This window comes from Salmo salar, chromosome 12 (assembly GCF_965601325.2).
Source record: "Salmo salar chromosome 12, fSalSal1, whole genome shotgun sequence".
NCBI lineage: Eukaryota > Metazoa > Chordata > Actinopteri > Salmoniformes > Salmonidae > Salmo > Salmo salar.
The window spans coordinates 44884065-45008629 of record NC_138302.1 but is presented as its reverse complement, the minus strand read 5'-3'; the positions used below and the strand labels follow the sequence as shown (position 1 = coordinate 45008629).

General features: G+C 43.2%; 2 protein-coding genes across 5 annotated transcripts; one reads left to right on the top strand and one right to left on the bottom strand.

Moving 5' to 3' along the window:
* Positions 1–8626: 8626 nt before the first annotated feature.
* On the bottom strand, positions 8627–46890 carry LOC106565071 (ras-related protein Rab-22A). Of its 2 annotated transcripts, none has more exons than XR_014379703.1 (4): positions 46625–46890; positions 38795–38874; positions 38382–38463; positions 8627–13878 (listed from the first exon to the last, which is right to left on the bottom strand). XR_014379703.1 is itself a non-coding variant. In XM_014131700.3 (4 exons), exons 1-4 carry the CDS (start codon positions 46658–46660, stop codon positions 33717–33719), a joined length of 243 nt encoding a protein of 80 aa, XP_013987175.2. In that variant the 5' UTR covers positions 46661–46890; the 3' UTR covers positions 31097–33716. The 2 variants fall into 2 exon arrangements, 1 of the variants encoding a protein (XP_013987175.2); XM_014131700.3 differs by lacking the exon at positions 8627–13878 and adding an exon at positions 31097–33761.
* On the top strand, positions 46540–99696 carry LOC106565070 (serine/threonine-protein phosphatase 4 regulatory subunit 1). 3 transcript variants are annotated; one of them, XM_045691391.2, is made up of 20 exons: positions 46540–46814; positions 48125–48169; positions 48757–48886; positions 49549–49655; positions 49983–50125; positions 51517–51663; positions 52428–52535; positions 53082–53147; positions 53699–53857; positions 54075–54199; positions 54371–54861; positions 63003–63322; positions 71401–71460; positions 83968–84153; positions 85516–85677; positions 87765–87865; positions 94956–95076; positions 95841–95975; positions 96572–96713; positions 97498–99696. In XM_045691391.2, the coding sequence occupies exons 1-20, from the start codon at positions 46787–46789 to the stop codon at positions 97641–97643; spliced, it is 2922 nt and encodes a 973-aa protein (XP_045547347.1). In that variant the 5' UTR covers positions 46540–46786; the 3' UTR covers positions 97644–99696. The 3 variants fall into 3 exon arrangements, with proteins under 3 accessions (XP_045547347.1, XP_045547346.1, XP_013987171.1); XM_045691390.2 differs by having other exon boundaries at positions 71401–71490; XM_014131696.3 differs by lacking the exon at positions 46540–46814 and adding an exon at positions 46936–47150 and having other exon boundaries at positions 71401–71490.
* Positions 99697–124565: the final 24869 nt, after the last annotated feature.

Below are 124565 nucleotides of genomic sequence, written 5' to 3'. Positions count from 1 at the left end.
AAATGATGTAAGGCTACCCTGGTTCGTTCAGCCATTCCTATGGGGAAAATGAATGGGGAAAGAATAGGGTTTCGGGATGAACGCCGAAAATAAGGTCTGAGGTTAACACAGGCTTAGGAGATCTTATATGTTTTGTTCTACGAGATAATATCAGTCTGTTAACATGACCTTTATGAATTATGAAGCCTTTATGTGCTTCTTTGGATTACATGAATGCTTAAAAATTCACAAAAATTGACATTAGCTGATGAAGATTGTCTCATAGAACAAAACCTATAAGATTTCCTAAGCCTGTGTTTACCACAGACCTTATTTTCTTAGTTTATCCAAAAACTCCATTCATTTCCACATAGGCTTTGTCCAACGAACCATGGCAGAGTTAGTGCCAACAAAAATACACCATTACTATTGCTCTCTGAGGAGTGAAGCAGGGATGCGAGGAGTACAGGCAAAGACAGTACAGTAGGTAAGTAGAGACAGTACACGTTTAGAAACTCTGTGGTACAAGCGAGAGGGAGTATTCTTCTCCTTCTTTAAATTGTATTGGCGGATCGCATCCAACTAAGAGTTGCATACGCCGCCACCTACTGTATTTATACATCTATACAAAAAGGGGAGGAAAAAAGGATGGGGATAAGGGAAGAAAAATATTCCTATTGAATAACCCTACACCCATTAAAAACCTCACCACTTTTCCACTACTTGGCCCTATCTGATCTTACACCAGGTCGGCAGCCTGGGAGGATGGGATACTATCGTTCAACCCACTCTTCTGCAGTAAAATCTCATACACCCAAGAACTTCTCTGCCGCTGCCACCACAAAATATATTTTCTGTGATTTACATTCCATTTCTGCGTTACAGTTGATAATGAACGCTAAGAACACAGCCTTACTGAAACACGTTATTCCTATCACTGTCTATTGGCCTTGGCCTACTCACAGGGAGCCTCTTAAGATCCATTTACATTTTACATTTAAGTCATTTAGCAGACGCTCTTATCCAGAGCGACTTACAAATTGGTGCATTCACCTTATGATATCCAGTGGAACAACCACTTTACAATAGTGCATCTAAGTCTTTTAAGGGGGGGGGGGGGGGGGGGGAACTGTGCTTCCTCAGAGGTAGGGGAGCCAGCAGGCCAGAGGTGGATGAACGCAGTGCCCTTGTTTGGGTGTAGGGCCTGATCAGAGCCTGAAGGTATGGAGGTGCCGTTCCATTCACAGCTCCGTAGGCAATCACCATGGTCTTGTAGCGGATGCGAGCTTCAACTGGAAGCCAATGGAGAGAGCGGAGGAGCGGGGTGACGTGAGAGAACTTGGGAAGGTTGAACACCAGACGGGCTGCGGCGTTCTGGATGAGTTGTAGGGGTTTAATGGCACAGGCAGGGAGCCCAGCCAACAGCGAGTTGCAGTAATCCAGACGGGAGATGACAAGTGCCTGGATTAGGACCTGCGCCGCTTCCTGTGTGAGGCAGGGTCGTACTCTGCGAATGTTGTAGAGCATGAACCTACAGGATCGGGTCACCGCCTTGATGTTAGTGGAGAACGACAGGGTGTTGTCCAGGATCATGCCAAGGTTCTTAGCACTCTGGGAGGAGGACACAAGGGAGTTGTCAACCGTGATGGCGAGATCATGGAACGGGCAGTCCTTCCCCGGGAGGAAGAGCAGCTCCCTTGTCCCAGATCCCTCGCCCTGGACCCATCTTCCTCTACTACTCTCTTCACTGCCTCAGCATACGATACCTTCTGTACTACTCTGATCCTGGCAACCGGCTGGAACTGCCTTTCTCTCACTGGACACTCCAGCACCATGGGTAACCCTACAGTTAACACATACAGCTTTTTCTTCTCACATATAGGAATCTCCCTTCTACACACTGATGCTTGTCACATATGGATATGTGCAGTGACAATGTGTTGTTTTTACAGGGTCAGCCATAGTAGTACGGCGCCCCTGGAGCAAATTAAGGTTACGTGACTTGCTCAAGGGCACGTCAACATTTTTCACCTTGTCGGCTGGGTATTCAAACCAGCAACCTTTCAGTTACTGGCCTAACATTCTAACCACTACCTGCCACGTTATGGCTTCATAAAATGAATCCCATACATCATACACTTCTAGTTATAACACAACCTACAATGTTTTAAATTTTGTTAATCCTGTACAGTTTATCAGACAAGTGTAAATTGATAACACTTCAATAATTAAATCACTTTGATAAATTATTTACTCATGAAAGGACAGATATATAATTTATGATGTGTCTGTATGTGTCACGTCCTGACCAGCAGATGGAGCTAGTGTTTTAGTTTTGGGGTCAGGACGTGGCATGTTTGTGTTGGTTAAATGTTGGGTGGATGATTGGGACTTCCAATTGAAGGCAGGTGTGTATAGTTGCCTTTGATTGGAAGTCCTATATAGGTGTGTGTGTTTTTCTTTGGGGTTGTGGGTGGTTGTTTTTGCACTGCGTTTCTAGCCTGCAGAACTGTAGCTGGTGTCACTTCGTTTGTATTGTTAAGTGGATGCTTTACTCCTTTATTTTAATTAAAGATGAGTATTCACATACCTGCTGCGCCTTGGTCTTCTCTCCATGACAACTTGCGTTACAGAACCACCCACCAAACAAGGACCAAGCAGCGGAAGAGGAAGGAGCAGCGACAGGAGAGAAAAAGGGAGGAATGGACATGGGAGGACGTCCTGGATGGCAAGGGAGCCTACACCTGGGAAGAGATCCTGGCCGGAAGGGATCGCCTCCCATGGGAACAGGTGGAGGCACTCAGGAGAGTGGAGGCAGCTGGACAGAGGAACCATCGGGAACGTTACGCTGGAACACGGTTGGCTAGGAAACCTGAGAGGCAGCCCCAAGATTTTTTTTGGGGGGGGCACACGGGTAGCTTGGCCAGGCCAGGGAAGAGCCGTAAGCCAGCTACCCGTGACTACAGGGAGGTGCAATTGAGGTGGAGGGCGCCATGTTACGCTGTGGTATGCACCATCTTGCCTATACGGACGCACAGCCCAGTTCGCCCAGTACCAGCGCCCCGCAGGTGCCAGGGCAAGGTGAGCATCGAGCCGGAAGGGGGGATGCCAACCCTACAATCAAGACCGCCAGCGCGCCCTTTCGGTCCGGTGTTTCCCGCCAGACGCACTAGCATGGAGGTGCGTGTCTCCAGGCTGGCACGTCCTATACCAGCCCCACGCATCAGGAGTCTAGTGTGTCAACCCAGCCTCGCCAGTCAACAGTCACCAGAGCTGCCCGCCAGTCAACAGTCGTCAGTGCTGCCCGCCAGTCAACCATCGTCAGAGCTGCCCGCCAGTCAACAGTCGTCAGAGCTGCCCGCCAGTCAACAGTCGTCAGAGCTGCCCGCCAGTCAACAGTCGTCAGAGCTGCCCGCCAGTCAACAGTCGTCAGAGCTGCCCGCCAGTCAACAGTCGTCAGAGCTGCCCGCCAGTCAACAGTCGTCAGAGCTGCCCGCCAGTCAACAGTCGCCAGAGCTGCCCGCCAGTCAACAGTCGCCAGAGAGGTCAGACTGCGCTGAACTGCCGGAGTGGCCAGACTGCCCTGAACTGCCGGAGTGGCCAGACTGCCCTGAACTGCCGGAGTGGCCAGACTGCCCTGAACTGCCGGAGTGGCCAGACTGCCCTGAACTGCCGGAGTGGCCAGACTGCCCTGAACTGCCGGAGTGGCCAGACTGCCCTGAACTGCCGGAGTGGCCAGACTGCCCTGAACTGCCGGAGTGGCCAGACTGCCCTGAACTGCCGGAGTGGCCCTCCTGCCCTCCGGTCCAGCCGGAGTGGCCCTCCTGCCCTCCGGTCCAGCCCGAGTGGCCCTCCTGCCCTCCGGTCCAGCCCGAGTGGCCCTCCTGCCCTCCGGTCCAGCCCGAGTGGCCCTCCTGCCCTCCGGTCCAGCCCGAGTGGCCCTCCTGCCCTCCGGTCCAGCCCGAGTGGCCCTCCTGCCCTCCGGTCCAGCCCGAGTGGCCCTCCTGCCCTCCGGTCCAGCCCGAGTGGCCCTCCTGCCCTCCGGTCCAGCCCGAGTGGCCCTCCTGCCCTCCGGTCCAGCCCGAGTGGCCCTCCTGCCCTCCGGTCCAGCCCGAGTGGCCCTCCTGCCCCCCCGGCCCAGCCCGAGGAGGCCCTCCTGCCCCCCCGGCCCAGCCCGAGGAGGCCCTCCTGCCCCCCCGGCCCAGCCCGAGGAGGCCCTCCTGCCCCCCCGGCCCAGCCCGAGGAGGCCCTCCTGCCCCCCCGGCCCAGCCCGAGGAGGCCCTCCTGCCCCCCGGCCCAGCCCGAGGGGCCCTCCTGCCCCCCGGCCCAGCCCGAGGGGCCCTCCTGTCCCCCGGCCCAGCACGAGTGGTCCGTCTGCCAGGGTCAGCCCAAGTGGCCCATCTGCCCGGCGCAGCTAGCAGCGCCACCGAAGTGGGCTACGCCGACGGTGGAGCAAGGTCCACGCCCTGCACCTGAGCCACCTCCAGGATAGGTGGGTTGGGGAGGGAGGGTGTAGCACAGTGCCGTCGGTGACGGCAGCCACCCTCCCTTCCCTCCCTTATTGTTTTAGGGTTATTGTTTATGGGTTTTGTGTTGGGGTTTTTTGTTGGTAGGTGCATTCCGGGGTCTGCAACTTGGGGGGGGTACTGTCACGTCCTGACCAGCAGATGGAGCTAGTGTTTTAGTTTTGGGGTCAGGACGTGGCATGTTTGTGTTGGTTAAATGTTGGGTGGATGATTGGGACTTCCAATTGAAGGCAGGTGTGTATAGTTGCCTTTGATTGGAAGTCCTATATAGGTGTGTGTGTTTTTCTTTGGGGTTGTGGGTGGTTGTTTTTGCACTGCGTTTCTAGCCTGCAGAACTGTAGCTGGTGTCACTTCGTTTGTATTGTTAAGTGGATGCTTTACTCCTTTATTTTAATTAAAGATGAGTATTCACATACCTGCTGCGCCTTGGTCTTCTCTCCATGACAACTTGCGTTACAGTATGTCAGTAGGTGTGTCTGTAAACCATCTCTGCAAATGTGGGAAAAGTCACAGTCCCAATACACAGCTCTGTGGTGCACCTATTTAGGTATCCCCCTAAACAATTGTCACTTCATGTAGTGAATTCATAACATGCATGTAACACAGGTTTACTTGAAATAACTAAAATTACTAGCCCTCAGCACTATTCAAACTGCAGTGTGGAACCATCTCCCAGTGATACACATACCTGAAGTGTATATATATATATAGCCAGAGGGCTGGCTGTCACTGGAGCAAGAGGACCTATCACTTAACACTGTCACTATCTCCCTGAAGCGCATAAGCACACACACCCTCCAAGGTACACTACATGACCAAAAGTATGTGGACACCTGCTCGTCGAACATCATTCTCAAATTGGTCCCCCCTTTCCACTCTTCTGGGAAGGCTTTCCACTAGATGTTGGAACATTGCTGCGGGAACTTGCTTCCATTCATCCTCTAGAGCATTAGTGACTTTGTGCACTGAGGTTGGGCGATTAGACCTGGATCGCAGTAGGCATTCCAATTCATCCCAAAGGTGTCGGATGGATTTGAGGTCAGGGCTCTGTGCAGGCCAATCAAGTTCTTCCATACCGATCTCGACAAACCATTTCTGTATGGATCTCACTTTGTGCACGGGGGCATTGTCATGCTGAAACAGGAAAGGGTCTTCCCCAAACTGTTGCCACAAAGTTGGAAGCACAGAATCATCTAGAATGTCATTGTATGCTGTAGCGTGAAGATTTCCTTTCACTGGAACTAAGGGGCCGAGCCCGAACCAGTCCCAGACCATTATTCCTCCACCACCAAACTTTAAAATTGGCACTATGCATTTGGGCAGGTAGCGTTCTCCTCGCATCCGCCAAACCCAGATTAGTCCGTCGGACTGCCAGATGGTGAAACGTGATTCATCACACCATAGAACGCGTTTCCACTGCTCCAGAGTCCAATGGTGGCGAGCTGTACACCACTCCAACCATGCTTGGCATTGCGCATGGTGATCTTAGGCTTCATAAAGCTTCAGACGAACAGATCTTGTCCTGACATTGCTTCCAGAGGCAGTTTGAAACTCGGTAGAGTGTTGCAACCGAGGACAGACGATTTTTATGCTCTTCAGCACTCGGGGGTCCTGTTGTGTGAGCTTGTATGGCCTATCATTTTGCTAGCCGCTGTTGCTCCCAGACGTTTCCACTTCACAATAACAGCACTTATAGTTGACTGGGGCAGCTCTAGCAGGGCAGAAATTTGACGAACTGACTCGTTGGAAAGATGGCATCCTATGACGGTGCAACATTGAAAGTCACTGAGCTCTTCAGTAAGGCCATTCTACTGCCAATGTTTGTCTATGGAGATTGCATGGTGGTGTGCTTGATTTTATACACCTGTCAGCAACAGGTATGGTTGAAATAGCTGAATCCACTGATTTGAAGGGGTGTCCTCATACTTTTGTATATATAGTGTAGCTCTGGTCCAGGGAGGTAGTGTGTTCCTCTACTGTCTTAGAAGAGGAGTGTGCTCCTACGCCCTTGACCAGAGCTACCACCAAAGTATTCCCAGCCCAGCCCATTAGACTGTATCCACACGCACCTTCCTTTAATATCTTTTTTTATTAGTAGTAAACCCTTTTAGACATTTAGCAACACACTGCTAACAAATGTTTTCAGGCTTTTTATTTATATTTACAATCATTATGAGAAGTATGAAAGATATATATGGAAAAATACTAGTGGAATTATTAATACTGAACAAAAATATAAACGCAACATGCAAACATTTCAAAGACTACTGAGTTACAGTTCATATAAGGAAATCAGTCAATTGAAATAAATAAATAAATAAAAAATAAAATTGTATTTGTCACGTGCGCCGAATACAACAGGTGTAGGTAGACCTTACAGTGAAATGCTTACTTACAAGCCCTTAACCAACAATGCAGTTTTAAGAAAAACAAGTGTTAAGAAAGTATTTAGTAAAATAAACTGAAATAATAATAATCAGTCAGTTTTCTCTGCCGTAGCTGTTAAGAAGCCCTTTGGACCTAGACTTTGGACCTAGAAACTCCGGTACCTCTTGCCGTGCGGTAGCAGAGAGAACAGTCTATGACTAGGGTGGCTGGAGTCTTTGCCAATTATTAGGGCCTTCCTCTGACACTGCCTTCTGACTTCCTCAATATTAGATTTCGTGTACCAGCTGTTATTTACAAATATACACAGACCACCACCCCTTGTCTTACCGGAGGCAGCTGTTCTATCTTGCCGATGGACCGAAAACCCAGCCAGCTGTATGTTATCCATGTCGTTGTTCAGCCACGACTCGGTGAAACATAAGATATTACAGTTTTTAATGTCCCGTTGTTAGGATAGTCTTGATCGGAGCTCATCCATTTTATTATCCAATGATTGCATGTTGGTTATAGGACTGATGGTAAAGGATTGATTACTCACTTGCCATCGGATACTTACAAGGCACCCCGACCTAAGTCCTCAATATCTCCGTCTCTTCTTCATACGAAAGACAGGGATTTGGGTCTTGTCGGGTGTCTGAAGTAAACACTTTGTGTCCGACTCCTTAAAGAAAAAATCTTCATCCAGTACGAAGTGAGTAATCGCTGTCCTGATATCCAGAAACATTATGTACAAAATAAGTTACTGATAACGTGAAAAAACACACAGCAACACAATTGGTTAGGAGCCTGTAAAAACGGCAGACATCTCCTCCAGCGCCATTCAAATGTCCCAAATCCATAATTAGGCCCTAATGTATGGATTTCACATGACTGGGAATACAGATATGCCTCTGTAGGTCACAGATACATTAAAAGAAAATGGGCCTCACAATGGGCTTCAGGATCTCATCACAGTATCTCCGTGCATTCAAATTGCCATCGATAAAATGCAATTGTGTTCGTTGTCTGTAGGTTATGCCTGCCTGTAGGTTATGCCTGTCTGTGGTTGTGAGGCCGTTGGAAGCGGCTTATGGTAAAGAAATGAAACATTAAATTCTTTGTCAACAGCTATGGTGGACATTTCTGCAGTCAGCATGCAATTTCATGCTCCCTCAAAACTTGAGACATCTGTGGCATTGTGTTGTGACAAAACTGCACATTTTAGAGTGTTTTTTTTAAATTGTCCCCAGCACAAGGTGTACCTGTGTAATGATCATGCTGTTTAATTAGCTTTGTGTTATGCCACATCTATAAAGAGAGGATGTCTTATCTTGGCAAAGGAGAAATACTCACTAACAGGGATGTAAAAAAAAGGTGAACAAAATTTGAGAGAAATAAGCTTTTTGTGTGTATGGAACATTTCTGGGATCTTTTATTTCAGCTCACTAAACATGGGACCAACACTTTACATGTTGCGTTTATATATTGGTTCAGTGTACATGTGTTTGTCTATCTATGCCAGGTCTAGCATCTCAGACAATGTACAATAAATTATATTCAATCTTACAGGCTAAATAGTCATTGCTTTTTGTGCAATGTACATGTTTGGTGGTATCTACATTAAAAAACAGACAATTTAAACATAGATTTTGCAGCAGCACATTCCCAGGACCAGCTCAAGACTTGGTATTTTTCCAAAACATAATTCATGTGTCACGGTTGTCGTAGGGTAAAGTAGACCAAGACGCAGCGGGGAAATGTACACTCATCTTCTTTATTAAACGGACAAAGAAGGAAAAACCAAAAACAACACGTATACAAAAAAACACAACGACGAATAACAGGCCGGTAAGGCAACAAAGCTATACCCAGCACCATCTCCCACAAATTACTAAAACAAACACATACCTATACATAGGACCCTCAATCAGAGGCAACTAGAAAACACCTGCCTCCAATTGAGAGTCCAATCCCCAATTAACTAAACATAGAAATACAAATAACTAGACTAAACATAGAAATACATTAACATAGAACAGTGCCCAAAACCCGGAATAATAAATCAAACACCCAACTAATAACACAACCAGCCCGAACCACATAAAACAAATACCCCCTGCCACGTCCTGACCAAACTACAATAACAAATAACCCCTATTACTGGTCAGGACGTGACATCATGTAAGACTGGGGGTCTTTCTATGATATCCCCTAAACACTATAATGCCTCATAATATGCCAAATGCAGTAAGTTTATCTTGTCACATACCAGACATAATCAGTACAATTTAGACATTGCATTGTTATTTATGTATTACAAATACCCAATTTTCCAACCGTTAAGCATTAGAACAAATGTGAGCAATGAAATAGTGATATTATGATGTGTTATTAAAATTACTTTTTAAATGGCACAGAGTAGCTGCACCACCTTCTACAACAGAGTGCAAAATAAAAAGCTATACTGTAAAATAATTACTGCTGGAATACAAAGGCAGCATGTGATGCAATGGCATTACAAAAACAATGAATCAAGTTCATTCACTCAAACAGTGCAAGATGTATTGGGACTTGTCTGGTTAGTATTTTTCAGATATTTTTGCTTCAGAAAAAATGGCAATTAATCCACTTTTATATATAATATATATATTTTTTTTTAACTAGGCAAGTCAGTTAAGAACAAATTCTTATTTACAATGACAGCCTAGGAACAGTAGGTTAACTGCCTTGTTAAGGGGCAGAACAGATGTTTACCTTGTCAGCTCGGGGATTCAATCTAGCAACCTTTCGGTTACTGGTCCAACGCTCTAACCACTAGGCTACCAGGAATAATATACCTGAAATGGGATAGGGTTCGGTGCACAAATCAATACAAATACTTGATCTGAAAGTGCAGTTGTAGAAGTACCAGAGCTATAATAAATGTCCCTTTAAAAAAAATGCATTGTCCTTGCGAAATACGATATCATTTCAAGTGGAAATCATTGAGGAACACTTTAAAATGCCACAAAATCATTAACATTGAACTTTTAAAGGCCTTTTGAAGAATTGATGATCAGAAATCAACACATCACACCTAAAAGTAACATAACCGTATTATAAATCTCCTTAATCCCTAGGAATTCTTGTTTATCACATTTCAGTAACCCTTGCCATAAAGACAATTATTGCACTGACATGGTTGTAAAAACAAATTCCTGAAGAATGTACAGTCTACCCTGCTATTTACACAACTCACTATCAACACTTATTAAAATGCACAATGGTCAATAAAAAAAATCAAGGACACAAGCCACTAAGACAACTTAACCTCAAGAGACCCACCTTGCATTCCAATTATTGGTCCACTTATTATCGGTGTGCACTTGAATATTCCTCCACACTCATTTAAAATAACTGAATTAGATTGGTGTACAATGCATACAAAGAGAGTTTCCAACACATTTCTTAGACCAGTCATTAAATCCATGAAGGGAAGTGAACAAATACACACATTAGGAGAAAGGACAGACAACTGGGAGGCATAGTGGCCAGTTTACAACTGGTGTTATAATGTGGCCCATTTCTGTATTTTTGGCAAAAGGGAAAGCCACTAAGAGGAAATCAAAAGGAAAGGGGAACAATTCCATTGACAACTCTGTGCAAAGTGTTATCCCTAAATTGCCAGTCAAATGGCAATAGCAATGGCTCATGCACTACTGTAACATACGAGACTTAACATTAATGTGCTACACAGAAGAGCAATTTAAGACATCATAGTGAACATGTTGCTCATTGTGTTCTTTCAATGATTCTCTGTATTTCAGAACAAGGTGTTCCAGTTCCACTCCATATTCAAGCTCGACTTAATTGCTTGCATCACATTGGATGGAAGGAAAGGCAGCTGGCGCCGGAAAGAAGGGGCGAGGGGAACGACAGACCGGTCTACAGAGTACAGCATATAATTCAGAGAGGAAGAGAGAGCACGGTTTATTAGCGGGTCAGCATGTCAACGGAACGCAGTGCCTGGTTCTCTTCGTGTAACCTTTACTTTAGAAAGATCTAAGCTCGATGAGTGTAGTCAACTTCTTCCCAGAACAAGTCAAGTTTCTAGATATGGCCCTTTTTTTTATCTCAGGCCAGGTAGTAAAACTACATTGGATGTGTGAGCCAGTGCATATTCTGTAAAAGAATGAGAAAATAAAGTTGAAAAAATGTTTATGGGACACTTAAAGAATTGGTAGGACCTCACAAAATCACGCTCTCCTTTAAAACGGTCGTAAAAGAAAAACAGCAAGAGCTCAAGGACGGGCGGAGTTGCCAACTCACACAAACAGTTAAAATGCAAATTCAGAAAAATTGAAACACAATGAATACTGTAAAAAGGCTGGCAGTATTCTCCAAGCACTCCAGGGCAATTCATTTACAGAATTCCAGCGAGTGGCTCATTTGGTCTAATATTAAAGTGTAAATGTGAGCAGTTTGAGAAGTTATATCGCACACTTAGTGACTGCCAGTCTTGTTAGCACTCAAACAGGCTGGCCCTTTAAGAGACGACCACAGGGCCCTAATCATGATCGCCTTCCAATCACTGGTGTAGTGGAGGGTAAATGCAAGTAAACACAGTTTACCCACTTTTTGTGGAAAAAATACATTAAAAGTATAGGGAGTGTTACTATCGATAAGAGTTTACCTACTTCTTTTTTTTACCACTACATTAGGGCCCTGTGGTCGTCTCTTAAAGGGCCAGCCTTTTTGAGTGCTAACAAGACTGTTCTCAATGTAGAGGTTTGCCATAAAAGAACTGTCCTCTCCATTTCAGTGCCAACAATCAACCAGCCACGTTACCATCACAAAACCCATTTCCCCTCCAAAGTGTTGAGGCTAAAACAGATGGAATGAAAGTGACAACAATATTGATGAATACAAAATTGTAACAAGTCAAAATAAAAAATAAAACATTACTCCCATTGGGGATTTTCATTACTGTAGTATCAAACTGTTTGGTAAACACCTGCCTTAGTTGGCCCTATGCTGCAAAGCACTGTGAGAGGGCCATTATAGGTCAGACTACACAAATCCATTTCCCATCATGCACTTCTGACTCATCAACCTGGATCACAATGATTAGATAGATCCATACAGGTGTTAATATTTTCAGACTGAAGTGGCACTCTTTGCAAATAGTTGGGCAAACCTGACGGAAATGTAAAAACATTTTTTGGTACGCTCCAGATTAATGAAACTGTTGTTACTTAGGCCAGCAGCATACCACCCTGCATCCCACTGCTGGCTTGCTTCTGAAGCTAAGTGGGGTTGGTCCTGGTCAGTCCCTGGATGGGAGATGAGATGCTGCTGGAAGTGGTGTTGGAGGGCCAGTAAGAGGTACCCTTTCCTCTGGTCTAAAAATGCCCCAAGGCAGTGTTTGGGGAAATTTCCCTGTGTAGGGTTCTGTCTTTCAGATGGGATGTTATGTGGGTGTCCTGACTCTCTGTGATCACTAAAGATCCCATGGCATTTATTGTAAGAGTAGGGGTGTTAACCCTGGTGTCCTGGCTAAATTCCCTATCTTGCCCTCATACCATCACAGTTACCTAATCATCCCCAGCTTACAATTGTCTCATTCATCCCCCCTCCTCTCCCCTGTAACTATTCCCTAGGTTGTTGCTGTAAATGAGAATGTGTTCAGTCAACTTACCTGGTAAAATAAGTGTAAAAAACAACTTTGTGTGACTTACTGTAGTTGATTTAGTAAGAGATTGGTATTAGTCCATTTAGAGGTGGAGAACGTACATCTATACAGGCCTACCTAGCCATTTTTTAAGAACAAACTGAAAATGTAAAAGGCATGTTAAAAATAACCTCCATATTGTCTCCGGTTACAAAATAGACCCTGTAGCCATTGCAAGAAAATAATCACAGCATGCTGTAAACCTGATGCCAGGACCCGTGTAGAGGTTTACGAGATCGAAACAGAAATAAAATCTGTGTTAACGTTCTTCTTCTTTTCAGAAGTATTACAAGACCTATAAAAGACAGGCAGGAAGGGAGCGCTTATAACTTGGGCAAATCATAGCAATTGCTGTGGCTTTGCACTGCTAGATTAAGACATTTTACGCTGAAAACCTTTGAGGATGCATCTCAAATGGCACCCTCTTTCCCTATATAGTGCACTACTTTTGACCAAAGTAGTGCACTACATAGGAATAGGACGAAGTGAACACAGCAAGAGAGCGGGTGATACTGCCATTGACCTTCTTGAGGAACCTAAAGGCAAAATACTAAAGGCTGTAGACTTTGGTTGAACCTTTTGGAGTCTGGATAGGGAGACAGGAACACAAACCGACAGCTTCACAAAATCCAAGCCAAAGCAATATCCCAGTGAATTTCAATAGGCTTGCTCTTTAGAGTGGAGTATTAGATGGAGGAGGCAATGGCGGTAGGAGTCAGTGGTTCCCGATGGAGGAGTGGTATTTGGTTGGAGGGACTATGGAGGCTGTAAGCAGAGAAAGGTCATTGCGTCAGGGGTCAAGAGTCAGGGTGGGACTAAGATCAGGGTTCACTGGCAGCATCAGCAGCAGGTCTGGGTCTCTAAGGGCTGGCGGTGCAGTTTGAAGCCCTTCCCTGCAGCCCCTCCTCCTGCATCTAGGACAGGGATCTGTTGACCTGTAGGGGAGAACAAAATGTGCAGGGAGGACGAAAAAAAGCAATTTTACACCCAGAGACCATTGGTTAAAAGGAAAGTACAGCAGAAGCACACACAATATTACTTGGTACACCTAAATAAACTAAATTTAAAAAAAGCACGAGGTCAATGTAAGCTATTGTACACCACTAGTAATACACTGGTATCTCACAAAGCACAAATTAGGCCCAAAGGATGGGATGACACCAAAACATAGTGAAAAAAACCACACTTATCTCTATAAAGACCTCATGGATGTTAATGGTGTTCTTGGCGCTGGTCTCCACAAAGATGGCATGGATGGAGTCTGCGTAGTCCTTGGCATCCTTCTCCAAGACCTCCCTGTAAAGAGTGTTCAAGTCTTAAAATGGGGTGCATCTCAATAGTGAGGAGAGGTGCACTGATCTGAAAACACAGGATAGGTAAAAGCAATATGGCGGACGTGAGCTAAGAAATCGTTGTTGCTTGTCCAGTTGTTTCACATCAGTGCAAATGAAAAAGAGGAGGCTCCAGGACACACCCCTTAAAAAATGAGACGGACCGGACCCAAATGGGAGATGAGCAGAAAAGAAGAAAGAAAGGGACCCATGCCAGCACCTCCCCACTAGGACTGACACAATTATGATATAACCGTGTAACCAACGTTTATGGATGAAGACCGTCATGAAAATAAAATAACCAACATAACTGTAAAAAATGTCAAATACATGTGGAACGAACAGCTGACTGAAGATGGGACAATAGATACTTTTCAAGTAACACTGTATACTAGAATGGACTTTAACTACATGTGTAATTATCCTACTGTTTTCACCAAACAAATGTGAATGGGCATTTGTGCGGTTGAGTCCATTTCTGCGGTAACATGGACTCTAAACATGATGAAACTTAGCTCCTTGCTGAAACAAGCAAGGGGTTGTATTATGCCATCATTGACGTGAATGTGGATGCCTATTCTATCAATTATATTCTTATGGCAGCACATGCAGTCAGGAGCAGAGGAGAGGAAAACCAACCACGTGGCGGACACCAATGTCTGCTCCCAGACAAGCTAAACAACTTCTTCGCGGGCCACTCCCGAGGACTGTGAGCTCTCGTTCTCCGTGGCCGACATGAGTTAGACATTTTAAGCGTGTTAACACTCGCAAAGCTGCCGGCCCAGACGGATTCTCTAGCCGTGTCCTCAGAGCATTTGCAGACCAGCTGGCTGGAGTGTTTACGGACATATTCAATCTCTCCCTATCCCAGTCTGCTGTCCCCACTTGCTTCAATGTGTACACTATTGTTCCTGTACCCAAGAAAACAAAGGTAGCTGAAGTAAATGACTAACCAGCATGGCTACCACAGCATTCTGCAATGATACACCATCCCATCTGGTTTGCGCTTAGTGGGACTATCATTTGTTTTTCAACAGGACAATGACCCAACACACCTCCAGGCTGTGTAAGGGCAATTTGACCAAAAAGGAGAGTGATGGAGTGCTGCATCAGATGACCTGGCCTCCACAATCACCCGACCTCAACCCAATTGAGATGGTTTGGGATGAGTTGGACCGCAGAATGAAGGGAAAGCAGCCAACAAGTGCTAGGCATATGTGGGAACTCCTTCAAGGCTGTTGGAAAAGCATTCAAGATGAAGCTGGTTGAGAGAATACAAAGCTGTCATCAAGGCAAAGAAGAATTTGAAGAATCTAAAATATAAAATATACTTTGATTTGTTTAATACTTTTTTGGTTACTACATGATTCCATATGTGTTATTTCATCGTTTTGATGTCTTTACTATTATTTTACAATGTAGAATATAGAAAAAATAAAGAAAAACCCTTGAATGAGTAGGTGTGTCCAAACTGGTACTATATGTATGTATGTGTGAATGTATAGGGCATTTGGAGAGTATTCAGACCCCTTGACTTTTCCAGCCTGATTCTAAAATGGATTCAACCGTTTTTTTCCCCAACAAACAATACCCCATAATGAGAGAGAGATATATACTGCTCAAAAAAATAAAGGGAACACTTAAACAACACATCCTAGATCTGAATGAAATAAATAATCTTATTAAATACTTTTTTCTTTACATAGTTGAATGTGCTGACAACAAAATCACATCAAAATAATTTATTTTTCTTCACTCTGCGGTCCAACTCAAACCATCTTAATTGGGTTGAAGTTGGGTGATTGTGGAGGCCAGATCATCTGAGGCAACACTCCGTCACTCTCCTTCTTGGTCAAATAGCCCTTACAAAGCCTGGAGGTGTTTTGGGTCATTGTCCTGTTGAAAAACAAATGATAGTCCCACTAAGCACGAACCAGATGGGATGGCGTATCGCTGCAGAATGCTTTGGTAGCCATGCTGGTTAAGTGTGCCTTGAGTTCTAAATAAATCACAGACAGTGTTACCAGCAAAGCACCCCTTCACCATCACACCTCCTTCTCAATCACACCTCCTTCTCCATGCTTCCCAGTGGGAACCATATATGCGGAGAGCATCCATTCACCTACTCTGCTTCTCCTGTGGCGGTCCTCATTAGAGCCAGTTTCATCATAGCGCTTGATGGTTTTTGCGACTGCACTTGAAGAAACTTTCATAGTTCTTGACATTTTCCGGATTGACTGACCTTCATGTCTTAAAGTAATGATATATTGTTGTTTCTCTTTGCTTATTTGAGCTGTTTTTGATATACTATGGACTTGGTCTTTTACCAAATAGGGCTATCTTCTTTATACCACCCCTACCTTGTCACAACACAACTGATTGGCTCAAATGCATTAAGAAGGAAAGAAATTCCACAAATTAACTTTTAACAAAACACATATGTTAATTGAAATGCATTCCAGGTGACTACCTCATGAAGCTGGTTGAGAGAATGCCAAGAGTGTGCAAAGCTGTCATCAAGGCAACGGGTGGCTACTTTAAAGAATCTCAAATATAAAATATTTTTGGTTACTTCATTATTCCATATGTGTTATTTCATAGTTTTGATGTCTTCACTATAATTCTACAATGTAGAAAAAAGTAAAAATCAAGAAAAACCCTGGAATGAGTAGGTGTATCCAAACTTTTGACTGGTAATATATATATATAGCTACCTGTAAAGTAATGAGTGACCATTTTAGAAAATCATGGCACATATAGTCTGGTTGCATTCTATTTTATGTCAATCATATTGCTGCTTGTAGACTATAACTGATTTTTCATAGACTTATGCTGCCATCTATTGGACATATGTAGCAATTAAAAGTTATTAATTCACAAAAAGACATTGGTGAGGCAGCTAAGAAATTGTGTATTTTTCACATTAATTCCTGAGATCAATCTCAAACCTGCCCCACCTATCCCACGTTAATTGCTGGACTTTCACATAGAGGTTACTAGGTCACACCCAGTTCAAAAAGTAAAACATAAAATGTGGCTTGTTTATCAAGTGGTCTGCCTTGCAATAATAAATATCATAAAATAACTAATAAAACAAACTGCAAAATGTATACATAAGTTTTGATAACATTTTTTTATCAAATGATATTTAGTACTATAATGGTATTTACTAAAAATATTATCACTAAAATAGTTTCTAAAAGTGCTCTAGGCTACCCTACCCGAGAATTAGGTTTAGGGTTAAGGCTAAAATAGGTTATACCAAGGGTTATGGCTAGGGCTATGGTTAAGGCTAAAATAGGTTATGGGTTTATAGCACTCTTGCTCCTCCCTGTGGCATTCTGTGGGTACTACATACCTCCTTCGCCACACTTGCTAGGCTCATAATCTGAGGTAGCAACTGTGTCTGATCTATAAATCAATGAGCTAGACCTATCCCTTTGGTTTGCAACTCAGTGAACCTGCGCAGCATTTGCTCAATATGATGCCTACGAATTAACAGATTGACGCATATAAGGTTATTTCTTCATTTAAAAAAAAAATTCTGACTGTATAAATCATCCACATCTTGAAAAAGAGGACAGGGACATGCATTTGTTTAGGTTTTACACATTTTTCTGAAAAAATAGATGGTTAACCATGGCCAGAAAATATTTAACATTTGATGGGTATGTGCCAGCCAACTCTAGCACTGTGTGTCAACACAACGTGTACCAAGGCGAACAGTGAGATGCTCACCAAGTAGCCATAAACGAATAAGTTACCCGAGGTAAGCCTACAAGGTTAACAAGGGCAGTTCTCATTGCCAACAGTAGCGAACTAGCATTGTGACGCAGAACAATGGGCTGGGAATAGAACGTGTTCGTTAGGTGAGTTGGTGCACAGTAGAACTAATAGGAACTGGCAGGGTGAAAAGTGCCCTAAAATAAGGCCTGTTTTTTGGCGAATATTTCGAAACTATTGCAAGCAGCTAGGACACATGGTGATATTCTGAAACTGGGCTCCATGGCGAATGCAATGAACTAGTTTTTATCAGAAAAAAAGCGTAAAAAATGTCATGTGTCCAGCTTTTTGTTGTTCCTCTACCTCGACACTTGCGTTCAGCTTCTGCATGGTCAATCCAGCACATGAAACAATGTCGATGACAACGATGTTATTTTCACTTTGCTTCTTAATATTAATCCACAAGCGTTCTATAATTACACTATTCTGTTTTTTTCTTACATCTGCAAACTGCTAGGTCTAAATCTTGTTAGCTGCTAATGCTAATTGCTAGCTAGCTAATAAATGTACTGAATCAAAGCTAACGGTATACAGCCTGATACTACCAGCGATAGTGTAGACCTACATCTGAATGTTTTTTTGCACAACAGTATCTTCTAATTCAAAGAGGAATACGTGAAGCAAGAATGTCAGCTATATGAAGTAGCTTAGAGAGAACTTTCAATGCAGTCAAAGATTATAGGGTCCCCTAGAAAACCCTTCTTAACACTTTGGTTCCTTTAGAGGACCACAATGGAAATAAGTCCCAGACTTTATTGTGTTATCCTCAATGATTTTACTCATGTGCATGTATGGCTTTTCAAAATGTATGTGTGATTGTTTTTTAAAATGGTCAAATTAATAAACTAAACTAAGCGCCAAGTATAGGTCCAAAAGGCTTCTTAACAGCTTCTACCCTCCCCCTTTTACACTGCTGCTACGCTCTGTTTACTGTCGATGCATAGTCACTTTAACTCAACCTACATGTACATATTACATCAATTACCTCGCTACTGTTATTTTACTGCTGCTCTTTAATTATTTGTTACTTTTCTTTTTTATTTAACACTTATTTTTCATAAAACTGCATTGTTGGTTAAGGGCTTGTAAGTAAGCATTTCACTGTAAAGTTGTATTGTATTCGGCGCACATGACAAATAAAATTTGATTTGATTTGTCCAGATGGGATAGGACAGTGTGCAGTGCGATGAGAATTGCATCATCCGTGGATCTATTGGGGCAGTATGCACATTTCAGTAGGTCTAGGGTGTCAGGTAAGGTGGAGGTGATATGATCCTTATGTGCCTTGAATTCTAAATAAATCACTGACAGTGTCACCAGCAAAGCATCCCTACACCATCACACCTCCTCCTCCATGCTTCCCGGTGGGAACCACGCATGTGGAGATCATCCGTTCACCTACTCTGCGTCTCACAAAGACACGGCAGTTGGAACCAAAAATCTAAAATTTGGACTCATCAGACCAAAGGACACATTTCCACCAGTCTAATGTCCATTGCTCGTGTTTCTTGGCCCAAGCAAGTCTCTTCTTCTTATCGGTGTCTTTTAGTAGTGGTTTCCTTTCAGCAATTCGACCATGAAGACCTGATTCACGCAGTCTTCTCTGAACAGTTGATGTTGAGGTGTTTGTTACTTGAACTCTGTGAAGCATTTATTTGGGCTGCACTCCGAGGTTTTTGTGACTGCACTTGAATAAACTTTCAAAGTTCTTGACATTTTCCGTATTGACTGCCCTTCATGTCTTAAAGTAATGATGGACTGTCATTTCTCTTTGCTTATTTGAGCTGTTTTTGCCATAATATGGACTTGGTCTTTCACCAAATAGGGCTATCTTCTGTATACCAACCCTACCTAGTCACAACACACCAATTGGCTCAAATGCATTAAGAAGGAAAGAAATTCCACAAATTAACTTTTAACAAGGCACACCTGTTAATTGAAATGCATTCCAAGTGACTACCTCATGAATCTGGTTGAGAGATTGCCAAGAGTGTGCAAAGCTGTCATCATGACAAAGAGTGGCTACTTTGAATAATTTTAAATATCGTTTGATTTGTTTAACACTTTTTTGGTTACTACATGCTTCCATCTGTGTTATTTTATAGTTTTGATGTCTTCACTATTATTCGACAATGTAGAAAATTGTAAAAAATAAATAAAAACCCTTGGATGAGTAGGTGTGTCCAAACTTTTGACTGGTACTGTATATACAGTGCATTCGGAAGTATTCAGACCCCTTGACTTTTTCCACATATTGTTACGTTACAGCTTTATTCTAAAATTGATTAAATACATGTTTTTCCTCAGCAATCTATACAGAATACCCCATAATGGTTAAGAAACAACAGGTTTTTAGACATTTGTGCAAATGTATAAAACATATCCATCAACAGCAACTTCGCACAGCCATTGAAGAGGAGTGGACAACATTCCACAATCAACAGCCTGATCAACTCAATGCGAAGGAGAGGCAAACGTCGCGCTGCATGAGGCAAATGGCAGTCACACCACATACTGACTGGCTTTCAGATCCACGCCCCTTTTTAAGGTGTCTGTGACCAGTCATGTGAAATCCATAGATTAGGGCCTAATGATTTTATTTCAATTGACTGATTGCATTATATGAACTATAACTCAGTAAAATCTTCTAAATTGTTGCGTTGATATTTCTGTTCAGTGTACAGTTGAAGTTGGAAGTTTACATACACTTCGGTTGGAATCATTAAAACTATTTTTTCAACCACTCCACAAATTTCTTGTTAACAAACTATAGTTTTGGCAAGTCGGTTAGGACATCTACTTTGTGCATGACACAAGTAATTTTTCCAACAATTGTTTACAGACAGATTATTTCACTTATAATTCACTATTCCAGTGGGTCAGAAATGTACATACATTAAGTTGACTGTGCCTTTAAACAGCTTGGAAATTTCCAGAAAATTATGTCATGGATTTAGAAGCATCTGATAGGCTATTTGCCATCATTTGAGTCAATTGGAGGTGTACATGTGGATGTATTTCAAGGCCTACCTTCAAACTCAGTGCCTCTGTGCTTGACATCATGAGAAAATCAAAAGAAATCAGCCAAGACCTCAGAAAAACAATTGTAGACCTCCACAAGTCTGGTTCATCCTTGGGAGCAATTTTCAAACACCTGAAGGTACCACGTTCATCTGTACAAACAATAGTACGCAAGTATAAACACCATGGGACAACGCAGCCGTCATACCTCTCAGGAAGGAGACACGTTCTGTCTCCTAGAGATGAAGGTACTTTGGTGCGAAAAGTGCAAATCAATCCCAGAACAACAGCAAAGGACCTTGTGAAGATGCTGGAGGAAACAGGTCAAAAGTATCTATATCCACAGTAAAACGAGTCCTATATCGACAGAACCTGAAAGGCCGCTCAGCAAGGAAGAAGCCACTGCTCCAAAACCGCCACTACGGTTTGCAACTGCACATGGGGACAAAGATCATACTTTTTTGGTGAAATGTCCTCTGGTCTGATGAAACAAAAATAGAACTGTTTGGCCATAATGACATTTACATTACATTACATTTAAGTAATTTAGCAGACGCTCTTATCCAGAGCGACTTACAAATTGGTGCATTCACCTTATGATATCCAGTGGAACAACCACTTTACAATAGTGCATCTAAATCTTTTAAGGGGGGGGGGGGGGGTTAGAAGGATTACTTTATCCTATCCTAGGTATTCCTTAAAGAGGTGGGGTTTCAGGTGTCTCCGGAAGGTGGTGATTGACTCCGCTGTCCTGGCGTCGTGAGGGAGCTTGTTCCACCATTGGGGTGCCAGAGCAGCGAACAGTTTTGACTGGGCTGAGCGGGAACTGTGCTTCCTCAGAGGTAGGGGGGCCAGCAGGCCAGAGGTGGATGAACGCAGTGCCCTTGTTTGGGTGTAGGGCCTGATCAGAGCCTGAAGGTATGGAGGTGCCGTTCCCTTCACAGCTCCGTAGGCAATCACCATGGTCTTGTAGCGGATGCGAGCTTCAACTGGAAGCCAGTGGAGAGAGCGGAGGAGCGGGGTGACGTGAGAGAACTTGGGAAGGTTGAACACCAGACGGGCTGCGGCGTTCTGGATGAGTTGTAGGGGTTTAATGGCACAGGCAGGGAGCCCAGCCAACAGCGAGTTGCAGTAATCCAGACGGGAGATGACAAGTGCCTGGATTAGGACCTGCGCCGCTTCCTGTGTGAGGCAGGGTCGTACTCTGCGAATGTTGTAGAGCATGAACCTACAGGATCGGGTCACCGCCTTGATGTTAGTGGAGAACGACAGGGTGTTGTCCAGGATCACGCCAAGGTTCTTAGCACTCTGGGAGGAGGACACAAGGGAGTTGTCAACCGTGATGGCGAGATCATGGAACGGGCAGTCCTTCCCCGGGAGGAAGAGCAGCTCCGTCTTGCCGAGGTTCAGCTTGAGGTGGTGATCCGTCATCCACACTGATATGTCTGACAGACATGCAGAGATGCGATTCGCCGCCTGGTTATCAGAAGGGGGAAAGGAGAAGATTAATTGTGTGTCGTCTGCATAGCAATGATAGGAGAGACCATGTGAGGATATGACAGAGCCAAGTGACTTGGTGTATAGCGAGAATAGGAGAGGGCCTAGAACAGAGCCCTGGGGGACACCAGTGGTGAGAGCGCGTGGTGCGGAGACAGATTCTCGCCACGCCACCTGGTAGGAGCGACCTGTCAGGTAGGACGCAATCCAAGCGTGGGCCGCGCCGGAGATGCCCAACTCGGAGATGGTGGAGAGGAGGATCTGATGGTTCACAGTATCAAAGGCAGCAGATAGGTCTAGAAGGATGAGAGCAGAGGAGAGAGAGTTAGCTTTAGCAGTGCGGAGAGCCTCCGTGACACAGAGAAGAGCAGTCTCAGTTGAATGACCAGTCTTGAAACCTGACTGATTAGGATCAAGAAGGTCATTCTGAGAGAGATAGCAGGAGAGCTGGCCAAGGACGGCACGTTCAAGAGTTTTGGAGAGAAAAGAAAGAAGGGATACTGGTCTGTAGTTGTTGACATCGGAGGGATCGAGTGTAGGTTTTTTCAGAAGGGGTGCAACTCTCGCTCTCTTGAAGACGACCATTGTTATGTTTGGAGGAAAAAGGGGGAGGCTTGCAAGCCGAAGAACACCATCCCCACCATGAAGCACGTGGTGGCAGCATCATGTCTCTGGCTTTTCCGTGGTAGGAATCAGGTGAAGTTTGAGCTTAGCCAGTGGCACTGCAGTCCATGGACTCCATAGTAGATAGCTTGCTACTCCTTCACTACTGCCAAAATGAAGCAACTTGGATGATGATGCTATGTCAGTCACGTGGCTCAAGATTAGCCTCACCAAACCGATCTGCCGTCTTGCTTTCGGACTTCTCTCCATCCTCAAACTCTGGACACTAGCTTGCATTCGAATCAAAACAATTGCCAGCTAATGTTAGCTTGCTTGCTAGCTAGCCAAACAAAGAAATGACAAGCCAATTTCACCTTCAGTCTTAACGCCATGGTTGATTCTGATGATATTAGTTAGTTATATTAATTGTTCATTCTTAAAACAAAAAGATTATACCAAAAAATGCCTTAATTCATTAATTACAAAAATATTTACAAATGTACAGGAGCTCTCTGCTTATGCTGCTACTGGGGTTCCATTTACATTTTAGTCATTTAGCCATGGCAACTATATACTATAAAGTTATTACTACTTTATAGTATACATATAGTAAACATCTTACATTGTTAGATATTACAGTTTGAGATAATGTTATGCAACGCATAACTGTGTGGGCGTGTGGGATTTAAACAGGCGTAAAACATAGGAGATATGAACAGGACATGCAGACACATGAGTATGGACAGTATATGTTTACTGGACATGCCTATATTTGACTCAAAGTGACCAGTGGGATGCCGTGCATGGATACCTACGTTTTTGCAAAGGTCAATCTATTTGGAGCTTTTTTTCTGTAGTCCAAAATATAAGAATAAAAGTTCCTAAGAAAACCTGCCCCTATGATGTCAGCTGGGGTCATAAAAAAACATTTTAAAAACGGAGTTTCTCAGTGACGGAGAGAGCTGATTTATTTTGCAAATGACACCTGATGACATAGAAATGACATAGAAAAAAAGGGGCAGTGTCCCTTTAAACATTTGAGGAAAAAAACAAATGTCATGTCACACCATGTTACCCGAGGGAAACAAGAGGGGATACTGTACCTCTTTAGTGATGTCATAAACAATGATGGCTGTTGCAGAGCCTCTGTAGTACATTGGTGCCAACGTACAGAACTATGAGAAAGCAGAGGAAGAAGTGGAGATATAGAATAGTGAGTAATGGGCTGCAATCATCAAAGAAAGAGGCTGTCCCTCTAGACAGGGAAGATAATTCGTTTTCTAAAGCCTCCAACAGGACTTTATCTACAGCCAAACCGGTTGCACTGATATAGTGAGGTCAAGGGCCATGTATGCATATGTAGTACTGTAGATCATGATTCAAGTAAGAGATGATGAACTTCAAAGAAAAGGTTACTGACATTTTTGTATTCATCTTTGAGGATTTTGTATCTAGCTTGCAATTGTTTATGAGAAAATCAAGGCTACCAAAATAGCATCGCAATCACTACTACCGCCTGTTTCCAAAACATTACATTCACAGATTACCCAATCTAGAAGCCTTATACGGTGACATTTAGTCACCGTTATATGACTTACATCACTTTCCATTTCACCCAACAGGGTCTTTGAGAGAAAACATCAACTCAAACTGGAGGGGTAAAGTTTTTTGATAAAACAAAAAGGCCTTGTGTTCCAAGCCTATATGCCAAGTGGCTTTTGTTACCTGGAAGTATGGCAAACCATTCCACCGAGGACTCACATGTGGTAGCCATCGGGAAAAGATGAGCAAAATGTGTCAAAAGCAGTTAGTCATTTAATATTTATGGGGAACTATGCATTTGGTCTTCACCCAGTAAAACAGAAAACCCTGCGTAATAAAAACAAGCTGAGGCTATATACAGTGCCTTCGTAAGGTATTCAGACCCCTTGACTTTTTCCACATTTTGTTACGTTACAGCCTTATTCTAAAATTGATTAAATATAGACTTTTTTTATCAGCAATCTACACACAATTCCCCATAATGACAAAGTTTTTTGCAAATGTATAAATATATACACTACTGTTCAAAATGTTGGGGTCCTTGTTTTTTAAAAAGCTACTTTTTGTCCATTAAAATAACATCAAATTGATCAGAAATACAGTGTAGACATTGTTAATCTTGTAAATGACTATTGTAGCTGGAAACGGTTGATTTTTAATGGAATATCTACATAGGCGTACAAAGGCCCATTATCAGCAACCATCACTCCTGTGTTCCAATCGCACGTTGTGTTAGCTAATCCAAGATTATAATTTTAAAAGGCTAATTGATCATTCGAAAACCCTTTTGCAATTATGTTAGCACAGCTGAAAACTGTTGTGTGATTAAAGGAGCAATAAAACTGGCATTCTTCAGACTAGTTGAGTATCTGGAGCATCAGCATTTGTGGGTTCGATTACAGACTGAAAATGGACAGTCTATTCTTGTTCTGAGAAATTAAGGCAAGAAATTGCCAAGAAACTGAAGATCTCATACAATGCTGTGTACTACTCCCTTCACAGAACAGCGAAACTGGCTCTAACCAGAATAGAAAGAGGAGTGGGAGGCCCCAGTGCACAACTGAGCAAGAGGACAAGTACATTAGAGTGTCTAGTTAGAGAAACAGACACCTCACAAGTCCTCAACTGGCAGCTTCATTAAATAGTACCTGCAAAACACCAGTCTCAACGTCAACAGGGAAGACTCCGGGATACTGGCCTTCTAGGCAGAGTTGCAAAGAAAAATACATATCTCAGACTGGCCAATAAAAATACAAGATTAAGAAGGGCAAAAGAACATGGACACTGGACAGAGGAACTCTGGCCTAGAAGGCCAGCATTCCGGAGTTGCCTCTTCACTGTTGACATGGAGACTGGTGTTTTGCGGGTACTATTTAATGAAGCTGCCAGTTGACGACTTGTGAGGCCTATTTCTGACCCTGTAATACAGCACATTTCACTGCACCTATCTGGTGTATGTGACAATAAAACATATTTAAAAAATAAACAGTCTTTGGACTAGGCGAGACAGAGATTCATACTTTGGTTTAATTAACCTGGCTGTTGTCACTAAATGCTAACCTTACCATGCTTGCCCAAAAAGTCCATATCCCCAAATTAGGATGTTATAGACTTCATTCACAATAACTTTCAGACACTAGGCTACGTTTACACAGGCATCCCAATTCTGATATTGTGCCCAATTATTGGCAAAAGATCTGAACTGATTGGTCAAAAGACCAATTAGTGGAAAAAATATCAGAATTGGCCTGCCTGTGTAAACGCAGCCTTTGGGATGATTTGGGCATGAGATATACATTTAGATAAAATGCTGCAATGTTGAATATTGAACTCAAGTATTTGCTGTTGTTGAAAAGGTATGCAGTATATGTTTAATTTGTTATGATTGTAATAATTTATACTGACAAGTAACAATGAGTGACATTCAGACCATCAACTGTATGAGATACAAAAGAAAGCTGCAACAGAGACAAGTGAAAGGCAACGCACCTGTCATTAGTTTACATTTTCATTACATTTTAGTCATTTAGCAGACGCTCTTATCCAGAGCGACTTACAGTAGTGAGTGCATACATTTCATAAATGTTTTCCCGTACTGGTCCCCCGTGGGAATCGAACCCACAACCCTGGCGTTGCAAACACCATGCTCTACCAACTGAGCCACACGGGACCATTAGTTAGACTACCATTTAGGCTCAGTCCTTCTACATTTTAGGATAATATTCAGCATAACTCTTCAAACATAATTAGCATATTTAACCATGATGGGAATAATAATCAGGCATGCCACGTGTTAGTTAATGAAATAAAGAGATTAGCTTTAAAACAAACAGTCAAACGTTGACGTGGAACGACCCGGCCTTTCCCACCAATTCCCATTTCCCGTTACAATAAAAAGGAATAAACTATCCCGGCTTGGAAAGACACAGTTACCTCAGGAAAAGCACACATTCCGTGCAATTACAGTTGTTACTGGCCCCGAGACTACCGGAGGGAGTCCAATTTGGGATACTTGGCAGATGGCGGGAACTGGATGCTGCTTGTCTGACTGGCTAGCGCTGTGTAGCTAGCTGCAGTACAGCCAGTACCTGACAGCATAGACAGTCTTGTGTGGTCCCTCGCGAAAGGGTGCCCTGGGAGCATTTTGCAGCGAGAGCTAGACCAGACAGCTCTGGCCACACCGGAGCTGTAAAAAAGCGACCCTTATTTTGCTAAGCGTGTGCAGGTTAATTACTGAAATTATGAGCCCGGCACCCAATGAAAGGTGTCTGTCCGTGCCAGCGAATGCAGAGAGCGAAGGGGAACCCAGCTTCTTCCGGGGGGGGGGCATCAGAGATTGTGTAGTAGCCTAATCACAGCTCTTTCTCATTCCATCAGCTGCTCCTAATCTCTCAACCAAACCAAAGTGATCAACCAAACCAAAGTGATCAGCTTAGAAATACAGCTGCTGCCACTTACAATAAAGGAAAAGCAACTGACAGCTGTGGAATACTTGGTAGACTGGGAGAGACAGAGTGTGTGTGTGTGTGTGTGTGTGTGTGTGTGTGTGTGAGAAAGAAAGAAAGAAAGAAAGAAAGAAAGAAAGAAAGAAAGAAAGAAAGAAAGAAAGAAAGAAAGAAAGAAAGAAAGAAAGAAAGAAAGAAAGAAAGAAAGAAAGAAAGAAAGAAAGAGAGTCCCAGTTCGTTCCCTACCCCTTCCTCTTGGCCCTACCCTTTGAAGACTGTAGCTCTGTAAAACTAAGCAATATGATGTAGGCTCTACCACTACCCTGAATAGACCTATCCAGAGAGAGAAAGAGTGAGAGAGCAAGAGAGGAAGAGAAGCTGGCAGGGACAGTGGCAGTGGATCAGCCGGGACTGGGGAGCAGGCAGAGACAGCTCGGGTTTCATCAGTCTGTCTTATCTTAAACAAAGCTTCATTTCATTTTACCTCAACGCCATGGCCCCGGGCAAGCTCAGAGAACAGAAGACAAACACTGTTTTATCTCACCCCTCTCCAGAGGACAACAGAGGGGAATAGACCATTGTACCAGCAGGAGATTGTAGAAGAAAGGGCACACACAAAATAATAACAGGACAGGATTATGTACTGTTTAAAGCCTACAACTAGCCTGGTCCCAGATCTATTCGTGCTGTCTTGCCAACAAATTTGCCTCAAGGACCCATAAAGTCTGCCATGATGGATTTTCCGCCATTTAGAATTTTGTGAAAAACACTTAAATGACATCTCTTCCGGAACCACTGGGACGATCTTGTTGAACCTTGACATATGGCATCTATGGACCAAGGTCTCTCAATGCAAATTTTCCAAGACTAGTATGTCAAAAAACATTCATGTGGGTGTGGTCTGGCACATTAATGCATATAAATCAGACACAGATATTTGTATTGTATCCAAACTTGGTACACATGTTCCAAACACTGTCAAGACTCAACATATGCAAGCACATTCAGATCCACCACACAGTGGCACTAAAACCGGCATATGTTTATATATGTTTATATAGATCTGTTTGACTCAGTGATGAAATTCGGCACACATGCTAAGGGATATGAGTTTAGCAAGAGTCTTGAAGATGTGCATCCATAGATGCTATGGAGAAGAATACATTTAAAGTAGTCAACATCATTGAAAATAGTCCAAAATATACATATTGCATGACCTGTTTAATTTTGAGTTGTGATATTTGGCAAGTGTGGTAAGGAGTACAGAAGTACAGTGCCTTGCAAAAGTATTCACCCCATTGGAGTTTTTCCTATTTTGTTGCATGACAACCTGCAATTTAAATGGATTTTTATTTGGATTTCATGTAATGGACATACACAAATATGTCCAAATTGGTGAAGTGAAATTAAAAAAATGTATTTAAAAATTTAAAAACTTATTAAAAAATTCTAAAAAATAAAAACGGAAAAGTGGTGCATGCATATGTATTCACCCCCTTTCCTATGAAGCCGCTAAATAAGATCTGGTGCAACCAATTACCTTCAGAAGTCACATAATTAGTTAGATTGCACACAGGTGGACTTTATTTAAGTATCACATGATCTGTCACATGATCTCAGTATATATATATATATATATATATATATATATATATATATATATATATATATATATATATATATATATATATATATATATATACCTGTTCTGAAAGGCCCCAGAGTCTGCAACACCACTAAGCAAGGGGCACCACCAAGCAAGCGGCACTATGAAGACCAAAGAGCTCTCCAAACAGGTCAGGGACAAAGTTGTGGAGAAGTACAGATCAGGGTTGGGTTATAAAAAGATATCCAAAACTTTGAACATCCCACGGAGCACCATTAAATCCATTATTAAAAAATTGAAAGAATATGACACCACAACAAACCTGCCAAGAGAGGGCCGCCCACCAATATTCACGGACCAGGCAAGGAGGGCATTAATCAGAGAGGCAACAAAGAGACCAAAGATAACCCTGAAGGAGCAGCAAAGCTCCACAGCGGAGACTGGAGTATCTGTCCATAGGACCACTTTAAGCCGTACACTCCACAGAGCTGGGCTTTACGGAAGTGTCCAGAAAAAAATAAGCAAACATGTTTGGTGTTCACCAAAAGGCACGTGGGAGACTCCCCAAACATATGGAAGAAGGTACTCTGGTCAAATGAGACTAAAATGGCACTTTCTGGCCATCAAGGAAAATGCTATGTCTGGCGCAAATCCAACACATCTCATCACCCCGAAAACAACATCCCCACAGTGAAGCATGGTGGTGGCAGCATCATGCTGTGGAGATGTTTTTCGTCGGCAGAATTTAAGGAATGCTGGATGGTGCTAAATACAGGGAACTTCTTGAGGGAAATCTGTTTCAGTCTTCCAGAGATTTGAGACTGGGACGGAAGTTCACCTTCCAGCAGGACAATGACCCTAAACATACTGCTAAAGTAACACTTGAGTGGTTTAAGCGGAAACATTTAAACGTCTTGGAATGGCCTACTCAAAGCCCAGACCTCAATCCAATTGAGAATCTGTGGTATGACTTAAAGATTGCTGTACACCAGCAGAACCCATCCAACTTGAAGGAGTTGGAGCAGTTTTGCCTTGAAGAATGGGCAAAAATCCCAGTGGCTAGATGTGCCAAGCTTATTGAGACATACCCCAAGAGACTTGCAGCTGTAATTGCTGCAAAAGGTGGCTCTACAAAGTATTGACTTTGGGGTGGTAAATAGTTATGCATGCTCAAGTTCTGTTTTTTTGTCTTATTTGTTTGTTTCACAATAAAAAATATTTTGTATCTTCAAAGTGGTAGACATGTTGTGTAAATCAAATGATACAATTGGAATTTTAATTCCAGGTTGTAAGGCAACAAATTAGGAAAACTGCCAAGGGGGTGAATACTTTCGCAAGCCACTGAAGATCCTCCTATGTGTGAAATTTGTCCTGATGGTGGCACAGAGGGCCCCCAGCTTAAACTCCGGCATTGAAGCAGCTATATTTTTTTATACTTATTTTATAAATCCTTAGCCCCTCATATGAAGGCATAGAACGCTTTCATTGTTCCCCACTGTGTTTGGGTTGGTAATCATTTGTAGAGTGGGTCTATTTGCCTATTGCATGCATTTTTTTCACTGTTATGAATGTCTAAAGACTCTGTATGTTCTTCTGAAATATGAACACAGAAATACTTGACATTTTGAACTCTTATTATGGCGGCACGGTCATTTTTTCTGGCCTTGGTCTTAACTCAGTCTCGTCCCCGTCCCCCCGTCCCCCCGTCCCCTCATTTTCTCATGCTCGCTCTCCTCTCTCTGCAGCAGACATATAGTGAGCAATATGTTTGGAACATCAAATTGCAATAAAATCGCAGTATTGTATCTCTATACATACACTGTGCCTTCTGAAAGTATCATACCCCTTGACTTTTTCTACATTTTGTCAGGTTACAACCTGAATTTAGATTAAATTGAGATTTTTGGTCACTGGCCCCACACAATACCCCATAAAGTCAAAGTGACATTTTTACAAATTAATTAAAAACTGAAATGTCTTGAGTCAATAAATATTCAAGCCCTTTATTAGGGCATGCCTAATTAAGTTTAGGAGTAAAAATGTGCTTAACAAGTCACATAATGAGTTGCATGGACTCACTCTGCACCTTTGGATGGTGTATCAATACACCCAGTCACTACAAAGATACAGGCGTCCTTCCTAACTCAGCTGCAGGAGAGGAAGGAAACCGCTTAGAGATTTCACCATGAGGCCAATGGTGACTTTAAAACAGTTACAGAGTTTAATGGCTGTGAAAGGAGAAATTGACAGAGTGAAAAGAAGGAAGCCTGTGCAAAATAAAAATATTCCAAAACATGCATCCTGTTTGCAACAAGGTACTACAGTAATACTGCAAACAATGTGGCAAAGCAATACACTTTTTTGTGCTGAATACAAAGTGTTATGTTTGGGGCAAATCCAATACAATACATTACTCAGTACCACTCTCCATATTTTCAAACATAGTGGTGCCAACATCATGTTATGGTATGCTTGTAACCGTTAAGTACTGGGGAGTTTTTCAGGATAAAAAAAGGAAACAAAATGGAGCTAAGTACAGGCAAAAATCCTAGAAGAAAACCTGATTCAGTCTGCTTTCCACCAAACATTGGGAGAATAAATCACCTTTCAGCAGGACAATAACCTAAAACACAAGGCCAAATCTACACAAAAGTTGCTTACCAACAAGACAGGGCATGTTCCTGAGTGGCCGAGTTACAGTTTTGACTTAAATCTGCTAGAAAATGTATGGCAACATCTGAAAATGTTTGACAGAGCTTGAAGAATTTTGAAAAGAATGGGCAAATGTTACACAATCCAGGTGTGGAAAGCTCTATAGAGACTTACCCAGAAAGACTCACAGCTGTAAGCATTGCTAAAGGTGCTTCTACAATGTATTGACTCAAGGGTTTGAATACTTACAGTACCAGTCAAAAGTTTGGACACACCTAGTCATTCAAGAGTTTCTTTATTTTAACACTATTTTCTACATTGTAGAATAATAATGAAGACATCAAAACTATGAAATAACACATATTGTTGTAACCCAAAAAATGTTCAACAAATCAAAATATATTTTATATTTGAGATTCTTCAAAGTAGCCATCCTTTGCCTTGATGACAGCTTTGTACACTCTTGAAATTCTCTCAACCAGCTCCATGAGGTAGTCACCTGAATTGCATTTCAATTAACAGGTGTGCCTTGTTAAAAGTAAATTTGTGGAATTTATTTCCTTCAATGCGTTTGAGCCAATCAGTTGTGTTGTGAAAAGGTAAGGGTGGTATACAGAAGATAGCCCTATTTAGTAAAAGACCAAGTCCCTATTATGACAAGAACAGCTCAAATAAGCAAAGAGAAATGACAGTCCATCATTACTTTAAGACATGAAGGTCAGTCAAACGGAAAATTTCAAGAACTTTTAAAGTTTCTTCAAGTACAGTCGCAAAAACCATCAAGCGCTACGATGAAACTGGCTCTAATGAGGACCGCCACAAGAAAGGAAGACCCAGAGTTACCTCTCCTGCAGAGGATAAGTTCATTAGAGTTACCAGCCTCAAAAATTGCATCCCAAATAAATGCTTCACAGAGTTCAAGTAACAGGCATATCTCAACATCAACTGCTCAGAGGAGACTGCGTGAATCAGGCCTTCATGGTCGAATTGCTGCAAAGAAACCACTACTTAAGGACACCAATAATAAGAAGAGATTTGCTTGGGCCAAGAAACACGAGGAATGGACATTAGACTGGTGGGAATCTGTTCTTTGGTCTGATGAGTCAAAATGTGAGATTTTTGGTTCCAACCGCCATGTCTTTGTGAGACGCAGAGTAGGTAAACGGATGATCTCCGCATGCGTGTTTCCCACTGTGAAGGATGGAGGAGGTGTGATGGTGCTTTGCTGGTGACACTGTATGTGATTTATTTAGAATTCAAGGCACACTTAACCAGCATGGCTACCACAGCCTTCTGCAGCGATACGCCATCCCATCTGGTTTGTGCTTAGTGGGAATGTAATTATTATTTTTTTCAACAGGACAATGACCCAAAACACACCTTCAGGCTGTGTAAGGGCTATTTGACCAAGAAGGAGAGTGATGGAGTGCTGCATCAGATGACCTGGCCTCCACAATCACCCGACCTCAACCCAATTGAAATGGTTTGGGATGAGTTGGACCGCAGAGTGAAGAAAAAGCAGCCGACAAGTGCTCGGCATATGTGGGAACTCCTTCAAAACTGTTGGAAAAACATTCCAGGTGACGCTGGTTGAGAGAATGCCAAGAGTGTGTAAAGCTGTCATCAACGCAAAGGGTGGCTACTTTAAAGAATCTAAAATCTAAAATATATTTTGATTTACTTGGTTACTACATGATTCCATATGTGTTATTTCATAAGTGGGGGCTCGTCCGGGATCTGTCATTACTGACACCCATGCCGCTCATGCAGATTGTTATAGTGGTTAGTTCAGTGTTGAGCGTCATAGCATTAGTGTTTGCTATTGGTTGGCTCTTGTGTTTTGGCGTAGTAGTTCAAAATGGCTACTTTTGATGTGAAATCCTTTTTTCGTGGGAGGTGTTTGACAAGTGTCGTAAAATTGATTTAATGACCTTGGCAGACCATTATTCATTATCTATTTCGCACAGTTTAGTTAAGGCGGAGGTTAAGAAACCAGTGTTATATATTTTGTTAGAAGAGCAGGTGCTTGTGTTACCGCTGCCTGAGCCTACTACCCCTGTAAGGGATGTTGTGGCTCCGGTATGCCCGTCGGTGTCTGAGGGCGAGGCTAAAGCTCCAGCCACTTTGCCCCGTTTTGATCCCCTCTCCCCACTGTCAACCGGTGATGCCAGGAGGGATGTCCGATCGATACAGTTCCAACTGGAGGCAGAAGAGAGACCCCAAATTAGGCGAGAGAATCTCCAGTTGGAGATGTGTAAAATTGAGGCAGAAAAAGAAAAAGAACGAGAACAGCGGCAGTTAGAGTTGGAGATTTGTAAAATTGAGGCAGAAAGAGAACAGCGGCAGACGGAATTCAAAATGCGCCAGATGGAACTGGAGGCAGAGACAGCGAGGCTAGCCTTCGTTCCTGCTGTGCCTGTTAGTGAGGCATCCTCGCCAGCTGTAGCTTCCAACACATTTGACATTAGTAGGCAGATTGCCTTAGTACCTTTGTTTAGAGAGTCAGAGGTTGACTCCTATTTTTTTGTGTTTGTGCGAATAGCCGTAGCATTGAAATGGCCTGAAGAGGTGTGGTGTTTATTACTTCGGTGTAAACTAACTGGTAAAGCCCAAGAGGTTTTGTCAGCGCTACCTTTGGAAGACAGTTTGAACTGTGAAGTGGTCAAAGCTACTGTTCTTCGCGCTTATGAGCTTGTGCCTGAGGCATACCGACAGAGATTTAGGTCTCATCGAAAGTCTTCTAATAAGACTTATGTGGAATTTGCTAGAGACAAGGGAAATCTATTTGATAAATGGCATGCTGCTAGTAAGGTAACTGATTTCAACTCTCTCCGGGAATTAATCTTGTTGGAAGAGTTAAAAAATTGCTTACCCGAACGCATTGTAGTTTACCTAAATGAACAGAAGGTATCCTCCCTGTCAGAAGCATCTGTGTGGCAGACGAGTTTGTGTTGACGCACAAGAGCGTGTTTTCGGCTCATACCGAGAGTAGAGCCACTGAGTTGCCTACTTTTAGCCCTAGTCGGCCAGCGGTATATCAAGCACGCCAGAAAAATGAGTGTCCCTGTTTCTATTGTCATAAACTGGGACATATGATTAATGATTGCTTCCTGCTAAAACGCAAACAAGGGATGCCTATTCGTGCCAAGCCGCCAACAGGTGTTGGGCTAATTCGTACGGTTGTGAGGTCTGAAACGAAACAGGTGCCTCAGGGTAAATGTAGTTTGAAAGTCTCAGTACCCGATCGCAGTTATGAACCATTCATTTTCGAGGGGTTTGTGTCCATAACGAATGACGAAGCATCTCAGTGTCCGGTTCAAATCCTTAGAGATACTGGTGCGGCGCAGTCGTTTATATTGTCTGATGTGTTGCCCTTATCCGACAATACATACTGTGGTTCCAGTGTGTTAGTTCGGGGTATTGAAATCGGTTTTGTCCCAGTGCCATTGCACTTTGTGAATGTACACTCTGAGTTAATCAGTGTAATATTCAGAGTGGGGGTACGTCCTATGTTGCCAGTAAAAGGTGTGACCTTTATAATGGGTAACGATATTGCTGGAGGAAAGGTAGTACCCGTATTGGAAGTGTTGGATAAAAGTGACCACTCTCACTCCAATGAGCTGGCACAGAGTTATCCACATGTGTTCCCCGCTTGTGCTGTCACTCGTGCTCAGACAAGACAAGCTGATTGCTAACCAAAAGGTTGACGACAAGCTTCCTAAATGTTTTTCTAATGTTGTCTCAGTGGAAGAGGTAAAGAAGAAGAACGTGGCTTACTTCCTTGATGGTAATCTCCTCATGCGTAAATGGACATCCCATGTTGACGCGGATGAAGATTGGAATGCTGTTTACCAAATAGTGATTCCTACAGCCTTTCGACAAAATGTGTTATCCCTTGCTCATGATCACCAGTGGTCTGGTCATTTAGGAATCACAAAGACTTATGATCGGATCCTTCGACATTTCTTTTGGCCAGGTTTAAAACAAGATGTGGCTCAGTTCTGTCAGACATGTCACACATGTCAGGTTACAGGAAAACCAAATCAGGTTATTCCTCCTGCTCCTCTTTGTCCTATACCTGTCATAGGTGAACCATTTGAACATGTGGTGGTTGATTGTGTTGGACCGTTACCGAAGACAAAATCGGGTAACCAGTTTCTGTTAACGATTATGTGTATGGCAACAAGATACCCCGAAGCCATTCCTCTGCGAAGGATTACAGCTCCGGTGGTGAGTAAAGCCTTAATTAAATTCTTCACGACATTCGGGTTACCTAAGGTGGTACAAACTGACCAAGGTACAAATTTCCTGTCAAAGCTCTTCAAGCAGGTGTTAAAATCCTTGTCAGTTACGCACCGTGTGGCAAGCGCATATCACCCAGAGTCTCAGGGTGCGCTTGAACGATGGCATCAGACACTGAAGTCTATGCTACGTAAATATTGTTTGGAATCTGAGAAAGATTGGGATGAGGGAGTTCCTCTAGTTTTGTTTGCTGCTCGTGAAACTGTACAGGAGTCCCTAGGGTTCAGCCCGGCTGAACTAGTGTTTGGACACACAGTGAGAGGACCAATGAAAGTACCTAAAGAACAGTTTTTGTCCCAAGGGTTGTGTACGGGAGATGAGAATGTGTTGGACTACGTTAGTCGCTTTCGTGAGCGCCTACACCAAGCCTGTGCTCTCGCAAAGGAAGCTCTCTCTTCCTCACAGACGAGTATGAAAAGACACTATGATAAACAGGCTGTTTCTCATCCACTACAGCCAGGTGACCAAATACTGGTGTTATTGCCTGTTCCAGGATCTTCACTGTCAGCTCGTTTTTCTGGTCCTTATTTGATTGAAAAGAAATAGATGAATCTCTCTGTAACTCATTCTCTCTCAATCTCGCTCTCTTTCTGTATTGATCTCTCTTTTGTTTTGCAACTACATGTCACATTTGTCCGGTTATCCTGTGAGTATTGTTTTGTTGTTTGACTGTTTGTTTGTTTGTTTGGTGGGAAAAGGGGTACCAAGACAAGTCGCCCATGGGTATACATTACCCGTAGGAATACTTTGTCTAAGTACCCTAGTTAGAACTGGGCGGACCACCCACTGTATTTTTGGTTAGTTAGCTAGCTGTTCTTGAAGTAGGCTAGTCTAGTTTAGGGGTGTTTTGGATTATTGTTTCTTTGCTTGGGTCCAGCTCAGCCCCTTTTCTCACACCCCTTTACCGTGTGTTTAAAATAAACCCTGAGTGTTTGACGGTAGATTTCAGTTGTCTGTGGTTTTTGTTCTCACTGTTACTTGTCACGATTATAATTTGCAGGAGTTATGTTACGGGTCCCATTTCCATCCCCCCTAGACTGCAGGGCCAAAAGGGATTCGTAACATAAGTGGAATCACAAAGACTTATTTCATAGTTTTGATGTCTTCAGTATTATTCTACAATGTAGAAAATAATAAAAATAAAGAAAAACCCTTGAATGAGTAGGTGTGTCCAAACTTTGACTGGTAATGTATGTAAATGAGATATTTCAGAATTTATTTTTTAATACATTTGCTCAAATTTCTAAAACCATGTTCTTACTTTGTCATTATGGGGTTTTGTGTGTAGATGGGTGAAAAAATAAAATATTTAATCCATTGTGAATTCAGGCTGTAACACATCAAAATGTGGAATAAGTCAAGGGGTATGAATACTTTCTGAAGGCACTGTAGAATCATGAGAATCGCAATACATATCGTATCGGCACCTAAATATCGTAATGTATAGTGAGGTGTCTGGCAATTCTTAGCCCTACTAACGTACAACAGATTTTGAGTTTTGTCTTTAGTGTTTTGTTAGCAGAAATGCTTGATGATTCTATATGTGCATCTCATTACTCATATACTGTATCAGTTGAAAGATAATCTATTTTAGTCATGTCGTCTGTCTGTGTGGGCTATAAAGTAGTCCAGATCTAGCGCCACATAGCGTCGTAGACAAACATCGCAGCAGATCATGTTGCAAGTGGCCCCTAGACTCTCGCCTGTCATGTTATGACTGCTGAAGAGCCACTCGTCTTGACAGTTCAAAGGACATTGCACATAGAAGATATGCTTTAGCATAATGTGGACTGCGCTCCTTTGATGCAGCACACATAGCTAAAAGTTCAAGTTTGTGGTGGTGTGTGTGTGTGTGTGTGTGTGTGTGTGTGTGTGTGTGTGTGTGTGTGTGTGTGTGTGTGTGTGTGTGTGTGTGTGTGTGTGTGTGTGTGTGTGTGTGTGTTTGACAGAGAGAGAGAAAGGAGAGAGAGAGATAAAGAGAATGGAGAGAGACAGGACAGATGAGAAGTTGCATGACAGACATATTTATGTCATCTAGTAAACTAAACCGACAGCAGTGGTCTTAAGAGTGCACAAACCATGATAGCATAACCTGCCACTCAACTACAGGAAAGGGCCTTATTAAATGACTGCAGAAAATGAGGGAGTCGGGGATGTTTTGGTGTGGGCAGCTAAATGTAAGCTAAATATTGCCCCATAAAAGGCACAATGCATTACTGCACTTGCAAGAGTATGCCCTTAGCATAGACCTCTATGGCCCTGTTCAAATTCCTTAAAATTGTCCTTCCTTTCTTGGCGTAATCTCTGATTTAACCTACTTGGATAGGTCAGTGAGAGTGATGATTCCAATATGTTGATCTCACCCATCATGTGAGATCTATAATTAGACTAGCTCAAGGAAGGGAGGAAGGAAGGATGCATTTTTATTCAAACATGGCCTATGTCGCTGTCTAATAAGGACCACTTCATTTGGAGCAAAGATATTGTTGAATATGGAAGAGAGATATGATAACTAACCCTCTCTTGCCCTGCCGTGTCCCAGATGAGGAATTTGTGCAGCTCATTTTGATACTGCACTGTCTTTGTCATGAAGGATGCCCTGGAAAATAGAAATACAACCATACCGTGTGAGTCACATTTAAAGAGCAGGTTAACATGGCATACAATTAGGCTCACCCCTTTACCCTATCACATAATAAGAAGTACAGAAGTGATACATTGATTACCCTGTGATAAATTGATTAGCCTAATCCCAGATCTGTTTGTGCTACCATAACAATTCCTTGCCACACACTGTCATCAGTTGACATGATAGCACAAACAGATCTTAGACCAGGCTTTGACCACAACACCTCCCCCTCCCCCCACATACACCAACCCCACCATCTCTCCATGATATTTACAGTGTGTGAAGGACTAAAATAACTTACCCAATAGTTGGATTAATGTTGGGGTCAAAGCTGTCCTCCACAAACCTCCAAACAATGCTTGACTTTCCAACCCCAGTGTCCTGAAGAATCACAAGAGAACCGAGTTAGAATCCATCCAATAATCCACCCATACTTGTTTACTGCCAAAGCCACACAGACCACAACTTTTCATCAGGATTCCATCATTATGTGAAGAGAATATGCCATTGGTTGAAGAAACAAAATATTCCTGCCACTATGCTGCAAAGATTGAGCAACCCCTGTCCAATACATAAAAATGTAATATGATCAACATTAGCCAAAACTACTATTGATGAGGAAAATAGACTTGAAAAAGAGTTGCAACTGTATATGCAGGTCGTAGGCTATTTGTCATTATAAACTGTGGTTCGAGCCCTGAATGCTGATTAGCTGAAAGCCGTATATCAGACCGTATACCATCGTGACGTGACTATCATTAATGCGATCACTGTTATCTTATCAAATCAATTAACTATGTTTAATTGATTACGCGATGAAATTAATAATGTAACAATTAACTCAGTAACTTGGGGCACCATGGGAAAAATTATTTAACGAGTTATTATCTCCCAAATGAAACTCTTATAAGATATATTCATATCTATAGAAAAGTCACTTATTAATGTATTTTTACCTCATTTCAGTCTCATTCTGAACGTCGTAATAGTCTATAAATCTGCACGAACCCTAGTCTTCATGATAACTCAGCTTACACAAATTGGCTTAATTATTTATTTACTAACTGACAAAATAATTACACAGAAATACATAAACACACACAGTATAGGTTGAATTGATTACTAACATAATGCAATGAAAAGTCCCTAGTGGACTAACCCGATATGATGGCTGGTTACACAATGAAAGAGGTGGGGAAAGAAAGAGCGGGAGAAGGAGAGACAAAGGAATTAAACTATCGCACATACAGTTGAATAATACGCTCATCGTAAATATGGATATTTAGCACTCCAACAACCACTGATTCGGATTTAGAAATGCAATGTACATATTTACGCTTGTATGTCTTTGTTGTCTCGCTCGGTTGAAATCGCCCGATCCGTCTGTGATGAATAGTTTGACGGTCTCTGGTTGTGTAAGTCTCTGGTTGTCCACTAGAGGTCACAATGTCCTTTGATCTGGAAGTGTTCGTTAGACTGGATATATCAGACGTTCCAATGGTCGTTTGAAAGATCTTCCTTGTGTCGTTGGTGAAAGTTCTAGACTACTTTACATTATCCAGCTGCAGACTGAGTATGTTTGGTATAGTCTTCATCTTTCTTCACTCGTCGAGTTTCAGAGGGTCTTACCATTTTCTGGTCTAGTAGAGTCTAACCATTCATCAGCCGTGTAGCCACCGCTCCACGCTATCTGGTCTCAATGGTTGATTATTCAGGGTACAGCTAGAACCACTCTACACACCGGCAGCAACCCAGCATGTTTTGGTCTTGTAGTTTTAAACCATTTGTCACGTATTCAGCTCGCGCTGCAAGTATACTGGTCTAGTAGTTTTAAACAATTTTACACACCAGTAGCAAACCGGAAATGTACTGGTCTTGTAGTTTTAAACCATTTATCAGCTGTGTAGCCACCGTTCCAGGCTGTCTGGTCTCAGTGGTTGATTATTCAGGGTACCGCTAGAACCACTTTCCACACCGGCAGCAACCCGGCATGTTTTGATCTGTTAGGTTCTGAGAATAGGAAATATACTTTTTCATGTTACTGAGGGACAGAGGGTAATGTATAACGTTTACATTATGTCAGGATATGTTATTGTTAGCCATCAGAGATCCTCTGAGAGGAGAAGAGACACCGTCTGGTACCAGTCACTATGACAGCCGTGAGTTGGGGGGGAGTGAGTCGTTTCGGCAGAAGTCAGGTCCGATGAAGTGAGGAAGAACATATATCACTAAAGGTTCTGTCTAGCAACAGATATGCATTGGCTGTTCAGATGTGTTGGAGACTCAGCATAGGAGAAAGGGTTAAATACTAATGCTCGTGTGAATATGTTTCGGTGATTCAGCTGTTCGATCCTTTGGGAAGAATAAACTTGGTTTAAGCTTTCAGTGTCCGTCGAGTTCTTACTCTAATAATTAGAACCTAACAGGTCTAATATGTTAATTCTTTAGGAGTCTTTTTACAACATTTAGATGTAACTCTGACATATACAGTTGAAGTCGGAAGTTTACATACACCTTAGCCAAATACATTTAAAATCAGTTTTTCACAATTCCTGACATTTCATCTTAGTAAAAATCCCCTGTCTTAGGTCAGTTAGGATCACCACTTTATTTTAAGAATGTGAAATGTTAGAATAATAGTAGAGAGAATTATTTATTTCAGCTTTTATTTCTTTCATCACATTCCCAGTGGGTCAGAAGTTTACATACACTCAATTAGTATTTGGTAGCATTGACTTTAAATTGTTTAACTTGGGTTAAACGATTTGGGTAGCCTTCCACAAGCTTCCCACAATAAGTTGGGTGAATTTTGGCCCATTCCTCCTGACAGAGCTGGTGTAACTGAGTCAGGTTTGTAGGCCTCCTTGCTCACACACGCTTTTTCAGTTCTGCCCACAACTTTTCTATGGGATTAAGGTCAGGGCTTTGAGATGGCCACTCCAATAGCTTGACTTCATTGTCCTTAAGCCATTTTGCCACAACTTTGGAAGAATGCTTGGGGTCATTGTCCATTTGGAAGACCCATTTGCGACCAAGCTTTAACTTCCTGATTGATGTCTTGAGATGTTGCTTCAATATATCCACATCATTTTCCTGCCTCATGATGCCATCTATTTTGTGAAGTGCACCAGTCCCTCCTGCAGCAAAGCACCCCCACAACATGATGCTGCCACCCCGTGCTTCACAGTTGGGATGGTGTTCTTTGGCTTGCAAGCCTCCCCCTTTTTCCTCCAAACAAAACGATGGTCATTATAGCCAAACAGTTCTAATTTTGTTTGATCAGACCAGAGGACATTTCTCCAAAAAGTATGACCTTTGTCTCCATGTGCAGTTGCAAACCGTAGTCTGGATTTTTTATTGCGGTTTTGGAGCAGTGGCTTCATCTTTTCTGAGCAGCCTTTCAGGTTATGTCGATATAGGACTCATTTTACTGTAGATATAGATACTTTTGTACCTGTTTCCTCCAGCATCTTCACAAGGTCCTTTGCTGTTGTTCTGGGATTGATTTTCACTTTTCACACCAAAGTATGTTCATCTCTAGGAGACAGAACGCGTCTCCTTCCTGAGCGGTATGATGGCTATGTGGTCCCATGGTGTTTATACTTGCGTACTATTGTTTGTACAGATGAACGTGGTACCTTCAGGTGTTTGGAAATTGCTCTCAAGGATGAACCAGACTTGTGGAGGTCTACAATTTTGTTTTCTGATGTCTTGGCTGATTTCTTTTGATTTTCCCATGATGTCAAGCAAAAAGGCACTGAGTTTGAAGGTAGGCCTTGAAATACATCCACAGGTACACCTCCAATTGACTCAAATTATGTAAATTAGCCAAACAGAATCTTCGAAAGCCATGACATAATTTTCTGGAATTTTCCAAGCTGTTTAAAGGCACAGTCAACTTAGTGTATGTAAACTTCTGACCCACTGGAATTTAGATACAGTGAATTATAAGTGAAATAATCTGTCTGTAAACAATTGTTGGAAAAATTACTTGTGTCATGCACAAAGTCGATGTCCTAACCGACTTGCCAAAACTATAGTTTGTTAACAAGAAATTTGTGGAGTGGTTGAAAAACGAGTTTTAATGACTCCAGCCTAAGTGCATATTCCGAGTTCAACTGTACATTGTGAAAGCTCTTAAAGTTACAATGTTTCCGTTATACCGTCTTTAATGACATCACAAATGATACGACATAATCATTGTATGGATCCCCACAGACCATTTCGCACATTCTTTATGTTTAGAAATAGTGTTTCATTATCCACTTTTGGATGTTGAAGTTCTTTGGGCAAGAGTCTCTCTATACCACTCAGACATTCCATTCTTGGATACTGCAAAGGCAAGAGTGTCACGATTCCCACCGACGGTGGCGCCCCCTCCTGCTCGGGTGGCGCTCGGCGGTCGTCGTCACCGGCCTATTAGCTGCCACTGATTCCCTTTTTGTTTTCCCCTGTTTGTGATTGTGCGCACCTGTTCTGAGTGGGGGTGATTAGCGGGGCTATTTAATATAGCTGGTCCGCCTTTTCTTTGTGCGGGATTATTCTTTACTGTAGAGGTTTGTGTTGACGCGTTTGCGCCACATTGTTTTTCCCGTGTGTTTGGGGCACTTATATTGTGTGCGCTTATTTCTCTGTTTGGGGTGGCTTGTTTATTCTCGCCTGTAGAACTTCATTAAAGCCACTACATTATGCTCGCTGCTTCCTGCGTCTGATTCCACCTACGACGCCCGAGCCTTACAAAGAGAGAGAGAAAGTTTTACAACCGGTAGTTAAAGTCCTACAAAAGTTCCCACTCCCTCTCTTCCTCTCTGGTGGGAGAGAGGGGGATCTCTTTGATCCTCACCCAGGAGGGAAAGTCATGACAATGGCTATGATGAAACATTTATTTTTACTGCTCTAATATCATTGGTAACCTGTTTATAATAGCAATAAGGCACCTCAGTGTTTTTGGTATATTGCCAATATACAGTGCCTTCGGAAAGTATTCAGACCCCTTGATTTTATCCACATTTTGTTACGTTACAGCCTTATTCTAAAAATAATTAAATAATTAAAAGACCTCAGCAATCGACACACAATACCCCATAATGAGAAACTAAAAAAAGGTTTTTAGAAATGTTTGCAAACTACTAAACAAAAACAGAAATACCTTATTTACATGAGTATTTAGACCCTTTGCATCCTGTTTTCATTGATCATCCTTGAGATGTTTCTACAACTTGATTGGAGTCCACCTGTGGTAAATACAATTGATTGGACATGATTTGGAAAGGCACACACTTGTCTATATAAGGTCCCACAGCTGACAGTGCATGTCAGAGCAAAAACCAAGCCATGAGGTCGAAGGAATTGTCCATAGAGCACCCCAAGACAGGATTGTGTCGAGGCACAGATCTGGGGAAGGGTACCAACAAATTTCTGCAGCATTGAAGGTCCCCAAGAACAGAGGCCTCCATCATTCTAAATGGAAGAAGTTTGGAACCACCAAGACTCTTCCTAGAGCTGTCCTCTCGGCCAAAATGAGCAATCGAGGGGGAAGGGCCTTGGTCTAGGGAGGTGACCAAGAACCCGAAAGTCACTCTGACAGAGCTCTAGCGTTTCTCTGTGGAGATGGGAGAACATTCCAGAAGGACAACCATCTCTGCAGCACACTACCAATCAGGCATTTATGATAGAGTGGCTAAACTGAAGCAACTCCTCAGTAAAAGGCACATGACAGCCCGCTTGGAGTTTGCTAAAAGGCACCTAAAGACCCTCTGACCATGAGAAACAAGATTTTCTGGTTTGATGAAACCAAAATGTAACTATTTGGCCTGAATGCCAAGTGTCACGTCTGGAGGAAACCTGGCACCATCCCTACGGTGAAGCATGGTGGTGGCAGCATCATGCTGTGGGGATGTTTTTCAGCAGCAGGGACTGGGGGACTAGTCAGGATTGAGGCAAAGATGAACAGAGCAAAGTACAGAGAAATTCTTGATGAAAACCTGCTCCAGAGCACTCAGGACCTCAGACTGGGGCAAAGGTTCACCTTCCAAAAGGGCAATGACCCTAAGCACACAGCCAAGTCAACACAGGAGTGGCTTCGGGACAAGTCTCTGAATGTCTTTGAGTGGCTCAGCCAGAGCCCGGACTTGAACCCAATCTAACATCTCTGGAGAGACCTGAAAATAGCTGTGCAGCAACGCTCCCCATCCAACATGACAAAGCTTGAGAGGATCTTCAGTGAAGAATGGGAGAAACTCTCCAAATACAGGTCTGCCAAGCTTTTAGCATCATACCCAAGAAGACTCACAGCTGTAATCGCTGCCAAATGGTGCATCAACAAAGTACTGAGTAAAGGGTCTGACTATTTATGCAAATGTGATATAAAAAATATTTTAGGAATTTGAAAAATGTCTAAAAAAACTGTTTTTGCTTTGTCATTATGGGGTATTGTGTGTAGATTGATGAGGAATTAAAATTTTTTAGAATAAGGCTGTAGTGAAACAAATTGTGGAAAAAGTCAAGGGGTCTGAATACATTCCGAATGCACTGTATCATTGATAAGGGCTGTATCCAGGCACTCCACGTTAAGAACAGCCCTTAACCGTGGTATATTGGCCACAAACAACACCCCCTCAGGCATTATTGCTTAAGTATTCATTACCAGTCAAAAGTCATTCAAGGGTTTTTCTTTATTTGTACTATTTTCTACATTGTAGAATAATAATGAAGACATCAAAACTTTCAAATAACACATATGGAATCATGTAGTAACCAAAGAAATTGTTAAACTAATCAAAATAAATGTTATATTTCATACTTTAAAGTAGCCACCCTTTGCCTTGATGACAGCTTTGCACAGTCTTGGCATTCTCTCAACCAGCTTCATGAGGTAGTACCTGGAATGCATTTCAATTAACAGGTGTTGTCACGTTCATTGGAATGATCAGACCAAAGCGCAACGTGAGTAGCGTTCCACATAATTTATTAGAAAGTGAAACTTAGCAAAATACAAAACAATAAAGAATAAACGAACCGTGACGACAATGCAATGCTAACAGGCAACTAAACATAAACAATATCCCATAACCCACAGGTGGAAAAAAATGCTACTTAAAAATGATCCCCAATTAGAGACAACGATTACCAGCTGCCTCTAATTGGGAATCATACACAATCACCATCATAGAAAAACAAACCTAGAACCCCACATAGAAATAATAAACTAGACTAACCCCCCCATTCACGCCCTGACCTACTCTACCATAGAAAATAAAAGCTTTCTATGGTCAGGACATGACAGGTGTGCCTTGTTAAAAGTTAATTTGTGGAATTTCTTTCCTTAACGCATTTGAGCCAATAAGTTGTGTTGTGGCATACAGAAGATAGCCCCAGTTGGTAAAAGATCAAGTCCACATTATGGCAAGAACAGCGCAAATAAGCAAAGAGAAACGACGGTCCATCATTATTTTAAGACATGAAGGTCAGTCAATGCGGAAAATTTCAAGAACTTTTAAAGTTTATTAAAGTGCAGTCACAAAAAACATCAAGCGCTATGATGAAACTAGCTCTCATGAGGCCCGCAACAGGAAAGGAAGACCCAGAGTTACCTGTCCTGCAGAGGATAACTTCATTAGAGTTACCAGCCTCAGAAATTGCATCCCAAATAAATGCTTCACAGAGTCCAAGTAACAGACAGATCTCAACATCAAATGCTCAGAGGAGACAGTGTGAATCAGGCCTTCATGGTTTAATTGCTGCAAAGGATGGAAGGATGGAAACCATGTGTTGGATGTATTTGATAGCATTCCACTACAGCCATTCCCCCGAGCCGGTCCACCCCAATTAAGGTTCCACCAACCTCCTGTGATCCACACAAGCATTTGAAAATCACCGCACCAGTTCACGCACCGCCTTAAAACCCCACTGAAGAAGACGCATTGTCTTCGCCCAATCCTTATTAGTCCAAATAATCAATGACGAAATCCTCAAACCAGGAACTACTGCTGCTCGTATAGTCACATAATTCTACGTGCGTTTTGAAAGAGTCGCGCTGTTTCACCTGTCCACGAGAGATTAGACATATTGCAATCTGAATGAACAGAGAATCGATAGTTCAGTTACATGAATACAAATAACACTGGCTTACCCCAAGAAGGCATATTTTTAACTCTCTCTGCGCCATATCGATCTCCAAATTAATAGAACGTTAATGAACATTCCAACCACGTGACTGATTGCTAGCTAGCTGACAGATTAACAGATTTCTAGCAAATAACTTATCTTCATCAAATAACTAAATACAAATCACATGCCGCTCGAAGAGAAACAAATACAAAGTAAGTCCTCAACTTCTGAACGTTAAACCTCATTGATATAATTTGCCATATGTTGATTACTGTAGCTAACAAGCTATAAAATAGCAGCGCATCGACTCCATCTTGAACTACGATCCAATGTGTCACGTGACAGTTATGTTTATTTTTGGTTTGGAAATATAGCAACGAAGCCATTATGTTCGTTGCAATAATCATGAAGTAGATTCCGTCACAAATTAAATTATTGTTGATGAACACACAAAAAACAACATCAGGAAGTACTTTCAGGAAGTAGTTTTGCTTACGTTGAGTGACAGCCCACACGGTTGCTCGTCGAGCAGATAATCAAGATGGCAGGTAATGTGGCTATCATAATAACATTTATTCGAAACTTTAACAAAATAGTTGTTGTAAAAATAAGTATTTTATGAAAAGTTTCATGTATTGGCATGTCATTTCTGGTTTTGTGTGTTGTTTTCAATCAATTACAATACCTTGGCAGCAAGCTGTGTTTTCAAGCGAAAAGGCTAGCTCGTTAGCTATAGCTAACTGTTAGCTAATGTCGACTAACTATGCTCTAGTTAACTAGTTCCAGTATTTCTAACTATATGCTTGTTGTTGACAACACTGACACTGCAAATGTTGTTTCTAGGTATTGGTTGTAGCTATAACGTATTTTGTATTAGGTCTAGCTACTAGCTAGGTAGGTAGCCAATGTTAGCTAACATTAGTTAAATATGTCAGGTCGACTTGCTTTCATGCCTAAGCTAGTTAGCTACGTTAGCCGGTTGACCTAGCAAGCTAGCCTCTCTACGCCGATATCTTTGCATACCAAATCCATCTCAAAAACAAAGACGTATAGTAACGTTAGCTAGTAAGTTACCGTGTGATTTTGCAACCTTATACACAGTAGCTTGCTAGCAATGTTAACGTTTGTTCGTTCATTTCCTTGGCTGAAACAGCATAAACAAGAGTTGTTATGGGAAGGATTTGTTTTTTAGTTAGTTTTAGAATTAGCCCAGAAATGTCCCAATGTTATATTTTGTAAACATAGGCAGCTAGCCACTGCCCTCTATGGTCTTACTTGTTACCACTGGATTAGGCTAAAGTTAGCTAGCTAGATGTCTCCCTGGCTTCAACCAAATCAAATGTATTAACTAGCTAGCTAACGTTAGATAATTTAGGCACTTGGCCATTTCTTCCTACATAGTAACAGTTGACGTATTAGCCAACCCTCTTATCCCCAGGGAGCGATGTAACTATATAATGACTGACGGGTATGTTGATAACATGTTTGTAAAATCAGTACTCTACACCATTCCATTTTGCAGGTCTGTCTTTATATTTTGAAGATGGTCATGATGATTTGGATGACTGTGAGTATTCCCCCTCCATCAATATGTTTCAAATGCTATGTTCAATTCTTGTGTAGTTAATGTAGAAAGAGTTACTGAGACTAGGAAACATATGATGCAGGCTTTTCTGACACCTTCCACAGTTTGAAGATTTTAGGGAGCGTGCAGTTTCTGGTTGACCCTGTTCATCCACATGAAGTGTAACGCTGTTAACAGTCACCCCCTAACAAATGTCAGATGCCTCCCCCTGGGTTCAGGCAAGCTATTATTAGCAATATAGACCATATATCCCTGTTGTTTAGGGCAATTAAACAACATACTAGACCCCCTTATGCAAGGCAAGCACATAGCCTACCAATTTTGAAACTGAAACAGACAGCGGTCACTTTTTCACTTGCTTACTCAGGTTAAAAGTCTTACTACTTGTGCCCGGATCACTTCAAAGCTCACTTATACCAATATGATAATTGCAACACTGAGCTTATTTTGACAGCAGTGGTTCCTTGTTGAAATTCATGTGCTTACTTACCAGGTCTCCTCACTCACTAACTTAATCTTGAACAATTCTGATTGATTGATTCTGAATTTGTGATTTTCCTCCTGGACAGTTGGGTTCGATGACTATGGATCAGAGTGTGACGGAATTCGGATCACAGCTTTCCTGGATGCAGGACAGGACAATCTCACCCCCCTGGGGAGACTAGAAAAATATGCCTTCAGTGAAAACGTCTTCAACAGGTAAGACTGAATATGATGATGCACTTGGATACATGCCACAGGGAAGCAATAGGAAATATTTAGAGATAATGTGATGTTCAAGATGACTGCCATTTGTTTTTGCAATGTTTGACCGCAATACAGTGTTGATTGATAAGTTCTGGTTCTATGTGTTCTTGTGAATTCAACAGACCTGGGCTCATAGCTTGGCATGGTGAGAATGTAACAAATTATGTCAGGGCTTTAGTGAATGGGCTGAGTGAAGGCCGGGCATTCGGTACTGCCAGGTCTCTCACTCACACTGCGTCAAGACATGAACTTGTTAGGGACCACGCTTGTTAAGACAGGCCTGGTTTGACCTAAGTGTTTCTGATGTGGTTTCTTGCTTTCTGCCCAATGAAAGATAAAAGCTTGCCAGATGCCCTCAGTGGTTTTAAAGACCTCAGTGTGTGCTTTTGGCATAGCTTGTGCACATCTCCTCTGCAAACCTTTAACAGCACCCCATCAACAGCCCTCCATTGCCCCCAGTTGAATTCAACTCATGGAAAGGCTGTTTTCATGCTCTGCTTGTTGAGTTCAAGTCCTCAGTCGGGTGATTTCCAAGTTCGTCAGCTACGGGCCATTATGCTGCTTTGGCTAGATGTTGGCACAGACATTAACTTGGGGCTTGTGTTGCTTTCTAGGCAGATCGTGGCACGCGGGCTGCTTGATGTGCTTCGAGAGTTCAGTGACAATGAGAATGACTTTATTAGTGTCATGGAGACAGTTGCCCGAATGTCAGAAGATGGAGGTAGATGTTTTTTTTTTTTTCTGTCCCTCATATTGTATTGTCTCATTATTTTACAATTATGTCATTTGTTTGTGAGATTGGGGTCAATTCCATTCCAATTGCAGTCACTGGAATTGGACATGGAAGGTTAGCTATCAATTGGAGTGCAATTGAATCATTGAATTGACATTTACATGTCTGAATTGATCCCCAAATTGACATTTATGTGCAATTGACCCCAAACCCCCAATACAAAATAAATTGTATTGTTAGGACTTTTTATGCGTATTTGTGACCATCTCCCTATGTGTGTGTCTGTGTCATCTTCGTGCATGTGCGTGTCCTCAGAGCCCACAGTGCGCGCCGAGCTGATGGAGCAGGTGCCCAACATCGCCATGTTCCTGCACGAGAGCCAGCCCAACTTCCCAGCAGCCTTCTCCAGATACCTAGTGCCCATCGTGGTGCGCTACCTCACAGACCCCAATAACCAGGTAGGAACAAACGACTTCCACTCTAACTGCAAACAATGGACCACAACGAAATGTTGATGTTATCTTAAGCAGTTAAGACACATCTGAAACCCTGTGCCTGTCATTTGTGCCTTTGGATTATAAAGGTTGATTGTTAGGCCTAAATGTAATTCAACCAGTGAAACGCAAAATGCAAGAATATCAAAAGATTTTACAGAATTACAGTTCATATGAGGAAATCAGTCAAAATGAAATACATTCATAAGGCCCTAATCTATGGATTTCACATGACTGGGAATATAGATCTGCATCTGCACCTAATACCTTTTTTGCACTATTGGTTAGAGCCTGTATGTAAGCATTGCACTGTAAGGTCTACACCTGTTGTACTTGGCGCACGTGACAAATTAACTTTGATTTGATCTGTTGGTCACAGATGCCTTAAAAGTAAAGGGTCTCAGGATCTCGTCACGGTATTTCTGTACATTCAAATTGACATCGATAAAATGCATTTGTGTTCATTGTCTGTAGCTTATGCCTGCCCATATCATAACCCCACCGCCACCATGGAGCACTCTGTTCACAACGTTGATATCAGCAAAACGCTCACCCACACGACGCCATACACAGGGTCTGCCATTGTGAGGCCGGTTGGACGTACTGCCAAATAATATAAAATTATGTTGGAGGAGGCTTATGGTAGAGAAATGAATGTTCAATTCCCTGGCAACAGCTCTGGTGGTCATTCCTGCAGTCAGCATGTCAATTGCACACTCCCTCAAAACTTGAGACATCTTTGGCATTGTTGTGTGACAACTGCACATTTTAGAGTGGTCGTTTATTGTCCCCAGCACAAGGGGCGCCTGTGTAATGATCATGCTGTTTAATCAGCTTCTTGATATGCCACACCTGTCAGGTGAATGGATTAACTTGGCAAAGGAGTAATGTTCACTAACAGGGATGTAAACAAATTTGTGCACAACATTTGAGCGAAATAAGCTTTTTGTGCGTATGAAGAATTTCTGGCATCTTTTCGTTCAGCTCATGAAACATGGGACCAACCCTTTATATTTTTGTTCAGTGTAGTCAATGTTCGTTTTAACTTGTTAGCATTTAGCTAACAGTGTCTGTCATTTTGCTATTAGTTTGTGCTAATTTTGTTAGCATTGTAGTAATAAAGGCCCAATGGGCTTTCTTGTGTTTTAGCTCCCCTTGTGTGCTATGCCGGTAATACCGTAAATGCTGGCATAAGAGAACGACGGACTGACAATATGAAAATCTGCATACAGTCCAAGCCTAGAAACAAATGTGTGGAGTACAATAACCGCTAGCCCGGAGCTGTAATCAGTCTGGATTTCCAAACACTTTATTGTAAAGATGTCAGTACTGACAGATGTCGTCTTTTCCCTAAGGTGCGGAAGACCAGTCAGGCGGCCCTGCTAGTGCTGTTAGAGCAGGGGCTCATCTGCAAGGGCGACATGGAGACCAAAGTGTGTCCTGTTTTACTAGACCTCACCGAACCCAGCAGCGACGATGACTACAAGATAGAGGCCGTCGCGGTAAGATAAGATTGCATTGGGTTTATTGATTCAAGCTCACATTTTGATTTAGTTCACAAACTGAAGAAATGCAGAATTTACTTTAATTAAATGTAATGTAAAATGCACTCGGAGAGAAACCAGAACCACTAATCTTGCCAGTATCCATTGATCATTGTTTGTATGCCCTGTTTGTCTTTATGTCCTGTAGTCTGTTACCATGTTTTTCTTTAGGTGTGTGTTTTTCCCCCAACTTTGATAAAGATATACAGGGCAAAAAGACATACAGGGTATAAAGATGAAAGATTAGTGGTTCTGAGCCATAATACCTAAAACAAATGGCAGACAAAAAGGATATAGGCTGATCTCAAGAAAGAGGATAGTTGTTAGTGGACCCTAGCCAAAATATTTAGATCAATATGAGATCAATACAGCTGCAGTGGATGGGCAGTGGCCAGACAAGTCTGCATTAATCCATGGTCACTAGCAGTACCATATGTGTGTTAGAGGCTTTTATTTATTTGTAACCTTGACAAGTGCAATAGTGTTTTTTTTAGAATCAAGCAATGTGCATCCTTTGTGCTTAGAACCGTAGGGTGAAGTTGACACTAGAGGCTGATCTTTGGTCAGTTTTAGTATTTTTCCCACTAATGGCTAAGGTTAGGATTGGGGAAGGGAAACTGATCCTAGATCTGTACCTAGGGGAAACTTCATCCCGGAGCCCCTTTGGATTCCGTTACAATAGTATTGATTCCCGTGTCCTCTTCTCACTCCTTGTTCTGTAGATCATGTGTAAGCTGGTAACCATGCTGAGCAAAGACACAGTGGAGCACCTGCTGCTGCTGCGCTTCTGTGAGCTGTGCAGTGATGCCAGGCTCTTCCAAGTCCGCAAGGTGAACACACACACACTTCTCTGTATGCAACTTGAACCCGCAGAAAACATGCTCCCACATTAGATCACACTTTTGACAATAAACATTGCACACTGTTTATGGTAGTTGCTAAGGGATTGTGTTTCCCATCTCGATTCATCCAACATTTTCACAAACTGAATCATTGCAGTTGCCCAAGAATGTGTTTTGTGATTCAGTATGAAGGCCTACAGTAATGTTGTTTTCTGTTTGGAATTTTAATCCTCTCGTGAAGTTGGTGCCAGTTAGGGAAGGTGTATTTGAGAGTAGGAAAGGGAGGATTTTATTTGAACCCCTGTGGATTTCCTTAAGCTTGTGATGACTGTAATGTGCCTCAAAGACTGTGTCCCAATGATGCCCACTTTGTACTGTTGTGTTGGAATAAATAGTCTGTAAGACTGACATGCATAAACATTTTTATTGGATAAAACATTCAGCAAAAAATATCTGGTACTCCAGAATTTGTGAGCCACAAAAAGGTTACATGAACCACTTAAAATATATATATTTTTTACTCTTTTCCTTCAGGTTTGTGCAGCCAATTTCGGAGAGTTCTGTTCCATTGTGGGTCAGGATGCCACAGAGAAACTACTGGTGAGAAACATTTGGAAAAAAATGTCACTAAAATGTTTATTTCCTCCTCACAATCTCAAAGATATGTACATGTCTATCATTACACAACATACTGTTGTGGTATTGGTCGTAAATGACTGGTGGTTTTAACCACCATTGTGTTTTTCACATTCCTTAAAGGAAAATTCCACCCCAAAACTATTTTGGTATTTGTTTCATTAGCCTGTTGTTGACCATAGTCCCAAAATGTTTTTCTTATGTTAACAATGGCCTAATGAAAGAAATACCAAGAGTTTTTCCTTTAACATATGTTCATTGGGACACATCGTAGCAAAAAGTTAACAGGTAAAATATCTTTGAATTTCACTCCGTTTAGGATTGTTTTCTTCCATTTCGTACCTAATGAACACAATCATGTAGTTAGGGAACTGGGGTATATTCATTAAGAGCCAAATGGAAGCCAACTGGATGAAACGGGGAGGGATCTACCTGAATTTGACCAATGAGAAACGTTTTTGCTACAGTCTCCACTAATGAATGCATCCCTGGTAATCATTCTCTTCTGTCACCAGATGTCCAAGTTCTTTGACCTGTGCTCGGATAGCCTGTGGGGCATCCGGAAGGCGTGTGCAGAGTGTTTCATGATCGTCTCCAACTCCACCTCCCCAGGAGTGCGACGCACTAAACTGTCCCCCCTCTTCATCAGCCTCATCAGTGACCAGTCTCGCTGGGTAAGAGCCTACGCCAGACGCGCACATATAAACACCATACTATTCTGGTGATATTTGTATGAAAGATATTTTCTGCGAGAATGGCCTTAAATTACAATGATAAATAATTGTCTTGATAATGAATTGATGGTGAACATCATAGAGATGCATATTAATTATGTGTGTGTTACTATGTTCTATTCAATGATGTGGTAAACATACTCTCTTGACCCTCCAGGTGCGTCAGGCTGCCTTTCAGTCTCTTGGACGCTTCATCTCCACCTTTGCCAACCCCTCCAGCACAGGCCTCTACTTCAAAGAGGACGGTACACTACTGGAGGTCCCCAGGTGTCCCTTTGACAGGTTAGGACCCACACACTGTCACCGTTTGACTTGGGGCCAAAAACAATATTCAAAATGGACCATATTAGTAAAATGTAACAAAACTCGTAGTGATTTAAAAAAATATTTAAAACAATGTTTGTAATTGAAGAGGGAAATAAAGGGGTCTCTCTGGTTGGCTCTCTGTTGCAGAGAGTCCCCCCTCAGTATCGAGTCCTCCATGCGCTGCTCCTTCAACGGCCCCACAGAGAGACCCTCGCACCCACCCATCAACCAAGATGGCCGCTCCACCCCAACTCTAGAATGCATGTCTGGGGGAGACAGCGGCAGCGACTCCACACACACTCCTCCCCGAGACCGACACGAAGGCCAGGAATGCAACAACAACCCTCCCACAAACAACAAGGAGACGGGACAAACGGACGAGAATTTTAACTCTTTCCACTACTGGAGGCCTCCGTTACCAGATATCAGCGAGGAGCTGGAGATGCTGAAGGATCAGGTTCCTCTGCAGAACCAGACTGGGGGAATAAAAGAGGGAGAGAAGGAGGAGATGGTGGTGCTAGAGGATGGGGAGATGGAGGCAAAGGAGGAGATGGCTAGTCTGGAGCCAGTCACCAGCTCTCAGATCCAGAAGGTGTTGGACTGCCTCCAGCCCCACATGGATGACCCTGATGCACAAGGTGAGGGTTGAGGAAAGCATCTCTTCAAAGGTTGTTAATAAAGTTATTTTTTCATTATAATTAGTGCAATAATTTAGAACAAAGTGTTTTATGGTGACAATGGGCTGGATATCATCCAACCATCACAGCATTATTTGACTCAGTGAACTTAGTGGAACTGACAGCAATTTAGCAACATAAAATCATATACACCCCCAAGCAAGCACCTAAATATTGACATTTTCAGGTTTTCATACGATCATCGATTGTTTGGAAATGTAGAGTAAGGCATTTGTGAAAATTCTATAGCAATAGAGTGGGAGAGTGGCTGTGCGTTTGGACAGTTGATAGACACTGCAGTAAATAAAAATGTGTCAGTCTTGTCCAGGACCGGACTCTACACAGACCTATATGCAAATAAGCCATACGGGCCTGCCATCATTCTCTTTGAACTGGACTGCATGTTTACGGGCAGTAACAACAGCGCGACTTTAGATCGTTAGAAAGCATTTGCCAAAAGCAACAAATACACCTGAAAGGATTTCTGCAAATATGTATATACCACAGGAGTCCTCCTACATTTAGGAACTTTACAGTCCTGTTGACCAAACCACCATGAACAGGTAGGCTCTCTTCCCACTCAGTTGCTTATGCACATCAACAACTATCAATTCAATTTATTTATAAAGCCCTTTTTACATCAGCTGATGTCAGAAACCCAGCCTAAAACCCCAAACAGCAAGCAATGCAGATGTAGAAGCACGGTGGCTAGGAAAAACTCCATAGCAAAGCATGAATCTAGGAAGAAACCTAGAGAGGAACCAGGCTCTGAGGGGTGGCCAGTCCTCTTCTGGCTATGCCAAGTGGAGATAAGAGTACATGGCCATTAATCTGTTGAGGACAGACGTTCTGCCTGCGGAATCCCTAGCCAACAGCCAATGGCATCGCACGGCGCGAAATACAAAACCAACTAAAATACCACAATTCAGTTTTCTCAAACAATCAACTATTTTACACCATTTTAAAGATGACTCTCGTTAATCTAACCACATTGTCCGATTTCAAAAAGGCTTTACAGCGAAAGCAAAACATTAGATTATGTTAGGAGAGTACATAGACACAAATAATCACACAGCCATTTTCCAAGCAAGCATATATGTCACATAAACCCAAACCACAGCTAAATGCAGCACTAACCTTTGATCTTCATCAGATGACACTCCTGGGACATTATGTTATACAATACATGCATGTTTTGTTCAATCAACGTTGTATTCATTCAAAGGCTGAAAGAAAAAAATGGAGTAGTCTTGTGACCGCGCATCTCCAGTCTCACTGTCCCCAGGCTGACCACTTACAAATTCTGCTGCTGTTCTTTGCCCAGAGACAGCAGACACCCCATTCCACTTTCTGGCGGCTTTAGAGAGCCAATGGAAGCCTTAGAAAATGTCACGTTACAGCACAGATGCTGTATTTTCGATAGAGATGCAACAGAAGGACTACAAATTGTCAGACAGGGCACTTCCTGTATGGAATCTTCTCAGGTTTTGGCCTGCCATATGAGTTCTGTTATACTCACAGACACCATTCAAACAGTTTTAGAAACTTTAGGGTGTTTTCTATCCAAATCTACTAATTATATGCATATTCTAGTTTCTGGGCAGGAGTAGTAACCAGATTATATCGGGTACGTTTTTTTATCCGGCCGTGAAAATGCTGCCCCCTATCGCAAAGAAGTTAAGGCCAGATTGTTCTTCTAGATGTTCAAACGTTCATAGCTGACCAGCAGGGTCAAATAATCAGTGGTTGTAGAGAGTGCAACAGGTCAGTACCTCAGGAGTAAATGTCAGTTGGCTTTTCATAGCTGAGCATTCAGAGTTAGCATAGATACTGGAGGCTGAGATGGGTGGGTCGGGGGACACTGGGTCCGACGATATCCTGCCTGGTTGACCCTGTCCGGGGGTAAATTAAAATGTGCAACACCTCCGCCTTTGCGTGATGCGTGGGGGATGGTCACTAGTGTAACCAGGAGGAGAGGCCTCATTTAACACAGTAAATTCATCAGGTTTGAGCCATGTTTCAGTGAGGCCAATCACATCAAGTTTATGATTAGTTCATTAACTGACTGCCTTGGAAGTGAGGGATCTAACATTCCGGTTGACTGCCTTGGAAGTGAGGGATCTAACGCACCGGTTGAGCATGCCAACAGCATTTCTTTCCAGAAGCCTTGAGAAGATTGTCCGGCTGCAGGGACTTTGCAGGGGATTTATACTACTGTCTGTACTTACTGGTGGCACAGATGCTGTTTCATCCTTTCCTACACTTAAATTGCCCTTGCCTAACGATTTCATCTGAAGCTGTGCTTGCAACATGGCTATCCTCACTGTAAGGTGATAGTTCTCATGTATGTTATGAGTACAGCGACTGCAATTATATGTTAATGTTACTACTTAGCTTTTTTGGCTGATGGAGGTCCTGTAGAACCATGTCCAGATAAAGCGTCCGAGGTGAAAAAGTTGAATTAAATAATTTGTGCTAAGGAAAAAACTAAGACGTTGGTAAATCTATTTAAAATTAAATACCGAAAAGTTTGGCAGATAGCCAAGTTGCAACAAACAACACAGCAGCACGGAGACAAGTCCGGAAGTTGACAAGTGTTAGCCAGAGCGAGATGAGCTAAAATCTACTGAGGGAACAGTAGATGAACCCTCAAACCTTTTTAGCTTATAGTTGGCTGTCAAAATTGGACTGAAACGTTGGGGAAAAGTAGCCTGCTCGCCCTTCTGCAGCTTGCCTGCTAATGCATACTTGTCCCAAGCCACATTTTGACAACTGAATGAAAACTTGCCAGCCTACCCTCCCATTTGATCAAATGACAAATACATTTGATTGACAACTAAGAGATATGTTACCTGTGGATAACAGTCCAAGTTTAGCATAGCTAGCTAGCTAAGTGATTCACATTTCTTGCTAGTGTAACAAACCGGCTCATAGCCCGTAACAAAGAGAGACAATGTGGAGATCAAGGAATAAAACATTAACTAAAGTAAACTATATACAATTAAACAATGGTGGTGTGTGTGTGTGTGTGTGTGTGTGTGTGTGTGTGTGTGTGTGTGTGTGTGTGTGTGTAAGTGAGTGGTTGTGTGCATAGTTGGTGATAATGAGGGGTGTTGAGGTGCCAAAACAAGCCACAAACAGCCGCAACCAAAAATAAGTGTCTGCATGGAGAGTCTCCTCAATGAATGGGGGAAAGGTGTACTTAGCCCCGGGACACACCTGAGCCCAGGTGTCCCATTTCGCTGACGACCCTCCCAGCTCCGCCCACCAATATCCTAATAAGGAAAACAAGACAAACAAACAAAATACTGCCCTGGTTAACACTATCCCACTGCTCCAGCCAACCTCGTCCTCTCCAGACCTCAGCAACCTTTGCGCACAGGAAGCAACCTTTAAGAGTCAAGAAGAACGAGGACAGCAGGGAACAGGACAATACAAAAATAAACAGTGGTCTGTCATGTGGACGACACACGTGCTCGGGGACCACCCATATGAGAATGCGTGTCCACCAATCAATAGGACCAGATGCGTTCAGGAACAGGGCGCACGAGAGAGCGAGTCAGCAAAGACATTATCAGACCCCCTGCACAGGTAATAACCAATCATTCCCAAGAAACGCATCAGTTCCTTTTTAGTAGTTGGTGGTGGAAAAGCATCAATAACTACCACTTTAGCCCGAACATAATGCACTTCACCCTGCCCAACCACCTTACCAAGGTACGTAACGGTTGCCTGAGCAAACTCACATTTAGCCAGATCGATAGTGAGGCGACCCGCATCCAGGCAGTCGAACAAGGCTTGAATACGGGACAGATGCTCCTCCCAGCTATCTGCATAAACCATTATATAGTCCAGAAACCAGCACAACCGAGCAGACAACCCTATTCATAAGGTGTTGAAAAGAGGCATGTGCATTACGCAGGCCGAAAGTCCTAACTGAATAAGACTGGTGGTGGTAGTAAAGGCAGAGATTTCACGTGTCTACTCATCAGTGGCACCTGCCAATAGCCCTTTAACAGGTCAGACTTGCTCAAACTTTGTTTCTCCAACCTGTTCAATGCAGTCCTCCATCCGAGGAAGAGGAAATTAATCTGCAAAGCCACTTGTGAGTCAAAACATACTCATCCGCCAAAACCGCAGCTTCACAGACACTTTTCGTTCATTAATGTATGTGGCTATACGATCAGGGATTGTCCTTAAATTGCTCTAGCGTAATCAGATCACACAGCCCCTGGAAAGTCGTAACCGCAGAGGTAGAACACCAGCGATTAAACTGAAGATATCTCTCACGCAAACTCAACATCAGTCTAACAGCTTTTTTGTAAAGTTCTATATCGTTGACGGTAAGCCACAAGAACAAATTCATAAATCTGTAACAGCCATTCTAACCTTATCATAGCTGACACTGTTGGCTACACCAAGAGCTGAATATGATTCCTGCCCTTTACTTGTCAACACACTGCAACATTAAAGTACGATCAGAATCAGGTCAACTCCTAGCGTCAGCAACACGCTCAACCAACGAAAATAACATCTCAGGTTCCTTATAAAATTTTGGCAACAACCGTAACTTTACAACATTATGAGAATTGTCCGGGGCACTACCGAGAGAGGAGCGACCCCCCCCCCCTAGGTAAATCTTGGTCACTTTCCCAGAACAAACTCTCCCAAGGGCTTTCTTTCCCTAACCAATTCTAACTGCTCGTTGCAGCTTGATTTTAGTATACTCCAAATCCTGTTTAAATTCCAATTCCTTTTCATACTTAACACGATCATGCTCCAGCTTAACACGATCGTGCTCTAGCTGTAACAGAAGCAGTTCTTTCTGCTGTTAAAAAGAGTACTAGTGCTAACAGTCGGAGCGGACCTTGTAACAAAAGGTGGCGTGTCCTCGGCAGAGGCTGCCCCAGTGGTAACTTCTTGTATACCACTCTCCATCAGATTGGCCTTCAATAGCAACCTAACATATTATTATTTTTTTGACGTTTCTCACTAATTTCAACCTGGTAGTGTTCAGCGATCTTCAACAGCTGTTTTAGTACATTATTATAACAGTTCTGCTGTTGGAACGCAAATGAACTAGACGCCATAGTCACAAGTAACTACTAAAAATAATCTCGCTCTTCCCCTCTGCTGAGCACACCAGACCACAACAAGAGAAATGCCAATCACGCTGGGCACCACAGGAGAAATATGATACATAAGGAGCTTCCCCAAATCCTACAACAACTCAACCCTAGTCTTCGTGCGGATTCGTGGTGGGTAATTACACACTGTACCCCGCTGGCATGGGGGAAAAAAACAGCACGCTGGCGGATTCCCCCAAGCCACAGATGTGCCCCCGAGACAACTGCTCAGTCCATGGACACCACACAAAAATAACATAACCATGCCCAACGTATTCTAAAGTGAAACCTGTCACTAAGCCTAATAGCGGAAAAGTAAGGCTCTAGCTCCGGGTAGCAAATGGCACTACGCTACCCAAATCTCCCACTGAGGTACACAGACGATTGCAGGTAGAGCAAGAGTTTCCAGCCTGGGCAGGGGCCTGAAAACTAACCAATGTTACACTCTTCCAACGTAGCACACAACCAGCCATCCACCGCAGTGGAAATTTTAACAAAGGCAACCAACACTGGGCCTACCAAACAGCGCAACTCAAAAAAAAAATAAAAGATGCAAACAAAGCACCTAACTCCAGTTTTTCTCCCAAACAAAATACACTTACCAGTTAGCTTAACACTAGTATTAAGCCTACTGGCATACTTTTTCATGCAACGCACCATTTGAAGATGTAACCGGATTACCAAAGTCACTGCTATGTCTCCAAGGCACTATACCGAACACTTAAGACTATGCAGTGAATACCAACCAATGCACATCCCAAATAGCATTAACCCATCATAATGCAACAAAATACTATCCACCAAAATGTCTAGGAACCAACCTTATAATCTTATAATGAGCCCCCAAAACAAAGGAGATGATCGTGGACTTCAGGAAACAGCAGAGGGAGCAGCCCCCTATCTACATTGATGGGACAGTAGTGGAGAGGGTGGAGAGTTTTAAGTTCCTCGGCGTACACATCACGGACAAACTGAAATGGTCCACCCACACAGACAGCGTGGTGAAGAAGGCGCAGCAGCACCTCTTCAACCTCAGGAGGCTGAAGAAATTCGGCTTGTCACCAAAAACACAAACTTTTACAGATGCACAATCGAGAGCATCCTGTCGGGCTGTATCACGGCCTGGTACGACAGCTGCTCCGCCCATAACTGGAAGGCTCTCCAGAGGGTAGTGAGGTCTGCACAACGCATCACCAAGGGCAAACTAACTGCCCTCCAGGACACCTACACCACCCGATGTCACAGGAAGGCCAAAAAGATCATCAAGGACAACAACCACCCGAGCCACTGCCTGTTCACCCCGCTAACATCCAGAAGGCGAGGTCAGTACAGGTGCATCAAAGCGGGGACCGAGAGACTGAAAAACAGCTTCTATCTCAAGGCCATCAGACTGTTAAACAGCCATCACTAACATTGAGTGGCTGCTACCAACATACTGACTCAACTCCAGCCACTTTAATAACGGAAAAAGTTATGTAATCAATTTATCACTAGCCACTTTATATTATATCATGTTTACGTACCCTACATTACTCATCTCATATGTATATACTGTACGCTATACCATCTACTGCATCTTGATGTAATTAAATGTATCACTAGCCACTTTAAACAATGCCACTTTAATGTTTACATACCCTACATTACTCATCTCATATGTATATACTGTACTCTATACCATCCACTGCATCTTGCCTATGCCTTTCGGCCATCACTCATTTATATATTTGTATGTACATATTCTTATTAATTCCTTTACACTTGTGTGTATAAGGTAGTTGTTGTGAAATTGTTATTACTTGTTAGATATTACTGCATGGTCGGAAGTAGAAGCACAAGCATTTCACTACAGTTGCATTAACACCTGCTCACCATGTGTATGTGACAAATAAATTTGATTTGATTTGACTTGTCACGAACTGGCTCGTAGCCCATAACACAGAGGGAGACAAGGAGATCAAGGAATAACAAAAATATTTATTAACTGAAGTAAACTACATACAATGATGTGTGTAATCAGTAGTGTAAATGAGTGGTTGTGTGCATAGTTGGTGATAAGGAGGGGTGTTGTGAGGTGCCAAAACAAACAAGCCACAAACTGCCACAACCAAAAATAACAGTGTGTCTGCGTGGAGTGTCTCCTCAATGAATGGGGGATAGATGTATTTATCCACGCGGCACACCTGAGCCCAGGTGTGTCCCATTTCGCTGACGATCCTCCCAGCTCCGCCCACCGACATCCTATTAAGGAAAACAAGAGCAAAGAGAGAATTTGACTGACAGAGTGGGAGGGTTGTCACACCAGCTAACCAAATAACACTTGCATCTCTAGCTTTAGCCACCGAAAAACAATATGGGGGATAAAGTCGACCACTTACCCACTCACTAGCTTAGCTAGCTAACGTTAGGCTCTGTGTTTCTAGCTTGCTAAATAAATAGATACATAAATTGATTAAACTAGCCTATTTGCCATATGATTAACTTGTGGTCAATCCCCTTGCTAGTTTGATTGTATTGACATTTCCAGCCTTAGGTACATATGTCCGTTTTTGTGCAAAACATTGACTCATTGAAACTAAAACAGTGCATCTCGAAGGGCTGGAGGCAGCAAAAAATGGACTAGGCTAGCTGTGATTTACAACCTGATAGCAATATTTGTTGGACAACCAAGAAAAGTATTGGCGAATTAACTATATTAATCATGTGTTGAACTGCATCCATCTATTCTGCCAACAATGCATTATTTTACCTCATTTGAAATTTTTGTCAAATATAACCTATTTTATTACCTCTTATGAAGTTGGTTTTGTAGCATAAACTGGGAATTTTATAGTTTTGCCTAATATTATGATTGTCTGTTTGTCCTCTATCTGCAAAGTAGCTGTCAGTTCCACTTTTAATAGTGTGTACATTTGACCTGTGTATTCCAGACCATGAATTTGTGTCTTTGTCTGTCTTTCCGTATGTGTCTCCCAGCCCAAGTGCAGGTGCTCTCGGCCGCCCTGAAAGCTGCCCAGCAGGAGAGACAGTCTGAGGATACAGAGGGTCAGTCCGAGTGCCAGCCTCCAGAGGATGGGAATGGGGCACCAGATGAGGAGTTCTCCCAGAAAGGAGGGACCGCAGAGGAGGAACAGACACCTAACGAGCCTCGCCAGCAGACCACAGATTCGGCACCCATAGAGGAACTGAAAGAGACCGAGGCTGAGACTGAAGCAGAGGCAGAGCCTCAGGTGTCTCCGGAATCATCCCCCGACTCGCTTGTCCTAGTACGGGACGACTCGGACCACAGCAGTGTGGTGAGTAGGAATGTGCAGCTCTCCTTACAAGCATGATTCAATACACATCTAGATACATGGGCTTCGATACAATACTTTTAGCTTGAAGGGATTTGGTTAGTGGAATGAATCGATGCAATGCACTAACAAATGTTGAATGAACACATTCATTTTCCATTCTAAATTAATATCTGATACTGATGGAGCTGACCGTGCGCGCGTGTGTGCGTCTACCACGATCAGATTAGGGGGGGGGGGCAGTTTATGTTTTTGTCCCCATACTTTTTATCTGAATTTTTCTAGGGCTGAGCAGTATACTTTATTTTACTATATACCGGTATTGATGTAGGAACCAGTTTGGCTTTTTAATTACTGTCTATAGTTTTATTTACCCACCCGTACTCCTTAGATGAGCACACGTTAAGTTAATTTATATGCTTAAATGCCTTCAGAATTATGTTCTTATTCTCAAACACCGCCTTTAAAAAAAAAAGCTCAAACTGATAAAGTCAGATTATGTTTTATTATAATTGTATAATTCTTTTCGAAAAAAAAAAAAAAGAAATCTGTGTTATGTTTAACTCAGGCCTTTTCATTAGGGGAGCGATGTAAAAAATAAACATATTAGAAATATTTAACTTTTTTGGACTGTTATGGTAATGATACTTTTTGGTAGATGTTGGTAAAATGCATAATATCTGATCAAAAATATAATATGGAATAGGTCAACTCAGCTCCTAATCTCAGTGATTCAAGATGCCATTTTGTGAAAAATGACACTTTAGATTATTTAATTTCTTTGACAGTTTTGTGAGTATGACCCAGTTAGATGTGCAATCAGCAAGATGTGAGTTGTGTCCACTACGGTAGCCTACACAGCTCCACTGGTAAAACACAATTTTCTACAGCCCATTTGATAATTATTACCCAGCAAATTACATTGGTTGTCAAATCAAATGTTATTTGTCACATGCTTTGTAAACAACAGGTGTGGACTAACAGTGAAATGCTTACGGGACCTTCCTAACTATGCAGAGCGAGAGAAAATAGAGAAGTAGTAAGAGAGAAAAGTAAAACACATCATAGATACACATTGAGTAACGATAACTTGGCCATATGCAAGTGGTACCAGTACCTATGTGCAGGGGTACGAGATAATTGAGGTAGGTATGTACATACAATGCCTTTCGGAAAGTATTCAGACCACTTCACTTTTTCCACATTTTGTTACGTTACAGCCTTATTCTAAACTTGATTAAATAAATACAAATCCTCATCGATCTACACACAATACCCCATAATAACAAAGCGAAAAGTTTTTTTCAAAATGTTTGCATATTTATTAAAAACAAACTGATACCTTATTTACACGAGTATTCAGACCCTTTGCGATGAGTCTCGAAATTGATCTCAGGTGCATCCTGCTTCCATCGATCATCCTTGAGAGGTTTGTAGAGTTTGATTGGAGGAGTCCACCTATAGTAAATTCAATTGATTGGACATGATTTGGAAAGGCACACACCTGTCTATATAAGGTCCCACAGTTGACAGTGCATGTCAGAGCAAAAACCAAGGTCGAAGGAATTGTCCGTAAAGCTCCAACACAGGACTGTGTCTCGGCACAGATCTGGAGAAGGCTGCCAAAAAATGTCTGCAGCACTGAAGTTTGCCAAGAACACAGTGGCCTCCATCATTCTTAAATGGAAGAAGTTTGAAACCACCAAGACTCTTCCTACACCTTCTTTCATTTAAAAATGATGTACAGTGGCTTCAGAAACTATTGTCACCCCTTGACATATTTTGTTCTTACAAGGTGGGGTTAAAATGTATTGTAATTTTTTGTCAATGATCTACACAAAATACTCTGTCAAAGTGGAATAAAGATTCTAACATTTTGTAAAAAAAAATATATACACTGCTCAAAAAAATAAAGGGAACACTAAAATAACACATCCTAGATCTGAATGAATGAAATAACCTTATTAAATACTTTTTTCTTTACATAGTTGAATGTGCTGACAACAAAATTACACAAAAATAATCAATGGAAATCCAATTTATCAACCCATAGAGGTCTGGATTTGGAGTCACACTCAAAATTAAAGTGGAAAACCACACTACAGGCTGATCCAACTTTGATGTAATGTCCTTAAAACAAGTCAAAATGAGGCTCAGTAGTGTGTGTAGCCTCCACGTGCCTGTATGACCTCCCTACAACGCCTGGGCATGCTCCTGATGAGGTGGCGGATGGTCTCCTGAGGGATCTCCTCCCAAACCTGGACTAAAGCATCCGCCAACTCCTGGACAGTCTGTGGCGCAACGTGGCGTTGGTGGATGGAGCCAGACATGATGTCCCAGATGTGCTCAATTGGATTCAGGTCTGGGGAACGGGCCGGCCAGTCCATAGCATCAATGCCTTCCTCTTGCAGGAACTGCTGACACACTCCAGCCACATGAGGTCTAGCATTGTCTTGCATTAGGAGGAACCCAGGGCCAACCGCACCAGCATATGGTCTCATAAGGGGTCTGAGGATCTCATCTCGGTACCTAATGGCAGTCAGGCTACCTCTGGCGAGCACATGGGGGGCTGTGCGGCCCCCCAAAGAAATGCCACCCCACACCATGACTGACCCACCATGCTGGAGGATGTTGCAGGCAGCAGAACGTTCTCCACGGCGTCTCCAGACTGTCACGTCTGTCACGTGCTCAGTGTGAACCTGCTTTCATCTGTGAAGAGCACAGGGCGCCAGTGGCGAATTTGCCAATCTTGGTGTTCTCTGGCAAATGCCAAACGTCCTGCACGGTGTTGGGCTGTAAGCACAACCCCCACCTGTGGACGTCGGGCCCTCATACCACCCTCATGGAGTCTGTTTCTGACCGTTTGAGCAGACACATGCACATTTGTGGCCTGCTGGAGGTCATTTTGCAGGGCTCTGGCAGTGCTTCTCCTGCTCCTCCTTGCACAAAGGCGGAGGTAGCGATCCTGCTGCTGGGTTGTTGCCCTCCTACGGCCTCCTCCACATCTGCTGATGTACTGGCCTGTCTCCTGGTAGCGCCTCCATGCTCTGGACACTACGCTGACAGACACAGCAAACCTTCTTGCCACAGCTCGCATTGATGTGCCATCCTGGATGAGCTGCACTACCTGAGCCACTTGTGTGGGTTGTAGACTCCGTCTCATACTACCACTAGAGTGAAAGCACCGCCAGCATTCAAAAGTGACCAAAACATCAGCCAGGAAGCATAGGAACTGAGAAGTGGTCTGTGGTTACCACCTGCAGAACCACTCCTTTATTGGGGGTGTCTTGCTAATTGCCTATAATTTCCACCTGTTGTCTATTCCATTTGCACAACAGCATGTGAAATGTATTGTCAAACAGTGTTGCTTCCTAAGTGGACAGTTTGATTTCAGTATATATAAGTTTGGGGTCACTTAGAAATGTCCTTGTTTTTTAAAGAAAAGCAATTAAAGCATTAAAATAACATCAAATTGATCAGAAATACAGTGTAGACCTTGTTAATGTTGTAAATGACTATTGTCTCAACGTCAACAGTGAAGAGGTGACTCCGGGATGCTGGCCTTCTAGGCAGCGTTCCTCTGTCCAGTGTCTGTGTTCTTTTGCCCATCTTAATCTTTTATTTTTATTGGCAGAGATATGTCTGAGATATGGCTTTTTCTTTGCAACTCTGCCTAGAAGGCCAAAATCTCGGAGTCACATCTTTACTGTTGACGTTGAGACTGTTTTTATGCGGGTACTATTTAATGAATCTGCCAGTTGAGGACTTGTGAGGTGTCTGTTTCTCAAACTAAACACTCTAATGTACTTGTCCTCTTGCTCAGTTGTGCACCGGGGGCCTCCCACTCCTTTCAAATCTGGTTAGAGACAGTTTGCGCTGTTCTGTGAAGGGAGTAATGCACAGTGTTGTATGAGTTTCTTGGCAATTTCTCGCATGGAATAGCCTTAATTTCTCAGAACAAGAATAGACTGACGAGTTTCAGAAGAAAGTCTTTGTTTCTGGCTGTTTTTGTGCCTGTAGTCGAACCCACAAATGCTGATGCTCCAGATACTCAACTAGTCTAAAGAAGGCCAGTTTTATTGCTTCTTTAATCACACAACAGTTTTCAGCTGTGCTAACATAATTGCAAAAGGGTTTTCTAATGATCCATTAGCCTTTTAAAATGATAAACTTGGATTAGCTAACACAAGGTGCCATTGGAACACAGGAGTTATAGTTGCTAATAATGGGCCTCTGTACGCCTATGTCGATATTGCATAAAACATCTGTCGTTTCCAGCTACAATAGTCATTTACAACATTAACAATGTCTACACTGTATTTCTGATCAATTTGATGTTATTTTAATGGACAAAAAGTTGCTTTTCTTTCAAAAACAAGGACATTTCTTAGTGACCCCAAACTGTTGAACGGTAGTGTATATGAAAAAGGAAATATATCTTGATTACATACAGTGCATTTGGAAAGAATTGACCCCTTTTCTTTTCCCGCATTTTGTTACATTACAGCCTTATTCTAAAATGAATTTAAAAAACATGTTTTCCCTCAATCTACACACAATACCCCATAATGACCAAGCAAAAACAGATTTTAGAAATGTTTGTAAATGTATTAAAAATGGAAATCACATTTACATAAGTATTCAGACCCTTTACTCGTTGCTTTGTTGATGCACTTTTGGCAGCGATTACAGCCTCGAGTCTTCTTGGGTATGACGCTACAAGCTTGGCACACCTGTATTTTGGGAGTTTCTCGCAGTCTTTTCTGCAGATCCTCTCAAGCTCAGTCAGGTTGGCTGGGGCGCTTCACTGCACAGCTATTCTCAGGTCTCTCCAGAGATGATCGATCAGGTTCAAGTCCGGGCTTTGGCTGGGTCACTGAAGGACATTCAGAGACTTGTCCTGAAGCCACTCATGCATTGTCTTGGCTGTGTGCTTAGGGTCGATGTCCTGTTGGGAGGTGAGACTTTGCCCTCAGTCGGAGGTCCTGAGCACTCTGGAGCAGGTTTTCATCAAGGGTCTGTCTGTACTTTGCTCTTTTCATCTTTTCATTGATCCTGACTAGTCTCCCAGTGCCTGCCACTGAAAAAACGTCCCCACAGCATAATGCTGCCACCACCATACTTCACCGTAGGGATGGTGCCAGGTTTCCTCCAGACGTGACACTTGGCATTCAGGCCAAAGAGTTCAATCTTGGTTTCATCAGACCAGAACATCTTGTTTCTCATGGTCTGAGAGTCCTTAAGGTGGCTTTTGGATAACTCCAAGCAGGCTGTCATGTGCCTTTAACCATAAAGGCCTGCTTGGTGGAGTGTTGCAGAGATGGTTGTCCTTCTGTAAGGTTCTCCCATCTCAACAGAGGAACTCTGTTCTTGGTCACCTCGGGTTCTCGGGTTCTTGGTCACCTCCCTGACCATCAGGTTCTTGGTCACCTCCCTGACCAAGGCCCGTCGCCCCCTATTGCGCAGTTTGGCTGGGCGGCCAGCTCTAGGGAGAGTCTTGGTGGTTCCAGACTTCTTCCATTTTAAGAATGATGGAGGCCATTGTATTCTTGGGGACCTTCAATCCTGCAGATATTTTTTAGTACCCTTCCCTAGATCTGTGCCTTGACACAAACCTGTCTTGGAGCTCTAAGGACAATTCCTTCTACCTTACATAGACAGGTGTGTGCCTTTTCAAATAATGTACAATCAATTGAATTTACCACAGGTAATTTACCACAAGTATTGGTGCCGGAAGAAATGGCAGCAGTTTTACGGGCGCCTAACTAATTTTTTTGCGTTATTTGTAATTTATTTTGTACATAATGTTTCTGCCACCGTATCTTACGGCAGAAAATAGCTTCTGGATATTAGGACAGTCACTCACCTTGGATTAGACACAGATTTTTTTTCTTCAACATGCAGGACGCACAGGATATGCTGCGAACACCCGACAAGGCCAACATTCCGTTATTGGCAAGAGAAATAGACGCAGGTACAGAGGACACAGAGTGGGGTGCCTCGTAAGGATCCGCAGAAGGCGAGTGGGAAATCTGACGTTACCGTCAATATTACTCGCCAAAGTACAATCATTGGACAATAAATTAGACGAGGTACGATTACGAATATCCTCCGAACAGGACATCAAAAACTGTAACTTTTAATGTCACGGAATCGTGACTGAATGATGACATGGATATTCAGCTAGCAGGATATACGCTGCACTGGCTAGATAGAACAGCACACTCCGGTAAGACGAGGGGGGGGCGGTATGCGCATATTTGTAAACAACAGCTGGTGCACATTCCCTGTTAGGTCTACACCTGTTGTATTTGGCGCACGTGACTAATACACTTTGATTTGATTTGAAGTATTCAACCCCCTGTGTCAATTCATGTTAGAAGCACCTTTGGCAGCGATTACAGCTGTAAGTCTTTCTGGGTAAGTCTCTACGAGCTTTCCACACCTGGATTGTACAATATTTTCACTTTATTTTTAGAATTCCTCAAGCTCTGTCAAGTTGGTTGTTGATCAAGTCTTTCCATAGATTTTCAAGCTGATATAAGTCAAAACACTCAGGAACATTCAATGTCGTCTTGGTAAGCAACTCCAGTGTATTTGCGGCCTTGTGTTTAGGTTTTTGTCCTGCTGAAAGGTGACAGCGCCCCGCATACAAACACATGAAAATCTTATTTCAACCAGGCAGGTGCGACACAAAAGTCAGAAATAGCGATATAAAAAATGCCTTACCTTTTGATGATCATCTTCTGTTGGCACTCCAAAAGGTCCCAGTTACATCACAAATGGCCCTTTTGTTCAATAATGTCCTTCTTTATATCCATAAAAACTCAGTTTAGCTGGCGCGCTTCAGTCAATAATCCACCCATTTTCCCTCCATCAAAATGCATACAAAATGAATCCCAAACGTTACTAATAAACTTTTCCAAACAAGTCATACAATGTTTATAATCAAACCTTAGGTATCCTAATACGCAAATAAATGATCAAATTTAAGACAGAATTGTTATTGTCTTTACCGGAGAAAAATACCAAAGAGCGCGCTTTCTTCCACGCACTTGGAAACACTACAGCCAAAATGGGAGCCACCTAGAAAAACTACAATTTCTGGGTCATTTTTCCAAAAACCAGCCTGATACTCTTTCTAAAGACTGTTGACATCTAGTGGAAGCCATAGGAACTGCAATCTGGGAGGACTTGGCCTTATAATTAAAGTAATAGCCATTGAAAAAAGTGGTAAGCTGAATTTTCTTTTTTTGAGGTGGTTTGTCCTCGGGGTTTTGCCTGCCATATCAGTTCTGTTATACTCACAGACATTATTTTAACAGTTTTAGAAACTTTAGAGTGTTTTGTATCCAAATCTACCAGTTATATGCATATCCTAGCTTCTGGGCCTGAGTAACAGGCAGTTTACTTTGGGCATACTTTTCATCCGGATGTCAAAATACTGTCCCCTACCCCAGACACCATCCAAAGTGTAATTAATAACTTCACCATGCTCAAAGATATTTTTAATGTCGACTTTTTTGTTGTTGACCCATCTACCATTAGGTGCACTTCTTTGCGAGGCGTTGTGAAACATCCCTGGTCATTGTAGTTGAATCAGTGTTTGAAATTCACTGCTCGATTGGGGTATAGAGAGAAGGTAGTCATTCAGAATGAATGTTAAACCCTATTGCACACAGTGACTCCATGCAACTTATTATGTGACTTGTTAAGCACATTTTTACTCCTTAACTTATTTAGGCTTGCCATAGCAAAGGGATTTAATACTTACTGACTCAAGACATTTCACTTTTTAATTAATTTGAAAAATGTCTTCCACTTTGACATTATGGGGTATTATGTTTAGGCCAGTGACACAATTCTCTTTTTAAATTCAGGCTGTAACACAACAAATTGGAATAAGTCGAGGTGTGCGACTACTTTCTGAAGGCACTGTATCTCCATATATGGACAATCTGCTAATTGTCTATATGTCTGTGTGTGCTAGCTGACTTTGTGGTTTGTGTCCTAGATGACTGGTATGTTTGTATGTGTGCTAGTTGATATGTCTAACTGTGTATCCTCCCTGTTTTGGATAGGAGTCGGATCTGATCGAGAGTGTGGAGGAAGAGGGAAAGGAGGACTCAGCTCCCAACCAGGTGTGTGAGGAGGAGAAGTCCATGGTCCAGGTCAGTTAGTCAGTTCTGCCAAACACTGACTTTCTAAGCCTTTCTACTTTACATACATCGAGGGGACATTTATTAACATTTATGATTCAGTCAAGTCTGGGGTACAACTACCTTTAAGCTGCCATACGTTTTGTCTGAGAATAGTTAAAGCGATCCAATGTCCAATGAATTGCGATTGACAAGATCTAGGGCCAGATTTAGCTTGGACTAAAATGCATGCTCAATAGAGAAGCTTATGCCCAGTGCAGATCAAACAGCTGACATAAGGAGAGATGATGCGAGACCAAAGTTTTAAAATGTTTAGTTGTAGAACAACTGACTAGAGAAATGTGGTTGAGCCTGGTTCCACTGTCACGTGGAAGCACAATGTATATATTTATGCAGGTTCTTTAAAAGTTGCTAGCTACTTTTAGCAAGGTGTTTAACAAACAGGTTTCATGAATTACATGCAGCCGCGCCACTGAAAACACATCACCAGCCTCCTGCTCACAACCCCAGTGTCTAGAGGAGCTGAAGAGAGGATCATCAAGCTAGGATAGCAAATAAAAAGACCCCTTACTCTTCAATATTGTGATGGAAAATGCATAGCACAAATAATTAGTTTTTGTCGGATATTATTCATCCAGATCAAACAGGTTTTTTACATGGACAATACATTGGAGATAATATAAGACAATTACTTGAAACAATAGAAAACAATGTAACATTGAAGAAACCAGGCCTGGTCTTCATAGCAGATTTTGAAAAGGCCTTTGATAAAGTATGACAAGAATTTATATATAAATGCCTGGACTATTTAAATTTTGGTGTAAGTTATGTATAGGAACCTCAGATGTAAATAATGGTTACTTCTCAGAAGGTATTCAACGGTTGTCCACTGTCTCCATATATGTTTGTTATGGCCATCGAAATGTTGGCTATTAAAATCAGATCCAGCAATAATAATAATAATATCAAGTGGTTAGAAATCCAGGGCTTAAAAAGTGTCAATGACTCTAGTTTTTCTTAAATCTGCATTCTGGATTCTTGCACAAACTCATTTGGCAACCTAGATCATTTCTATAGCCGATCTGGACTAAAACCTAATTATGTTAAGTGTACCATATTACGTATTGGGTTGTTAAAATACACAACTTTTACATTACCGCGTAGTATACCAATAAAATGTTCAGATGAAATATTATAATCTCAAATATACTGATTTATGAAGAAACCATATGGAAACATTTTGAAAAAATTGTGATTATCTTGACTGTTATTGTGAATAGCTATCAAACATATATGGGAATGTTTGATCGATCCAAAGTTATAACCAACTAATTGCAGCATTACCACAGAAATGGAGGAGGCAAGTGAAAAGGGGAGAAAGTAGGTCTGCCCTATATTAAAAACCAAAGTTGTTGTTTTTTCATCAATAGAAACCAAAATGTTGACAGTTGTGCCATACAGGTTGCAAAATAGCTGGGAAGAGCTTTTAAATTTTCCAATTCCATGGCACATTGTTTATGAATTGATACACAAAACAATGCTTAATTAAAAACTTTGAATTAACTGCCATATGTAACTTTTTTGGCGCCCCGACAAAATGCACATAGAAATGTTAGTTATAGATCTGTCATTCTCATTGAAAGCAAGTCTAAGAAGCGGTAGATGGGTTCTATGAGCGCTATTTCTATGCTATTCATTTTAAAGTTTCGTTTTTGAATTCAGTTTTGTACACCAGCTTCAAACAGATAACAATAAAATATTTTGGGTTATGGAAAAGATGTTTCACAGTGGTTTAGATCAGCCTAAAAAATTCCATCCCAAATAAATGTTTCACAGAGTTCAAGTAACAGACACATCTCAACATCAACTGTTCAGAGGAGACTGCGTGAATCAGGCCTTCATGGTCGAGTTGCTGAAAAGAAACCATTACTAAAGGACACCAATAATAAGAAGAGACTTGCTTGGGCCAAGAAACACGAGCAATGGACATTAGACCGGTGGAAATCTGTCCTTTGGTCTGATTAGTCCAAATTTTAGATTTTTGGTTCCAACCGCCGTGTCTTTGTGAGACGCAGAGTAGATGAACGGATGATCTCTGCATGTGTGGTTCCCACCGTGAAGCATGGAGGAGGAGGTGTGGGGGTGCTTTGCTGGTGACACTGTCTGTGATTTATTTAGAATTCAAGGCACACTTAACCAGCATGGCTACCACAGCATTCTACAGCGATACGCCATCCCATCTGGTTTTCACATTTTAATTTTATTTAACCTTTATTTAACTAGGCAAGTCCGTTAAGAACAATTTCTTATTTACAATGATGGCCTACCAGGGAACAGTGGGTTAACTGCCTTGTTCATGGGCAGAAAGACAGATTTTTTTGTGGGACTTTTTTTTAGCACTTAGTGGTACTATCATTTGTTTTTCAACAGGCTATGACCCAACACACCTCCAGGATGTGTAAGGGCTATTTGACCAAGGAGAGTGATGGAGTGCTGCATCAGATGACCTGGCCTCCACAATCATCTGACCTCAATCCAATTGAGATGGTTTCATGATGATGTGTTGGACCGCAGAATGAAGGAAAATCAGCCAAGAAGTGCTCAGCATACAGTGGTTCTTCCTTTAAAAGTTGAGTCATACTGCAGCACACCTTGAAGGCTGCCGCAGAATTCTATGGCGCGTTATTTAAGTGTCAGCCATTATTGCCATTAATGCTAGTGCTAGTTTGACCAGCAGAGGGCATCTATGAGAATCATTTGACAGTTTTTAATATTGGCTGTACTGGAGAATTTATAACCTTTTTTTGTAAGAACCTAGTATATGGGATTGATTTTAAGAAATCTAGCTTAATTAATTTGATTATTATGGTGTTTCGATTCCAAGAAAAATGAAACCCTCGAACGTTGCACACACGCGCTGTGCAACGTGACCGGTCAGGAGTAGGCTACTAAGAGCAAAATATTCCTAACATTTCCACACCCTAATTGTAGGCTAACCAATACCCAAACGGAGATTCAGTGAAAATAAAAATCTCATTGATTTATCACTCCCCATGCTTGTCTCAGAGCAGCACGAAACGGTGCTTAAATAGTTGACCACATGCGGGTAGGCTATTGCTTCAAATCCTATTATAACAATTGGATGACTTTGGGTGTTCCAGTAAGCAACCATTTGTAAGCAACAATTTGACACCTGCGGTAGCTGGGCTATTAAACAAATTGTTGGATAACTTTATCGACTCTCGGAACTCATTAAAACGCGTCACTGTGTGTGTTTCGATCCTCTCTCGCTCTCACACGCACTTACACACGAAATTGCTGTCTTGACCTCTGAATGCTCGGATATGAAAAGCCAACTGACATTTACTCCTAAGATGCTGACCGGTTGCTCCCTCTATAACCACTGTTTTATATTATTTAGTGAATTCGATAAAAAAAACTGTTTTAAAATGTATATGTTTATTAAGTAGTCTTGCTTGTCTCAGAGCAGCGTGAAACGGTGCTGAAATAGTTGACCACACGCGGGTAGGCTATAGCTTCAAATCCAATTGTAACAATTGGATGACTTTGGTAGTTTCAGTAAGCAACAATTTGTTGCCTTCATTAGCCTACTTTATTCTTAAAAGAACTCCAGCACAGAGACCCTTAAATAATTAAACAATACATAGATTGAATTCACAAATGCATTTGACTGCATTTAATATTGGCCATCAGCCAAAAACACACCGTGGTAGAAATATGTTATTGAATTTGAGAGAAATAAATTAAGCTACTGTGCAGTCTGACAAGTAAACATAGCCTATAGTAAACATGGTAAAGTGCCTAATTCCTGACATAAGGGAGAGCAGGCCATGTCCAGACTTTCTCTGTGACCTCAAGTACTCATTAACTCTGTCTTTAATGCTTTTTCGGGTTGCATCAGTCATGGACAGAAACTTCTGAGACACAGTATTATTTATGAACACCCGGAGGTTGCCACATTTGCCTCGGGATCCATCCCAGTTGGTATTCTGTCTCCGTCAATGACAAGTGACTCTCCGCCAATACGTCCTGGCTCTGGACCAATGCATCAGCTGTCGCCCATATCTCTGCCCTCAGAGAATGTTTCTCTTTCTGCTGGTCTGCCTTCAATGACTCAATCTCGGTCTTCAAAGTTTGAATCTGATCCATGTGCACCTTCATCAGATGAGCAGAATTGTACCGCCCTGAGCCCCCATCGATTACAGTGGCCTATGATAGAAACGGTAGATCAATTAAGAATTAAAAGTGACTCCAACACACACATGCTACGTACAGAAAAACATTTTAAGAATCTAGCAAAACAAATCGCTTTCTTGGGAACCATGCGTTTTTTCCCCGGTGCGGCCCGTTGTCCAGCCCTTTGTCCACTGATCTCCACGGATGGTTGTATGCTCTGCGAAAACACATTCACGTTTTTAGTTCACAATTATCGATTTTATTACACAGTATGCCTACACATTTATAGGCTATATACAGAAAATGCACTGAAACCAAATACCTTTAGTTTTGGTGATCTTCTCAGCTCTGGGTCATTTTCAAGGCCTCTGGTGGTTACAGTCTAACTTTGGAATGGGTAGCACCATAAAAATAAGCTTTCTTGATGAAAACTGTCCATTTCGTCTGTTCTCTTTGGTGGCAAATTCATTTTTCTTTTTTTAGATAAACAGCTAGTTTTTGAATGGTAACTGTGTTACCTGTGGTTGTGAAGCTGGGGGAGAAATACAACTAAAATGTAGTTTTGAAGTCTTTTTATTTTATTAACGGAAGTATAAAGATGTTGATGAACAGATACTGTACAGTATACTGTATGCTTTATCTGACATTTTGCGATTGCTTGAGGTTTTGAGTTAGAAATATAGAACTTTAGAGTACTTAAGCATCGAATACATTGCAAATTAGGAGGATTTTCACACCAACAGTAGACGAGCAATGAGGAGTCTATTGTCCTGCTAATAGTCCATCATGGGTGGATGGCTTCTTTTGTATTCCAGTGTATTGAATGAATGTATTAATTACAGTCATTTACCATGGGTTAGAGCGTTGGGCCTGTAACTGGAAGGTTGCTGGATCGAATCTTCGAGCTGACGAGGTAAAAATATGTTGTTTTGCCCATGGTGAAGGCACTTAACCCACTGTTCCCCGGGGGCCGTAGACGTGGACCTCGATTAAGGCATCCCCCCTCACCTCTCTGATTCAGAGGGGTTAGGTTAACTTCTTACATCTAGGCGTTCCGCTAGCGGAACCCCTAGCCAACAGCCAATGGAATCGCATGTCGCGAAATACAAAAACCTAAAAAATGCAATAATTTCAATTTTTCAAACATACGACTATTTTACACCATTTTACAGATAAGACTCTCGTTAATCTAACCACATTGCCCGATTTCAAAAAGGCTTTACAGCGAAAGCAAAACATTAGATTATGTTAGGAGAGTACATAGACAAAAATAATCACACAGCCATTTTCCAAGCAAGCATATATGTCACAAAACCCCAAAACGCAGCTAAATGAAGCACTAACCTTTGATGATCTTCATCAGATGACACTCCTAGGATATTATGTTATCCTCTTGGGGCTAGGGGGCAGTATTTTCACGGCCGGATGAAAAACGTACCCAATTTAAACAGGTTACTACTCTGCCCCAGAAAATATAATATGCATATTATTAGTAGATTTGGATAGAAAACACTCTGAAGTTTCTAAAACTGTTTGAATGGTGTCTGTGAGTATAACAGAACTCATATGGCAGGCAAAAACCTGAGAAAAATTGAATCAGGAAGTGGGAGAAATTAGAAATGTAGTTTTTCTTTTGAATCCCTTGAAAAACAACAGTGACATAGGATTTACGTTGCACCTCCTAACTCTTCCATTGGCTGTCAACAATCTTTAGGAACTGGTTTCATCCGTCACCTGTTACCGGGCAGAAAATTGTGGCTCAGTCAATCACTGGCCAGTCTGAGGACAGGTGTCATATGACGTGCGTTCACGTGCTTCGTTGTTTTTTATTTTTCTTCTGGGATGAATACCTATTGCCCGGTTATAAAATTATCGCAATTTTACGTTAAAAAATACCCTAAAGGATTGATTGTAAACATCGTTTGACGTGTTTCTACAAACGGTAATGGAACTTTTGACCATTTCGTCTATGGATTTGCATCCACGCCACATGGCATTGTAAAGTGTTCTGGATGGGTCAACAAAACGGACATATTTGGACATAAATGATGGACTTTGCGGAACAAATGAACATTTTTTGTGGAAGTGGGTGCCCTTCCGAGTGCATTCCGCCGAAGATCAGCAAAGGTAAGAAAATATTTCGAACATATTTTTAGAGATTTGTCGACGCCGTGGTTGTAGGCTAACTGTATAGCTTAGCATTGAAGGCTAAGTTCTGTACTCAGAATATTGAACAATGTGCTTTTTCCGTAAAGTTATTTTGAAATCTGACAAAGTGGTTGCATAAAGGAGTAGATTATCTATAATTCTTTAAATAATTGTTATACATTTGGTCAACGTTTATGAGTTCTTCTGTAAATGTATGTGCCTATTCACCGGGAGTTATGGGGAGAAAACATTTTCTGAACGTCACGCGCCAATGTAAAAATTGGGTTTTTGGATATAAATATGAACTTGATCGAACAAAAAATGCATGTATTGTCTAACATGATGTCCTAGGAGTGTCATCTGATGAAGATTGACAAAGGTTAGTGCTTCATTTTAGCTGTATATCTGGTTTTGTGATGCTATCGTGCTTGGAAAATTGCTTTTTGTTTTTGCTAATGTGCTATCCTAAAATAATCTAATGTTTTGCTTTCAACGTAAAGCCTTTTTGAAATCGGACAATGTGATTGGATTAACGAGTAGAGTATCTTTAAAATGCCGTATAATACTTGAATTTTAATTTTGAGGTTATTATTTTTTTTTTTCGCGCCATGCTATCTCACTGGTTGTTGTCCAACCAATCCCGTTAACGGGATTTTATCTCGAAGGGGTCCTCTAGAGGTTATACAATACATGCATGTTTTGTTCAATCAAGTTCATATTTATATCCAACAACAGCTTTTTACATTGGCGCTCTAAAGACTGTGGTTATTTGAGACCAAAACTAATGATCAATTGTGGAGTTGTGACTTTTTATATTCATTCTATTTTCACTCCATTAAAGTTTGGACATGTCACTTGATTACTACTGTACCTTTTGTCTACCTTTCCAATTACTTTTAGAGTTTGGGATTTACAGATGTACGCTTTCCATGTCAATTTTTCGTTAGGTCAAATCTGGTCTGTGAGAATATCTAAGGGGCTTTTATATAATAATAATAATAATAATAATAGTAATTGTTGGATAACAGTAATGTGAAACTGGAATTGTGTTTTAAAAATGTTTACAAATTAATAATGAAAAGCTGAAATGTCTTGAGTCAATACCTCTTTGTTATGGCAAACCTAAATAAATTCAGGAGTAAAGATGTGCTTAACAAGTCACATAAAAGTTGCCTGGACTCACTCTGTGTGTAATATTACTGTTTAAGTAACCCCCTAGAGTCGATGTCTGCACCCCCGCGGAAATATAATTAGCATAATAATAAAAAAATACCCCGTCTGTTTAAGCTAGATATGTATTTTAGCATGTGCTGCGTCTCAATCCACTGTATCTGCTAATGGCGGACTTCCGCGTCTGCGGTGGAAGGTTGCCAGCTACAGCCGTGTTTGTCAGACCATGAGATATCGCGAAAATTGGTCTTCTCACGAATGCGTCTGTACTGTCCAAACGGTTTGGCATACAAACTAATACGACCACTCTATGGAAAGATGACTCTCACGACAACGACGGTGTTCTCCGTTATACTCTACAACCCCCACAAACCTCACTAGACTTGTCTGAAGTCGGTACTGCCGATCTGCCAATTTCTGTCTGTAGCATCCGATTTAGTTTGGGCTACACACTAATATGACCCCTCTATGGAAAGGTGATACAGGTGCCCTTCCTAACACCGTTGCTGGAAAGGAAGGAAACCGCTCACGAACACAACGGTTGTTTTGCTCTAGGATGCCCACAAGCCTCTTAAGACTTGTCTGAAGGTAGCCCAGTACGAGTTTAAAACATTTATGCTAGTGTATATATAGAAGTCATTTAGTGCCCCAAAAAAATTGTTAAATATGAGTCAAAAAAATAAATAATCCTCATCTTTCTTATATCTGATAGAGGACAGGGCCCAGTTGCACAAAATATCTGAAGTATATTTTCCCTTGACATTTGCTGAGCTTTAAGTCAGTTGCACAAAACATTTTAAGGCAAATTTCCCCCTTTAATTAAGTGAACAAGTTAAAGGTGCCCATGAGTTCACCTTAAGTGCTTCATTCAGTATAGATATCAAAGTAAACAGAATTTGTGGAGGTAAGTACTGTAGCTAAACGATGAGAGGTGCACAATCCATGGCTACAAAGTTTGCTTTCTAGCTAGCTGCCTACTCTGTGTGCTAGCTTGACATGCTAAAAAGTAATAGAAACAAGTACCGTAATTTCCGGACTATTAAGCGTTCCTGAATATAAGCCGCACCCACTGAATTTAATTTTTTTTTCTTATTTTGAACATAAATAAGCTGCACATGTCTATAAGCCGCAGGTGCCTACCGGTACATTGAAACAAATGAACTTTACACAGGCTTTAACGAAACACAGCTTGTAACAAAAATAAATAGGCTTTAATGAAACACGGCTTGTAACAAAAATAAATAGGCTTTAACAAAACACGGCTTGTAACAAAAAATATAAAATTTGCAGTAAGCTTTAGTTGTCTTTTTGCACTGAGTCAATTCCTCACGCTGCTGTTTCCAACGTCTTATCATCGACTCATTAAGACCAAGCTCCCGTGCAGCAGCTCTATTTCCTTTTCCAACAGCCAGATCAATCGCCTTCAACTTGAAAGCTGCATCATATGCATTTCGCTGTGTCTTTGCCATGATGAGGGTGACAAAATGACTACCGTAATCAGAATGATGGGAAGTTTGAGAGCGCTCGATTTAATCTAAACAGTAAACAAAAAAGTTGTTTGACCTTAACGGCAATTTCATTGGTCTAATGAAAGCTTCATGCCGCCAAAAAACTGAGCACGTCACAGAATGTGTTTTTTTTGGAAAAAAGAAATTGACAGCGGGAAAAATCCATATATTAGTCACGTCATTGTTTAAGCCGCGATGTTCAAAGCCTGGGAAAAAAGTTGCGGCTTATAGTCCGGAATTTATGGTAACTAAAATGTTTTATCTTCTGAATCAATTTGTTTCTCCTGTCTTAAATGTAGAAGTTCTATAAATGTTTGATCTGTTTGAATGAATGTCTCAAGTCATGAATGAATGTTTTTCCATGTATGTATCTGTTATTCAATGCATTTCTATGGGCTAATAGCAGTAAGGCCACATTCAATGTTTAATTTTTTGAATCCTAAAAAGGGGTCCTAAAATGCAAAATCAAATACCTAAATGATCCTTGGTATGACCATCCTAAAACAATTCCATATGCTAATAGAACCCAAACCCGGCTTAGACTCTTAAGGATTAACATGATTTTTAAATGACTACCCGATCTCTGCACCCCACACATACAATTATCTGTAAGGTCCCTCAGTCGAGCAGGGAATTTCAAGCACAGATTCAACCACAAAGACCAAGGAGGTTTTCCAATGGTTCGCAAAGAAGGGCACCTATTGGTCGATGGGTAAAAAGAAAAAAGCAAACATTGAATATCCCTTTAACTTCTTGCGGATTAGTGGGACGCTAGCGTTTCCGGTGAAATTGCAGAGCGCCAAATTCAAATTAAATTACTATAAATATTTAACTTTCATGAAATCACAAGTGCAATACATCAAAATAAACCTTAACATGTTGTTAATCCAACCACCATGTCAGATTTCAAAAAGGCTTTACGGCGAAAGCAAACCATGCGATTATCTGAGGACAGCGCCCAGCAGACAACCAGACACGAAAGTCAGAAATAGCGATATAATATATGCCTTACCTTTGAAGATCTTCTTCTGTTGGCACTCCAAAAGGTCCCAGTTACATTACAAATGGTCCTTTTGTTCGATAAAGTCCTTCTTTATATCCATAAAAACTCAGTTTAGCTGGCGCGCTTCAGTCAATAATCCACTCGGTTTCCCTCCTTAAATGCATACAAAATGAATCCCAAACGTTACCAATAAACCTATCCAAACAAGTCCATCAACGTTTATAATCAAACCTTAGGTACCCTAATACGCAAATAAACAATACAATTTAAGACGGAGAATCGTTATTGTCTTTACCGGAGAAAAATACCAAAGAACGCGCTCTCTTTTACGCTCTTGGAAACACTACAGCCAAAATGGGAGCCACCTAGAAAAACTACAATATCTGGCTCATTTTTCCAAAAAGCAGCCTGAAACTCTAAAGACTGTTGACATCTAGTGGAAGCCCTAGGAACTGCAATTGGGAACGATTTTGCCCTATTATAAAAGTGCCAGCCATTGAAATCAGTGGTAGGATGATTTTTTTGGGGGGGGGGCTCTCTTCGAATTTTGGGGGGGCCCCCCCCCCCCAAAAAAAAAATTTCAATGGTTTGTCCTCGGGGGTTTCACCTGCCATTTCAGTTCTGTTATACTCACAGACATTTTTAACAGTTTTAGAAACTTTAGGGTGTTTTCTATCCAAATCTACCAATTATATGCATATCCTAGCTTCTGGGCCTGAGTAGCAGGCAGTTTACTTTGGGCACGCTTTTCATCTGGACGTCAAAATACCGCCCCCTATCCCAAATAAGTTAAGGATGGTGCAGATACTGTATTTCTTACACATTGGATGGTGTATCAAAATACCCAGTCACTATGGATACAGGCCCCTTCCTAACTCAGTTGCCGGAGAGGAAAGACACGGCTCAGGGATTACACCATGAAGCTAATGGTGACTTTAAAACAGCTAGAGTTTAACGACTGTGATGGGAAATAACTGAGGATGGATCAATATTGTAGTTACAATATTGGGGGATCCTAATAAAATACCAAATACTCCACAATACTAACAAAAATATGAAAAGAAGCCTGTACCGAATAAAAATATAACAAAACATGCATCCTGTTTGCAACAAGGAAAATAAATTAACTTTTTGTTCTGAATACAAAGCGTTATGTTTGGGGAAAATACAACACAACACATCTCTGAGTACCACTCTTCATATTTTCAATCATGGTGGTGGCTGCATCATGTTGTGAGTATGCTTGTCATCGGCAAGGACTAGGGAGATTTTTAGGTTAAAAAGAACAGAATAGAGCTAAGCACAGGAAAAATCCTAGAGGAAAACCTGGTTCAGTCTGCTTTCCAACACACTGGGAGACATTCACCTTTCAGCAGGACAATAACCTAAAACACAAGGCCAATTATACAACAATATACACTGGAGTTGCTTCCCAAGACGACATTGAATTTTCCTAAGTGGCTTAGTTACAGTGTTGACTTAAATCAGCTTGAAAATCTATGGCAAGACTTGAAAATGGCTGTCTAGCAATGGCCAACAACCTACATGACTGAGCTTCAATCCCGGTGTGCAAAGCTCATAGAGACTAAAGGCATCCGCCTGTTTCCCAGCCGAAACAGTTCGGTAGAGTTTGTGCATATATTATGACAACATTTTGTTCGTTTTTGACTTTGGCTAGTTTTTTGGGGGGGATGTTTGGGCACATAAAACATTCTCTGGAGGCAAGCCGAAGTTCGGAGCCAAAGCCTACGCCCCTTCGTCGGTGATTGGTCAACAGTAGGGGTTCTTCAATAAAGTCTGTCATTCAACGAGAGACGACTCGTTTTCATAAAACATTTTTTTTTAAAAATACTGCACCAAACTTACTTAAATGTTAAATTGGTTGAATACTTATCTAATCAAGATATATTAGTGTTATCTTTGGAATTTTATGTCGATTGTTGACAAAATGACAACAAACACAACAAAGTGTGGAAAAGAGAAGGGGTGTGTGGTGAGTTTAGAAACAAAAAATACCTTTTCAAAATGTTTATGTATGTGTAATTGTAAAAAAAAAAAAAAAAAAAGCTAGGACAGCTCACTGCAGCTAACCCCTCAGAAATTGATAGTTGGCTGTCAGCTTGACTTAAACACTTAACTTTAGCGCGCTGTTCTCTGATTGGCTAAACGGACTGTCTCGTCTCAAGTCTTTAGCTAAGATTTGACATGTTGCATTTTGGAAACTCCTCCAGCAGCCGACATGAGACCTTCTAAAACTACACCGTTCAGATCACGCAAACTTTGTTCTAAATCTGCATAAAATGGTCTCGGCTGTTAAATGTGAACCGGTCTTTAGTCTGTCTCCGGGAAACCAAACCAGCCTCCTAACATTTTCTACTGACCGCTGCTGTTGCCATGGCTATGATAGTGACAGGTTTTAACCACTCCTCTTACTCGTGTCCCTCTCCCCACCCTCTTCCCCAGAATGTGATTCCCCAGCAGCTGCTGGACCAGTACCTTTCCATGACGGACCCGGCACGGGCCCAGACGGTGGACACAGAGATTGCCAAGCACTGTGCGTTCAGCCTGCCCGGCGTAGCCCTCACCCTGGGCCAACAGAACTGGCACTGCCTCAAGGACACCTACGAGACCCTCGCCACTGACGTACAGGTGTGTGCTTTTTGGGGGCACTCCCATATCTTTATTTTGGGCTATACAGGTGGGGCCCTGACCTGGGTTGTGTTCATTAAACACCAAAACGGACTGAAACAAGAAGGGTACAATTTATTGTTCAATAAGAAACGCTCATTTTCATTTTCCGTTTTTAGTTGCATGCCCTAATGAACATGACCCAGGACACTGGGTTCTAAAGGCACTGACACAGTGGACGGGGTGGCCCATTCATTTTCAATGAATCCTATGCGGGGGTGCTATTATATCGAGGCGGAGCGGTCAATGGTGCGCGTGCCTATGAAAAAAATAGGATTATATGAAATAGGAGGCGGAGAAAATAGGATTCTGCTCTATTTTTAAAGAGGTCGTTATTGAACAATCACAATAGAAAACGTAGCATGTGTGATGACACGTCAGCACGTACCTGTGCATCCAACAGCAGGACCAGCTAACTTTCCCGCTAGCCAACTTGCCCGCTCGTCTATTTTGTTATCCATTGATTGTACATTGTCTAACAGATTACTCACTCGCCGTCGGATCCTTACAAGGCACCCCAACGTATGTCGTCGATATCTCCGTCTCTTTCTAATGCGAATGACAGGGATTTGGACCTTGTCGGGTGTCTGAAGTAAATCCTTCGCGTCCGACTTGTTAAAGAAAACATCTTAGTCCAGTACGAGGTGAGTAATAGCTGTCCTGATATCCAGAAGCTATTTTCGGTCATAAGAGACGGTGGCTGAAACATTATGTACAAAATAAGTTACAAATTACGCGAAAAATCACCCACAATAGCACAATTGGTTAGGAGTCCGTAAAACGGCAGCCATCTCCTCCGGCGCCATGGTAACTGCTTGGTTTCCAACAAAAATAAATATAGCTTTTTAAAATTTTATCAGACTGTGAGGTGTGAAAGTGAACAACACGCCATGTGTTGACATAATCTCATCATTAGAGATTGATGCACTGATACCCGTCAGAAAACAACTGTTAGATTTGTGTTGCAAATCCTACAGTATGTACGTTGCTATGCAAATGACAAGTTTAGTGACTGCTTGGTAACCGCGCTCATGATGTAATATGGAGTTATTAGTTTGCAACCAAAATCAATACAGCTTGTCATTTTCACTTAAAGCTTAACTTCAGTTACTTTTGTGAAGAATAGTGGATTGTTAGATTCATTATTCAATTAGTGGTATTGCAGCTTGGCTGAGGTAGGGAGTGGCTGTGTTAGCCTGTGTAGTCATTGCCCGAGGCATATCAGCCATTTCCTCTGAGTTTTAACTCCCTGACATGTGGAAAAGGCTTGTTTTGGTGTAGGGCCAAGCTAATCTTCTGTCTTTATATTCATTACCACTACAGTGGAAGGTGCGCCGTACGCTGGCGTTCTCCATCCACGAGCTGGCGGTGATCCTGGGAGACCAGCTTACGGCGGCTGACCTGGTGCCCATCTTCAACGGCTTTCTCAAGGACCTGGACGAGGTGCGCATCGGCGTGCTCAAACACCTCTATGACTTCCTTAAGGTGAGACCACCATACATGTAACAAGCAAACTGTGAAGCGACTCTAAATCTCATCTATCTACATGTTGGTCCACTTGCTGTGCTGTTTTACTAGCCTGGTCCTAGATCTGTTTGTGCCCTTGCCAACGCCATTCCTCATTGTCAAGCCAAACATTGACAATGAGTTGGTATGATAGCACAAACAGACTGGAACTTTTAGCTGCCACATGGTTAATCTAGATTGGATTTATACTGAACAAAAAATAAACAACAATTTCAAACATTTTACTGAGTGTACAGCTCGTATTTTTTTACTAGGTAAGTTGACAGAGAACACATTCTCATTTACAGCAACAACCTGGGGAGAGGAGTGATGAATGAGCCAATTGTAAACTGGGGATGATTAGGTGACCATATGAGTACCAGATTGGGAATTTAGCCAGGACACCAGGGTTAACACCCCTACTCTTACAATTAGTGCCATGGGATCTTTAGTGACCACAGAGAGTCAAGACACCCGTTTAACGTCCCATCCGAAAGATGGCACCCTACACAGGGCAATGGGATATTTTTTTTAGACCAGAGGAAAGGGAGCCTCCTACTGGCCCTCCAACACCACTTCCAGCAGCATCTGGTCTCCCATCTAGGGACTGACCAGGACCAACCCTGCTTAGCTTCAGAAGCAAGCCAGCAGTGGGATGCAGGGTGGTATGCCGCTGGCATATAAGGAAATCAGTCGATTGAAATACATTCATTAGGCCCTAAACTATGGATTTCACATGACTGGAAATACAGATATGCAGCTGTTAGTCACAGACACCATTAAAAAGTAGAGGCGTGACCACATTTTCCACATGCAGCGCGACACATCTCCTTCACATAGAGTTGATCAGGCCTGTGTAATGTTGTCCCATTCCCCTTCAATGGTTGTGCGAAGTTTCTGGATGTTGGCTGGAACTGGAACACGCTGTCATACACATTGATCCAGAGCATCCCAAACATGCTCAATGAGTGACATGTCTGGTAAGTATGCAGGCCATGTAAGAACTGGGACATTTTCATCTTCCATTATTGTGTACAGATCTTTGCGACATGGGGCTATGCATTATCATCCTGAAACATGAGGTAATGGCGGCAGATGAATGGCACGACAATGGGCCGCAGGATCTCGTCATTGTATTTCTGTGCATTTTAAATCGCCATCGATAAAATGCTATTTTGTCCATAGCTTATGGCTGCCCATACCATAACCCCACCGCCACCATGGGGCACTCTGTTCACAACGTTGACATCGGCAAACTGCTCGCCCACATCACGCCAGTTGGCCGTACTGCCAAATTCTCTAAAAAGATGTTAGAGGTAGAGAAATGAACATTCAATTCTCTGGCAACAGTTCTGGTTGACATTCCTGTGGCCAGCATGCCAATTTCACGCTCCCTCAAAACTTGATACATCTGTGGCATTGTGTTGTGTGACAAAACTGCACATTTTAAAGTGGTGTTTTACCCAGCAGAAGGTGCACCTGTGTAATGATCATGCTGTTTAATCATCTTCTTGATATACCATACCTGTCAAGTGGATGGATTATCTTGACAAAGGAGAAATGCTCACTAACAGGGATGCAAACAAATTTGTTCATGTAATTTGAGAGAAATAAGCTTTTTGTACATATGGAACATTTCAGAGATTTTATTTCAGCTCATGAAACATGGGACCTACAATTTACATGTTGCGTTTTATATTTTTGTTCAGTGTAGATTTAGATGGCTATCTGATGCACTGCATGATAGTCACCTATTATGTGAGGCATTTGTAGAATGCTGCCTGACTTGACCTGTGTACTGGGTTTATATGGTTGTCACAGAACAGATTGTCTTTCACAATAACAATGTGGTTGGTCTAGAGGTGGAGAGACGTTTGTATTTGTGTCTTTTCACTCTTAAACGGGTTGCCTCTATTTCTTTTGATACATGTGCCTTTTGTTACTAATAAAAGAGAATGTGTTGTCCAGGGGTTTTGCAACGATGAATACTGCTCACTTTGGTGAGACATTATAACTTGGATCTGTGGTCTTTCAGCTGTCTGTATCTTCTGTCTTGTCTCTGGCAGTTACTCCATGCTGAGAAGAGGAGAGAGTACCTGTACCAGCTGCAGGAGTTCATGGTGACAGACAACAGCCGCAACTGGAGGTTTAGATACGAGCTGGCCGAGTAAGTCTCCCGTTAATTTAGATCAGGGCCAATCTTTGTCATTCATTTAGGATTGAGTCCTCCATATTTCTCCCTAGAGGGCCCACTTGCCACAAGTCTCTGATGGCATTCATTAGGCCCTAAACTATGGAGGGGCAATAGTCATTTAGTTCAGTTACCTTTGCTTGCTTGGGTACCAGAACAATGGTGGACATCTTGAAGCCTTTCAATGGAAGCCTTTCAATGGGCCTTTCAATGGCTTAGGGAGGGATCACAGAGTTCCATCCAGCCGCATCCTCAGAGAATGCGCAGACCAGCTGGCAGGAGTGTGTACGGACATATTAAACTTCTCGCTATCCCGGTCTGTCATCCCACTGGCTTCAAGATGTCCACCATTGTTCTGGTACCCAAGCAAGCAAAGGTAACTGAACTAATTGACTATTGCCCCGTAGTACTCACTTCTGTCACCATGAAGTGCTTTGAGAGGCTAATCAAGGACCATATCACCTTCACCTTACCCAACACCCTCGACCCACTACAATTTGCATACTGCCCCAACAGATCCGCGGATGACGCAATAGCCACTGCACTGCACAATGCCCTATCCCACCTGATTTAAGAGAAATACCTATGTGAGAATGCTGTTCATCGACTACAGTTAGGCTTTCAACACCATGGTGCCCCCCAAGCTCATCACTAAGCTCAGGGCCCTGGGACTAAACTCCTCCCTGTGCAACTGTGTCCTAGACTTCCTGATGGGTCTCCCCTAGGCGGTGAGGGTAGGCAACAACATCTCTGCCCCACGCTGATTTTCCACACAAGGGTCCCCCCCAGGGATGTGTGCTAAGCCCTCTTCGGTAGTCCCTGTGCGCTCATGACTGTGTGGCTAAGCACGACTCCAAATCTTGCTGATAACACAAGTGTTAGACCTGATCACCAACAATGACAAGAGCCTACAGGAGGTTAGTGCCCAAGCTGAGTGGTACCAGGTAAATAACCTCACCTCTCAATGTCAACAAAAGCTGACAGTGGACAGCAGAGAGAGCATGCCTCCATCCACATCGACGGGGCCGCAGTGAAGGGTGTCACTTTCCCTAACAAGAAAGAAATTGTTGCTCAAACAGAAGGGGGAACTGAGTCACTGACAACAACCAAAACGAAACAGGTGGGGTTTTGGGAGGGGTTCTGAAAGACAGTCATGGGGGTGTCCACTTAACTAGCAACAACACCTGGAACCTAAAAGACACCCACCATGAGCACCCACTGAATTTGCCCAAGAAGTGTCAATCAAAAGAAAAACCCACACCAATCGTAGACAGGAAGCAAACCAAAAAGTTGGAGCAAAACGAAAATTAGGGAAATCAGATAAAGGAATGTTTTTCGAGAAATCTAAATAGGGAGAGCCAACTAAAGGTGTTAACGCTCTGCATCTACACTATACAGTGCATTCGGAAAGTATTGACTCCTTCACTTTTTCCACATTTTGTTATGTTACAGCCTTATTCTGAAATGGATTCAATTTTTTTTTCCCCCTCATCAATCTACACACAATACTCCATAATGACGAAGCAGTATTCAGACCTTTTGCTATGAGACTCAAAATGGAGCTCAGGTGCATCATGTTTCCATTGATCATCCTTGATGTTTCTACAACTTGATTTGAGTCCACCTGTGGTAAATTAAATTCATTGGACATTATTTGGAAAGGCACACACCTGTCTATATAAGGTCCCACAGTTGACAGTGTATGTCAGAGCAAAAACCAAGCCATGGAGTCGAAGGAATTGTCCGCAGACCACCAAGACAGGATTGTGTCGAGGCACATATATCTGGTGAAGAGTACCAAAAAATGTCTGCAGCATTGAAGGTCCCCAAGGACACAGTGGCCTCCCATAATTCTTAAATGGAAGAAGTTTGGATCCACCAAGACTCTTCCTAGAGCTGGCCGCCCGGCCAAACTGAGCATTCAGAGGAGAAGGGCATTGGTCAGGGAGGTGACCAAGAACCCAATGGTCACCCTGGCAGAGCTCCAAAGTTCCTCTGTGGAGATGGGAGAACCTTCCAGAAGGACAACCATCTCTGCAGCACTCCACCAATCAGGCCACCAACAGGACAACGACCCTAAGCACACACCCAAGACAAAGCAGGAGTAGCTTCGGGACAAGTCTCTGAATGTCCTTGATTGGCCCAGCCAGAGCCCGGACTTGAACCCAATCTAACATCTCTGGAGAGACCTGAAAATAGCTGTGCAGCGACGCTCCCCATCCAACCTGACAGAGCTTGAGAGGATCTGCAGAGAAAAACAGGAGAAACTCCCCAAATACAGGTGTGCCAAGCTTGTAGTGTCATAACCAAGAAGACTCTAGGCTGTAATCTCTGCCAGAGGTGCTTCAACAAAGTACTGAGTAAAGGGTCTGAATACTTATGTAAATGTGATATTTTATTTTTATAGATTTGCGCAAATTTCTCAACCTGTTTTTTCTGTGTTATTATGGGGTATTGTGTGTAGATGTAATTAAAAACATTTTTTAAATCAATTTTAGACTAAGGCTGTAATGTAAATTTTTTTGTAAAAAGTCAAGGGGTCTTGAATACTTTCCAAATGCATTGTAAATGCAGCAGCAATACCACCCTGCATCCCACTGCTGGCTTGCTTCTGAAGCTAAGCAGGGTTGGTCCTGTTCCATCCCTGGATGGGAGACCAGATTCTGCTGGAAGTGGTGTTGGAATGCCAGTAGGAGGCACCCTTTCCTCTGGTCTACAAAAAGATCCCAGGGCAGTGATTAGAGACATTGCCCTGTGTAGGGTGCCATTTTAAACTAGTGTCCTGACTCTCTGTGGTCACTAAAGATCCCATGGCACTTATCGTAAGAGTAGGGGTGTTAACCCCGGTGTTCTGGCTAAATTCCCAATCTGGCCTTCATACCATCATGGACACCTAATCATCCCCAGCTTACAATTGGCTCATTCATCCCCCCTCCTCTCCCATGTAACTATTCCCCAGGTCGTTTGTGTAAATGAGAATGTTCTCAGTCAACTTAGCTGGTAAAATAAATAAATAAAAAATCCACTTTGGTATTGTGTGTAGGACAGTGACCAAAAATACACTGCTCAAAAAAATAAAGGGAACACTTAAACAACACAATGTAACTCCAAGTCAATCACACTTCTGTGAAATCAAACTGTCCACTTAGGAAGCAACACTGATTGACAATACATTTCACATGCTGTTGTGCAAATGGAATAGACAACAGGTGGAAATTATAGGTAATAAGCAAGACACCCCCAATAAAGGAGTGGTTCTGCAGGTGGTAACCACAGACCACTTCTCAGTTCCTATGCTTCCTGGCTGATGTTTTGGTCACTTTTGAATGCTGGCGGTGCTTTCACTCTAGTGGTAGCATGAGACGGAGTCTACAACCCACACAAGTGGCTCAGGAAGTGCAGCTCATCCAGGATGGCACATCAATGCGAGCTGTGGCAAGAAGGTTTGCTGTGTCTGTCAGCGTAGTGTCCAGAGCATGGAGGCGCTACCAGGAGACAGGCCAGTACATCAGGAGACGTGGAGGAGGCCGTAGGAGGGCAACAACCCAGCAGCAGGACCTCTACCTCCGCCTTTGTGCAAGGAGGAGCAGGAGAAGCACTGCCAGAGCCCTGCAAAATGACCTCCAGCAGGCCACAAATGTGCATGCATGTGTCTGCTCAAACGGTCAGAAACAGACTCCATGAGGGTGGTATGAGGGCCCGATGTCCACAGGTGGGGGTTGTGCTTACAGCCCAACACCGTGCAGGACGTTTGGCATTTGCCAGAGAACACCAAGATTGGCAAATTCGCCACTGGCGCCCTGTGCTCTTCACAGATGAAAGCAGGTTCACACTGAGCACGTGACAGACGTGACAGAGTCTGGAGACGCCGTGGAGAACGTTCTGCTGCCTGCAACATCCTCCAGCATGACCGGTTTGGCGGTGGGTCAGTCATGGTGTGGGGTGGGGTGGCATTTCTTTGGGGGGCCGCACAGCCCTCCATGTGCTCGCCAGAGGTAGCCTGACTGCCATTAGGTACCGAGATGAGATCCTCAGACCCCTTGTGAGACCATATGCTGGTGCGGTTGGCCCTGGGTTCCTCCTAATGCAAGACAATGCTAGACCTCATGTGGCTGGAGTGTGTCAGCAGTTCCTGCAAGAGGAAGGCATTGATGCTATGGACTGGCCCGCCCGTTCCCCAGACCTGAATCCAATTGAGCACATCTGGGACATCATGTCTCGCTCCATCCACCAACGTCACGTTGCACCACAGACTGTCCAGGAGTTGGCGGATGCTTTAGTCCAGGTCTGGGAGGAGATCCCTCAGGAGACCATCCGCCACCTCATCAGGAGCATGCCCAGGCGTTGTAGGGAGGTCATACAGGCACGTGGAGGCCACACACACTACTGAGCCTCATTTTGACTTGTTTTAAGGACATTACATCAAAGTTGGATCAGCCTGTAGTGTGGTTTTCCACTTTAGTTTTGAGTGTGACTCCAAATCCAAACCTCCATGGGTTGATAAATTGGATTTCCATTGATTATTTTTGTGTGATTTTGTTGTCAGCACATTCAACTATGTAAAGAAAAAAGTATTTAATAAGATTATTTCTTTCATTCAGATCTAGGATGTGTTGTTTAAGTGTTCCCTTTATTTTTTTGAGCAGTATATAAATTGAATCCATTTTAAATTCAGGCTGTAACACAACACATTGTGGAAAAAGTCAAGGGTTGTGAATACTTTCTGAAGGAATTGTAACAATGTTTACATACTGTTTTACCCACTTTATATGTATATACTGTATGGCTCATCCTATATACACTTGAAGTCGGAAGTTTACATACACTTGGGTTGGAGTCATTAAAACTTGTTTTTCAACCACTCCACAAATCTATTTTTAACAAACTATAGTTTTGGCAAGTCGGTTAGGACATCTACTTTGTGCATGACACAGGTCATTTTTCCAACAATTGTTTACAGACATATGAGTTCACTTATAATTCACTGTATCACAATTCCAGTGGGTCAGAAGTTTACATACACTAAGTTGACTGTGCCTTTAAACAGCTCTGAAAACTCCAGAAAATGTCATGGCTTTAGAAGCTTCTGATAGGCTAATTGACATCATTTGATTCAATTGGAGGTGTACCTGTGGATGTATTTCAATGCCTACCTTCAAACTCAGTTCCTCTCTGCTTGACATCATGGGAAAATCCAAAGAAATCAGCCAAAACGTCAGAAAAAACAATTGTAGACCTCCACAAGTCTGGTTCATCCTGGGGACCAATTTCCAAACACCTGAAGGTACTACGGTCATCTGTACAAACAATAGTACACAAGTATAAACACCATGGGACCACGCAGCCGTCATACCGCTCAGGAAGGAGACACGTTCTGTTTCCTAGAGGTTAACGTACTTTGGTGCGAAAGTGCAAATCAATCCCAGAACAACAGCAAAGGACCTTGTGAAGATGCTGGAGGAAACAGGTACAAAAGTATCTGTAAGCACAGTAAAACGAGTCCTATATCGACATAACCTGAAAGACTGCTCGGCAAGGAAGAAGCCACTGCTCCAAAACCACCATAAAAAATCCAGACTACGGTTTGCAACTGCACATGGGGACAAAGATTGTACTTTTTGGAGAAATGTCCTCTGGTCTGATGAAACAAAAAAAAAATGTTTGGCCATAATGACCATTGTTATGTTTGGAGGAAAAAGGGGGAGGCTTGCAAGCCGAAGAACACCATCCCAACCGTGAAGCACGCGGGTAGCTTTTCATGTTGTGGGGGTGCTTTTGTGGGGGACTGGTGCACTTCACAAAATAGATGGCATCATGAGGTAGGAAAATGATGTGGATATATTGAAGCAACATCTCAAGACATCAGTCAGTAAGTTAAAGCTTGGTCGCAAATGGGTCTTCCAAATGAACAATGACCACAAGCATACTTCCAAAGTTGTGGCAAAATGGCTTAAAGACAACAAAGTCAAGGTATTGGAGTGGCCATCTCAAAGCCCTGACCTCAAATTCCATAGAACATTTGTGGGCAGAACTGAAAAAGCGGGTGCGAGCAAGGAGGCCTACAAACCTGACTCAGTTACACCAGCTCTGTCAGGAGGAATGGACCAAAATTCACCCAACTTATTGTGGGAAGCTTGTGGAAGGCTACCCAAAACGTTTGACCCAAGTTAAGCAATTTAAAGGCAATGCTACCAAATACTAATTGAGTGTATGTAAACTTCTGACCCACTGGGAATGTGATGAAAGAAATAAAAGCTGAAATAAATCATTCTGTCTACTATTATTCTGACATTTCACATTCTTAACATAAAGTGGTGATCCTAACTGACCTAAAACAGGGAATTTTTACTAGGATTAAATGTCAGGAATTGTGAAAAACTGAGATTAAATGTATTTGGCTAAGGTGTATGTAAACTGTCGACTTCAACTGTAACTACTGCTGTACACACCTTTTCTATTCATATACTGTCCATACTGTCTATACACACCATTTATTTATATTCCGGGCTCTGACATTGCTCTCTCTGATTTATTGTTTTTTTTGTTTGGATTGTGTTTGTGTTGATATTGTATTACTGTGCTGTTGGAGTTAGAAACCTAAGCAGTTAGCTGCACCCGTGACAACATCTGCAAATCTGTGTACGCAGCCAATGAATTATACTCCTTAGCAGCACGGCGTATGGCAGTAAATCACTAACATAAAAAAGTAAGAAAACTGACTACTTTTAAAATGGAGAAAGCCCTCCATGGTGCCTGCCTGGTCCCATATCTGATAGTCCTCTTTCCCACTCCATTGCACATTGTCAAGCCAAACATGATTAATGATAAATTAATGAGTGACAAGGACTTGGTATGATAGCACAGACAGACAGGTAACCTGGCGCTGTTCATGCTGTCACAAAAGCAGTCAATGGAAAAAGTGGCAGGTGCCCCCAAAACATATAGCAATATTGTTGGGCCTCTTTTGTGGAATGAAGACCTCAGAAAAGCAGATTTTTTTTTAGGATGACCCCTATACATTAGAGCCCGTGTGTGTTGAACAGAATTTATCCATGTGTGTCCACAGGCAGCTTATCCTGATCATAGAGTTGTACAGCCACTACGATGTGTATGACTACCTCAGACAAATAGCACTGACCCTCTGCTCAGACAAAGTGTCGGAAGTTCGGTGGATCTCTTACAAGCTGGTAGGCATGCCGTTTGTACTTGTGTTATTGAAACTGTAACTTTTGAATGATCAAGATCAGTTTATTTTTTTGATTGAACTTAAAGTAGTAATTGTGCTGAATGATATGAGGTGTGAGTATGTCTGTATTGTGTCAATTGGGATATTTCTGATGTTGCAAACTTCTGTGGAAGTAGACAACTATTATCTCATCTTAATGCAGTGGCCTGCCTGCCTTTAGAATGGAAAGCACCAAAACGTTGCTTGTGTCCCAAATGGCAACCTAGTATTCCCCTATAGACGGGATAGCGGACATGTGTTGTTGCGATTCTGGATGGCCAGATAACTAGCAACAATGAGAAGAAGCTGCCATGTGGGGAATCGTAGGTGGCTCGTTTCAGTTAGTTTTATCTTGTTCTTGATACCATGCCTTGTTTTGAGTTATTTTGACTGATGTCATATTTATGCTAATATGGCCAAAATTCGCTGGCTAGTTAACCAATAACTAATGATGTATCCGAGAGACAAGTGCTCATTGTGCAAATGTATTTATGTTTTCAATAGACAAAATATAGTTCTCATATTGTCAACAATCTAAGCCAACCCTGTCTGTTTTGCTCCATAGTTGCACACGCGTCGGTTTTGTTGCTAAACAACCAACCCGTCTATAATGCAGTACTTTTGACCAGGGTCCAATAGGTTCTGGTCAAAAGTAGTGAACTGTATAGGGAATAAGGTGCCATTTGGGACGCAGCCTCTGTCTCATCTTTGTCTCGTCCATTCTAGGTGGTGGAGATCTTACAGAAGATGTATGCATGTGGAGCCCATGACCTGGGCCTGAACTTCATCAACGAGCTCATCGTCCGCTTCTGCCACTGTCCCAAGTGGGTGGGCCGCCAGGCCTTTGCCTTTATCTGCCAGGTCAGGACAATGTTTTGTTCACGAAATGTCAATATATGAAAATCTGTACAAACACCATTTCCAATAGCTGCTGCGTTCAGATTATTATTAATTTTTTTTTTGTGAAATTGCGTCAGCAGTGCTTGCCATAGCACTATTCTGAAAGAATGCAGGTGTGAAGATTGTATGGCCATTGTTGACTGCTGGGTCATGTTCATTAGGCACCAAATGGAAATAAACTGACTGCAACAGGGAGGGACTACCTAGAGCAGGGGTGTCCAACCCTGTCCCTGGAGAGCTACCGTCCTGTAGGTTTTTGTTCCAACCCCAGTTTGTAACTAACCTGGTTCAGCGTATCAACCAGTTAATTATTATAATCAGATGTGGTAGATCAGGGATTGAGTGTGAACCTACAGGATGGTAGCTCTCCAGAAACAGGGTTGGAGAGCCCTGACCTAGAGTAGTCCAATAAGAAACTCTAATATTGTTTTCCATTGGAAAATAGTAGAACAAATTATTTAGCATTCCCTAATGAATATGACCCTGCTCTCCATGTGTCATCTGTCTTGTCTCTCTATTTAAGTTGGTTTGTATTAATTCTCCGCTGTGTTTCCCAGGCCATAGTGGAAGAGGACTGTATGCCAATGGACCAGTTTGCCCAGCACCTCCTCCCCAGTCTACTCAGCCTATCGTCAGACCCAGTCGCCAACGTCCGTGTGCTGGTGGCCAAAGCACTGCGTCAGAGTGTAATGGAGAAAGGTAAAGACTGGGAGGTGTAGGATGAAGTTGCCCCTAGATGCTGATATGTGGTCAGTTAAGCATTTTCCCAACTAATGGTTCAGTTAGGACTGGGGGATGGGGAGCTAATCCTAGATCTGTACCTAGGTAAAACTTCACCCCAGACCAGACTGGGCCCTCTATGCACCCAATAATAAAATACATAGTTATTTGCTCCCGAGAGGGAATATGTCTTGTACATTTTAAAGCATTGGCTATATAAAAACCAATGGCACACGTTCAAGCTATTGCTTGACAAACTCCTGGGTATAAGCTAAAGACGGCTAAATTGGACACTGATGACAGTTGGTGTTCAATAGTTGTAGTACGTTGTCTTTCCCAGTGCAACAAATGTATCTCTCGTGGCATAGTGGTGTTTTGGCTCTTCCCAAAATGTGTGATGCAGTATTTTCCATTATCCAAATGAGCATACCACTTAGAATATTGTTTTCCCTCTATCTTCTGTGGACTATTTGCTCCCTTCATTTTGTTGGTAATGTTTTCCCTCTTTTCCTCATTGTTCCCCTTTTCTTTCTTTTTTTAATCTCCATATTTCCCAATTTTCCTACTTTCTTATATTCCTTTTTAATTATGTAAAGTGTGTTGTGACCATAGAAATATAATTACTCCCCACCGGTCCACTCATTATGGCCTCATTGATTTGAATTGAATGGGGGCACACGTTCTATTCATTCTATTACTAGGGTTGTGACGCATGTAAAATGCACTTTAAATAAATGCTGACTTTACTTGGCTCTCTCTGCAGCGTACTTTAAAGAGCCAGGCAGTGCCTACTCAGACGAGCTGGAGGAGACTGTGATGGCCCTGCAGGCAGACAAGGACCGAGACGTACGCTTCTTTGCCAGCCAGGATCCCAACATGACCCTTATGGACACGGCTGCCTTAATCTAGACCCAGCCAGCCAGCTCCGCGCATACAAAACAACTATCACCAGCAGCACTGATACCACTCAAACATACATACATATATATACTTACATACATACAATCATTCATGTTCTCTCAGACATACACACACAATCATACATGCACACTCATGTGAATACTGACATGTATCATACATAAATGCATGCTCACCAACACACACACGTACAGATGCACATACCCAAGTGTTTGCACATACACATCATGTGAAACAAGCACTCTAATCTCTGGGACTCCTCCCATTAGAGAACAATGAACAGGACTTGGGGATGGGGGGCTAGATGGAGCCCACTGTAGTAGCAAACAGTGTGACACCTCTTCCGGGACTCAAATTCTCCTCCTACCCACATTAGCATCCTAAGACTGAGACCCTGTAATCACAGACAACTTGCCGCTAAACCCGACAAGCATTCTCTCTCTCCAAAGCTAATAGTACATTTGTGATAATTGTGTGTTTGATTTCTATTTCCCGCTTTTCTCTGTGGATTTCTAAACTACAAAACGACAACTGACAACCTGATTATTCTGATGTGCGCTTAAACTCAGGGGGACTCGGTCTGAAAACGGCAACTCGTTAAGCTAAACCAGCCACTGCAAAATGGCGTTGGATCCCAGGTGGAAATCAACCCACTGAGCGGCTTGGCTCTTGTCCCATCGTCGCTTCACCTCCACCCCTCCGTGTCCAGGCGGCTCTCTCAGGTCCTTTAGACTCATCTCGGTTTATCTTTCTTCCTCTCTCTTCATCTTGTCTTCATGGGCCACTGTAACCACTACTGCTCAGGAGAAGGAACAACTGCATCACTCGGCACTCCTAAGTCATATTGGACACTTTATTGGCAGAGCAAAAGATCATAATGAACTCGTGGCTTCTTCCCCCTCTGTGTTTACCATGCCAATAATGTGTCCCTATCTCCCATTTTTGGCCAATGAGACCAATGAAATACCTCTGTCCGGACATGACTTGGGCCAGTTTTGTCGTGGAAGTGAAGTTTGGCGCTTTTAGAATTGGGTGCAATGTTTTACAATGTTGCAGATAGAAATATAATGTATGGACAGACATTAGAAAATGCTTACACAATGTGTCACAATCTGTACATTATATAAGGTTGCTGTCCCTGAAAAAGCCTCTGGTGTCAGCTGGACTTGCAAGTCCTTGGCTGCATCCCAAATGACTTGTAGAAAGAAGGAGCAGAAAAAGAGAATTGGAGATAGATAGCACAATGTTGGTTATGCATGTTTTTTTCATTGGCCGAAAAGGTTAAAGCCCTGTGAAGCGCTCACCCCTTATCCACTTCCACATTGTGGATTCCAATCCCATTTTGGTCGACACCATGATAGCATATTTATGGTCAAATGGTAGCTTTTTCGGTAAGTCGGACCACTGACCACAATTGTACAGTATAGGAATGGTTGTGTGCCCTGGTTGTGCACCCAGGGTTTGTGTTCCAAGATGCTCTGACCGTTATGTACGTTCGAGAAGAAGTAACTTCCAAACATTGGCAAGCATTGTATAGCTCAACCAATGGAGCCAGTTTTTTTTGAGGACCCAAGGCCAGTTTTAGGGGTTTCTGTAGAGACATGAGTGTGAATATAATGGGAGCAGTCACCAAGTCACTTTTGTAGTAGTTTGAATCTTTTTTTTCTCTCGTGTTCATGGCAACTGATTTTTGACCATAGACACGACTTGAGAACTTAAACTGATTTTGGTGTGGCGTGCATCACACGTCTCTCTTCCATGTTATGGAATAGTTCACTGCGCTATCGCAGTAGCCTACCTAACTCATCTCATCTGTCTGCAATTTGTGCCCATCTTGTTTTTTTTATGTGGTAGAACTGTTAATATATGCATTTTATGAAATGTATTTTTATTTTCAATTATGTACCATTGTTCAAAGATTTTATATCCTAACTTTGCAATTCACAACCTTTGTAATATTCAATGGTTTCTTTAAAAGACGTTTTATGTATTGTTATTTTTAGTATTCTGTAATTAAAATGATAATATAAATCAGAAAAATGAAGATGTGGAATGTGTAGCCTGACTCCAAACTAACCTTGGAAAACCAACAAATGAGTGTCACAGCATTCTGTCACACCTGCACACAGTTTTATTTATAGAATATAAAACGCAAAAAGGAGGCCTATGTTCTGACCGTAATATTGCAGCTATTTCCAGATCAATATAACTAAACCTGGTATGAATCAGTTGACCTTAAAACATTAGATATTTTTCAACTATGAGGCTGTGTTATTGTTGCACATCCAAGGCATTCTTGCTGTTGGGCGTTTCTGCATCTGCAGGAACCCACTCTATACTTCTGTATGCTGGTAAAAGTGGAACGTACCAACGCGTTCTAAACCGCTCTGGTGACAAATAAACGTTGCCCTGTCTTCAACTATCCACATTTGGCTGCTTTGCTACCACTTGTGCAATCTTCCCGATGTTTTAATTATTTTGATTTTTCTAAGGACACAAACGGAGGCAGAGAGAACCTATTAAAGTAAATATATATATATATGTGTGTAAAACAAATATTGTATTAGCTACAGTAGTTTGAATGCTAACTCAAATTAGCTGCTAGCATAGGTAGCTAACGTTAGCTAGCTAAGCCCTAGTTAAAATACCGCTCCATTGCCACACAGAACAAAAATATTTCAATATCAGGACATCCCTAACCTAACTTTAACCGCTATCCTTACCGTAACCATTTTAAATTTAAACTTGAGGTAACGTCTGAGTTGGGATAATCCCGGATAACAAGAACCCTGAAACCACGCTGTGCGCCTCCTCAGACTTTTAATAGATCGTCAGCCTCTGCTACTATCCGTGCAGGTGAAGCACGCCTCCGTTTCATACAGCGTGCCAGACTGTTCTTCCACTTTGACGGGAGAAATGGTAATGCTTGTAGTACTGCCGCGGCGTTCCCTCACTTTATTGGAGCTGCTAAAACTATTTCTGTAAAATGTATTCAAACAAATATATGTAATTACTACAAAAAGTCAATGAAAAAATTATAGAATGACAAACCAAATAAATAGCCTATGTATAGCAGCCTAGAGATATTGTGGTTTCTTCCTGGTGGTGGTAAGAAATATGAACTGTAGGCTGTGTGCGCACTGTGGATGCACATCAGAGGCTTGGCCACTTTGGCCAATCAGAGCGTTGAAAAATTATCACCTCTGAGTCAACTGAGTCTATCTTTGTAACTTTTTTTTTTTTATCCCCATCAAAAATCTGTCAATTTAAGTTTAGAGAGCATTGAATGTGTCTCAATTCGCCAGTGTCGCACTTCAGCGCGTTGAAAGGTGGCAGAGCTACAACAGCGTTTGCCAGACCATGAGACATCCCGCAGATTGGTCATCTCACGTAAACGTCTGTAGCATCTGAACAGTTTGGCCTACAAACTATTATGATCACTCGATGGAAAGAGGAGATTCCGTTTTGCTCTACGACCCCCACAAGTGTCACGGGACTCGTCGGAAGGTAACCCGTACTGGTAAAAAAAAAAAACGAATGGAAGTATGAAGGTAGTTTTGTGCCTGCCCAAAAAAGGGGTTAAATACACTACATAACCAAAAGTATGTGGACACCTGCTCATCGAACATCTCATTCCAAAATCATGGGCATTACTATAGAGTTGGTCCCCCTTTGCTGCTACAACAGCCTCCACTCTTCTGGGAAGGCTTTCCACTAGATGTTGGAACATTACTGCGGGTACTTACTTCCATTCAGCCACAGCATTAGTGAGGTTGGGCACAGATGTTGGGCGATTAGGCCTGACTTGCAGTCGGCATTCCAATTCATCCCAAAGGGGTTCGATGTGGTTGAGGTCAGGGCTGTCAAGTTCCTACACACCAATCTCGACAAACCATTTCTGTATGGACCTCACTTTGTGCACGTGGCATTGTCATGCTGAAACAGGAAAGGGCCTTCCACAAACTGTTGCCATGAAGTTGAAAGCACAGCATTGTCTAGAATGTCATTGTATGCTGTAGCGTTAATATTTCCCTTCACTAGAACTAAGGGGCCTAGCCCGAACCATGGAAAACAGCCCCGGGCCACTTTTCCTCCTCCACCAAACTTTACAGTTGGCACTGTGCATTGGGGCAGTTAGCGTTCTCCTGGCATCCACAAACCTAGAATAGTCCGTCAGACTGTCAGATGGTGAAGGGTGATTCGTCACTCCAGAGAACGCGTTCCCACTGCCCCAGAGTCCAATGGTGGTAAGCTTTACACCACTCCAGGCGACGCTTGACATTGCGCATTATGATCTCACGCTTGTGTGTGACTGCTCGGCCATGGTAACCCATTACATGAAGCTCCCAACAAACAGTTCTTGTGCTGACGTTGCTTCCAGAGGCAGTTTGGAACTCGGTAGTGAGTATTGCAACAGAGGAAAGACAAGTTTTACACGCTACCTGCTTCAGCACTCGGCGGTCCCATTCTGTGAGCTTGTGTGGCCTACCACTTCGCGCCTGAACCGTTGTAGCTCCTAGACGTTTCCACTTCACAATAACAGGACTTTCAGTTGACCGGGGCAACTCTAGCAGGGCATAAATTTGATGAACTGACTTGTTGGAAAGATGGCATCTGATCACGATGCCACGTTGAAAGTCACTGAACTCTTCAGTAAGGCCATTCTACTGCCAATGTTTTGTCTATGGAGATTGCATGGCTGTGTGCTCAATTGTATACACCTATCAGCAACAGGTGTGGCTGAAATAGTGTCCACATTTGTGCATACAGTGGAATTTGGAAAGTATTCAGACCCCTTCCCCTTTTCCACATTTTGTTACATTACATCTTCTCTGCAGATCCTCTCAAGCACTGTCAGGTTAGATGGGGAGCATTGCTGCACAGCTATTTTCAGGTCTCTCCAGAGATGTCCGATCGGGTTCAAGTCCAGGCAATGGCTGGGCCACTCTAGGACATTCAGAAACTTGTCTCTAAGCCACTCCTGTGTTGTCTTGGCTATGTGCTTAGGGTTGTCGTCCTGTTGGAAGGTAAACCTTAGCCCCAGTCTGAGGTCCTGAGTGCTCTGGAGCAGGTTTTCATCAAGCGCTGTCAGTGAATATCGGGCTCTTGGTCACCTCCCTGACCAGGGCCCTTCTCCCCAAACTGGTCAGTTTGGCTGGGTGGTCAGGTCTAGGAAGAGTCTAGGTGGTTCCAAACTTCTTCCATTTAATTAAGAATGATGGAGGCCAGCCACTCTGTTCTTTGGGACCTTCAAATGCTGCAGAATAATTTTTATGTGCCTCGACACAAACCTGTCTCGGAACTCTATGGACAATTCCTTCAACCTCATGGCTTGGTTTCTGCTGACATGCACTGGCAACTTGGCACACAGCTTGGCACTCAATTTAGGTTCTGAATGAAAATTGAAAATGCGTATTTCCAGATGTTGAAATTGGGTTCATTTTCAGTTCTGAATGAAAGTTGAAAATATGTCATTTATAGTCTGTTTGGGACAAAATCAAGTCTGGTCCAGAACGGACAAAATATGAACCAAACAAAGACGTCTATTGACGTGGAAATCAAGGCTGGTCCAGACTGCACCAAAAAAAGACATCCAGTCCAGACAGGATCAAAAAATATGTCCAAAAGGCATCAGCTTCGGTCTGTGCTTACTGAGGTATGGCCTACAGTGTCGCCTGCAATGGAATTTTATGAATGCCCATCCATGTTGGTAAAAAAGGCTTGTTAGTCCTGATTCCTGTGACTAATCAATTTGTCTATTTAAGCTCTGAATAATAAGCCTTCCAACTTTATCACAGCGGCAAATGCAGAAGTATTTTCCCCCAAACAAATTAAGGATACAAACTTCATCCACTGATCATGACAATTTAACCTACGAGATGAAACTCCTGGACAGCAGTTGTGAGTTGCCCGATTGTCCATTCCATATTGTCCATTTTACTTTGACCTGTCCTGTTTTTAGGATATGTTGTTTGTTAACATGTCAACGCATTTTTTGTTGTTGATTGGGCGCTATTTAGGTTAGGCTATTTGAGAAACCTGATGAAAAAAGTTTCTCATTACATTGTCATACATTCTATCTCCAGCCTGTGGGCTACAGAAAAGGCCACATACTCTTTCTACCATATGTAATTTCTGCTACATGATTCATGTTAGATAATTTTTTTGACAGAATGTTGATGATACATCTCTCCAAAAGCACGCTGGGAATGGACAAGATATATATTTTGTGTCCCTGCCTTTGACAAAGTGGGCACTGCCTATCACAGGGTGGCATCAGTGCACACCTAAAAAGCCCATACGCCACTGGTTGAATGTAATTGTCATTGTTTTGGGCAGAATTATGTGAGGTTTTTGTGTTGTTGGAGGAGCGTCTTGGTCAGTTTAGCTCAGAAAATGCTGCCCTTGTCAATCTGCCGCCTAACCCTGCCTAATGAGTGGTCCCGGCCCTGGTGGTAGGTAGCATAAATGTACCACATGAAACATATGGATTTGCATTAGTATATGTATCAAAGTCCCAATGCAAAGTTGCACCTCACTTTCTTTCTATTTTTGGAGTTTATGGAGGACCCTGCAAGGCAGCCTATTCCCTATAATGTAAACTTCAACAAATAACTTCAAATTAAACCAAATCATTTGCACTCATGACAACTGGTGTTTAAATTACATTTTCAGCCAACTTATAAGCAAATACTTTGAATTTATTGTTATAAATCAACTTGCAGGGTTGCTAGCCAACTAACCTGCTGACGTTGAATTAGCACTGAGTAAGCAAGTTGCTATCAACACCTAGCTTACAACTACATTAAAGTAAAACAAAGTTTTGGAAACACAACGCCATCTAACCAGTTATCAACGAATGTTAGCTATATGCAGTTATCTTAGCCAGCAAGCTAGCCAGCCAACGTTGGCTTTGTAGCCAACTAGCTATTAGTCTGGCCAGCCTACCCAACGACCATGGCTATGGTTGGCAAGCTACAGCCCAACTACTGGAAACCAGCTAGAACAGAACTAACACAACTAAAACAACCGCAGATTAAAAGCAGAGGGAGAACAGAGACTTACAGATTGATAGTGGAGGCCCATCTGACGGTAAAACGGAGTAAGCTACCAAAGTGAGGGGGAGGTGAAATCTTCACCGGGCCGAAATCCAAAATAGATACATGATGTCAGTCAGCTAACGATAGTTAACGCATTTTTGTACATCGCGCTGTTCCATACATTTGACCTTATTTTAGCGCCCCAAAAACGTAGTACTTCCAGGTCAACTGTAATATGAATACCATTGTGAAGCGCAATTTCTCCCCTTTCCAACAAAATCATTGACGAGACCTTCATGCTGCCCGTCTCTGCATGATTGAAGAAGGCAATGGAGCTCTGCCGTGTCTTTTTAAAAATGGCGGGTGGGAAGCGAAAGCTACTGTGTGATCTGCAGAGAAGAATGGGAGAAACTTTGAGGCACCATAGATCAGGCAAGAGGATTGGAGAGCTCAATGCCCATGGTAACATACGTAACCTTTGTTATGTCGCACTATATTGGAACACTCCAACATGGTATCACAATACCAAATTAAATGCTGTAGTAATAGTGTCCTCAATCCAATGTGAGAGTCTCTGTTTCGATAGGCTCTTCCCCAGAACTCTGGTTAGGCAGGAAGATAACACTCCCCTTGTCTGCACCCATTTGGAAAACATTCAGCGCTCACTGAAATAGCATGATGTTCACCAGCCCTCTAAGTAGACGTAATAGCCAACAGGAATGCCACCTTTATGGATAGGTGCTTCAAAAACGCTAACCCCAGGGGCTCGAAGAGTGGCTTAGCAAGTGCTGACAGCACCACATCAAGGTTCCAGTTTGGCACCGAACGGGCCTTCGCTGGACGCAGATGTCTAATTATCTTCATAATCTTGGAGAGCAATGGGTGGCCACCCATGGGTCCCTCCGGACCATTGTCATGGCAAGCCGAAATTGCAGCCAAATACACTCTCAATGTAGATGCCGCTCGGTCCACATCAAGCAGTGATTGTAAATTTTTTTTAAACCATTTGTACATAACACGTATTGGGGGCAACATTATGACCCTCACACCAAGTACAGAATATGCCCATTTTAATGGCGTTATTGGTGGAGAAAAGCCTGGCATTCTGCAACATGTTCACCACATTGTCCTGAATGCCTGGACTTGCCCATTTGACGCCTCTCAAGCCCAAAGCTGGAGGTGGCACAGGTCCAGATGCCGAGCGTCCCCCGAGCCTGAGAGAGCAGGTCGGGTCTCTGTGGCAGCTGCCATGGGGTCCCAGAGAGGAGGGACAACATCTCGGCCAGTATGGGGTTATCAGGAGTAGCTGGTGGCCCTTCAAACTGACCCTGTCTAGCGTAGCTGTGACCAGGGGAAATGGTGGGAACGCATAAAGTGTAATTGCCAGCCAATCATGAGCGAGGGCATCCAAACGCAGAGGGCCTGAAGGGTCCGACATCGAGAACGAGCTAGGACAATGACTGTTCACCTGAGACGCAAACAGGTCCACCTGCGCTCTCCCAAACCTTTCCCACAGCTGTAACACCACCTGAGGGTGTAGACTCCAGTCCCCCTCCAGCGAGCCATTTCTCGAAAGCATGTCCACTACCCAGTTCAAGACCCTGGGAATGTGTGCTGCCCGCAGCAACGTTAAGCGGGCCTGAGCTCACAACAAGAGCCCCACGGCACCTCCACAAAATGGCTCGGATCTCAGTCCCCCCGATGAATAATATACGCCACTACCGTGGTGTTGTCTGATCTGACCAGGACATGCTTCCCCTCCAAGTAGGGCAGTAACTGTTAGAGTGCCTGGCGAACCGCCCTGAGCCCCAGCACATTGATGTGGTTGCCACTCTATGGGGGGCTACAGCGTCCGCTCGCTGCCATGCCTCTGAACACTGCCCCCCAACTTGCTAGCGAGGCATCGGTGCACACTAGCTCCCTGCGGTGGACTCTGTTTAGTATCACTCTCTCCTACAGGAAGGAGTGAGAGTGCCATTTCAAAATAAAAATTGTAAAATAAAAAGGTACAGCCCAGGTCTGGCCTACATACTGCACAAAGGTACGGCTGAGTTCCCGCCTTGGTCCCCGGTCCAGAGGTGGGCCAGATGCAGCTATATGGAGCTACATTAAACCGGCTACCCCACAAGTTAAAGGGGAATTTCACCCTGGTGGAATCTGGGCTTGTTTTCATCATGTCTGAGGCATTTCTAGGACAGTGAGATATGTTTCACACACAATTGCCCAGGAAGAAGGCAGGTCAGGGCTTCACGCACTGCATGATTCACCCTATGATGGCTTCCAGTGTATTTATGAGGAAGGGGGTGAGAGAAAAAAATAAATGTAATCTTGCTTTGTGCCATTTCGAAGGCTCTATGTTATACTGTTCGCATTATACGTTTTTGTGGGTTTAGATATGGTTGTCCTTGTTTGATAGAGCCATTAGACGTCTTTCAGCTATGTTCCTATCAGCGGATTCATTGCTATATATAGAAGCAAACACATTTTTTTTATTCTTTGAAAGACTACAAGTTGTGATGGGCAGTGCTTCGTGCTCTGGCCCACGTCCCTCAACGCAAACTTTTTTACCAAGGAGGCAGACACTAACAACAATCCTTTGGGTAAAACTGAATGAACTGACCAAACGCAATGGCTTCAACTGATTCCTCTCATCAACACGATGTTTTGTGCTGCTGCCATGTTGTTGCTACCATGTTGTTGTCATGTTGTGTTGCTACCATGCTGTGTTGTCATGTGTTGCTGCCTTGCTATGTTGTTGTCGTAGGTCTCTCTTTATGTAGTGTTGTCTCTCTTGTGGTGATGTGTGTTTTGTCCTATATTTTTATTTTATTTTTAATCCCAGGCCCCGTCCTAGCAGAAGGCCTTTTGGTAGGCCGTCATTGTAAATAAGAATTTGTTCTTAACTGACTTTCCTAGTTAAATAGAATACAAATAAATAAAAATGACGGAGCATCCATTAGCTACATGGTGACATTCAACCATACATGTTTCAACCGGGATATAGAATTAGATTTAGCTAATGTTAGAAGCTCAGCCACAGCCAATATCAGCACCAAGAGTGCAGATGACAAATACGCTGTCTAGCTAAGTAAGTTATTTTTCCTGCAAGCCACCTAGCTAGCTAGGTAACTTTTTAGTTTATCTACTGAAACCCATATTGTGTATTACTGGCTAACGTACTACTGTGTTACAGTCGGGGGAAATTGTTCTGTTTGCTTACAAGCTTAGTTAGCTACCTAAACAACTACCGGTAGTCATATCTTGGATTAAAAATAGAAGAGGTTTTACAAATCGGATATCTTTTGTAAGGCTAGCTACTAAACAAAAAGCTATAACGTTACAACCAGCCACCTAAAGCTAGGTTCACCAGTAAATGTCTGACTGGAGATGGCTAGCTAGTTAACCTGGTGCCTACTAACTTGTATGCGCCATGCCTCACATTTGTAACTTGTTAGCAAATATGTGGAACATAAGCAACAGTACATTTTACTAACTAGCTATGTAACATAATTGACGAGGGTTGACATTGGTTATGATTATGACCTTGGATACATTTCAATCTTACAAAATTATAGGCATGATGCAAGATAGGATTCCAAACAGATGTAAATAACAAGTATTGCATATCCAGCAAGCTAGCTAGCTAAGTCTATGAGCAAACAGTGAGGAGAAACAATAATACAACAATTTACTGTTGTAAATCTCTACAACTAAAGCTGGTTTTACTATAAAACAATTGCTGAAGCATCCCTGACAGACATGGCTGTAGGTAGTGGTGGGAAAAGTATTCAATTGTCATACTTGAGTAAAAGTAAAGATGCCTCAATAGAAATTGACTCAAGTAAAAGTGAAAGTCACCCAGTAAAATACCACTTGAGTAAAAGTCTAAAAGTATTTGGTTTTAAATATACTTAAGTATCAAAAGTATAAATCATTTCAAATTCCTTATATTAAGCAAACCAGACAGTACAATTTTCTATTTTTTTATTGACGATAGCAGGGGCACACTCCAACACATAATTTACAAACGAAGTATTTGTGTTTAGTGAGTCTTCCAGATCAGAGGTAGGAGGGATGACCAGAGATGTTCTCTTGATAAGTGTGTGTATTGGACCATTTTCCTGTGAAAATGTAAGTAAAAAGTACCTTATTTTCTTTAGGAATGTAGTGAAGTAAAAGTTGTCGAAATATAAATAGTAAAGTACAGAAACCCCCAAAAAACAACTTAGTACTTTAAAAAAACAAAAGTAGAAGTTTAAAGTATTTTAACTTAAATACTTTTCACCACTGGCTGTAGGTAGATACTGACTGCTTACCTACCAAGGCTCATTTGTATAGTCTGGTCACTGTGCAAGGGTTGAGGGTTATGCCATATTTATTTATATTAGGCTAGATATTATTGTAAATGTTATCTCTGTGCTTGTGCACATGTATGCATGTTCAACTAGACTACCCTAATGTTGGTGATATGCTGGGCCACGGTTCAACTGTTGTTCAAACTGTACAATGGAGTATATTTTTTGTAGTTTGTTGTCTTACATTCCAATACCGTGGTGCCTGGGCTTCTTCCTGGATTGGATTCTAGATACAGAATTCCTTTGTCTGCGTGTATCATTGTAGCAGAACTGTATCCCTCTCGAGGGATTAGACATTATGTTGGATTTCAAGCAGATGACTCATGAAGAACTGGATGGCAGTTTTGTCATGACAATACACCTCCCATAGCTTTGCAAGTATTCCCTGAATTTACTCTGTTTCTTTGGAATGGCAATTTCATAATGACCACCTCTCCCATGTGCTGATCAGTTCTTTTAGCTGCAGATTGTTAGACAGATAATGTGATTTCACCAAAGATTTTTGTTCAGCTGGAGAAGCTGAAACTCGTGCTTATGACGGTGGGCTTGTCCTGTCTGCGGTGAGTCAGCCGAAAGTGGTGTAGGGCTTCTTACCCACCAGTTGGTACTTCATGTCTCATGGAAAGACATGGTTGTAGTGTTAGGGACGTAGGGCAACATGCCTTTGTTGGTAAACCTACCCATGTATTCTACCGGCTAGAATACATCTGAAACCCTACCTCTTCAAACATTATCTTAAATAATCCTCCTCCTCTTCATCTCAACCAAAACAACCAATACATTTCCTGTCTAAGCACAACCAAAAACCCCTTCCTCATATCAAAGGACTGTCTGTAAACCTCCCCCAGCCCATTGACTGACAGATAATTCTTGTCAATAGTACCCTTTGCAGGGGAATTTTGTAGACATGTAGGGCAACACATCTGTAACCCCGTAATACAAACACTACCCAATTCATGTTTATACTATGCTTAATGTAAATTGAGCTATCTTACCCGTCAGCTTTTAAATATTTTGGCCAACTTACCTTCACCTTGTGCAGAGCTAGGGGTTAGAAGTGCATTTTGGTGTAATCAGATTCTGTATCACCTACAACAAAATACACTACAATACACAATTTAACCACCCTACTAATTGTATTGATCTCCATTAGATTGGCTAGCTAAGCACACCAAACATGTACCTTTCAATATTGTCAGCTTGCTGTTAGTTAACTAGTGTAAGATTGCTAGCCAGCTGAGACTGGCTGAGAACCAACCATAGACGATTTATACATATGCATCATTGCTACCAACACACAAACAGAGAGGGAGTTAGCTATATCAACAAAGAAATGTTTAGTAATGGACTGTTTGCCAGACAAGCGTGGACTAGATGGCTACCAAATTGAGACTCTTATTTGGTAACATTAGCTAGCTTACGTTAGCTGTCAGTCAGTCAAAGATGGAAAACAAACATCTTTACTCTGCTGAAGGCAGCTACCAGTCTAGTAATGAATAGATGAGACGGGGGAGAGGGGAGGACCTGGAAACAGGAGACAAAGGGCTGTGAGACATGAGTTTGATTTTGGACACCTGAAAAGTGGGATGTTTACGGATTGTACGGGGCAACAGGAGACAAACAGCAGAGGGGCTAATGACATTGGAGATGGGGAAAGGGCCGATAAACCAGGGGGAAAGATTGCAGGACTCCACCCGGAGGGGCAGATCCCGGGTGGACAGCCATACCTTCTGCCCGAGATGATGCCGGGGTCCGGTGGCAGTCCGCTTGTCGTCGATACCTGGATGTGGTCTTGAGAAGGGCCGACCGGGCTTCCAGGTAGGACGACAGCGGCTGACAAACATCTGGGCCGAAGGTATGCCAACCTCTTGCTCAGGGAAGAGCGGGGGCTGATAGCCCATGGAACACACAAAGAGCGAGAGACCCGTGGCAGAGCAAGGAAGGGTGTTGCGGGCATATTCGACCCACACTAGTTGCTGTCTCCAGGTGGTGGGGTTGGCGGAGACCAGGCAGCGAAGAGTTGTTTCCAAGTCTTGGTTGGCTCGCTCCAACTGGCCATTGGACTGGGTGGTGGAACCCAGAGGAAAGGCTGGCCGATGACCAAATGAGCGCACAGAACACCTTCCAGAACCAGGACGAGAACTGAGGACCCCGGTCGGAGACCATGTCCACCAAGAGTCCATGGATCCGGAAGACGTGCTGGGCCGTCTCTTTGGCAGAGGGTAGCTTGGGGAGAGGAATGAAGTCGGCGTCTTTGGAAAACCGGTCCACTACTGTCAGGATGGCGGTGTTGCCATCAGACGGGGGAAGACCCATGACGAAGTCCAGGTATATGTGAGACCAGGGACGGTGACGGACAGGCAGTGGTTGAAGATCAGCTGGAGCTTGCCGAGGTGTCTTGTTCTGCGCACAGACCATACAGGCGGCAACCAATGCGGAGACGTCCGGGACCATGGTAGGCCACAAAAAGCATTGTAGAATAAAGGCCAGGGTCCGACGGGAGCCCAGGTGGCAGGCAAACCTGGAGGAGTGGACCCACTCCAGGACTGAGGAGAGGACAGTGAAAGGCACAAACATCCGGAAGAGCAGGGCCCACCTAGCTTGCCTGGAATTGAGATGCTTGGTGGTGAGGAGATATTCCAGGTTCTTGTGGTTGGTCCACACAATGAACGGATGTTCTGCCCCCTCCAGCCAGTGCCTCCACTCCAACGCCATCTTCACCTCGACTCTCACGATTCCCTACATCGTAGTTCCTCTCCATGGCATTGAGGCGATCGGAGAAGGCGGCGCAGGGATGTAACTTGAGGTCCAGGGCAGAACGCTGGGACAGGATAGCCCCCACTCTGACATCCGAAGCATCGGCCTCCACCACAAACTGGCGGGACAGGTCAGGGTGAACCAAGCTGGGAGCTGTGGTGAAACGGTGTTTGAGATCCCGGAACGCCCGGTCAGCAGCTGGGGACCGGACGGCCTGGGAGAGGTGAGTGCAGACAGGAGGGAAGCCAGGGAGCTGTAATCCCAGATAAAGCGGCAATAAAAGTTGCCGAATCCCAGGAAACTTTGCAGCTGCACCTTGGACGTAGGCTGTGGCCAATCTACCACCACTCTCACCTTCCGAGGATCCATCTGTACACTCCCTGCACAGCGATCATGTAACCCAGGAAGGGGATGGTGGAGCGATGGCTTTCGCACTTTTCCGCTTTCTCAAAAAGCTGGTTCTACAGGAGGCATTGGAGAACCTGTCGGACATGGAGCACGTGTTCTTGGGCAAAGCGGGAGAAGACGAGGATGTCATTGAGGTAGACGAAGACAAACCGGTTCAACATGTCACGGAGAACATCATTAACCAGAGCCTGGAACACAGCTGGGGAGTTGGTAAGGTCAAATGACATGACCAGATACTCGTAGTGACCGCTGGCCGTGTTGAAGTCAGTCTTCCACTCGTCCCCTATTCCATATCCACATCAGGTGGTAGGCATTCCGTAGGTCCAGCTTGGAGAGCACGGTGGCCTCCTGGAGCGGCTCGAAGGCCGAGGAGATGAGTGGTAGCGGGTAGCGGTTCTTCACCATGATGTCGTTGAGGCCTCGGTAGTCGATGCCGATGGGGGAGGCAGAAGGACGGATTAATCCTGCAGCTAGGGAGTCCTCAATGTAGGTCTCCATAGTCTTGGTCTCCGGACCCGACAGAGAGTAAAGTCATCCCCGGGGCAGAGTAGTGCCTGGGAGAAGGTCTATCCCACAGTCAGGGTCGGTGCGGCGGAAGCGAAGTGGCCAGGGCTTAACTGTACACCTCCCGGAGGTCCTGGTAATCCGCGGGAACGGTGGAGAGGTCCGGGGCAACTTCCGAGCACACAGAAAGATGTCCCGGGGCAGGCTGCGCTGACTTCAGACAATGGGAGTGTTAGAACGGGCTCCAGCCCATAATGGCACCAGCAGTCCAGTCTATGATGGGATTGTGTTGCTGGAACCAAGAGAATCCCAATACCACGGGAACCTGAGGAGACTTATTCAGCATAAATTGGATTACCTCGCAATAGTTCCCTGACACTCGTAGGTTGATGGGAGTGGTATTGTGAGTGACCCGGCCTATAGAGCACCCATCCAGCACTCTAACGTCCATGGGAATGGAGAGAAGCTGAGTGGGGATGCCCAGCTTGGACGCCAGGGTAGCGTCCAAAATACTCTCATCGGCCCCAGTGTCGATGAGTCCCCAGAGAGATTTCGACTGGTTCCCCCACAGCAGGGTGGCATGGAAAAGGGTGCGAGTAAGGGTAGAGGAAAGTTCTCCATAAGGCCCACCAGAGTACTCGCCCCGGCTTGATGAGCCTGGATTTTTAATGGGCAGGTAGCTACAAAATGTCCCATAGCTTAACAATATAGACAGCTCTGGGTGTGGAGTCGGCGTAAGCGCCCAGCCGGAGTCAATCTAGCCCTGCCCAGTTGCCTGGACTCTGAAGGAGGCGAGTCGTCAGCCCTCGGTGATTCCCAGAGAGTACTAGGGTGACGTCGGTTTCACTCGGACATGTAGACTTCGGGTGTCTCCAGGATTCTTCGGAGGGAAGGTAGGAACGAGGGCGAATGGGGGCGACAGGGCACAGATTCCCTCTCCCTTCTAAGTTCTCGATGCCTCCCATCGATCCGGATGGTCAAGGCTATGAGGGAGTCCAGGTCCATGGGCAGCTCCCAGGCTACAAGCTCATCTTTGCTCACCTCCAATAATCAGTGAAGGAACCTGTCGAACAATGCTTCTGGGTTCCAGGCACTCTCAGCCGCCAACATGCGAAAATCCACCATGTAGTCTGCCACACTACGGGAATCTTGACATAGCTGGAGCAGCTTACAAGCAGCCTCTCTCCCGGACAATGGAGAATCAAAAACCTTCCGAACCTCCGCCACAAACTCCTCTAGACTGAGGCAGACGGCGGACTGTTGCTCCCACACCGCCGTAGCCCAGGCGAGTGCCCTCCCGGACATCAGCAATATGATGTACTCTATCCTCGAGTGGTCCGAGGGGAACGAAGAAGGCTGCAGCTCCAAAATGAGGGAGCACTGGGAGAGAAAAGCCCGGCAGGTTCCGGAATCTCCAGCATAGAACTCATGAGGAGGTAAGCGGGGTTCTCGGGACACTGGGGTAGGCTGGGAGATTACGGGTGTGACCCGCTGCCCAGTGGGGAATCTGCGGAATTGCTCCAGCAAAGTCTCAAATGCCTGGTCATGGCGTCTGCCAGGGTATGGAGTCCCCCAATAAGACATTGCAGTAATTCCTCATGTTGTCCAATGGTGGCTCCTTGCAGGGAGACAGCATTGTGGAGCTGGTCTGAGTCTGCTGGGTCGGTCATGGCCAGTTCGTACTATCACGTTTTAGGGAAGACCCAGATACAGTTATATAGGTCATTTTCCTGTTTCCTGTTTCCGGTCACAACTTGCAGACTTGTTTACACTGCTGTGCGTTTTGTTGCGATCTTACTTTGCTACCTGACGGTTTTTACTTTTTCATTACCGTATATTTTTACTTTTTCCCTCACCCAACTTTTTTCATTCAACTTTTTCACCCCGGAGGTTTTATCTGGACATGGTTCGTCAGGACTTCAAACAGCCGAAGCTAAATAACATTAACATGATGCCTTCTAATTGCAGTCGTTGTACTTATAATATACAGGAGAACGATCGCCTTACGGCATGGATAGCTGTGCTGCAAGCCCAGCTTCAGACGGAATCGTTAGGCAAGGGCAATTTCAGTGTAGGAAAGGATGAAACAGCGTCTGTGCCACCAGTAAGTACAGATAGTAACGTTAGTATAAACCCCCTCGCACGGTCCCCGCAGCCGGACAACTTTCTCATGGCTTCTGGAGGGAAACGCTGTAGGAATGCTCAACCGGTGTTGCTTATTCAGCCGACAGAAACTTTCAACCGGTTCTCCCCATTAAGCGAGTCGGAGTCGGAGGCCGAGACTTCTCTGGTCTCTACTCCTCCCGTTGTGGGGTCTGAGACGCCGACGGCTCCCACCATTAGCTCTGACAAATTGAAAACCCTAGTCATTGGCGACTCCATTACCCGCAGTATTAGACTTAAAACTAATCATACAGCGATCATACACTGTTTACCAGGGGGCAGGGCTACCGACGTTAAGGCTAATCTAAAGACGGTGCTGGCTAAAGCTAAAACTGGCGAGTGTAGAGAGTATAGAGATATTGTTATCCACGTCGGCACCAACGATGTTAGGATGAAACAGTCAGAGGTCACCAAGCGCAACATAGCTTCAGAGTGTAAATCAGCTAGAAAGATGTCGGCATCGATTAATTGTCTCTGGCCCCCTCCCAGTTAGGGGGAGTGATGAGCTCTACAGCAGTCTCACAACTCAATCGCTGGTTGAAAACTGTTTTCTGCCCCTCCCAAAAGATAGAATTTGTAGATAATTGGCCCGCTTTCTGGGACTCACCCACAAACAGGACCAAGCCTGGCCTGTTGAGGAGTGACGGACTCCATCCTAGCTGGAGGGGTGCTCTCATCTTATCTACGAACATAGACAGGGCTCTAACTCCTCTAGCTCCACAATGAAATAGGGTGCAGGCCAGGCAGCAGGCTGTTAGCCAGCCTGCCAGCTTAGTGGGGTCTGCCACTAGCACAGTCAGCGTAGTCAGCTCAGCTTTCCCCATTGAGACCGTGTCTGTGCCTCGATCTAGGTTGGGCAAAATTAAAAATGGCGGTGTTCGCTTTAGCAATCTCACTAGTATAAAGACCTCCTCCATTCCTGCCATTATTGAAAAAGATTGTGATACCTCACATCTCAAAATTGGGTTACTTAATGTTAGATCCCTCACTTCCAAGGCAGTTATAGTCAATGAACTAATCACTGATCATAATCTTGATGTGATTGGCCTTTCTGAAACATGGCTTAAGCCTGATGAATTTACTGTGTTAAATGAGGCCTCACCCCCTGGTTACACTAGTGACCATACCCCCCGTGCATCCGGCAAAGGCGGAGGTGTTGCTAACATTTACGATAGCAAATTTCAATTTACAAAAAAAAACAAAAACAATGACGTTTTCGTCTTTTGAGCTTCTAGTCATGAAATCTATGCAGCCTACTCACTCACTTTTTATAGCTACTGTTTACAGGCCTCCTGGGCCATATGCAGTGTTCCTCACTGAGTTCCCTGAATTCCTATCGGATCTTGTAGTCATAGCAGATAATATTCACATTTTTGGTGACTTTAACATTCACATGGAAAAGTCCACAGACCCACATGTCTCTGGACCTACTCACTGCCACAGTCATACTCTGGACCTAGTTTTGTCCCATGGAATAAATGTTGTGGATCTTAATGTTTTTCCTCATAATCCTGGATTATCGGACCACCATTTTATTGCGTTTGCAATCGCAACAAATAATCTGCTCAGACCCCAACCAAGGAGCATTAAAAGTCATGCTATAAATTCTCAGACAACCCAAAGATTCCTTGATGCCCTTCCAGAGTCCCTCTGCCTACCCAAGGACGTCAGAGGACAAAAATCAGTTAACCACCCAACCGAGGAACTCAATTTAACCTTGCGCAATACCCTAGATGCAGTTGCACCCCTAAAAATTAAAAACATCTGTCATAAGAAACTAGCTCCCTGGTATACAGAAAATACACGAGCTCTGAAGCAAGCTTCCAGAAAATTGGAACGGAAATGGCGCCACACCAAACTGGAAGTCTTCCAACTAGCTTGGAAAGACAGTACCGTGCAGTATCGAAGAGCCCTCACTGCTGCTCGATCATCCTATTTTTCCAACTTAATTGAGGAAAATAAGAACAATCCAAAAATTATTTTTGATACTGTCGCAAAGCTAACTAAAAAGCAGCCTTCGCAAATGGAGGATGGCTTTCACTTCAGCAATAATACATTTATGAACTTCTTTGAGGAAAAGATCATGATCATTAGAAAGCAAATTACTGACTCCTCTTTAAATCTGGGTATTCCTCCAAAGCTCCATTGTCCTGAGTCTACACAACTCTGCCAGGACCTAGGATCAAGGGAGATACTAAAGTGTTTTAGTACTATATCTCTTGACACAATGATGAAAATAATCATGGCCTCCAAACCCTCAAGCTGCATACTGGACCCTATTCCAACTAAACTACTGAAAGAGCTGCTTCCTGTGCTTGGCCCTCCTATGTTGAACATAATAAACGGCTCTCTATCCACCGGATGTGTACCAAGCTCACTAAAAGTAGCAGTAATAAAGCCTCTCTTGAAAAAGCCGAATCTTGACCCAGAAATTATTAAAAAAACTATCGGCCTATATCGAATCTTCCATTCCTCTCAAAAATGTTAGAAAAAGCTGTTGCACAGCAACTCACTGCCTTCCTGAAGACAAACAATGTATACGAAACGCTTCAGTCTGGTTTTAGACCCCATCATAGCACTGAGACTGCACTTGTGAAGGTGGTAAATGACCTTTTAATGACGTCAGACCGAGGCTCTGCATCTGTCCTCGTGCTCCTAGATCTTAGTGCCGCTTTTGATACCATCGATCACCACATTCTTTTGGAGAGATTGGAAACCCAAATTGGTCTACATGGACAAGTTTTGGCCTGGTTTAGATCTTATCTGTCAGAAAGATATCAGTTTGTCTCTGTGAATGGTTTGTCCTCTGACAAATCAATTGTACATTTCGGTGTTCCTCAAGGTTCCGTTTTAGGACCACTATTGTTTTCACTATATATTTTACCTCTTGGGGATGTCATTCGAAAACATAATGTTAAATTTCACTGCTATGCGGACGACACACAGCTGTACATTTCAATGAAACATGGTGAAGCCCCAAAATTGCCCTCGCTAGAAGCCTGTGTTTCAGACATAAAGAAGTGGATGGCTGCAAACTTTCTACTTTTAAACTCGGACAAAACAGAGATGCTTGTTCTAGGTCCCAAGAAACAAAGAGATCTTCTGTTGAATCTGACAATTAATCTGGATGGTTGTACAGTCGTCTCAAATAAAACTGTGAAGGACCTCGGCGTTACTCTGGACCCTGATCTCTCTTTTGAAGAACATATCAAGACTGTTTCACGGACAGCTTTTTTCCATCTACGTAACATTGCAAAAATCAGAAACTTTCTGTCCAAAAATGACGCAGAAAAATGTATCCATGCTTTTGTTACTTACATTTACATTTACATTTAAGTCATTTAGCAGACGCTCTTATCCAGAGCGACTTACAAATTGGTGCATTCACCTTATAATATCCAGTGGAACAACCACTTTACAATAGTGCATCTAAATCTTTTACAGGGGGTTAGAAGGATTACTTTATCCTATCCCAGGTATTCCTTAAAGAGGTGGGGTTTAAGGTGTCTCCGGAAGGTGGTGATTGACTCCGCTGTCCTGGCGTCGTGAGGGAGCTTGTTCCACCATTGGGGTGCCAGAGCAGCGAACGGTTTTGACTGGGCTGAGCGGGAACTGTGCTTCCTCAGAGGTAGGGAGGCGAGCAGGCCAGAGGTGGATGAACGCAGTGCCCTTGTTTGGGTGTAGGGCCTGATCAGAGCCTGAAGGTACGGAGGTGCCGTTCCCCTCACAGCTCCGTAGGCAAGCACCATGGTCTTGTAGCGGATGCGAGCTTCGACTGGAAGCCAGTGGAGAGAGCAGAGGAGCGGGGTGACGTGAGAGAACTTGGGAAGGTTGAACACCAGACGGGCTGCGGCGTTCTGGATGAGTTGTAGGGGTTTAATGGCACAGGCAGGGAGCCCAGCCAACAACGAGTTGCAGTAATCCAGACGGGAGATGACAAGTGCCTGGATTAGGACCTGCGCCGCTTCCTGTGTGAGGCAGGGTCGTACTCTGCGAATGTTGTAGAGCATGAACCTACAGGATCGGGTCACCGCCTTGATGTTAGTGGAGAACGACAGGGTGTTGTCCAGGGTCACGCCGAGGCTCTTAGCACTCTGGGAGGAGGACACAAGGGAGTTGTCAACCGTGATGGCGAGATCATGGAACGGGCAGTCCTTCCCCGGGAGGAAGAGCAGCTCCGTCTTGCCGAGGTTCAGCTTGAGGTGGTGATCCGTCATCCACACTGATATGTCTGCCAGACATGCAGAGATGCGATTTGCCACCTGGTTGTCAGAAGGGGGAAAGGAGAAGATTCATTGTGTGTCATCTGCATAGCAATGATATGAGAGACCATGTGAGGATATGACAGAGCCAAGTGACTTGGTGTATAGCGAGAATAGGAGTGGGCCTAGAACAGAGCCCTGGGGGACACCAGTGGTGAGAGCACGTGGTGCGGAGACAGATTCTCGCCACGCCACCTGGTAGGAGCGACCTGTCAGGTAGGACGCAATCCAAGCGTGGGCCGCGCCGGAGATGCCCAGCTCGGAGAGGGTGGAGAGGAGGATCTGATGGTTCACGGTATCAAAGGCAGCAGATAGGTCTAGAAGGATGAGAGCAGAGGAGAGAGAGTTAGCTTTAGCAGTGCGGAGAGCCTCCGTGACACAGAGAAGAGCAGTCTCAGTTGAATGCCCAGTCTTGAAACCTGACTGATTAGGATCAAGAAGGTCATTCTGAGAGAGATAGCAAGAGAGCTGGCCAAGGACGGCACGTTCAAGAGTTTTGGAGAGAAAGGAGAGAAGGGATACTGGTCTGTAGTTGTTGACATCGGAGGGATCGAGTGTAGGTTTTTTCAGAAGGGGTGCAACTCTCGCTCTCTTGAAGACGGAAGGGACGTAGCCAGCGGTCAAGGATGAGTTGATGAGCGAGGTGAGAAGGTCTCCGGAAATGGTCTGGAGAAGAGAGGAGGGGATAGGGTCAAGTGGGCAGGTTGTTGGGCGGCCGGCCGTCACAAGACGCGAGATTTCATCTGGAGAGAGAGGGGAGAAAGAGGTCAAAGCACAGGGTAGGGCAGTGTGAGCAGGACCAGCGATGTCGTTTGACTTAGCAAACGAGGATCGGATGTCGTCAACCTTCTTTTCAAAATGGTTGACGAAGTAAGTCATCCGCAGAGAGGGAGGGGAAGGAGGATTCAGGAGGGAGGAGAAGGTAGCAAAGAGCTTCCTAGGGTTAGAGGCAGATGCTTGGAGTTTAGAGTGGTAGAAAGTGGCTTTAGCAGCAGAGACAGAAGAGGAAAATGTAGAGAGGAGGGAGTGATGCCAGGTCCGCAGGGAGGCGAGTTTTCCTCCATTTCCGCTCGGCTGCCCGGAGCCCTGTTCTGTGAGCTCGCAGTGAGTCGTCGAGCCACGGAGCAGGAGGGGAGGACCGAGCCGGCCTGGAGGATAGGGGACAGAGGAAATCAAAGGATGCAGAGAGGGAGGAGAGGAGGGTTGAGGAGGCAGAATCAGGAGATAGGTTGGAGAAGGTTTGAGCAGAGGGAAGAGATGATAGGATGGAAGAGGAGAGAGTAGCGGGAGAGAGAGAGCGAAGGTTGGGACGGCGCAATAGCATCCGAGTAGGGGCAGAGTGAGAAGTGTTGGATGAGAGCGAGAGGGAAAAGGATACAAGGTAGTGGTCGGAGACTTGGAGGGGAGTTGCAATGAGATTAGTGGAAGAACAGCATCTAGTAAAGATGAGGTCAAGCGTATTGCCTGCCTTGTGAGTAGGGGGGGAAGGTGAGAGGGTGAGGTCGAAAGAGGAGAGGAGTGGAAAGAAGGAGGCAGAGAGGAATGAGTCAAAGGTAGACGTGGGGAGGTTAAAGTCACCCAGAACTGTGAGAGGTGAGCCATCCTCAGGAAAGGAACTTATCAAGGCGTCAAGCTCATTGATGAACTCTCCAAGGGAACCTGGAGGGCGATAAATGATAAGGATGTTAAGCTTGAAAGGGCTGGTAACTGTGACAGCATGGAATTCAAATGAGGAGATAGACAGATGGGTCAGGGGAGAAAGAGAGAATGTCCACTTGGGAGAGATGAGGATTCCAGTGCCACCACCCCGCTGGCTCGATGCTCTAGGGGTATGCGAGAACACGTAGTCAGACGAGGAGAGAGCAGTAGGAGTAGCAGTGTTATCTGTGGTAATCCATGTTTCCGTCAGCGCCAGGAAGTCTAGGGACTGGAGGGTAGCATAGGCTGAGATGAACTCAGCCTTGTTGGCCGCAGACCGGCAGTTCCAGAGGCTGCCGGAGACCTGGAACTCCACGTGGGTCGTGCGCGCTGGGACCACCAGGTTAGATTGGCAGCGGCCACGCGATGTGGAGCGTTTGTATGGCCTGTGCAGAGGGGAGAGAACAGGGATAGACAGACACATAGTAGACAAGCTACAGAAGTGGCTACGCTAATGCAAAGGAGATAGGAATGACAAGTGGACTACACGTCTCGAATGTTCAGAAAGTTAAGCTTACGTTGCAAAAATCTTATTGACTAAAATGATACAGTACTGCTGGCTGGTGGAGTAGGCTAGCTAGCAGTGGCTGCGTTGTTGACTTTGAACGTGTAGCTGGCTAGGTAACCTCGATAGTTTCAGTACTACACCTTGTCATGATACAAAGCAACTTTGTAGCTAGCTAGCTAACATAACACTAATCAAGACGTTCCTTGTAATGTATTTAGTTTCTACAATGCTGCTCGTCGGTAATAGTTGGCTGGGTTAGGAAAAATGGCGTCGCAGGGGACGGAAATAGCTGGCTAGCTAACCTCGATGGCTGGCTAGCTAACCTCAGTAATTACTAGACTACACAATTATCAAGCTATGACAAAGACAACTAAGTAGCTAGCTAGCTAACACTGCACTAGTCAAATCGTTCCGTTGTAAAGTATTAGTATCTACAGCGCTGCTAGTCGGTAACGGTTGGCTAGCTATCAGTGGGTTAATGATGACTAGGTGTGTTGACTAAGTCTGGCACCGCGTCGCGGCTGGCTAGCTCACCTCGATAATTACTCAAACTACACAATTATCTTAGATACAGAGACAGCAAAGACAACTATGTAGCTGGCTAACTAACACTAACACCACACTAATCAAGTCGTTACGTTGTAATGTAATAGTTTCTACAGTGCTGCTAGTCGGTAGAAGTTGGCTAGCTAGCAGTGATGACTAGCTAGCTAGCAGCTAGCAGTGTTGACTACGTTAGGAGGACGAAGATAGCTAGCCTCGATAATTACTCAATTACTCTAAACTACACAATTATCTTTGATACAAAGACGGCTATGTAGCTAGCTAAGAAGAATTGCTCAGATCAAACAAATCAAGCCGTTGTAATGTAGTGAAGTGTAATATTACCTGTGGAGCGAAGCGTAGTGCGACTGCTCGCTCCAAACCGGAATTTCAGGAAGTCTGAAATTGCAGTAGTCCAGCCTACTTCTAGGCTGGACTACTGCAATGCTCTACTTTCCGGCTACCCGGATAAAGCACTAAACAAACTTCAGTTAGTGCTAAATACGGCTGCTAGAATCCTGACTAGAACCAAAAAATGTGATCATATTACTCCAGTGCTAGCCTCCCTACACTGGCTTCCTGTTAAGGCAAGGGCTGATTTCAAGGTTTTACTGCTAACCTACAAAGCATTACATGGGCTTGCTCCTACCCATCTTTCCGATTTGGTCCTGCCGTACATACCTACACGCTACGGTCACAAGACGCAGGCCTCCTAATTGTCCCTAGAATTTCTAAACAAACGGCTGGAGGTAGGGCTTTCTCCTATAGAGCTCCATTTTTATGGAATGGTCTGCCTACCAATGTGAGAGAAGCAGACTCAGTCTCAACCTTTAAGTCTTTACTGAAGACTTATCTCTTCAGTAGGTCCTATGATTAAGTATAGTCTGGCCCAGGAGTGTGAAGGTGAACGGAAAGGCTGGAGCAACGAACCGCCCTTGCTGTCTCTGCCTTGCCGGTTCCCCTCTTTCCACTGGGATTCTCTGCCTCTAACCCTATTACAGGGGCTGAGTCACTGGCTTACTGGTGTTCTTCCATGCCGTCCATGGGAGGGGTGCGTCACTTGAGTGGGTTGAGTCACTGACGTGGTCTTCCTGTCTGGGTTGGCACCCCCCCTTGGGTTGTGCCATGGCGGAGATCGTTGTGGGCTATACTCAGCCTTGTCTTAGGACGGTAAGTTGGTGGTTGGAGACATCCCTCTAGTGGTGTGGGGGCTGTGCTTTGGCAAAGTGGGTGGGGTTATATCCTGCCTGTTTGGCCCTGTCCGGGGCTATCATCGGATGGGGCCACAGTGTCTTCTGATCCCTCCTGTCTCAGCCTCCAGTATTTATGCTGCAGTAGTTTATGTGTCGGGGGGCTAGGGTCAGTCTGTTACATCTGGAGTATTTCTCTTGTCTTATCCGGTGTCCTGTGTGAATTTAAATATGCTCTCTCTAATTCTCTCTTTCTCTCTTTCTGTCTTTCTCTCGGAGGACCTGAGCCCTAGGACCATGCCTCAGGACTACCTGGCATGATAACTCCTTGCTGTCCCCAGTCCACCTGGCCGTGCTGCTGCTCCAGTTTCAACTGTTCTGCCTGCGTCTATGGAACCCTGACCTGTTCACCGGACGTGCTTGTTGCACCCTCGACAACTACTATGATTATTATTATTTGACCATGCTGGTCATTTATGAACATTTTAACATCTTGACCATGTTCTGTTATAATATCCACCCTGCACAGCCAGAAGAGGACTGGCCACCCCTCATAGCCTGGTTCCTCTCTAGGTTTCTTCCTAGGTTTTTGGCCTTTCTAGGGAGTTTTTCCTAGGGAGTTTTTCCTAGCCACCGTGCTTCTTTCACATGCATTGCTTGCTGTTTGGGGTTTTAGGCTGGGTTTCTGTACAGCACTTTGAGATATCAGCTGATGTACGAAGGGCTATATAAATAAATTTGATTTGATTTGATACAGACCGTACCTTCTCCACTATGCAATCTGGTTTCTGAGCTGGTCATGGGTGCACCTCAACCATGCTCAAGGTCCTAAACGATATCATATTTGCCATCAATAAAAGACAATACTGTGCAGCCGTCTTCATCGACCTGGCCACGGCTTACGACTCTGTCAATCACCGCATTCTTATTGGCAGACTCAATAGCCTTGGTTTCTCAAATGACTGCCTCGCCTGGTTCACCAACTACTTCTCAGATAGAGTTCAGTGTGTCAAATCGGAGGGCCTGTTGTCCGGACCTCTGGCAGTCTCCGTGGGGGTGCCACCCGGGTTCAATTCTCTGGCCGACTCTTTTCTCTATATATATCAATGATGTTGCTCTTGCTGTTGAGGATTCTCTGATTCACCTCTACGCAGACGACACCATTCTGTATACATCTGGCCCTTCTTTGGAGACTGTGTCAACAAACCTCCAAACGAGCTTCAATGCCATACAACACTCCTTCCGTGGCCTCCAACTGCTTTTAAATGCTAGTAAAACTAAATGCATGCTCTTCAACCGATCGCTGCCCGCACCCGCCTGCCCGACTAGCATCACTACTCTGGACAGTTCTAACGTAGAATATGTGGACAACTACAAATACCTAGGTGTCTGGTTAGACTGTAAACTCTCCTTCCAGACTCACGTTAAGCATCTCCAATCCAAAATGAAATTCTTATTTCGCAACAAAGCATCCTTCACTCATGC

What these genes read in the sequence shown, in the direction of transcription:
- LOC106565071 (XM_014131700.3), bottom strand. Translation starts at nt 46,660, where the DNA reads ATGGCGCAGAGAGAGTTAAAAATATGCCTTCTTGGG. An exon ending in TAAAAATATGCCTTCTTGGG is followed by an intron (nt 38,875 to 46,624) that starts GTAAGCCAGTGT and finishes GTGATTCTTCAG; the next exon opens with GACACTGGGGTTGGAAAGTC. An exon ending in ACACGGCAGGGCAAGAGAGG is followed by an intron (nt 33,762 to 38,381) that starts GTTAGTTATCAT and finishes TTCTGCCTCCAG; the next exon opens with TTGGAACTGTATCGATCGGA.
- LOC106565070 (XM_045691390.2), top strand. Translation starts at nt 46,787, where the DNA reads ATGCCGCTCGAAGAGAAACAAATACAAA. An exon ending in CGAAGAGAAACAAATACAAA is followed by an intron (nt 46,815 to 48,124) that starts GTAAGTCCTCAA and finishes TCCATTTTGCAG; the next exon opens with GTCTGTCTTTATATTTTGAA. An exon ending in TCACAGACCCCAATAACCAG is followed by an intron (nt 50,126 to 51,516) that starts GTAGGAACAAAC and finishes CTTTTCCCTAAG; the next exon opens with GTGCGGAAGACCAGTCAGGC.